Here is a 121253-nt window from a genome sequence, read left to right as displayed (position 1 = left end):
AATATAAGTAAAATTGGAGATTGAAATATTTCCACTGAGTTTTATTTTGGTGCTGCGCGTTTTGTTGTTACAAACAACAGTGTCAAGTGTATCAATAACAGATAGATCCTTGACAGATAGTGTCGGAATAAGCGACGGAAACAGGGAATAACCGTATGATTCAGAAATGATGATTCGAGCGATCACTCTTTTGGTCCCTGAAAACCTATCGCTAGAACTATCAATGTAAGGGAAAGAAAAAATTATCATGAAATACGTATGTAAAACACGGAATAACAAATATTAATAAAGCCTTTCAAATTTCTAAAGCGCTAAACATTTTTACGTAGAAAATGGAGATGATGGCAATCGGAATTCCGAATATCGTAAAAGCCATGGTACTCCGAAATAAAGAAGCATCATGTAAATAGAACCCTTTCGGATAGATGATTACCGACTGAGCGATGTAGCTCGCATCGATTGGCAAGTTCAGCGCCTGGTTCGAACGGACAGTCGATAATTTTTGCAGGTTTGGAAGTTTTACGGACACGAATTCAGAATATTTGTATCTCTTTAGGAGTTAGGTTCGCGACTGCGGGGTTCAACACGAATACTCTTACGTGTGTAATTGATTTTTTTGGCACGATAGACTACATCGATGGGGGAATAAAGAAAAATATGGATTCAGAGGATACAGATAATTCCTTCCTTAAATTTTGAAGCAAACAGTTTATGCGGCCATTAAAACCGAGAGTTGTGTCATTTTCATGTAACTAACATTATTTTACTTTTATTACGGCATTCATTGGCTAATAACTCTTAATACCGTCCGGTGACATTATATAAGCTAGTTTTCAATAATAACAGATTATCCTAGCATCGATAAACGTTTTTCGTGTGCTAAAACAACTATGGCCATAAAAGCCCAAGTAAAAGTACAAAATTTCGAACGCAATTTCCAGAAAATTAAGAATGAAAAGCCTATATTGCTGTGGTCATCATTCCATTAGGTATAAGAAAAATATTACATCTATGTCATGCAGGGGCGCAGCCAGGAATTAAGGATATGGGGTGTTTCAGGCACAACTAAAACTGGAATGTCTGGGGGTGTGGCATACCTTCGAGGGTTAGCGGGAGATGCGAGGGTCCTCCGCCAGAGAAAAAAAGATAAATGGTCAAAAATTGTGTGTTTTACGGCCTTCTGAGGGATATTTTATTAATCCATACACTATTCTATAAGTATTATTAATCCAAATAAATAAATTGCATTAAACTTAAAAAATTGTCTGAGCTCTGGGGGGGTTTATCCCCCAAACCCCCCCCCCCCTCGCTGCGCCACTGATGTCATGAAGATAATATTCATTTAGTTTCTTGGGGACGACCCTTTTAAACGATCCAGAACGCTCGCTTAATCATCCTTGCCCGCCAGCTCCCCTGTTGCCTGTACTCCTCCACCCACCGCCGCGCCGCCCGCTGTTAGCACAGTCGGTCTCGGGAAGTAAACCGCCTCCTCTCCCAGCAGAGCACCCTCCCTCCCCATGGATTCGGTTTGTTTTCACTGGTCGCTATTTCCGTGGGGTGGGGGAGGAGGGGGAGAGAGTTTCCAAGGTGAGAGTGAGGTAACCAAGGGCCAAACATTGCTGCCGATCTGTTTTTGCTGGACGCCACCTACACGCACATTCGGGGGGCGCATGGTCCATTGGAGTTTACGTGAAGGCCGCATTTGCTATTAAGGAGGTTGGTCGCTTGAAGAAAGCATGTCATTTTCATGAGAATTTCAAATTATATTCTTCTGGCTGAATCTCATGGAATGACGGCCGCAGATAACAGGCTTTCCTAGCGTATAAAGTCGCTTCAGGCTTGATTTGGTGGAAGTTCGATATATCCACGATAAAAACTAAAAATAGTTATTTCCACACTTTAATTCAGAATTCATCTACCGACCATGGTTTCAACATATTATGTCATTTTCAAAGTGAACCTTTACTACCTTTATTTTCCGGAAATTGCATTGGAAAATCCACATTTTTACGCGGGCTTTTACGGTGATATTTGTTTAAGCAAACGAAAAATGTTTATCAATGCTAGAATATACTTGTGATTGAGAAAAAAGCTGACATTATGTTCATTGTATGTACCTTAAGAATCGAGTCAAAGATGGTACTTAGGCTCGACACCGGACCACTTTTTCAGGGTAATTTGAATGAATGCTGAAATTGAAGTTAAATCGCGGTGGTAACATGAAATGGTCACCAAAACTTGCTCAAATTGCTGGATAAATAGACAACAAACTTAAAAATACAACGATTTCATTGCCTGTATTCTGTGAACTAAGATTTTGCATTATAATGTCGAAAGGTCCTGTATTAGATGAAAAACATTTTTTATGTGCAAAAAGCATTTTTTTAACTGTGCTAATGGGAACCTATCTCTTTCGATGTACAAAAGTGTGAGGAATAAGGGTATACAGAGGTTTTTACGATTAGTATTTAGTTAAGAACAAACTATTATGAGAAACTACTATGAGAAAAATTGGTAAGTTTTTGGCAAAATTCAAGGATTAACGGCACGAAACGGTCTAAGGGGAAACGCTCAGAATATGCTTCATGATAAACGATAATAGAGGGTTTTATTTTGAGATGAAAAAACGAGGTATTTTAAATAAATAGATTGAATGATTTCGCCAGGAGACGGCCAAGGGTAAATATTTGACCATAGGCTTCATGTGAATCAAAAAAGTAAAGAAAAATTATGATACAAAGAGAATAATTGCCTAGAAAATATGAAATTATATAAAAAATTTATTGTATAACGATAATCCCACACTTCATTACAATGAGATTATGAGTGAATAATAACTGAGAGCATTAACTTCTTTGAAAATGATGTAATAACCAACATAGATAACTGTGTTTCTCTGAGAAAGAGCTTAAGGCTAATCACCGCACTTACTAATGAATACCATAAGAAAAGTCTCGTTGAAATGATAGCAGTCAAACAATCACGACGTAAAACAGTTAAAGCAGAAGCATTTGGAATTCAAATCATGCTAATTACAGAAAAGAAAAAAAACATATAATAAAAAAAAACTTTCACGACTAGGATCGAACGATTTCGTTAAAAGACTGTTACTAACTAACTAACTAACGAGATACGATAAAAAAATGAACTATCACTGGTTCCAGTCCTTCACCGTAGGCTATAATAATGCCTACCAACTGAATGAGAGAATTTCAACGACATTAAAATATAAAAGTAACCTATGCAGAAGAAGGGGTAAGGGTTCCCTTTGTTATCAGCTCCAGACTCAATCTCATAGTATAGTGGTTAATTGAGATTCTCTAACCGACGGCTTCTCTCTACAATCCATCTCATTTTAAGTAATGGGGTGCGATCGAAAGCAAGTTTCCTCCCAATTCTCTGACCTCCTCACCTGCTGAGAGAGATTTCGCACGCCTGTCCCGCCTCCCGCCAATCCTTTCTCTCAAACCAATCTCTTCCCTCATTTCCTCCTCCCGCCGGCGGCCAACCCACGACTATTTTCAAAACGTGTGAGTACCTCAGGAACAAATAAAGGAGGCTGCGTTCAACTGAGCTCATGACTAATGATATATGTTCCAATTGCGTTCCTCAGCTTACAATGTATCGTCCCTTGAGTGTATAAATGGTTACAGGAAACGCTCAAGGCATGGGAAGTAATGAGGTGCTGTACATAATATCTTCACTCGCCTCAACTCAGGAATTCGACCCGCAACCCTTGTGCTAGAAGCACTCCACCTACAAGGCTCTACCCACACTACTCCGCCTGCATAACCGCAATGCCCCGAGATCAGCAATTTCACTTGGTGCTACTTGACCAATTAATGTCATTTTCCTTCAAACTGTACAAATTGCGCATCAATCGGTACTTTATATACCTCACAGTGGTGTCATGGCGCCGAAACGGCGTTGACAAACGACATAATAGTCAAACAACTCTTTTATCAATTTTGGTGCCTGAAAATTTCTAATAATACATTCGAAACCAAAACAAAACATTTTATAATAAAATGCAAATTGAAATTTGTAATAAAAACATACACAGTAATATTTCTCCTCTAAAAAAAGGTTAACAAAAGCGCGTTCCGGCACTGCTAATGTTGCCATGGCGTCACTGTTACCTCCCGAGAGACCAAATTATCTTCCTTGTTGTTCGTTAATGTCAAGAGAAATTTGGGCTTTTCTCCAGGAATGGCTATCTTAATTGAGGGGGTGAGTAGCCAAGGGGCACAAGTGATTTTCTTTCTAAGCAGAATTAGGTACAGAAATTGTTGAAAGAAATATAGAAAAACTAGGTGGCCTCTGGAATTGAATACTAACACCGAGTGGAAAATAAAACGTGATACAAAATAACTACATAGTTGATCTTTTTTTGTCTTCTTTGCCTCATTTCTGTATCTAACTTTCTTTCGAAAATAAATCACTTGTAAACTTTGGCTTCTCACCTCCTCCATTCAAGTAACGCCATTTTAAGTTGTAGTTGATATACAAACGCTCTTTTTGAGTTTTAAACTGCATAGTTACTCCAAGCAAAGTTATTGCAGAAAAGGCTTATGGCCTGTTGATCAGAACAAAAGATCACTGTTAGCGTCAGCGACTATATATTCGCGACATCTTTTCTGCTTCCCCACACAACTCACGCCCGCCTTCACCCTTCGCTCGCTCGCCTCTGCAGATCCCGTAGTAAATGGAGCCATTAAAAAAAAAGAACAGCGAAACGAGTGGAAAGGCGTCCTCTCTCACTCCCCACCTTCCACTTTTTCCACCTTTCGTCGAATACCCATTCGCCACTGAACCTCTTCTCGAGAGCCGGATTAATTTTAGCATTTAACGTTTTCAGGGTATTTTCTGTACTCGCTAAACCTCCTTTAGAGGACGTTTATGTAATTTTTGGGGAATCATTAAGCATTCAAAACTTATCTTCTGATCATAAAATAATCAGGGTGCGTAAGGTAGACTATTTTCAACATTTTTCTTGTTATTACTATGTGACTTATAATTCAGAAAATACTGTGGTAAAATTTTTAAATTTAAGGTAAATGAAAATGCTGAAAAGGGTCTCGTCACCATCATCATAAGTCAATAATCCTGAGGTTGGTTTGACACAGATCTCCACTCCGCTCTCCAATCTGGTAGCCTTTTAATAGCAACGTTATTTCTTCTCTTTTATATCCTCTATTACCTGTCCTATGTCATTAATTCAGGGGCGTCCCTTGCCCTTCTTCCCTTCCACCTGTCATTCTACCACTGTTTTCATTAGGCTATCATGTCTCATAATGTGGCCAACTAAGTCGTCCCGCCTTCTCCTTAAGGGTTATAGAAGACTCTTATTTTCCCTACTCTTCTATTTACGACTGTTTCATCATGATAACTTACACTTTAAAAGAGCACTTCGTTGTGAAATAGACCAGTCGAGCGGGTGAAATGCACCCTCGCAACGTTCATCGAGGGAACAGATTTACTACGACGGATCCCTAGTTATCGCTGTCGCCTATGGATTATTCTTCATGACAAAATCTTTCATGCATGACTTTAAATCTATTTTTTTAAGACTTCATCAAGTCCCATCGAAAAGGAAACGTTATTCATAGAAAACTAGGTGACACATTCATACCTCTCCGGGGGTCAAAGTGATCTCCGTGAGTTGATACGATTTCCCATGCAACCGCTTTCTTCCCCGCTAAGTTCCAATAAAATGTAATACTCGGCTCAAATGAGAAGAAGTATCTATCCGCCAAACGTAGCCAGAAATAGTCTTCGAGCAGTGTTTGAGAGATTTGCGGGTTGCCTACACTGATGTTTTGTGGTCAGTTTGGATGCATCAGAAAACCACTCATTACTTTAAGTTAGCCTTTTATTCGTTTTGCATGAAAGTTAAATTCATCATCATGTAGTTGTTAGTTATAGGTATAAATTATGAAATGTAACTACTTGTAAAAATGGAGTATCAGAGGATACATGCGCCAGGGCTGGTGGTTTCCTCAGGAGGTGTATCGCGGGTAGTCGCCCTCAAGGGAAAAAAATCGAGGCCTGGTTACGTTCCTGTCACGAACTTGTCCAAAATGGCAGTTGCGACGACCAGATTAGTGTATCTCCTGCCTTCCTATCAGATAATGGGGTGGTTTCCTATTATTTTTTTTGCCTAAATCGAAAGATTATTACACTTGGAGTACCTACGTATTTCACGATTTTAGATTTTTAAATGACGATATATATTTTCGCGATTAAATTAAAAGTGAAAATTTTCAAGCGCGCGAAAACGCGATGGCTAAGTATGAATGCTGGGAAAAGCCCATGTGACATCAATCTGGTTCCGGCTGCCACCGTGTGAGGCCACCTTGGTGTGAGGCTATGAGCGCCGCTACGATGCAGGCTGCTAGCAGGTAGCAGAGTACTCTGCTAGCAGGTAGCGCTTGGCTTAAATAGGGATTATTAATACCCTATAAAACGAAGGAAACTTTCCGACGTTAGGTAATTTTAATAAGTGAATATTAAGATACGTTTCCCAGAGCTCTCTGCCACATGCATGTGTTGGTAATCTCAGACGATGTAGAACTCTTAACTCCTCGTATAGACTCTAGGTCCCTGTGACGTCACGTGGAATGGCATCGCTTGGCCTCCAATCTGGCCTATTTCAAATGATGCTAAAATTGACAATTAACATTCGTCTAAACTGGGATTTCTAAAACCTAATAATTCGAATATTATGAATACACTAATGGTAGGTAACGAATCGCAATCAATGCCTTTCGTTTTCTTTGATAAATGAAACTACCATATTTCCCCGCCATCCAGATACTTACTGCCCTTAAATCCATTTACAACGATGCAAAAAATATCTATAGCCAATAATAAATTATTATTATGGCCAATAAGCACTATAGGGAAAGCGGCTTTCTTTTTTGCACGAATTTATGGATATTAACATAATGTGAAGCACGAAATACAGCTTATATTGGAACCGATACTTTTTTCGATTTCGTTCAGGCAGGGTACTGGTTTTCTCCAATCCCAATATTCACGGCGCGCAGCCGACAAGAGAACTAAAATATTTTGGTTCTGGAGCAGACGTTTATAGCCTCACTGACTCGTTCAAGATAGAGTTTATTTACAAAATCAGATCGTAATCCACTGCAGTTGAGGGTGCATAGTTAAGAAAAATAGTTGCGAAATTTCAAAGTATTCGGGTTAATAGGCAGGTGGGTGGGGTTTAAAAAACTGCTTATCCCTTAACCTCGCTCCTTACCAAGGACGTGCTAGTCGTGAGAAATGTATTTAATGGAGCACTGACAGACCACATTTACAGTATCACGTCGTTGACATCCCTAACTCCTACTAAAGAAAATTTTCATTTATCTAATAATATTGATAAAATGAATTTCCTTAGGTTAGAAAAAAGCATAATTTAGATGGAGAGCAACATTTTTCAAGTAGATTCATGCTTGACCGACTTTTAACGCATACTGTTACATATAGCATGCAAAGGTACTACAAATATGGATACGTATTATGTGAGACAGTAATTATATATTACTTTTCAGTTTTCACTTCAATGATTTTTGGTTTTCACTACCCTTTCTTTATATCAATACCATTGGCTACAGTACCAATGAACTACTCAATACTCTAGCATACACTGATTTTCACCCTCAGCGAATGTAGTCTTTAAAAACATGCCAACAAAACCATACTAAATGTGAGTTATAATATAATAGAAGCGTAAAATCTTTTACAATGGAAAATCTTTTCTTATAAAATTGTAAAAGCTTTTATGTCTTCGGTCGCCTCAAGAAAGTGTGGTCCCAATGAAGAGCTTTGGAAATACAGTTTTCTCGTTATCGAGTCAACACGTGAATTTTTTATTTGTAGACTTTTTCACAGAAAACAGGATATTCATAAAGGAAGGTTTCTTTCAGTAGGTCATCATGGCATGATTTATATGTCTGTAAACATCCTGTCAAGTGAATCCTAAATTAAATTTCTGAGCAGTTTTCAGACATAAACCTTCACAAAATTACGGGGAATAAATGTACACACCTGCGTTACCGTAAGTATCACATTCAACGCGAGATAAAATACGGTGATTTAGACTTTCCGAAGTTGAAGGAAAATGATCGAATGAATATCGATTTTTCTTTAAAAAAAAAATAGCGTAGTTACGATTAAAAAATTACCAATTCACCCAAACACACCATAACATACGGATAAATTCTTCGATCGCTTGCAAAAAAGAATAGGGATAATTATTCTTTGAAGAAAGTTGCACGAAAAATATTTATTTACTGCCTTTACACGACCTTGAAAAATTTTCAATGGCTAGCAAAATCAGTAATTTTCTTTGATTGCCAGTAGAGATCATAATTTACTCTTGCAAATATATTAGAGAGGTGAGTAAAGAACATTGGAATTCCATAAATTCACTTTATAAAGGAGGGGTGTGATGCATACAAGATGCCAAATAATTAATTAGCATTGGATTTCATTAAAATAAAAAAAGTGCATACGATACCGGCCTTCGCTTTATAACCAATCATATTCACTGAATCACACGATGTAAATACGAATGAAGTGATATAATAGGACATGTATTCCACCACAGCTGGCATTTTCCTTCAGAAGATATGACTGGGTACGACAACATCTTATCACGTTAATAATTCACAATCAGTCTATCAAATTTCTTAAAAAGAAAGCATGACCTTTGAATCATGCATTTATTTTGGAATGAATTGTTAAAATTAGAAATGAAATCCAGTAATTTATTTATGTGGTTTATTCAGTTTGCCTTACAAATGCCGCGTATTTTTCTACAGCTAAGTAAAAAATGGAAAATGTGTATATTGCTATGTCAGCTACAATACTAAAATAAATGAAACTTAATGCAACTATATAAGTTCAAAATTACGCCAGCACTACATCATTGTCAAAATCATCAAATTCCATGTCAGGTTCATAAAGTAACAAAGACCGATACGCCATTATGTATTCCTGAGATAGGACCAACACAGCCATATGGAAGTAAAAATTGTCCAATCTTTCCCTCAGTACCGACGCAACCTTCTTTTTATCCTCCTCCGGTATGGTTAGCGCATAAAACTCGAATAGTCTTGTGACCACGTCCTTTTTTGGAGGCAGCGCAAAATCAGCAAACCGTGGGGCGTGTGCTTGTGTTTCTTCTTTCGGTGTCAGCTTCGGTGGCGGAGGAGCTTTTGCTGGAGCTGATATCGGCGAAGTGTCGAGCCCCATGAGAACGTGCTGAAAAGCCCCGACCGTCACGAAAGGCACGAAGATCAGGTAGAGGAGAGGTAGTATGAGGATGACGACACAGAAAAATGTGACGACCAATTTCGTCACTATGCTGTTGAACGTCCTTTGGTAACGCCAGAAGAAGTACAGGTGGCACACGAACGGAAGAAGGTAGTCGTAAATGCGGTAGAAGAACCCGGAGCTTCTTCTCCGCCAACTGCTGTGCATTTTCCTGCGGTATGGTCTCATGGCTGTGAGGCAGTAATGTCCGAATCTCACGAGCAAAGGAAGCCGAGTTGCGATCAAAGAATCATCCTCCTTTCATTGTGGATGGTGAAACACCTGCGTAGAAAGGTTTGTAATGATATTAATAACTTTAAAATAAGTAAAGGAATAAATATCGTTACGAATTTAATGTGTAAGGCATTTATGAATATGACCAAGAGTAGTTTTCCCCACGAGGCATTGCCGACACGAAATCGGAAGTTCCGCATCCACCAAAAAGAGATTGACGTCGTGCGAAGTATGAAAACCTGAGTTATCGCATTTTAATGTTTATGGTCACCAGTTATACAAAACTTTGTTCCGAACTAATTTGCTTTACTGTAACTTTCACATTTCTCATTTCATAGAAATGATAGTATCATGTTTCGGGTAACGCTACTAGACATTATAAAGTCAGTCCTCCGTTATTTACTAGCTTTTGGGCAGTAAGCAAAAGTGTAGAAATCAGTTCGCAAACTTAACGTCCAGTTTACAAAATTGCTAAAATTCTCTCCTAGCGAATGAATCTTTTACGCTAGGGTTACGTCGTCGTTAGGATGCCATACTTTGCAGAGAAACGAATTGGCAGTTTAGGTTCATGATTTGCGTTCTCTCTACCCTTACTTAGCAATCAGTACCTAATTACTACACTGCCAATGAACGTCGCCATGCTGTAGTATACAATGATTCTCTCCCAATACATCATTTCTGCTCACGCGTGCCCATTTATTGATCCAGTGCGGATGACCCCATGGCTTCCGATCTAGAAATCTTCTCCAGATCACTTCAGGTCACTCAATACCAGAATGATAAATACTCTACACCTGCATTTCTGTTAAACAATTTCCCATCCCTTACTGTTCAAGTGATCTCAAATACTTCCAAAATAATTTCTTCTCTTAAGTTGTACATCAAAAATTACTAATATTTGTTATGAGAACTCCCAGAGACCAGAAATCTGAACTAGTTCGAAAATATTTGCATCAATTCACAAAATAATTTTAAGTAGAAATTAATATGCGCAGCTGTTCATAATGTTTAATAGGGGAAAATATTTAAAGTTTTTGGTGTGTATCGAACTATTTCAATACTAGGAGAATGGCATGCATTTAAATATGGTTTACCATTCAAATGTATCTTCTATTGTTCCGCTGGGAGATAATTGCCATTGTAAAACTCGCCATTCTTTTGGAAATAAAAACACTTACTTTGGAAACATTTTTGAAGGTTAACTGCAAAAGAAGCAGAGGCCTAAATCAGAATTAATTTCTAATCCTCTACCTACATGCAGCTCCAAAAGAAAACGAAAGCGTGAAATCTTACTTCAAAAAATAATTATACGTGGAAAAGGTAATAATAATAAATAAAAATAATAATAAATAAAATAAGAGATAATTACCTTTAAGATGAGATAAATACTTTTACAGAGAGATGAATTACCGAATTTTGCAAGATGAGATAGATCTCAAAGTTTTAGATGCCCAGATGTAAGGTTTTCATCAAAGACGGTAAAGAAAGTTAAGAAAATATTATTGTGTGAAATAAATCTGACATCATGCAAAGAACCTTATATCGAAAGAAATATTTGCTATGACCACTCATTCAATATGAATCGGGTGCTTGTCAATACGAAAACTTTACCGTGTTGCCAAGTCGAGTTCCAGAGAGATATCAGTCAGACATAAAGTCAGTTATTACCATTGCTCTGGGTAGTATTTCACCACCAGTTTAATTTGGGTTACGTAAAACTGGTAGTTAAATACTACCCACTTTTATATTCAAGTATGAGTCTTCTTTTATGCAATTTCCTTCTAAATTGAAATTTTAAAAAAAATCAGCAATTACTTTTAGGAAATCGGGAATAAGTTGAAATACAGCATGAAAGAATTTGTAACCGATGCATGAAGGAAAAATGGATATCAATTTCGAAGTTTTGTAATATTTTAAAATATTTATTCCAATGCCACCAAATGCAGCATATTTTGGTCATTTTACATCGGGGTGTTCAACAATTATATAACAATTACATTATCACGAACAACCATGCCCTGCATAGGAGCAACCTACCCTAGCAGGACTCGAACCGACGACCACCTATTTGGTAGGCAAGGAGCCGCCACCACCGAGGTCGGCAACAATAATAAAAATTAATTATAATATCGATATATAAACTTATTCTCCCGAGTGAAAGCTTGATACCGATTATGTTTCAACCCGACGGCCATTTTCTCGTAGTTTTTTTGCTCGCGTCCAAATACATAGCTGACGCTAATGACAAAAAATGTAAACTTCTGCAAGAGAATGGGTTGCAATGGCTGCTTTTTCCCAAAAGCATTACAAAAACCTGTTGCCGTAATCGTTTCCTTGTAGAAGATAGTCATTATAGAAGATCTGGAGATTTTATTGCTAAGAAAAAAAAAAAGATGACATCGCTCAGAAAAAAAATTACGAGCCCGCCAGGGTGTCATGCAATGGAAACGTAAAAAAGCAGCCGTGTGGCGGAGGTCTTTCATCCTCTCTGTATCCGACACTGAAGTAAATTGCTTGTCGGCGCGAGGCGAAGGCAGAGAGGATGGAGGTTAAAGGATCGTTCCCTCTAAGCCCGGGGAACAACGTCATCTCCGACCTCTTGTTTTATTTGCATCGTTGTGACTGACGGGTGGTCTTTTTTGTTGCAGAGGATAATTATCCCGCGAGGGGCAGAATAATACACTTTGGTGAAATGAAATAAGGGAAGGGAGTGGAAAGAAAGCCGGTGCAAAAAAAAGAAGGATGCAAGTAAAGAATAGCAGAGCCACGGGGGTCGTTGGATTAAAACAAACAAAGGTTGACGCGATGACCCAAATACCGTAAGTCGTTTTTATTGTTCCAGTTTAGCCCCGCTTTTTGTCTCACTCATCCTCTACCTCGTAAAAAAGCTCATTTTCACCTGTGAAGATTTTTCCGTTGTGATAGAAAAAATTCTTTTTGTGTGGTAAATAAATGATGTTAATTTCTTAAAAACGGATATTAAAACGAGCTCATCGAGTTGACTGTCCCACCAGATTACTAAAAGCGTTTTGGTGGTAATAAAAGATGGTTACAGACCTTAGTATTGTCTCAAATGTGATTAAATCCGCATTCGTATTTGTCGCTATACATATATGTCGCAAAAAATTGATATTTTGGGTGAAAGAAGTTGATAGAAACGTCAGGGTAGCTAATATTCACTTTGATGAATATCAGATAAAAGATGTTCCCACTTAAGTGAAAATTTGTCCTTGCAATTGAGCAGAATAAAGTATAATTTAGATAGCGTCTGTTACATCACTGCACAAAATTATATTCGATAAGGTAAATTCTATGGTGACCAATGGGTTGATATGAATTCAGTGAAAAAGGATCCACTAAATAATGGCACGTACGAGGATATGACACCAAGGACAGTTGAATTTATATACATTTTGTATGGAAAGTCACCATTTTTGTTCTATTTTAACGATACTACAACATATTTTCATCATGCTAAGCCACGTACGCTTGTATAAGAATTGGTTTTCTTTAGGGACAAGGGAATATAATACTCACACGTTAATGTAAATATGAGATCATAAATGAAGACCTAAAAATAGTACTTTCCTCTATACCTGCTAGTTTAATTCACTTCGTACATTAACTAGGAAACTGGGGGCTCGTATCTGTTTCAGTCTCCCGGCCAATACGACGCGTCCTGTTGCACTGTACACGTGCCGTGTCCCCCAGGTGATTTGGAGCCTATAGCGGGGGCACGCAGTCTACCGGTCTATTTCTCTGCCTCTCTGTCGCGCTAAAATGCTGTCCACCGAATAACTTTCCATTAGATCAGTTGGCGGAGGCCGGATATTACGAAATAAAACAAAGTTAATGGTCGATGTTGCATCATCAATCGTCTCTCCTAACATATAACCAAAGAAGTCCTAAATCGTGAAAGATGGCCTGGAAAAGTCATATTACGCCTCACTTCAATAAGATGAAAAACATTTTCAGTTTTTACGCAGTAATTTATCTATATATTTTTTTTTAAGATGTCAACCTTTTGTGAGCAACGAAAATATGGGTACTGCGTATAATATCAGCTGCATCCACAAATGAAAATGTGACTGAAATGTGTATAAAAACGTATTCCATTTCCTTCATAATCTTCAGTCAAATACTGTGCTGCATAAATATTCCTAAATTTGAAAGTGGTAAGTTTTGGTGTAATACTAGATGTCACGAGATACGACTGCATTTAGTCCTCTTATTCAATAAGCAATTATGACATTACTCTTCAGTGAAGGTAGTGCTACACTGTTATTTAGAGTTTTCATTGCATCGAAAGTAATTTTCAGGACTCCATCAAAAGGATAAATTTAACTGCATATATTGTGCAGTATTTACAGCATTCATTAAACTACGCTGCTGGGCAATTCCACAAAATTGCAAACCTCAACACTATTTTTTTATTTCAAACCCCTATGTATTATACATTTTTGGAAAGCTAAAAGTACCAGTTATAAATTTCTAGCATATGTTTTAGGAAAATTTTCCATGCTTTAAAGAAATGGTAATTCGTTTTCCAATTTCATTCGGTGTTTTTCTCGTTGGCTTGTGCAACAACGTCATATTATTATAAATGGAATAAAAAAGAAAAATCATATCAAACCAAAGTTAATGTTTTTGGTTGATTAAGGAAACAGAGAAAAAATGTTTGCCATTTGCAACTTTTTAACTCTCTTAGTTGCCATGACAGAGTAGTTTAACTTTGAATTACATTTTGTTCTACGTCCGACACCAAAAAAGAAGTTTTAGTTTTATAGCAGTCACACACATTTTTTTAAAGCCATGTTAGTACAGATTTAAAGTGAGTTCATTTATAGCTAAAAGACCCTGGAGTTGAAAAATAATTATGTCCCGCAGTTTTTTGAAACATTGGTGTCGGACGTAGAAAAATAAGTCTACGTCTGACCCTACGTCTGACACCAACCTTTAAATGCTGCAAACTTCATTTATATTGGCTGTATTAAGTTTCAACTATTAGACTATTATCATCATTAGTAGGAATTGTGTTTATTTAATCTTAAGTTAAGCATAATCCATATAGGATAACCTAAAAATGAAATCTGGTATTAATAATTTATTATACTTTAAGAAAAAATACTTCACCACAACAGCAATGATGTAAACCACATTTTTTCATTTTATTGGATTTAACATTAACTAATAAATAAAGTATAAAGGCTTTACAATCTCTATGGAAACAATAACAAGCCCATTGGGAAAAAGCAGGGAAAACTTGTTGTTAGTTTTCTACACTTTAGTTCAATGTTGATCTGGTGCATTGCTGTTGATTTCATGTGTTCTGAAGGTGTTTCTGTTCTTCCTTTACTTCAGAGTAGATTTGAAATTAATTTACACTGTCAATACTTCGCAACCTCCCATGGGAAAGGGGTAGTAGATGAGATAGGAGGAGAAGTTAAGAGAAGTGTTTGGAATTATGACAAAGCAAATAATACAGAAATCGTTTTGAGCTCTGCAGAAAACTTTGCTGAAATTGCAACCTTAAGAAACCCCAACATTATGATAGAGTATTTGTCTAGTAATGATGTGCAAGAAAAGGAACATGAAGTGCAACATGTCTGGGAGTCAGGCATTCCGGTCTCGAATACACACAAAGTGCACTATGTGAAACCAGCTAGTTCAGACCAATTTGTGTTAGTTGGCAAAACAAGTGACGACACTATCCAACGCAAAGAAAGAGTAGTACCAAGTCTTGATTCTGACATTTCAATGTCAGAACCTGAAGTTTGTGAAGATTTTGCAAAACCCATCACAAGCATAAGTCTTAAGGACCTAGTAACAATGCAGGACTTGGTTGTTGTAAGGTATGATGATACCTACTATCCAGGCGAAGTTCAATCTGTTTTGGAAAATGAAGCCGTGGTGAAATTAATACACTGTTCCGAGTCAGGTGCTTTCTACTTCTGGCCTGCCAATGAAGACTGCATTAGTTATTTAAAAACAGAAATTATAAAGAAAATTGTGGCTCCTGAACCATACGGAAGAACAAGACGACAATATAATTTTAAAAGTATCATAGGGCCAGATTGATTTAGTTCATGCTAGCTATAAGTACTTTATAATTATATTTTAGGGTTTCAATGTTGATATACCAATTACTTCTGTGGAATAATTAATAAGTACCACATTGTAAAAATAAAAGTATAATAGGGTTTTACAATTTTTTCCCTCAAAAATCCATTTAATATGTGTATATTATATGTGCGACACCAAAAATCCTACGTCCGACACCTTAGAAAAATATTTCTTGCAGTAAAATAACTTAATCAACAATGGTGAAATAGGTCCCATATAGAAGCTCATAGTCCATTTAATATTAAAAATTTTTTTATTTGCATAGACATTCACATTTCATAGAGTTTTGAATAAGAGTTTGAAAAAGAACAAAGTAAAACTTGTGCACTTTACGTCCGACACAAAAGAAATTATTTTTTTCCACTAGTAATTAAACATATTTTTGTAATGTGTTATATGTCAAAATGTTCCTAGAAAAGTGGTCTTTCAAGTGATATAACTCACAACTAATTTAAATACTTTTAAGTAAATGAAACATTGCAAAAAAATGAGAATATTTGCACAAATTCTACGTCCGACACCATGGAACTGCCCTGCTGCAGCTAATATTTACAGGTGGTTGAGTTCCTACTCAAGCGATTTAAAGCGGCAAAAGAAATGAATTTTTGAATTTGCCTTCCCTCATTCTTTCTTTAATACCACAATAAATGGACTTTATTTTCTAAACCTTGATTTTTGGACTAAAAATATTCCTATTTATGAGATTTGGCTCAATTAGGCTCCTAATTTCATTAGAAATCACATAAATTATGTATTCCTCGACATAAATGCACTTTATTAAGTAACAAGTAGCACATATTTCAAATAAGTGTTATATAACGTTGGCCCAGCTTAAGCATTTTAAGCATTTAATACCTCTTGAATTGCGCAAAAAGTTAATTCAATCGTTGTACCTTCCTCATATTCAGTATTGCTCGCTGGTAATGTCTGATCTAACTAATGAATTGTCTAATAAAATGCAAATATTGTTAAACGCTGGTGTAAGATTTATATTTAATGTGGCATTACATGAACACATTACTCCTTACTACTTAAAGATCGAGTGGCTAAAACTTGAAGAACGAAAAAAGTTACAGTATTCTATTTTTATGTTTAATTTATTGTCAAGCAAGACTCCTGATTATTTATATGAAAGAATAATGGTCAACATTAGCAATTGTGATAGGGTTGTTAGGGCGCGGAGACGTTTTAAAATACCTAAATGCAGAACAAACTCGTTCCTGCAATCCCCTCTAAATACTTCTATGAGAATATGGAATGATATCCCAGATTATATTGTTAAGGCTAATAACATTAAACAGTTTAAAAGGCTTATGACAGCTCACCTGTATCAAATTTTCCGCGCAAGCCTTAATGAAAAACCATCTGGTTCATTGGCCAATGTATAATAATAAGTGTATATATGTTATGTTGGTATATTTTGTAACTATTCATTTTCTGAAGACGTGTATAATTTATTTTTTGTTAATGTTTACCTGGGTATACTCTGATATGTGTGTTACCTTTTGTATTAATAAGAAAGTGCACTTATATAAGTGTATATGTATGTAAATTGTAATCCTGTTCCATAGGACACTAGTCCTCGAACAATAAAATCCTATTCTATTCTATTCTATTAAAGACATTGCAATTTTAGATAGCTCGAAATCCGGGTCATATAACGTATCAACTTAGTCATGGAGCTAGGTGCTGCACTCTATCATATACTTTGGTCGAATTCGGTTTGCAACAAGAATATATAGTATATCAAAATGCATTTAAAAATACTCACATAAGACATCAAAGAACTGCAATTTAGATGATGACTAGCCAAAATATTAAACCTTCATTTTTTACGCCTCCATCTTCTACCTAAAAAGGAAAAAATGAAAATTTGTCTCAACAACTGGTATAATTAAGAATTAATGCCAGTAATTTTTTTAGCAAGGGTATGGTGCACACAAAATTTCAGCGCATGTTAATCACAATTCTCATTACTCGTGACCACCATTTTTATTGACAGGGAATTAAGGAACACTTGCGGACAGAGTAGAAAGAGAAACTGAAACATTAACAGAATGAATTCATTAACTGAATAAGTAGTAAACAAGGACTGGACTTTGTTTATACTTCTCAATAGATTTCCTCTAAATTACGTGGCTATGGATAACTACATGTCATAAATTTATGGGCGCACGCAAACAGACATGGGCGTTCTTCTGTTCGAGTCCCGTACACTATGGAGGATGAAGTGATAGTTGGTCTTGGCTTAAAAATACGTGAAGACCCATTTATTATCCGTGAAAATTAACCTATTTCCTTTAGAAATTGAAAAAAACCAAATCGTATTCAGTTGTCATAGTGCTAAAAAAAATCAGTAGCGCAAAACTCAAATCCAAATTCTACAGCGCAGATTCATTAAAATATATTTGCCCCGCCCCTTCCAAATGTACAATAATTTCACAATATTATTCATAAATAATTATTAGAATTTTAAATATAAAAGTTGAGGGAATATTGAAAGAAGATAAGATAAGGGAAGTAGAAGGCTAAAAGTGTCAAACGAAGTGAGAATAAACAGAAGTTGCACAGAAACCAAGGAAGGGGCAAGGGACATAAGGAGGTTAGGACGGCTCTGGTATTTGGGACCCTCCAGCAGGTAGACAATCAGTTGATTTTATAGATAATAGCATTTAAAAAATGATGAAAGCTGATATAAGAAGTATCTACACTGTCCAACTCTGCATTGCATCTGATCATATACCGTAAAATCCCTTTTATGCCATCCAGTTTCCTTGAGCTTCGTAGGATTATAAATAATCAAAAACTAAATATAAATAACCACCACTTCGACACATCACTACTTCCAAAAACATTTGCCTGCTAAGTATAATATAGATAAGGAACAGCTCCTTTCAATTTAATACGCATAAACATGACGAAGCAAACAGTCATATAAACCTGAACCACCGATCAGTGGAAATGAAAACGCCTGGGTTCGATGCGTGGATCAATTATGCTGTGGCGGTCAAACTCAACGCAGGCGTCTTCCTCCGTACGAGACCTCGTACATTCAACGGCGCAGATTCATCGGATCGAAGAGGCGCGTTTTAAAGCGATTCTCTCTCTCCCCCTGCTGTGAGCAGGAATCTATTTAACGCGGCCTTTCAGAATGGCGCCAGTGAAGCTTTCGTCCACAATCTAGTCCCAACAATGGAAATCCCGAGCCATCAGATTTCCACTCACATTATTAATAACCACACGTATACAATTGTTCAACTGGAAAAGTGGCTTCTTTTCTCTTGGAGTAGGTAGGGAGGGAGAAAGGAACCCGATTACTGAACAACAAATGGCGTTGATATCGAAACTGGTATTGTTATTTGGTCTTGCCACTTGAGTTATGATAAAAGATGAAATTTTATAATTTTCTGATCCGAAATAAATAACCCAAGAGATCCAAAGAGAATCATGTAAAATCTCTTGATAAAAATCTTTACTTTAGATTCAAATGCAGCATATATGATATGGCAGCAGCATACGTAATATCATACAAGATATATCAAATGGGATAATGCACTTTTTCAAACATGTAATTTGTTTAGTTTCTTATTTCTGTTCTTTATGTCGAAAGAAACACTCTACCCTGTTCCACAATATATCCAACATCGCGAACGACGAGAAAGAAAGAGGAGGGGAAATAGAAGCCATCAGAGAAGTCTCTTTGATCTTGATGAAGTCGATTACGGAAGTGAACTTATATCGGACCAAATGAGATTTTTGCATCCTAGAGATCAGAGAAGATTCATATGTTCACGGTTATCACCTCATATGCCCCATTCCGAGGCAAGAGAATCTACAACGGAGGTGGTTCATAAATATGCCAGAAGGTTACACTAACAGAATAGACCTCTTTATTCCTTGATGTGCAAAATTAAGTACCTAAGTTCCTAGTTAGATAAAAATAATTAAAGGTCTTCAAACCAAATCGACTGCAAGTTTAGGGCACCAATGAGCTTCTTCAAATCGACCAATTGGTGGAAAACACTCTGGATGCCTTATTTAAGTACATTATCACTTTTTATGCCTGATTCAAATGCTCTTATAGCGGTACTTTTTTTAGCAAGGGTATAGTGCACACAAAATTTCAGCGCTAGTTAATCACAGATCTCACTACTCGTGACTACCATTTTTATTGATAGGACGGCGTCCTTTTAAATATCGCATTCATCCTATAATTTTCTGATGCTATGAACGAAGCATAGAAATGAAGTGTGTACTCACGTGCTTGCAAAGCGTTTCAAAGCCAATATAGACAAAAAATATCACTTAGCTTTTATTTAGGTACCCTTGAGAGTCCGCATGCCGACACTCTCGAGATCTTGAACGCATCGTAGGAATATCGAGCAGCCCCATCTTTCCAGCGTGGAAAAAAGTGAAGGGATTGTTTGCTGACCGTCTACAGATGAATTTAGAGTGGTTTCTAATCAAATACCTTCGCACCTCCTGTTTTCCGTCTCGCTCATGATCGTTCCATTCAAAACAAGTTAAGTGGGCGTAACTTGACTTAATATCCCCCAGACCTATGAGTGAAATACTCCACCAATCACAAAATAGATTTTAAAATTCATTTGGTTGTCGTAGTAGTAGTATTAACATTTGGGGTGTGTCGAAGGCTATGTCATTTCGCACCACTACTTTATCATTTAATTCCAATGCTGCGATGGAAATAGAATAAAAAGGTAGCCGCAGTACATGTTCAATCCGCAAAATGAGAGAGCATACTTAAGTTCTATTAAAAATACTTATCTCCTTGAGGAACCGAAGGGTATTATTTATATTGGTAGGGTTGTCTCCTAGAAGAATTCAAGGTCTCCCCTAGATTAATCTGTCTCCGCGCGTCGCGGTACTCAGCACAATCTATAGGGCCGTCGATGGCTTTCACTAAATTCCTTGATTCTGACCTCTGCCAAGGGATATTTGATCTTTTTTAAATTAAATTACCATTCTAGGCAGAGTTACGCCATTTTAAGTTGTTGAAAACCAGTTGCCGCTATGCTCAAGAGTTCAACTCTATAGCTACGCCAAGTAAAGTTGCTGTGAGTTGTGTTATGCTTTCTATCCATCGCCGGCTGTACTCTACCTCTCTGATATGAGAATTGTTGAGTGTTCTTCAATTTTAATTCTAAATTTATATAAAAAAATCATGCATAAGCTCCGGAAGCGTGACAAACAATGAGATAAAAAGCTGATGCACTTGGTCAATTTTTGGAGTCAATAGTAGTGTAATGAAATTAGAGTCAGGAGTGTTAAAGAAGGATCATTGACAGAAATGAAAATATTTATAATAATACAAATGTAAAATAATGCAGAACTAATTACTAAAATCTATTAAATGCATTAAATTAACGACGCATAAAATATTTTATGGAAGAAATTCCGTTCACTGCTCTATGCCCAAAGTTTACCCGAGTATCTGCCGCTATACTGCAAACTTTCCAAATGCAAAATGCAATGATTTCTTGGAAATATTTTGCTATAACGTAATTTACCTCATCAAGTCATCACTATTTAAGCTATTTTTGAAGAGAAATAACATTGCAATATTTTCACAAATAATCTTTTGTGAAACACTAGCACTAGAATCATTACATTATCGCAACTCCAATATTAATAAAAATATTGTGTGATAAGAGTGTAACTAAATTATTTAAAAAACTATTCCTAAAGACAAAGAAATATAAAAAAAGATATCCAGAATTTTAAATTTATAATTATATTAAAATCTTCCCTCTTGACTTTAATAAAAGCTAAGGAATTATTTATCAGATAAAAAAAAACTGCCTTAATCAGTAGAACGCTTTACCTTAATCATGTTATTCCTACTGATGGTTTATGCTGTGTTGTATTGGATATGATTCAACATATACTGTCACGTCGTTAAAAGGAACCCTTCCATCGGAATGATTGATAAATGATATTTTTCTGCTTTGTTGTCCTCAAGAACATGAGTGTAATTGCAGAGACACCTTTTTTATTCAAGATGCAAAAAACCCACAAGACAAGAAATTTATAAAAATTTTAACTAACAAGGCCGTAGATTGAATACACCATGGGAATGTAGATACTGCATTAGAGAGGCCCATGAAATATATGACATCGTGAGACTCTAAATTCCACCGTCCAGTCCCATAAAGCAAGTTCCATCGCTCAATTTACTACGTGCTCTGAGGCAGCATACCACACTTTCGCATATCTTGCCTCAACATGCAACGAGCGTCTGTTTTGAAACATCTGCCGCTCTCCCGAGTTTCGGTCGAACCATTCTCATTATACGCTGACCTACTGTGACCGCATCCGAGGGCACATGGTGCACCAGTAGATGTCGGAGAAAAATAGGTTAGACGGGAAGACGAACTATCCGCAGCAGGTGGAAAGGGAATGCTGCAATTCAGATCATCAATGCCACACATACACCCATACGCTCCCTACATCCGAATTTTGACTGCCATCTGTTTGACATTGGTAGACCAGTTTTGGTGTAGGTCCTCACGGGGATGCTATAACATTTTCCCATGCAACGTTATAAATGCTGCTAATATTTAGTTAGTACCTACCGTATACTTATATACCGCAAAATTTCTATAAAATCATTGCCATAGTCATCATGTAATTATTAATCACAAGGAGACCAAGGTTATGAGGTTTTGTAAAGCATCACGAGGTAGGAATGTGAGACTGAAGGTAAAAGTAGGTGGGGAATAGTTTGAACAGGTTATAGAAATACAACCACTTGAGTAGCACATTAGAGGAAAAAGGATACAGCAGTAAGGATAACAGGAAGAGAATTGCTTTTGCAAAGGAAGCGCTCATGAACAGGAAGGAGCTTGTGAGGGGATCGTAATGCAAGAGATCAAAGAAAAGATTAGTCAAGTGTCTGATCTGGAGAGTAGCGCTTTACGGTGCGGAAATGTGGACACTAAAGAGGACGAGAGAAGATTGTTGTCGAGGCGAAAAAATAAGGCGAAGCGGGCGGAGAGAAGGAGAAAGGACGAAGTGCTGGACATGGTGGGTGAGGAGACGCAACTTCTAGATGAGATACGATGAAGGCAGAAGGTATGAATGGAGCTAGTGCTTAGCGGGTAGGGAATGATGACAACAGTATTGGAGGGAAGAATTTTGGGTAAACGAGGGAAAGGAAGGAAGAGAAAAGTATTTTTTAGATAGAAGGGAGAGGGATTATTATAGGGAGAAGATTTTTGTGAATTGATGAGGGAAGTACATGAAGTAAGGGGAGGCTGCCATAATGATTTTTAAGTACTCCACGGAAACCTACCTTAATCGGTAAAATGCTATATACATCGATACCTCCACGGCAGAAACGCTCAATAATCGCCAATCGAATCAAATCCGCTAATCCAGGAGCCCTAATAGTACTAGATGAGTGGATTTGATTCCATGGAGGTGGGCGATTGTTGAGCGTTTTTGCAGTGGAGGTATCGACATGTAATTGCTACTGATGACGTCTGTGTTATATGTGATTTTATCCGATATTATCAAGTAATTAGAAGAAAAGTTTCGATAGGAATCATTTATAATCGAAATTTGTCTCTTTTTTCTCTTGAATACAATGTTGTATTTATGTTTTAAATGAAAGATAAGTGTTGCATGAAATTAGCCGTGCGAATATAGAGAAATGCTATTTTTTCTGAAACTCTGCGATAATAATTATGTGGGACTCGAAAAAAACTTGTCAATTTTTTGGGTAATAATTGTCCTAAATTCCATCTTAAATTAGAGAAATTATTTCCCCAGAGCATGAATGTTTCAAATGAAATTGAATTGGCGCATTAAATGAGGGGTAAAACTAGGTATAAAAGTTTAGCTTAATTGAGGTGTACCGTAATGGTGGTATTGGAGGCTACGGCCAACAGAAACCACGCTATGGGTGGCTCAAGGCAGAGGCGTTCAAAACCAATATTCCGTCATGCTCACTCAACTATGGGTCTTTTGAGAACGCAAGCCTATAAACTATTGTTCTGCACTTATTTTACATAAAGCAATTATTTAAGTTCAGTCTTGTCGACCATGGTTCTCCGCTAATCATCGATATACCCCAGACCGTAGATATTTTTTAACACCGACTTTCGATTATCAAAATCGCCTATTGCACAAATTACTACTGAGAGGGCTCGAAAGAAACTTTTCATTTTTTACTGGTAATAAATGTATTAAATTCTGCTCTAAATAATACAAATTCTAATATTTTAAATGAGCTTGAATTGTCGCATAAAATTAGGCGTAGGACTAGATGTAAAAGTTAAGCTTTAATGAACTCTGCAGTAAGAATACCATTGGCTTGTTGAAGGCCGTCCAAATAAAAGCGGAAGGGGAAAGTAGCGAATGTTCCGGGCTGTACATTGGCTTCGAGAATGGCAGTGGGAGTCGTGGCTCTCAAAACGATTTCGAACTAATTTGCCAGCCTCCGAGGCCACCGTTTGACGAGAAGCCGCCCAAGTGCATTATGGGACGAGGCGACAAGAGCACGCTCGAGCGTGGCCGGAAGCCATTGGGAACGCGCGGGAAACGATCAAAGCAAGATCAAAGCGTAGAACGACGAGGACGGAGCTTAGGTCGTATGTTTACGACGTTACTCGTAATTTAATCCTTCCAAAAAAAGAATACAAAGGAATTCATAATGAAACTATTTCGACTGTACATGTGCAGCTACATCTACGTTATACCCTGTGAGCCACCTTTTGGGTGTTTGGAAGGGGGTGATAAAATACCAGCATGCCAGGCAACCTCACCATGTACACCACATTGTCATAAAAATATTACGCATAATAAAAAAATACGTGCACATTCACGCATAGGCAAAACTTGCCAACGATTAGTAATTCCTATTGTAAATCCAAACAAGGTTTGAACAATGGAAAAAGGTAAACATGAAATGAGTTGTCCTAGTGACTGACGCCATAATCAAGAAACCGTTGTCATCCCTGATAATACAAGAAATAACGACATTTTAAATATCGCTGTTTTGCAGTCTATTTCCGTATTTTCTTCTCGTGATTAAGCTTACTATAGCACGGCGGTAAACGTAATTGACACCCGGGAATTTGTGTACTTGAACTAGGGCGATTAATTAAAGCTCCTTCCATTAAAGATGAAAGATAAGATAAAATCAAAATAATAGAGATTTTATCCTTCCGATGAATCAGCGACTCCACGAAAAGCATCCTATGCGGCGGGAAATATTCGTTTAGTTCTGATTCGATAGGCTTTAAATGTTTCCAATTTTTGATTGAGCTAAAATTCTTGGAATTAATTCCCGCTTCACTTATTTTACATACAGGTAGGCCTAACACGAGAAGTAATGGCACTGGCCCAAGATAAGCATGCCTCAAGTTCACTCTAATTTGATATTTCTCTACTGATATTGTTTTCTGCTAACCCTGCCCGATTTTTTTCCCTTCATGCGACTCTAAAAAACTAAGAAAGAAAACAATCGTTTGAAAACTTTGACATAGGTTAAGGCTGTATTTACACAATTTCGTCAGAAAATCTCCGAAAAACCACACATACATAAACATCTTACATGAATAATCGTTTCATCGTTTCGGATCATTTAACTGCAAAAGTAAGATTGCCATTGATGCTTTAGTCAAAATAGAGCCTCGCAAAAAATTATTGATCTAAATCAGTATGAAAATTTTGTCGACATTTTAATGCTCAGCATACTTTAATGCACATAATTACGACATCGTTACCAATTTTGTAAAGCGCATAATTATGTTGGTACTTTTTAAAGTCAGAGAAAATCAGCCGTTGTATTGATGTGAAAGTACTCACATGAGTATAAAGACGAAAAATGTTCTGCAACAACAATGCGGAAAGTGAATTTATAACTCGGTTCTTCCTGTGGAATTATTAGCCACCTATTATTGGTTATTTGGATAAAAGTAACGTCAATTGGCTGAAATTTAAAGTTTTCTGTTAGAGTGGATGGGTTTTTGGACTAGTAAAGACTCGGAAACAACACAACCAAAAAATCTATAGATAAGCAAGTAATGTTAATAATGTGTTGTTTGGGTAACTACTAATTAGTTTGGAAAGGGAAAAACAAATGGACTAGGTGCTTCCACACTATTGATAAATGATAATTACGTCTCGTTGGACTTATCTGGACATCTGTCAGCGACTCAGCCAGGCAGGAGACGTTACGCATGTGATGTCGTAAGGTCTCAAGCCAATTAAGGCGATTCAATTTCTTTCTGGGTTGCCCTTCTCAAAGCTCCGTAGGTGAGGTCCCCGGAAGATGATTATTGGAGGCCATTAAACAACATGCACGTGGGTTTCAGGGGGCTGATTTCATGATACCAACATTATAAGGCTTTCTGGGTAATAGAGGAGTAGCACTTGAACAAGCGGGGTTGATTGCGGCTTAGTGACTACGAATTCCACTCTCGGTAGCTCAATAGTCTTGGAAGCCTTAGAGAGACCTTCGTTTAGTAGATCTGTTTCGCTCCTCACTTCTCTTATTTGCTCCAGAATAGGGTGGTTTCCTATTATTTTTTTATTGCCTAAATCGAAAGATTATTACTCCTGGAGTGCGTATTTCACGCTTTTAGATTTTTAAAATGACGATATCTATTTTTCGCGATTAAATGAAAAGTGAAAATTTTCAAGCGCACGAAAACGCGACGGCTAAGTATGAATGCTGGGAAAACTCCGGGTGACGTCGTTCTGGTTCCCGCTGCCGCAAGTGAGGTGACCTTGGGGCGAGGCTTTGAGCGCTGATACGACGCAGGATGCTAGCAGGTAGCAGGGTACCCTGCTAGCAGGTAGCGCTTGGCTTAAATAAGGATTATCAATACCTTATCAAACGAAGAAAATTTCCGACCTTAGGCAGTTTTAATAGGTGATTATTAAGAGATGTTTATCTGAGCTTTGTGTCTCATGCATGCATTGGTAATCTCAGACGATGTAAAACTCCTATCTGCTAGTATAGAAACTAGGCCCCTGTGACGTCCCGTGGAGTGGCATTGCATGGGCGCCATTCTGGCCATCATTTCTTTAATCTTTTGCCGTTTCTTAAAATAATTATGTTTCTTTCAGTAAGTACTGTGCACTGCACAGCAAAAGCAACAATACGGATTAAACGTAATTTAAGCAAGAAGTAAAGTACTAATGGCTTTCTCTTTCGCGATTTTACTGCTTTCCGTCTATCTCTCAATCAGAAGCCGCTACTATCTAACAACACCGGAAGGACAACTTGAGCGTAAAGTTACTAATGACCTGTTTAATATTATCTACCGAACATTTTGAGGAAAAACCGGAGATAACTCATTGGTCCATCTAAGACTTCTAGCCCGTTAGTTATTCTAACTGCTACTATTATCCAAACATTATAAAATCGGCCCTTAGGTCGCTCATGAGATAGAGCTTCACCACTACAACGAAGATCATTCTCGATAGAACAATAGCAAATAATTATTCGCGGCGTATGAAGTAAATAATTAAGTAGGAGGTATATTTAAGGGAAGCATTCAAATTAGAAACAAATAAGGTAGTTCTCATGACACAATGAGAAATTAGTGAGGATTTTTTTTATAAAAATTGTTTATGAAGTTATTAATTTAGGAAATTTGCGTGATTATTTTCTTTCGGTGTCAGTAGGGTAAGAGGCGAGAATTTCTTTATTTTTTAATGTTGATTTTTTCACTAATAAAGCCACTACCATTTTAACTAAGCATTCGAACACTAACAATAACCAAGCGTTATTCAGAACTTCTTTGCTTCACTTTCAAATATTCTTCAATTATGGTTACGCATATCATGCTCCAGCCATTATAAAATCGGCCTTCAGTTGCTCCGGAGATTAAAGCTTCACCACCAAAAAGAAGAGCGTTTTCGAGAAAGCAATTAATTATTCATGGCTCATTAAATGCGGATAGAATCGAATAAACGGAACCAGTGTTAAGCAATGCGGTCTTACAAATTGATTCGCTTCCAATGCGGATGTCTTTCGAAGGGGGTCTTCGAGGGTGAAAAGACAAAGGACCTGGGGACGATTGCCCATTCCGAGCACGGCTCCATCTCGCCCGCCCTCCCCCGAACGCTCCCTGCCGCGCCGGGGGGAAACCCCCCCTATCCCTCTCTCCGCAGACTTCAACGTTAAGCGCTCAGCTGTTTACCCGCCCCCGCAGCCTTTCCTTTCCGCCTCCGGGGGCACAGACTCTTCCCTTCGCTCCTACCGCCGACCACTCATCCCCACCCTCGCACTTTCTTAAAGTTACAACGCCACGTCCGGAATAACATTCTCAATAAATTCCTGAAATAATCTAAATTGCCTTAATTTTCCACAAAAATTGTGTTCATAATGGCTATTACATTAGAAAAGATAAAGTTTCCGGCGTATTGAAGAGGAAATCTTTGATGTTTAATATAATGAAAGAATTTCACTATTTCCACACTTCGTTATTCCCACCGACCAAAGTTTCGGCACATTACGCCATTTTCAAGGTGATTGCTCTATGTGATTGTGAAAGACAGTTGTTTTCATTCACGCTTTTCGGCCGATATGCATAGTTTTATGCATTTGAACAATATTAATATGAAGAAAGCCACATACAGCGACGCAGCTTCACCCAAAACACACGGGTTTACCATTTTACATCCACATACTAACCCGCAAGCCAGTGGCGTAGCCAGGAATTTCGTTTGGGGGGGTACCAAAACCATGGGGAAAATTTTTGAAAAACAGGGCACTAAGCAATGGGTTTTAAACTAATTTTAACACTTTTCATGATCGAAACAACTTCATTTGTTAAATAAATATTTTTTAATTCGTGATATTTCAATATTTAATTTTCTTTTATGAAGCAAATGTTTTTATATTTCGGGGAGGGGGGGGGGGGGGGTCCGGACTCCCTGGAACGCCCCCTCGGCTACGCCACTTCCGCAAGCTGCCTCCATTGGCGTGTTCAGGCTAGTGTTAGGACACCAGTTGCCAGCAAAAAATGGAAATTCTCGTACTGAGATCCTTCTTGTATTTATTAAAGTATTTTTTTACTTGGGAGCAAAACCAATACCTACATCTGAACATTGGACATAATATCTCTCTTATTATATATCGCTTCTGTCGGACTTGGAACTATGGTGATGTTCTAAGATACAACAGCGCTGCGACGGTCTCAAGAAGAAATGGAATTTCATTTTTCTTAGCTGATATTATCAGGTCACTGCTATTTATTAAAAATTCGAAACCAGTTTTGAATTAACCATTATGGTGTTTTACTTAGTTACTTGTGAGGTAAAATCCCCGACAAAGAGGGAATAACATTTGGATATTTTTGCTTATCCCTCGTATGTCTCAATGTTTCACGGATATTCCTTCTTGAATCTCTCGAAGGAAATCAAACGCTTCACATAAGCCCTAAAACGCCTTAAAGAATATTCTGAGCGACGCTTTAAGGCGTATTGACACGATTTGCCAGGGTGAATGTAAGGCGTTCGAGCACACTTTACGAGGGAAGTGACTCCGTTGCAGACCGAACTAAAACCCCTACGATAGTGTGACGGAGCAACTTTGAGACAGGTCAGTAAATCGTGGCATTGAGCCTTATCGCGCACATCACAATGTCTTGAAACGTGTATATCAATGTGCATCAAAACCCATAAAAAAACGGGATTGCATGGAGTTATATTACCGCTTTATATCGCTCTTTCATCTTAGCATCGCGTCTACATTTGGTAGCAGTTAGCCTTATAAACAACTTTGACATAGCGCAGAGAATCCTACGAGTAAAAATTATTAGCTTTGAACAGAAGTCGATTAAGAATATTCGCTGGATCTTGGGGAACACGTTTCGAGTACCGCTAGTACATCCTCGTCGCCCGTTCGCACGACCGCTTAATATCGCTCTTTCGTCTGAGAATAACGTCTTCATTTTGTAGCAATCAGCCATATAAACGTGTATCACGAAGTGTGGAAAATCCTCCGAGTAAAAAGCATATGCTTTAACCAGCACTCGATTCAGAATATTTGCTGGATTTCTTTTTCGATCCTAATTGGAGTCTGGTTCAAGGGGAATGAGTTTTTCTCCGTAAACTTTAGCGCTTGCGTGACAGCGGAAAGCTTCTGGACATACTGGCCGACTGGTCCACAGTCAAAACTTCCAAGGTACGCTTTTTGGACGCCTAATTTTCGTGACTACAAATGCGAGGGCAAATACACTTGACTCCCATTCCACTTCTGCTCCTTCTCCGCAGACGACCCCCAACCCCCAAACCCCTCCCGCCCCTCCCCCTTGTGTTCTCAGGGGCCGACGCCATCGATCCGCCAGAGGTCTCCCCTCCCCCTCCTCCCCCCACACCACTCACCCTTTCCCTCACAACGCTCCCCCAACCACACTTCCCCACCCACTCCCACCTCCTACGCCACACAATTCCGCCTTAACAATTCACTGCCACCTCCGCGATATTGAAATGCATCGACACGAGCGATATTTGCGTAGAAATTCGCAGCGGCGTTCTCGCTATTTCGGACGATGCGAACTTCGACGGTTTAGACCACTTTTTCAATTGCGTGGTACAATGAGATATCTCGTACCATGCAAAACTATCATGTGCCAAGGATCATGACTGTTTTGTAGAAATCCGCGATGGCGATGCATGACGATATTTCTTTTTTACATTATGTGGCACCTTTAATTCGAGAATTTTCTCTTCTTTCTGAGAATGCTGCATCGTAATTACTACAGCTAGCAGTAGAATTAGTTACAATAAGTTTAACAGAAAAAGTAAGAAGCCTGTATAGTTAAATGATACTCATTGAGTGCTTTGGCGAAAAAAATTGCTGTTCTTAACTGGCATTGAAAGAAGGCAATTGACTGACATAGAAACTGACAAAGAAAAAAAAATATTTAAAATGCTACAAAACATCTCAGCGTAGGAAATAGAATTTTAAGTGAGTGCTCCATGAAAAGTTTCAGATGAAATATGTAATTAAATGAAAAACTATGAAAAAAAACCTTGGATTGGACACACTTTATGGAAATACGATGGCGGAGAAAAGCCTGGTGTCAAGGGTCGCTCGGGTACAAAGATGTCACGAGAGTTTCGAGAAATCAATTTGGGAAAGGAGACAAGAGATAGTGACCCAAAGGGATTCCCATCTGTCCCCCTGACGCCGGGCGGCGGCGCCGCTGGGAAGTCAGGGGAATTGTCGGTGACGGGGTGGCGAGTTAACGAGTCTGGTAAGAGGGGAGGGTTAGGGAGGGTCGGGAGCAGATTGAAGAGGAAGGAGATCGGAGGCGATTAGAATCAGGGGAGGTACCGACCAATAGGGTAGTTTCCTTCATCAAAGAAAACGAAATTCATTGACGGCGATTCCTTGCCCACCATTAGTGTATTCATGACAGACAAATTATTTGGTTTTAGAAATCCCTGACGAATGGCATTGGTCAATTTTAACCGCAGTTGAAAAAGGCCAGATTGGCGACTATGCGATGCCACTCCACGTGACGTCACAGGGGCCTAGTTTCTGTACGAGTAGATAGGAGTTTTACATCGTCTGAGATAACCAATGCATGCATGAGGCACAGAGCTCAGGGAAACATCTCTTAATAATCACCTATTAAAATTAATTAAAGTTTTTATTCTTAAGTTTAAGTTAAAACTGCAAGATTAAAGTTGCGAAAAGTTTCCTTCGTTTCATAGGGTTATAATAATACTTATTTAAGCCAAACGCTACCTGCTAGCTGTGCACTTTGCTACCTGCTAGCAGCCTGCATCATAGCGGCTCTCAGAGCATCGCCCCAAGGTCACCTCACACGACGACAGCGGGAACCAGAATGACGTCACACGGGGTTTTCCCAGCATTCATACTTAGCCGTCGCGTTTTCGCGCGCTTGAAAAAATTCACTTTTCGTTTAATCGCGAAAAATAGATATCGTCATTCGAAACTCTAAGAATGTGAAATGCGTACTCCAGGAGTAATAATCTTTCGATTTAGGCAATAAAAAAATAATAGGAAACCACCCTATTCAGGATCCATAAGGACGACCTTATTTGTCAACCTTAGAATGGTTGATACGAAATGTATACCAGGATTGCGGGGACTCCGGAAGCCTTCTCTGGAGTAAAAACAACCGAGTGATGCTCTCTTGACCACTTTTTCTTCATTATGACTGAGTTATTTCACATACGTCTAAATATTGCCCCGCAAGCCCCCTCAAGCCTGGGCGTGTGGCGCGTGGTGTTAGGACAGCAGCCGTTTACGTATAAAAAGGAGATACTCCCACGAAATAACGCCTAGCATTTATTATAGTCCTCAAAGCTAAAACAACTATGTTAACCCTTTTACTGCCAGCCCATTTCGGGTGGGATGTGCGAAGACTACCAATGCTATTTACCGGAATTTGCTACATTTCAGATTGAAAAATTTTCAGCTATTTAATTTTATTTAATACGTCTAGATTTTTTTCCAATTCTTGAGATATATTTATATCTTATAACCATAGATAGATTATGGGGATTTACGAAAATTACAGCCGTTGAAAAGGCCACAATCACAAAAAAAAGTGAAATATTTCGCGCAGATAAATTGGCCCCTGGCAGTTTTCGCTCAACCAGCGAAGGCCGATATATAGACCCGGTGGCAGTATAAGGGTTAAGGATGTTTGCCTCCACTCATTAAATTTTTGGGAAAATTAGGATCCAACAAAATTTCGGTCTATTGCATGAAGCGCACCAATCACAGAGTACTAAATAGACATATGAAGTCCAGAGTCTACCAATGGCGAGCGTAGCGGCGTCGGCCTAGCAATGACAGAGGATGGCTCTACAGTCTACACGCTCTACAACGGCAGTAAAGCTAGATATTACACAGGTGATCAAGTACAGACCTTATGCAAATGAAAGTTGGAAAGACAGTCATTAAACTCCACCGGATGCATTCTTAATGGCGAATCAGGCATTGTCGAGGTAATATTGAAAGTTTTTTGCTATATTGACATAAATTGTTTACTTCTAATATAAATTTATTTCCTGATAAAACGCATTCTATTAATCTGTTAAAACAGTACACATTAATTCAATTTGCCTGGCGCTGTATTGATTTACGCTTGGCAAGTCAGCCCAGCGTAAGGCCAAGAGACCATATAGATGTGAGCGTTGAAAGGGCACCGGCCGAGGAAGGGGAAAAGTTGAGTGAGGGAGGAAAGAGGGTGGTCGTAAATGGCAAAGGAAAAACATAAGTATTTCTTTGCGACCCATTTCAAGCGAAACGGCATAAGAGTTTCCCTGAAGACTCATAACGCCAAAATAACAATGGTTTGAGGCGAGCGATTCATTGAGGATAATAATCCTCGAGATGGCAAACTTCGGGCGTTGAGGACAGATTCTCAAACCCATTTATAAAATGCCAACGTGCTTGGGCGGAGACGAACTAGGAAAAATTTTCCCACATAAACAAATTACTTAAGGCTATTACGCATAAATGCATAAATTAGGTAACCTATACAAATTATAAGCACATAACAATATAAGGGTAAGGCATCAAAAGCTGAAAAAATTAAAATATAGCCAAAATCATAAGTAAAGATATGCAAAATTAAGATCTTGATACAGAGTTTGCTCGGAAAAAATCTTCCTGGGATAAGCACTTCAGCTAAAATCAAATTGATAGGTTGTGCATTAAAAGAGCATGTACGGCAAAGAGCAAGTCTACATCAGAATGCACAGCAATGTTTTAGGCTAGGTTTTGGCCTGTAGATGATTTCAAATTTGTATTGGTCATTAACCAGCTTGGGACCAATTCGACCTACGACCAAGTCTTCCGAAGGTATTCTGTTGGAAATTCCTGTTCACAAAAACGGCGTCATAACGAAATAATAGTTTGGATCATGAGTAGGTGACTGCTCCTGCCACTTACACGAAAGTCTTACTTCCGTTATGTCATTAGTAGGCTGCCAAATCAACTAAAGGAAGGGGAACTCACGTACGCTAAACGGAATCATATAAGACGTAAGACAAGAGTAGAGGTGAGTTAAAAGCATTCTTTACCCTTTTTATTCCTCTCCTTAACAGTGTTAACGAGAATTTTTGCAAAGAAAGTCATCCATCGTGCAGATGATTAATGTCATAGGCTACCAGGAGCCTTATCCACTAACAAAAGTCTCCTCGTTTCCGAGACTACTCTCCGTTTCCGTCTCAAAATATTTCTATTCCGGTAATATATCCGGATATATTCGGCTAAATATTAACTAATACCAAGGAAGTAACCCTTGTGTAAAAGATTCACAGATAAAATTTCAATTTTTCCCTCTAGTTTCGTCTCGAACATTTTTTACTTCTTAATTTCATCCATAACCATCCATGTCTCATAGCTTATAGTGCATATACCGTGCCATTATTGAAAATTTACTTATGACTTCTTACCAGTTTCTGCGGAGCCACTTTCGCTGCAAAAGTATTCCGTAAGTTACCAGCTGATTCCGAGAAACAGAAAGTCATTTTCCGACACCCTACTTCACATCGGCCGTTCTCAGACGGGTTTCCGTAACGGAAAGTTCGGATAGATGTTAGTGGATAGCTCATTCCGAAATTATGATGTCTTCCCGAGAACCAACCTCAAACTATCCGAGTTACAGGGTGTGCCCTTTCAGAAGGGTGTGTTCTGTTTGTGTGTCACGGGCATTCAATTTCTGAAGGGATATTAGCAGGCCTTCACTCGAGCCATGTCCTTGGCACACTTGATCTATTTCCTTCCTTACGCCTCATGCGCTTACATTGCGGCGTAAATGCTTTCCTATTCCTGTCCCTCGCTTTTCTTTAAGGGGACGCATCACTCCCGCTGGACTGGGTGTATTTATTCATTCTTTAGTTACGTATTACTCATTAAAAACTTAAGTTATTACCTTGAAAATGTCACGTTAGTATTTTTGCATGGAATAGAAACTTGTCAACATTTTCCTGCGTCAAGGCCTGGTTACACGATGCATTAACACGTACGGGTTAATGTCTAAATGTATGAACGCGAGAATGAACGCCAAAATGCAACGTGTAAACACCCAACTTGTGCGAATGATGAAAAGTATTTATATCGATTTTTTACACGATATGAGTGTCTTTGTGGTTAAATAACTGCGTGATTTAGCATTTTCAAGCAACGTAATTTTAAAAAATTCTTACAGAAAGCTTAAAAATATCCGACTGTCACGAAATGAAAATAGTTCGAAAATTAATTCAGTAAAAACACTTGAACTTATAATCTTAATGTTGAAATTTATGTTTTAGAAATAATAACGTGTAGATATGCCATTTTATTGGAGTGATCTAAGGGATGAATCTAGCCTTATCAAAATACACCCTAAAGATATTATTAGTATTCGGAGAGGAAGAGGGAACATGGGAAACAAGGAAATGATAATATTTCCGAAAGATAAATTATCGGTAAAGAGATGACAGTCTAGGAATCGCGACCGAGACGACTGAAATAATGCTAAATAAAAATAAAAAAACAGTCCTAAAGTGTCCAAGTACTGAAATTCCCGTGAAATTTTCCAACATAGACCATTCATGGACTACGCACGCAGAGAGGGAATTAATATATGTGACTTCCCTTAAAAGTGATTGGCATGGACAGAGAGCATTTTAAAATTCTCCACACGCCAACAAATGTTCAATACAATACGCGGGGTCAAATAAAAGCGTATTGATTTCCAGCAGACGTGACCCGGTTGAGGTAGTGAAATGCGTTGAATGGCCTTCTCCCGCGTGTGGACCACGATTATAACACATTATATTGCTAGCGTTGAAAGAATGTATGCATGTATTTTATATCCGGACGATATTCATGAACCCTGATAGGAAGATTTACAAATGGTGATTTCCAAGACAGAACGATTTAAGTTAATGCGGTTCGACCAATATAATTCATAATTTACTGCCATTGCGTGAAAGAGAGTTCATAATTTATGTTAAAAAAGGCAAAGGAAAATTCGTGTTAATCCACACCTTCGATTCTTAAAAACCTAAAGCTTAAATGGTGTATGGAAATAGGACCTTGTGAAATTCCTATCATTACAACAGTAATTAACAACATGAAATTAAATTTTAAGTGCAAATCACTCAATGTTTTGCGATAATAACATGAACTCGGTAATGCATCACAATTCAACATCTCGATTGAAGTATTCATCTATTATTTATTTAAAATATGACATAAAACATAGACATTTTAGCCAGTGAATTGCATCATTAATGAACGCTAAAATAGTACATCTAACGCCTGACACTTTCAAAAATGAACTATTTACATTCATTGGTAGAAATATTTATCGCATCAAATTCATGAATTCGGGTTACAACGAAAGACAAAAACGACTGAATATAAGACAAGAAAAGTCAATTCCACGAAGCGTAGGTCTAAGCAAATAAAATGACGTTAAACATCGAAGGAACCACTCGAAAACCAGACAGGAAAGCAATGTTCAATCAGGAAAGTAATTATCATTTGAAATAAAAAATAGACGCATTAAAATTGATACAGTCTTTGATGTCTACGCTCCACGTACGATAAACATCTTCCCTAAACCGATAGAGGAACAGCTACCAAGATATAAGTGAAGGTCACGAACACTGCATATGAATAAACTTTCAAAATTAAATTATAACCCGATGAAAAAAATTATGTGAATGCCCTATTCAGTAGGTATTTATGTTAGTCGAGAAGTTTTCCCGGGACATTATCAATTGAGAAAAAAGGGAAAAATTTAAACTCACAATTTAATCTTCACGACTGAAGATCGCCACCGGGACAATTTTAGGGTTCCTTCTTGTCCAAGCCATCTCCGGTATTTGCAAAATACCCTTCAATACACGTAAAGGAAATATGGGCAATGGCCTTGAATAAAAATACGTCAATACCATCCATAGCAACAGAAACATTTAGTTTATTTACCACAAATTTTGACGGGGACGGCCTACTCCACTTAAAAGTAGTTAGAATAATTTAAGATTGATTGAGTTTAGGAATCAATTAAAATATTTTCCAGGAAAAATAATTCTTGGAATGTATCCCTGTACTCTCATTAAAATGTAATAACAATTTGATACTATATGTACTAGTTTGGAGATATAAAATATTCGGACTAATTATTATTCCAGATACAAATCACATCTTGAAATGATCGTTATGCAACGTCCAAAAGTTTCGCAAATAAAAGATTGTTCATGTTGGCACATTCGAAAAGTATTCCGATCATTTTTATTGCAGATGAAGATATGCATACAGTAAAACGATCACTATAAAATTTTCATCGAGTGAATTTTGAAAAAAAAAAAATTAATGTTTGTAAGAACCACTTCAAAAGTCTTCGAAATCACTCTCTCTCATTCGGACGATGTCTATGGCGGAGAATAGCGATCCGAGGAGGAGGAACACGTCTTCCAGAAGCTGCTGGATCTCTCCGGGAAGCCTTCGCTCCTCTTGGGCGGTAAACGGTCGGTTGAGGGCCATCCACGCGTGTGTGAACGGAAGGACACACTCATGCTTCACCAGAGGGCATAGAAGAACATGCAGGAGCATGAAAGAACCGAAAAAGAAGATCGCGAAGTAAAGGAATGGAAGAATGAAGATGAATATGAGGGACGAGGTGAAAAGGGCTTTGAAGAGGGTTGGAAAAGGAAGCGGAACCGACCACACTTCGGCGAGGTCCTGAAAATGATACGAAACATTAACGATTAAATTTTACTGATATGGCAATGAGCTGAAGTAAATTTTATATATTTTTTTCTGACGTCAGCGGTGATTATGGTCACGGTAGAAAGTTTAATTTTGCTAACTTTAATATTTCATGGAGCCATTTGAATCAATCAACTGCCAAGTACAAGGAACAGGTATGTCGTGCTGAATATTTAAGAGAGTATTAAAAATTAAATTTATACATGCTTATCTACCAAATAGCTGTTTGTTTCTACAGTTAATTTATTATTACTGTGGAGAGTGAAGTCGTTTAAAAATCCACATATTTATCAGGAATCACATAATATAAAAAAATCAATGCCAAGATGCTAACCATTTCCATTAGACGCTAGATATTGAATCCAATAACGTACTGATACCCCAATCACCATGTACTGGATAAAACATCCTAAGAATAAAATCAAATGGAAATATTGACATCACAATGTAGCGTAGCTAAAGTGTCTTAAATCTTTGCGCTAACCAAACGCTGAATTTAGATAATATTGAATAATTTAACTACCCTATTTCTTAATAAACCATAAGTAAGTGAAAATATCACCTATTCACTCATTGCATCAGCATGATATTTTTTTTTCAACGAGTATGGTTGAATCTCATCTAAGACTAGGCCATGGGCGTGTGAAAATAGATCAACTTTCACGGTTGGAGTGTCAGTATCTACTAATTAAAGGGCCAGTAATCCAGAGTACATTCGCACAACTTCATTCTTTTTGCCGGCGTAACACAATGGCACCATCCAAATTTGAACCTGGAACCTTTCGGCCGGTAGCCAAGCGCTCGACTCACTACGATCCACATTGGCTCTCATATCACACAATTATACCAGCGAAGTAAAGCAAGTAAGGCTCCTAAATTTCAGTGAATGCGAATTTTCGCAATCGCATAAATGCTTGCTATTTTTTAAAGTAGAGATAAGGTGCGAACACCATTCAAAATCGAGGATAAAATCTTATGTAACACAACTTATTCCAATAAAAGAGTTGAAAATGCCAAATATATGGAGCCCCAAAAATTTTCATCTGCGAAATTTAAGGACACCTAAGCATAGATCCAAGGAAAAAACCAAAGAGAGACACTTAAGGACGTAAGTAGACATAAAAAAATTTATAGAATAATTAAAGAATTTTCTTTAAATATAGGGACATATTTAAAGAATTTGTGGAAAAGCGTATCTTTGGATATTTTCTTATTGATTCTCAAGTTATTTCTTAAGATGCTTAGCAGGAAGCTAACACCAGGAGTATCCCAGGACTGCATCCATGATCGAGTGGAAAGGGCTTTAGCTTAAGAGCTTAATTAGGTATCCAGTGTAGTGCGGTAAGAAAAGCTTAAGGCCAATGAATAGTTCAATTTATTTTTGCTGGCGCACTACAAAACCTTCATTTATATTTGGACCCAATACCTTGAGATAATGCCACCACTAGCCACTTTGGCTTTAAATCATCCCTAAAATGTAGGCAGGTAACATGAAACTAGGGTCCAACGAAAAATTCCCAAGTAAAAGAGATATCTGTGGAATATTGAAAGACCACTTAAGATTTTGCAAAAATAAAGTTTCGCCATTTTAAGGAATTTTTCATACTTTATGTCTTAGGATTAAAAAAAAGAATATTCCAAATGGTTTTGGCAGCAATTAACAAAAAGTAACAATTAACTAAACCTGGATCACTCATCGACTGGAAAGGGATCAGAGCTCCTGTGTAGTGCGGCACTAAGAGTGTAGCGCAGGCGACGCAGAATGGAATGGATTTTTCGCACAGTTTGTGCATTGCGGGTGACTCCGTAAAAGTTATCACCGCGGCTAGTCCCGGTATACTTAAACAAGGAATGGAGTTTCTTGGATGAGACTAAATGCTTTATTTGAGAGTTCCTCATTCAAACTGCCGCGAATGGCAAAAGAGGCGGCTGAAGTATGGAGTTGTCGTGATTGACATTTATAAACTCTAGAAGAGAACATTCTAGAAATGCCCTAAAAAAAGGATAGGAAACTATTACGCATTCCATTAATCGTAACAAAATATTCGCCGGGGACGTAGCCTGAACACGGGCTGTTACGAGACTAGCACGGATCTGCTGAGCCAACACATTTTGCGGATTATAATATCACCTTCAGAGCTTAAGGCCCATACATTTTTAGAAATCCAGTAAAGGCTTGTTTATTTTTCAGATGGCTACTAAACTAAAGCGAGATATCCTTTCACTTTCTTAGGAGGCAGTGCTTAAGGAAGGGTTTCTACATACGATAGATTAGAGGCACAATATGATAATGCGCAAGATTTTTAACATTTTAAATTACGAGGATTTGGACTTAATATTTATCTACAACACTTTTTTTAGTAATTAAAATCCACGACACTTAAACGTACACAGAATGGATTGACGTTGATGCTGTGTACACCGATTCCTAGTCCGTAATTAATTCAGATTCAGCATACGATAGAATTCGATTACTCTGCAACGGATTAATATCGTGGGTCAAGGGTCGCGTAGGTGTGAGAGGCACTTACGCATCGAATGGGGCGGGAGAGGCCGAGGAAGCGAGAAAGGGCCGTGTGCCGCCGGCCTCCGTTGTGTCTCCGCGAGATGACGGTCGGCAGCGGCCACTGTCTCCGGAAGTACGCGCCAGGGTGCACCAGCGTCGTGGAAGACGCGCGCTCGAGCGCTCGGCGACGGACCCGGCGACGACCAGTAGGACGCATCATCTTCCGCCCTTTGAGGAACACAACGATCTGCGAGTTAGAATACAGCCAGAGTTTTTCAGTCCCTTACCGAAAATAACATAAAATTCCCATTATTATAGCCCAGGGGCGTAACTATGGGGGGGGGGGGGGATGAGGGGATAGATTCCCCCTAAAGCCTCGGGGATATTTTGAAAAAATATTTAAAACTATTGTCTAGTTTTGATATCTAATAACAGCATCTGCTTAAAGTTCACATTTTACTGTCAAAATGATGTAAAATGTATTTTTCCAGGCATGCCATTTTTCAAAAATTTTCCCGGACCCCGTTGCAATGGGGAGGGGGGGGGGAATGCCAACCCGGGCCATCCCATCCCCCTCCAAAGCATATTCCTAGTTACGCCACTGTCAGAGCCCAAACTACATACGTAATAGCGCGAATTCGACGCAGTAAATTGAATTTAAAAGGTGCAAATTTTCCTGCTTGCGGCAAATACTGGACGTGCCGAATAATTTACCTATCTCTACTTCTGAGGTAAATGTTTACAACATTCCTGATAATTTGCAACATTTTAGAACTATAAGTCAGCGCTTCAACCTGAATGTGGGTTTGGACAGGATAGAGCTCACCCCTATCTAAGCAGCTGGCGGATGCATGCTATACAATCAAAGTATGCCATTTCCTTAATCGGCACCACATCACGCTTTAAGGGTTCAAGTTTAGGGATGACCGAAGGCTTTACCGAAGATTTTAACCGGAGACCTTTGGATTATTGGCCAAGAGCTCTACCCACTATGTCACATCGTTCCCAAAAAACTTAAGATACGCATCGTAATACCACAGATTATTTCTCTATGGTAATACCATGTACTTGAAAGTAATTTTTTTGTTTAAGTGTCTGGCTTTAGGCAAAGAATCCATAATTTTGAATCTATTTGCATATTCATGCTTATCTTTTTCCATGGCCCGCAAATATTTGTTGAATGTCTTCAATGTTCACACATTCGGTTCAGTTACCTTGTGACGTGACGCAAGTCCGGAGTTTTTTGGTTGCCTTTGCGATGTAATATTTCAACTTTCTTTCTGTGCCTCTTTCCTCCTTCCTCTCTCCTCCCCCACCACATTCTTCCTTCTGATCTTTTACACTCCCCCCACTATTTTGTTTAAGATATAAATATCCGCCGGAAATGGATTTTTTTTTGTTTCTGTTAGTACCCGAAGATGATTGTACAATAATTGAAACATGAGTAGTACTCTATTAATAAAACTGCGGGCAACACGATATCTTCGTTGATCATTAGTCATGTTGTTCCACGAAATCTCTCCAAGGAAAGTTGACGTTATTCAGTTCTCAAATTCGCTGAGCGCCATAGCCCTATACAAATAACTCCTGGCTTCGGAAAGGGAACACAAAATATAAACACAACGTAAAAAATTTTATCTAATTTTAAATAATATTTAGCACTTTAGCTTTCATTAAGCCTGAACTATCCGGTGGCGACATAATTTCAACAAAAATTGAGGCTGTTGGTGTAAAAAAATAGTCGCTTTAGAATGTACAGGATTAAATTCATATTTTTTCTACAATTGGCATTAGGTAACATGCTTCTAATGGAATTTTTAATTAAGATTATTAAAAAAAATAAATTCTTAAATTAGGAACTGATATTCAAGAGCCTGGTAATAAGAAGAAAAATGGAAAGAACATCTTCCGATATTTTTAACGTTTGCATTCCGCGTCAGGGTTGTATCAATCTTCCACAGTTTAGAGTGAAAAAATAAAAGCATGAAGCTTCAGTCAAATCCTGGAGGCCTGATAACGCTTTCCATAAAACTATATTATACGCAAAAGAAAGGCCATAGTGAGAAACCTAAGTGGATAAATAGTACTATACTTTAATCACTCACCGGAATCCAAACTTTTCAGAAATGTCAAACGGCAATTTTTTTAAACTTCTCACAGAACCGTGTATGTGACTCATTTCGGAGCACCGTAAGTTTCTTGACAATTAAGCAGGATAAGCATGGCGAAGTCACTGGATACTAAAATTTTATGATTCTGCGAGGAAAATACGTCAAATATTCTGAAGGGTGTAAGAAATGAAAGTCAACGAAACTATTCCTCCCATAGCAACGACATCGCTTCAACAATACGGCTCGAGGGGGCTATGGTATTGTCGAGTGAGGTAATAGTAATGCGAGTTCAATCAGAAATCGCAACACGGAAAATTTCGGCAAACCGCTGGATATGAGGCTCAAGGTAATGTGGGTGTAACATTTTAAGCGAATTCTATAAGAGATATGACCAAGTTAGCATATATTGAACTTGTGTTTCTCGCGCAATCTAATTAAAGATTTTCATCTCAGAATATACACATTACGTTCTTCGGCTTTACTTTGTGTAACACCGTTAAGATACATAAAATTAAACCACTCTGTTAAGTAACGCAAGAATATATACAATAATAATGAAATGTCAGTGATTTATTTCCATTACTATCTCATCCTCAGGCCAAAATTTCTATGGTACAGTATTCGCATGACATATATAAGTCCATTAAATTCACAACTTCGTCCCAAAATATAAGAAATGAAAGTAATTTAGGTAAACAGACAATTTTATTAATATTAAAGTGTATAAAATTATTTTGAATGATTTTAAATGAATTAGACTTCATCTATATTCCCGCTTATTTTACATTTTTAAATGTGGTGTCCCTAGGGTTCACCTCGGATTAAATTTGAATGAGTTTTGATAAAGTATTACTAGTTCCGTAATCGCATAGTATAAAGCACAGCCGCGTAAAACACCTCAAGCGAAGGCATGAGGAGATCTACTCCTCCCTGATGAATTCCAAAGCGTAACTCTATATTGAGTGACTTATTAACGTTTAAAATGAAAATTTGCCGAAAAAGATAAATTTTAGTGATAAATTAACCTTACATCCTACAGGTGACACCTTATTTCGGGAACAAAACCACGGTCTTCAGAACTATGTGACTAAAAATATCCCACTCACTATCCACTTCATGAAACAACGAATAGAACAGTTTTTTTTTGAGCATGCGACAAAAGCAAATGCAGCGAGCATAAGAGATCCAGTCTTAAAAGACTTAATCATTGAACTTAATAAAATGCAAAGGAAAGCTGCGCAATTCGTCAAAAACTGCAGCAGGGGCACAGAAAGCGCTACGCAGATATTAAATGAATTAGGCTGGGAGCCGCTTGAGACTCGGAGGCTGCGCGCTAGGCTTAGATGGCTTGAGGAATTTAAAATGGATATCTTTAGGAGCGACAAAGAGAACGTCATATTAAAACCCCGCTACATTTCCAATTCCGACAGATAAATTATAGGAGATGTTTTGGCGAATGGATAAGTATGGGAATTCGTTTATTCCCCCCCCCCCTCAACCACGAAAAAAGAATTTAATAAATGTTGGGCATAATTTCGTTTGAGCATTGCCTTTTTATGCGTAAAGGCCGGTGTCCTAACACCCTCCGTCACACGGCCATTGAGGCGGGTGGCGACGTTGTATTTAGATATAGATGAAGTAGGGCCCGATCAATGGGGGGCCCAATGGGCTCGGGCCATGGGGCACCCACCAACCCAGAGGTAAGGAAACGGAAAATTACCAACAAAACATTAAAACGGAAAAAAGGAAGAAAACCATCATGTATGAGTTGATTCTAAGTGAAGCTGGGTTGTTTGTTTGGTTAACATGAAGTCATCAACATAACTGAAATGCTGATTGCTGAAAATTGTGCTGATTGCATTTCCTGTTATTACGTTACTAATTGCAACACATTGAAACTGTGGGCCTCCCGCCTTAATGGGCCCCGGGCCACCCAAATTCAGAATCCGGCCCTGAGATGAAGGAAAAGAACGATTGCTGTGATTAACTCATTATAATTAGAGATGAAATTCAAAGCGGAATAGTTCGGGTATTTTCTCGTCCTCTAAAGCCTTTCCTAACTCATAACCTCCCATCAGACCCCGCATAAAGCACTCATCTTCATCTCTCTCCACTGCAAATGTTCCCCGAACCAGAGCAAGACCTTTCTAAAAAGTGACGTACTAAAGCCTCGCTTTCGGGGGAAAACAGAGAAAAACAAACAATGGGGAGGGGGGAGAGAAGTCCGCCTGGGAAATAACCAACCAATTTTAAACACAGCCAGTGGGCGAGCACACATGGCCACGCTTCCTCCTATCCTTCGGCACTAGCGCCGGCTGGAGCGTAACGGCGAAATGGTTCAACTCGCGATAATCTCAGAGAACAATAATGAAAAATGATGAAGAGTCGATATTTCTACTATTAAAATGAAATAATGGATGGCAAAATTACCGCATTACAGTAAGATAAAAATAATATCAGGAAACCCACATGGTTTATAGCTCCAAAAATAGCCCGTAAAATTATAGATATCCGCAAAATCTCGTTATTACTAGCAAAACAGCGTAATAATTATAGTTTCAGCCAAAAATTGCATCAAATTGATTATAGACACAAGAAAAATTAAACAATTGAAATATTATCACAATTTCTCTAAAAGAATAGTTAAAACATAAGGAAATCATAAAATACAGTTAATTAAGGGTAAACATTGAAAAATGGGTGCTATTTTTTAAACACCATTCTGATAGCAAGCAGTACTCTGTCAAATTAAGTGAAAGTCACTGAATCACAAGCCGAAATTCGAAAATTTTCATTCGGTGTACAGGAACATAAAAGGCGAGGAGAAATAAAAAAGACTCCACCGATAGTTTTAGTACTAAAATGAAATAATTCTCCATTTTTTTGGATTAATAAAAAATTAAGTCACTAAGACGGTGGACTTCTGGAGAAAACCATTCAAATCAGATAGTCTCAGTTTTAGATCTTACCAGTCTTTAATTAACATTATTTTTACTGTATTAGACAAGTAAGTTCAGCTGATTCAGGCGTGATAAAGTGGAAGTTCGACATATCGAAATGAAAGGCAATTGCACTTCTTACAATAATTTAGTGCGCAACACGTAATACCGATTTAATATTTTACTCTTCTTGTGCCCAATTATCAATTTGTTGCAATTTTTGGCTTAGATGTAAAATTATTACGCTTTTTGGTAATTACGAGTTTTTATGAGATGTTGAAGGCATCGCTTCCCATATTTTACGGGTCCGTTTTCGAAACTATTAACATGTGGATTTCCCGGACAATACTAGAAAAATAATGCTTTTAGCAGCAGAAATTAGAGTTAATATGAAGAAAAGAATATAATCTTAACAAGGAGGGAAGAAAGGGGAAAAAATCAGAATTCACCCTAAAGACCCAATATTATTCCTCACAGCCAATATCCACGACTTTCATAAATTTCATAGTCATCGGAAAAATTCATGGAACATGGTACATGGAACTCAATTAAGATCATGAGTAATTTTATGCCTGGGTAACTATTTAGGAATACTAAAAATAAATCATTGACATACTTGTATGAAAAATAACTTTGAATAATTTTATTTACAATCGAACATTAGATTTCATGCAGTTTTGTTAATTTGGGCTAACTGTAATACAGTAGCTAATTGTTTTCATTAAAATAAAGTTAAGTTTTACATCATATGAATATAAATAATATGGGATCTTCATTGCTTCATTGGAAAGAAGAAAATCGGAAACGGCTTGCGGCCACTTCTTTCCTGTCCACTTCGGCTGAAGGGAATTGTAGGAGAAGAAAGTCGTCAGTGCGACAAGGAGGAATGATTAATTGTTTCCAGTGAATTGTATTCTCGGAAGACTAGATGAGAACACGACGTGATGTAAAAGCTAGGAAATAAATCATGAATAACGCCAAAAGTGAATTAACATCATAAATAACTTTTCTCAGAGTAAAATTCGGGTTAAGAGGCAGGAATGTTAGTAGGACGCATCACAGCTGGTATTTTTACGCATTACTCAATGAAAACTTAGATCATCATTTTCAAAGTTTAAGTCACGTTGGGTTTACTTTTTTCAATAAATTTTTGTACCTCAAACTTGAATATTTCACCTCAGCTTTAACTCACGCGTAAATTTAATACATAAAAAAAAAGGAAAACTTCGACAATAATTCACTCTATACAATCTGAAAATACTTATAATTATGATGACGCGTAAATTTAAGTTTATTTTATGGCTATGATAAAACAATATAAATAATATTGTAGCCATAGGGTAGTTTCCTTCATCAAAGGAAAAAAGAGGCATTGGTTGCGATTCGTTACCCACCATTAGTGTATTCATAATATACAAAATATTTGGTTTTAGAAATACCGGTTTAGACGAATGGCAATGGTCAATTTTTATCCTCATTTGAAAAAAGCCAAATTGGCGCCCATGCGATGCCACTCCACGTGAAGTCACAGGGACCTAGTTTCTATACGAGTAGATAGGAGTATTACATCGTCTGCGATTACCAATGCATGCATGAGGCACAGAGCTCAGGGAAACATGTCTTAATAATCACTTATTAAAACTGGCTAGAGTCGGAAGGGTTCCATCGTTTGATAAGGTATTAATAATCCTTATTTAAGCCAAGCGCTACCAGCTGGCTGGGCACTTAGCTACCTGCTAGCATCCTGCGTCGTATCAACGCTCAATGCCTCGCCTTAAGGTCACCTCACTTGTGGCAGTGGGACCCAGAACGATGTCATACGGAGATTTCCCGGCATTTATACTTAGCCGTCGCATTTTTTCGCGCTTGAAAATGTTCACTTTTCATTTAATCGTGAAAAATAGATATCGTCATTTAAAAATGTAAAATCGTGAAATACGTACTCCAGGAGTAATAAATTTAGGCAATAAAAAAATAAAAGGAAACCACCCTATTATTCCTGCCATGGCCTAGAAAGGTGAATTAAATTAGCCAGATCGATTTTATTTTGACATGGGTATATGTGATTCTGGTAAACAAATAATAGCGTCAACATTAGCCTGCCTACTCTATGAGCGAGATACATGGAAAAAAGTGAAAAAAAATCACATATTGTGATTTATTTGTCAGGAAATGAATTTCCATTCAACAAGTAACCTAGGACTTGAGAAAACGCTTTTGAGATAGCTCCTTTTTAATCCAAATTTGACGCACATATTGTTCTCCTAAAACACGCAAATATACTAAAATACTATCATCAGTTATTGCAAACATCAGGGAATCGGTCCGATAGAAATATTAAAAAGATGCTTGAATGCTATTATAGCAAGCTAACATATTAGTAACTCCTCGTTGATTTATCCATTTGGTCGAATACATAAAAATTCCTGCTTTCGCCTAGAAGCATCAGAGAAAGGGTACACCCACGAAATAGGCACTTCATATACTTTTAGAATAACCACGAAAGTAGATACATCACGAAGGTGCCAACAGCTTGTTAAATGAGAGGAGAAAAAGGAAGAATATTAAAATTATAAAAAAATCTTGTTCGAGGAATTAAAATTTGTTGAGGTAAACACGAGGCCTAATGTAAATTCACGCAAAGTGCATGAGAAAGGAGAGAAAATGACCGCAAAGTGACGAGTAGAGAACATTAATTAGAGAAAGTGTTCAATGGTATACAACTTACGTACTACGATGGCCAACTATAATATATAAGGGCGTGCGTGCTGTTGCTAGATAGCAGCATAAGAATATTGATTTAACTTACACATAACACAGATAACACAGAAATCTGGTGCCTCAATCATGCTCATTCCCTTCTTTTTCATCTTTTCTGTGACTTTTGAAATATTAATATTTCGTTTTTTAGACGCACGTTGTCATCCCACGCGCAATGTGGTCTTTCTTGGAAAGAGCTAACTAACATAATTTCCATGCCAGTCTGGTCTATTTATAGGATATTGCGAGCGGGGAAAAACAATAAAATAGGAGTAAAGAAGGTAAAACTTATCGGAGACCAATAATATATTTATAATAGTGGCCATCAAATACTAGCAACAATTAAAGAATACTAGAAGTAACACAGTATGGAATTAACTGAAGGGAGCTAAATACTAAGGCATTCTATGCTCTAATGCATAGAATCGCCTAGTGCCTCAGGATGTATTGAATGGAAAAATATTTGCATCCGGAGAGAGGAGTTGATCATGTTTACGAAAACATGCCTGCGTAATTGAGTACCTGTTACTCTGCCTTTTACATGCAGTGTGTTGTAACAGCTCTTTACAAGAGGATCACTGAACAAACACTGAGAAAACAGTCAAAACTTCAATTTCTTTGCAAATGGATACGGCTCTCACAAGGAATGAGATTTTCTGAAAGCATTTCAACTCAGTAGCTCCCATACCCTTTTCACTGCCATCTTCTCCTTGCGATGTCGAGCCTTTTAAGATTGAAAAGGTCAAGGCCGCCACCCGATGGGAAGTCGAGCACTTCCCAAAGCGATGGGATGGGATATTAAATGCGTGAGATGATGAAGTAGCCCCCGCTGCCGAGCGCGCGTTATCACATGTTTAGATGCGTTCCATTTTAATAGCCACTCCGGAGGTAGACAATGCGGTGCCTTCACCCACATTTCAGACGCTCTCCTATCTCGAAGGAGATAAGTGAAAACTTTCCGGGAAGCCGAGAAATGCGAAGGAGAATAATAAATTAGATAATCCATGCTTAAGTTCCTGTACATTCTTCCGTGTGTTACATACCCCTCGTGCCCACTTAAGGCTGCATCTATTAATTACGCGAGTCGTTTATCGGCCAATTCTCACCTAATCTCACGTAGGAGAGAGGGTGGTCCTGGCAAGTATCGCGTAATTTTTTTCCGCAAGAAACAGTGTAAAATGTGATTCTACACTACGATCTTAGTAATCTTAAATACTAGTCTCAACTGATAATAAATAAAAATAATTAAACGAATTGTTTTCTTTTTATAAATCCAACGCAATGAAACATAGATTAACGTATTTAAACTGAAGGTACGCATTTTGAACAATCCCGCGTGAGATTAGAGGAAGGGGGTCGAGCCAAATCTCACGATATCTCACTAAGAGGGGAGGCAGAGGGGGTTCTAAAATCGCCAAAATCACTTCACGTAATTAATGGACGCCACCTAATTGGCATTCTTCACTTTTAGATACTGATTTTAGTAAAAATGTTACCGTCGAAAAAACGGAAATGTAATTTTTAATTCCTATTTCGATTTGTTTTCGATTTCACTGCGTACCAGACGCTCGAAACAAATGAGATCCAAGAGAGACAAAAAAACGTGAATCTCCGAGGGTGTGTGCCTCGTACGACCGTTGGAAATCTATTATGAGTCCGTCCGTCTAAGGAAGGGGAAAACAATCTCCCGATTCCATAAGTACATGCTTTCACATTATTTTTGTTTCTATGTGCCTCTATACAATTTTCGTGCATTTTTCAATGCAAGGGGGATAGCTTACTTCGACTCTCTCTTTCATCTGGTTCCTACTTTCGTTAAGACGCTTCGTTTGACAAGGGTTTTCCGGGCAAGTCCGTCCGTCTAAGGAGGGGGGAAACAATCTCCCGATTCTCTTATTGTTAGTACATGCTTTCACCTCTATTTTTGTTTCTATGTGCTACTCAACAATTTTCGTGTATTTTTAATGTAAGGGGTATAGCTTACTTTAACTCTATCTCTCTCAACTGGTTCCTACTTGCATTAAGACGCATGACCTTATAAAAACCTGTTGAGGATCAAAATATACACGACGGATGTATATGTAATTGTTTTTACTAATTAAAAATTTAATGCCCAATAGCCGATGATTCATAAGAGCTGTGACGATTCATAAATAGTGAGAATGAAAGGAGATAAATGACTTTCCTGCGGAAAACAGCAATTTGTGAGTGTGCGGGAGCGACTTCTATAAAGAAACTATGATGCATTGAAATAAAACATGCTTTTAAAGAAGCATTGCGTTTTTACACGAAAGTAGATACATGAACATGCACCGATGATGATGACATTTGTGATTCATATGGTGTAATTTCAAGTACCAATTAGAGTAAGCATGGCGAAGAAGCTACTCGAACTAAGCTGGCAAATAAAAATCAAACCACATTAAGTGATAGGTCACCCATGAAGATTCTGCTGAGGAACGCAACTGGTTAATAAGTGAAATTCATCCCATGAAAATTCAACCGTAAAATATTTCGCAAAAACTTTATGTTAAAATTTCTACAACCAATTTACTTCTTCCATTAGGTGGAGCAGAGTTTATATTACAAGACTAAAAATAACAAGGTTAACAATAACAAGGTTCTAATTAACAAGGCTAAAAATAATGAAATCGGTTTTTTCCACGGTTTGCAGAGTAAAAGCTTCGTAGATACAGAATCCAGCGACGCCAATAAGGATACCAATCTCTTCCTTTGGTTGTGCAATTTTTTTCTAGAAGAAGCAGCCAGCTATGAAAATATTTTAGTTTCCCCCTTCCTTTGATTGAGCCGAAGAAATGAAGAAACGAAGATAGGAAAGAATAGCAAACGTGTGCGGAGAGAGGGCGACGCTGGGATCACTTGACGCCCATGTGGGACGCGACGCACGGCGGAATTCGTATCGGCACGGCCAAACAAATAAACCCTAATGGGGCGGGAGAGAGGGGGGATGGAAGGCCTTGGCCTCAACCGAACGACCACACCCACTTCCACCCTCTTCCACAAACAAACACACGAGGTAACCACAACAACGATGGCCGATGCCCGGTGGTCTCATAAGCATGCCTTTTTCTAGTTCTAATTTGTGTACGCACGAAGCCATTGATACAAAGATAGTGGGGAATAACTTTTAAATAAAGAAGGTAAAAAAATATTCCTGAGTATATGGATATTAATTTTATTTGGTTTAGGGATCAATTCTAGGTAATTATATTATGCAGTGGCGGAGAAAGGGCGGTTTTTGGAGGATAAACCCCCTCCCAGAGCTAAGAGAAATTTTTAAGTTTGATCTATTTTACTTAATTGGATTAATATTACTTATATAAAAGTGTAAGAATAAATAAAAAATCCCTCAGAAAGCCGTAAAACTCACCATTTTCAACCATTTATCTTAAAAATTTTCTGGGGAAGGGCCCCCGCACCTCTCGCTTACCCTGGCGTGCATTCTATACCCCCTGGCCCCCCAGTATAAGTTGCGCCTAAAACCTCCCCTAGTCTTAATTCCTGGCTGCGCCCCTGATATTATGGATAACAATTTGGATTAATGAAGTTCATTCACACCACTCGAGGCCCGTCCTCTGTCCTCACTTAGGGATGAATAAAATTTTTATGCTATTGTACACAAATCCAGGTTGTACCTACTCGGCTAATTATAGAAAAATGACAAATCTCGAATATTTATAAAAATGCAATACAATACTGGAATATTAGCGTCATCAAGGTCCAATTGAATACATAATAACACTTTACGTGCGCATTCATACATTTTTGCTGTAGACGCTATGAGATTCCTGTCTTCATACGATAGAATCCTCAATAAAATGCAGCGGTATCTCGGTAATCCAGCAAATATTGGACGAGAGCACTGCAGGATTACCGAAAATGCCGGATTACTGGTAATCACTAATATTAACGGAATTAAAAGGCAGAAGCTATGTTTTATTGAATAGATACATGATATAATATATTGTTTTATACACTACATCAGTACATATACGCAATTGATTAGCTAACGTAAAACTACGATAACTAAACTAAACCTACATTACAGTACTGTATTTTTCCGTATCTATAGTCCACATAATTCCATTGAAGTGGAAGGCCCCGCTCTTGGTAAGCACTGCTTCCCCTACTTATCTCACAGGTTGGATCTTTTTATATTCTCTCCACTCCACCTTTTCAGGCACTTTGGAGTTGTGGCAATTAACCCTACTTACTTATCTCGGCTCACCTCAGAAGTGGACTACTCGAAATTACCGAGCTAACCACTTGGTAGGTGTCTGTATAAAAACGCCGGATTACTGCCAGGGCAGGAGAAGTGAAGTGTCGAATTATAGAGGAAGTACTGTCCTCATTTAAGTTCAGTTTGAAATATTTCAGGAAGTTGATATCCGCGTCACAACCCTACCTTAGCCTTGAGACTACCGGTATGGTATGGTATTTGGAGGAGGCGACATCTGATGTCATTTGCGATATGAGGGAAGGGTATGGAAGGAAGGGTGGAATAAAACCCAGCGTGGGCATCAGCCTACTCTTAACGTAAGGTACGTAGGGGACCAAGGTTTAACGTCCCATCCGACGGACGGAGTGAGTGTTGCGTTGGAATGTTCACATTACATTCAAGCAGGGATCGGGCAGTCTCTGGAAATTATTTGCCACCGCCGGGTTTTGAACCCGAGCCTACGGGGTGGGAAGCGAACACTCTAGCCACCACACCAATCCGATCTCCTTAAGACTGCCTCACTTCCCTTATTGTCTGTGTAAAGACCAAAGCCTGCAGCCTACACCACGGAAAAGATTTCCTGGATTTTGAAAAAGTTGGACGTGACGACGCGCTTCAACTGGGTGGAAAAAATGGGGAATATATTACCAAAACCGAAAGACCGTATTTCTCATTACTTATATGGGGGAGTCTATAAAATTGACTGCAGCATTGGAATGACTTACATCGGCCAGACATGCAGAGCCGTTAAGTGCCGACAGCAGGAATACGGACGTGCAATTAAAAACAAGCCATTCCACCTCTCAACTGTCGCGGAAAACGTCCACGCAGAACCTAAAAACTCAACCAACTTGGAGAAGACAAGTGTGCTTGCCAGGGAATCCTGATATTTCCCAGAAGTTATTCGAGAAGCCATCGAAATATCGGAAGAAATTTGGCGCCAAACGAGACCAAGACTATAGGCCTATGTAAGGCCCGGATGATCAACACTTTTTCATGGCAATCTTAAAAAAAAAGATGGGGCAGGAAGATAATGAAGCCGTGTATAAGACCGAAATAAAAACGATCGAATTAATCATAATAGAACAGGGAAAGAAATGTTATGAAAACTTGGAATCAAATGATGCATCAATAATTAATCAAAGACTTATCTATTCCGAAAATAATACTTGGAATAGACATAAGAGGACCGAGTGGTGTCTTCAAATGTAGACAGGCATTCCTCAGACGGGGAAAGAAAAGAAGGCAAGAATATTGCGAAAAATCGAGGAAAGTTCGATAGATGAAAACAAAAGCTGATCACCACTACACACTCAAGTAGTATCACCACTAAGCAAACTGGAACACGGACGAAACTGTAGTGGTTAAAAACAACGAACACGGTTGGAAACCCAAGAAGATACTATCACTCACCACCGCACTTTTATCATCAAATTCCTCCCAACAAATAGGAGAGTGGTCTAACAATAAGAAATCGTGTGCAACCTCTCCTCCAACGCTTCTACTTTCCTCGTGTCCACCTCACACTTTTCCGAGAACCCCACCCTCGCGCCTTTATCATCCCCGGATAAGAAAGACTCTTCTTTCCCCTCACTCCTTCCCGCTCTCCCACCGCAGATGATTCACTTGCGTGCGCACGAGGGAAGACGGGAAAAAGAGGGCGGATTCTTCTGATGGACGAAAGGCTCGTCACCCGCGCTCTCAGCACACATCGCCCCCGCCGCGTCGTCAGGATAGGCGGCAAGTCACCCCGAGGGCAGTCGCCTGCAGCGCCTTCATAGGCACATCTCCCTCGCGGTCACCATCACCATTAGTCAACAATCCTAAAATTGGTTTGACGCAGCTCTCATACCCGCTAGCCTTTTCATAGCCCCTCGTGGTAAAACTGCAAATATTTCACGCTCGAAATAATCCCTTTTAACGCTAAACAACCTGATACCACCATTCGTCCAGCTGTACATATCGAGTCGACTTTTCGACATTTGAGAAAGGATTTCCAGGGTAACCATTGCGCGATTTTACACATGGCAAGGGTGTAAATCATGTAACAATATTTCCATCAAGGTAAAGGAAATAAAATTTAAAAAAATATTCTTATGCTCCGGAGCGCTTAAAGAGAAGAAGGAAATATTGAAACAAATTTAGTAAATTTTCAGAACTTAATTTTCTCCATTTCTTACTCCTTATTATCATCTTCCGTAATAATAGTTACGTACGCATTAGAACATTTGGTGCGTATCCGAACATTTGAGTTTACTCTACCAAGATATTTTTCATAGATACATTGGCGAATCTATCTCTACACGATAAAATTTTGCAATAAAATCCTCATTTAATATTCCATTCCATAGTAATTATTACGAAAATTTGACGGCTTCACACATTTCAGGATCAGTACGAGGAGAAAATCAGTGATCATCGAAAAGTAGATCTAAAACTTCTAGATCATTGGAATGTTTAGTAGGGCGGGGTAAAAATCATTCTCGGTCGCATTCTGAGACCACTATCAACAGAATAGGATTTTTGGATTTTCATTTCGAACAAACGCAAAGTTAAAAAAAGGAGAGTCTGAGATTAGAAAAAAGTACATATTGGAATCGTTGCGAGGTATCGGAGTGTAAATAACGTCATGTTAGGTGAGATAATATTCCGGAAGTAACAAATCACGTTTAGAAATATTTTTTAAAACGTAGATAGCCTGGTCTATTGCTAGGCACCCTTTCCGGCTTCGGTTGTGGCGGGGTAAAGTCTTCGCCTACCAAACCAAAGGTCACGGGTGCGAGACCCGCCTGGGTATTCGGTTCCCATCCAGGACATGGATGTAGTGGTGTGCATCATTAGTATTTAAAATCCCGTTTTAAAAGGCCGTTAACTGCTGTTTACGGGGACGTTTGAAATAAACGTATAAGAAATCAGGAGCGATTCTCGCAGAAGCCTATGGGAGAGATTTGAAGTACCTGCATTTTCACTTTTTACTCCACCATTGCATTCGTCTCATCGAAAGTTGAGGATATCTGAGTGATTCTCAGTTAGAGGAGCAGCCACCGAGGTGAAAGGTCAGGGAGAGGCTGGGTTCTCTCGGTCGTCGCTGGCAGAGCCCAGACAGTCGAAGGGGCACTTGGAAGGCGTGCACACATGCTGCTTTGAGCGATCGGGGGTAGGGGGGTGTCCTCTAGCCGAATGTTTACGCTAAACAATCCTTCGCCGCCTCTCTTCGTGCGGGTCGACCGATGCAGTCTTATCGCTACGGCCGCTCCGACAACTCCCTGCTGATCCGCACTCTCCGAGCAACGAGGATACCGCAAGCACGGAACAAGAGTCACCTCGCGAATATAGTGCCATTAGGGAGTTTTGGAGCCGTCCATTCGTGTCCCCTCTACGTAACGAAGGTACAGGACATCGTGGAGTCGTCGTCTGAACTAGAGGAAGCGGACCGGAATGGAAACGATAGTGTTAGGAGCATCCGCTGTGCACCCCAAGGGAATACGAAGCTCAGATCGAAACAGGTAAGTGTTCGCATTCCACTGATGAGTAAGGCTGATCATTAATAGGGCGGATTCAGGGGGGTCACTGGGATCATGACCCCTACCCAAATTTTATCGCAATTTTTAAATTTTTATAATATAAATACTTTTTGTATGATTGTGAAGGAGTATAGGTAGTGTATATACGAATGCAAGGCTACGTGAAAGAAATTTCAGTTGTATTTATCGTAGAGCGTAGCGTTCCCTGCAAAACATTTTACACGGGAGAATATTCCTCTCACCAGGGGGGTATTCCATACTCCCCGGACCTAGGTCATCACCCCCCCTCCAAATTTTATGCTGAATCCGCCACTGGACGCATTAATTCTCTCACGACTAGTTATTTTCGTGACGCGTAACATGTTTAAAAGTTAGGTCTCATCTTGTATTTGTCCTTTTGGATGCAAAGATTATATACCCTTATCAACAATTTTCTGGGTCAAGAAATGTCCCTTGTCAACAAATTTTAAAACTTTGCCTCAGTATTTGCTCAGGCCAAGCATTTCCAATTCGCGGTACAGGCTGCATTTAAATGACGACAAAAATCTGCTAAATATGTATATAAAATATTAAGATAATTAGTTATGTTTTTTAACGAGTGGTTCGACACCACTAAAAGGCAAATTACGAATCCCTGTCTGAGTGTAATGCGTCACCTAAACGGTTTTTCTCGATCTCTTCGGACCTACAGTGACTTCACACACCCGTGCGCACGCTGACTTCTAACTACAACACACTGTCCAGAAATTCACTGAATGACTAGACGACGTGATTACACATCAAATTCGGGCAATAGAAAATGTGTACCTGCATTTTCCGTGAAATAGTAGTTCATTTTTGGTAACGCATATTGCGACAGAGACTATCTGCTTTGAAGTAACAATGATACCCGATAAACAAGAGGATCAAACAAGAGAAGCAGTTGCACGAATCCGCATTATCATAACTTTTACTAAGTGCTTAAAAATTATCTCATATACTAACAGTCATCATTTCCATTAAGCAAAACATTTTTGGCCCTTTTTTCTTGGCTTTCCGAAAGTAGGAAGTAATCTATCTCTGATCATAGAATAATCTACCATTGTATGGACCACAAAATGGATTTATGTTTTACGCTTCAAACAGTGTAATATTTGACTCATTCACATTCTTTGCACCAATTCCCCTAGTTCAAAATCGGCACGATTCAATTACATTTGACAGTAAATAATATTTCTAACAATTTCGATACTAAAATGACTATAAGATTTCAACGATACATGTGGAAACACAATTTGTTTCTTATATTCTATCAAATAATTATTTTAATCGTACGTATTTAACTGTCGGCTAAGAATTATTCTTCAATTTATCTAAATTCAAGTTCAAAATTTTAGCGGAAAACCCCATTGAAAGTTAGTGCGATCTCATATTTCTGACTGCTGCTACGTCGAAAACAAATACAAGAAAGCTTTTCATGTAAAATATACTAGGATCGCTTCTTCAAAGCATCACTCGTATAAATTTTTTCTATTAATAACTTATCAAAGAACTTCGGCATCTATGTTGTCTTTTCAAGCTGTACGTAAACAGCGGCCCCCACCTCTTATTCTGTGACAGGCGAAGACATATCCATCCGTGAATATTCTATCTCCCCCACGGAGAAAGAGATATACATTATTTATAAACCGATCGAAGCTATAAATACTGAACACGGGGTAAAAGACATGATGATGTAATAACCGAACAGAACAACAAATATTGTGGTAGATATATTTTCTCTTTTGAAAGTAATTTCATCTACCACTATCCTTCTCGTATTTATTTTTCATGGACATATTCTACTAGTCCCTTCCATGATCAATTATTTTAACGATTTTCCGACAGCTTTAATGTCGAATAATTGTTTATCCTAATACGGCTTTGGGGCAAACGGCTTAATGAAGAAACCATATGACTCTACAATTCCATACAATAATATTGGCACATAGGACCAACGTTTATAAGAATAAAGTAAAACCAATTTGACTAAAATCAAGAGGTGACCAAGCAAAAAACAGAACACCTACAGATAGCATGTGTCAAGCTTTCAGCAAGAATGTACGATCGGCCTCGAAAACAAACCGTTCAGTGAATTAGATGAACGTGACCTTCGACAAAATATTTTTGATAGATAGACAACGACAAGTGGTGCATATTTTCATCTACATCACGACTGAGGAGGGTGGTTTTGGGTTAACGGCAATAGGACTCAAGTTTGCTCATCCTAAAATCAACTTGAAAAGTAAAAAAATGAGGAAACAAGAAATACTTGGTCGATCCAGGTGGGATGCCTCAAAGACGATCAATGGGGACGGAAAAGGCGTGAAAAACGAACTCCATGGAATAAAAGGAGGGAAAATACTCGCACAATGGGACGTCTTCGCTTAAGAAGTTTCTCCTCCCGCTGACGTTGAGCAAGTGAAGCGAATCAACAAGTGTTTGCTGGCCGCAGTCAGACGCTCAGACCCTACGAAAACACGGAATCCCTTTGGAATCCCCGATAGTCGGATTGCGTGTTAAAGGTTTAGTAAAGCAATTTACCCCTTGAATGGGGCAGCGTTCATGCCCGTCCATAAAACTCGGCGAGGAAATTTCGCTGCCCGCGGTTCTGCTGCGAAAGTATGTCAAGCAAATACTGTAGTTACTAATTGATGTCTAAGCATTGATCAGTGTGAACCAATAAAACAGAGAAACAATTATCGTTTTCAGGCTAATAAAAAGACTGTATTTCAAGCTCTTGAACTTATTTCCATCGTTAGTGAAGTTATTCACAGAAAGAAATTGAGATAAAACGATTCCAGGGTTAGAGGAGGGTATTCGTTTATTAATTGAGTTCATTTTGAAAGAAAACAAAACATAACACAGTAAGATGGGCTCAAGGAAAAACAGGCAGATACGGTAAAAATTATTTCAAACGTGGATCAATTGGGAGAAATAAATCCGAATAATTGATATCTCCGAAATTAGTACATTCTTTGTATAAATGTCTGATAAAACTTTCGTCTTAAGAGGTTTCGAATCCTTGGAGAACACAGCCTTATACTCACAGCAAAGGAATGCAGTAGCACAAACAATTGATTGTCAATACCTTAAATTCTAGCCTTGGGAGATGGGAATAAGCTATTTTCGCCCAGTGTATAGAGATGGAATACAATTCATTCATTGCAAAAGTAGACCTTCCCGTCGATATAGAAAAAAAACCATTCGCCATATATGGTAAACTGTTGCTTTAAAATGGATAAGAGTTTGCATTATGTTAGTGTATAGAGTGGGAAATAAACCCTTTGAATTTATTTAATATGAATCTTCAATATTAAAAACTTCACTTGTAAATCTTAGGTAATTTCACATGGAAACATAGCTAAGAGATTTCTTAGCAATATATATTTAACATTGAAGCAGTGAATTTATATAAGCGGATAAAGCTATACTTATTACATAATTCTATTTGTATGGAATACGTATGAAGCACGTGAAAAATTAATTCCTTTGAAAATTAAATTACCCAGGGGAAGTTATCTTTCAAGATATTTAGAAACCTCTGCTTACAGACGAAGAGACTTTTAACTTACCAGCCGCATTTTATTCCCGAGCATAGTAAAACGAATTCAAATGTGGTTTTAAAATTAATTTAGATACATTTTTTTGGGATAATGTTTTACCGATACTCTTTTACATGTTTCCTATTGATTATACGCAGCCAATGATCACGAGTCATCGCATAACTTGTATTGGTATTTGGTTGGGCTATTGTCAGATCAAGTGCTTCCGATTTGATGCAGATTTCTCTAAATGCAGAATTATTTCCTTCCTCCGACCTTCATACTGTCGTGGCTGTGGTTTAGAAGTTTATGCATGGCTTGCTTACAACATTTCCGGGCAAAAATAATACGAAAAAAGTATACCTCCAGCTCTCATTTATACACTTATCTCACATATGCACTTACTCTCAATACCCATTTAAGTGCGCTATAGAGACCTTTTCTCTGTATTCCGAGGCAAAACCAAGTTTTAATATAAGTTTAATAACCCTTTAAGAGTAAATTTGTGCCCACATTATGTGAATATATTTTATAACGAGATTCAAAAAAATGTTAGAAGTGATATCATAAAATATTTGCCATATTTTTCGATGCATTTGTGAGAATCAATTTAGAGATAAAAGGTAATGCCGCCGTGAAGACCTTGTTCTTTGAGGGTTGATGCATTCTTCGTTACTATGAAAACCAATAAAAGTCAGGAAATCTGATGATTGACCACGAAATTCTGGAAATAAACCAGGTCTGTATGTAAAATAGATCTTGTGAACTATTTCAAACTTCTATTACAGGAAATGTTTATAAAGCCCCTAGAATAAAAAGGGCATTTATATAAATTTCTGAATTGCTGCTTTGTAAACGAATAACATAATATTTTGTGGCAGAACAAACAGCACCATTTGACATATCACAAGATCGAAGTTACCCTCCAAGATTTAGCTAAGATGAGAACCGCTGACCTTCGGATCACCAGCAAAGGGCATCTTCATAAAACCACCGTGGACGAAAAAAAGACAGTTTGATCCCTTCTTCTTTCGTGACATGAGGTTATGAAACAAACCCACTCTCAAGAGCGGTGAGGTGTGCGGATGATGAACTCGTCTGAAACAGGCCATAAGGCAATGATCAAGGGTCGGCTGGATTCTCGATTGATTGACACCAATTCCGTTCCAGTTGAGCAGGGAAGAGAATGGGAACCCCATCATCCACTCTGCTGGAGTCCATTATTATCCTCCAGCGTCGTATTTGCCCTCTCTTCACCATCTCCCGCCCCTCCGTCACACTACGTTTGGTGACCTCCCATCCCTCTCTGCCCTCCCTCCATTGAATCATCCATCGAGGCCCAACCCTTTCATTCACGTACGGGCGCCCGATGAAATTTGCTCAAGCACATCGCTGTTTGATGAAGATATCTCCTTCGTCCCCTTCCCTTTCCTCACCGCCGTGACAAGGCAAACCCTCACTCTCGCTGCCATCGGCGGCTCGAGCGAAAGTGACGCTCAGAAACGTGTTTACTCGCCCAAGCACGCACGCACATAAACATACTAAAATGTTGTGTATACAGAAGGTCTTTAAAAAAATATGACAAGATAAAAGAGGGTGAAGAGATTTACGGTGATAGGTTCACACACACGCAAACGGCTTGTTTGTTTTACGCTAACAATAACCATGTCTCCATTCGCACGCAGATACAAAGAAAACCGTGGCGCTGGGATTTGTGAACGGGATCTAGTGTGTGGTGGCTGCATGAATTGGTGCATGGTTTTCAATGGCCTGATATTCCCCCTATTTCCTCCATAAATTTCAACTAGACGACATAAATTAATTGATTGTATTAGGATAGACTAAATCTGAGTAAATGATAGAATTAAATACTTTGTAATATTTCCACATACATTAAGTTATACAACGAGAGAACATGTTTCACTGCACGGTAGCATCATCAGGACTGTCTAACGATTTAGCCAACACAGAGTATTTAATTACGAGAAGAGAATGCGGGTGCAGAGAATGAGTTTTGTGATAATTCTGGTAAACCGGGTGAAGGGTGAGAGTTATAGGTGGGGTTAAGAGAACGGATGAGGTCTCTTTAAGTTGAGATTTTTGATTTTAGCTAGGGTCTTCAGTAATCTAGTTGGAAATGTAACCCAATATAAATTTGCTAAAATGATGACCTTCCATTTATCACGGTTTTCAATATTCCCTTTCCCTAAAGTGTACCAATAAATCGTAGTAGAAATTATTTAAAATAATTATATATTGAAAGTAACGAGTGAATCTGTGGCCTTTCTCTCCTTCTATCCACGTGCCACTTACGAACCCACCTGGCAGAGAGTAATTTGAATTGTTTTAAATCCTCCTTGTTCTGCCCCTAGTTTCCAAGTTATTCATTGCAAATATGAAAACTTAACTTGAATGAGAAGGAATATCCCAGCAACAATGCGTTAGATATGTGAACAATGCGAATACTTCTAATACCTTTCTGATAAATCTGCTACTTATTGACAAGATGTGGGCAAATTCCACGAATCACAAAAAATTAAAACCAATCTATTGAAAAATTTCGGATAAAGTTAAGCTTTTAAAACCAATATCAAATGATGATGGACGAATAAATAGTTTTTATGGGGTTAATATGAGTTCCTGCACTTAACTACCATACCGTTACCAGTAGATGGCTCTAAAGTATGAACTCGCGTATGTAAAGGGTTCGCGGCCGCTAGTCAACTACGGCCATGTTGAACCAAACGTAGATATTTTTTAATAGGATTATGTTTTTTAATAATGTTGTTTATGATTGCACTACTCATGAAAGAGATATTCCGGGAAGGCACTATTTTAACTAAGGCCCATTCGTGTTATCTTATTTTTTCTGAAAGATTAGTTCCAAATACGAAATAAATCAACGCAAGCATACAAATATGACAACAGGATTCGTACTCAAGTGCTTTTTTTCCAGTATTAGCGGATTAAATGACACTTGAAAGGGGTGACAATTATCCAAACAGCGACGCTACGAGACTTGGCCTTTATTGAAGCGCAAACAGGGTGCGAGAGAGGGATGGCAAACACCAAACCGAAACTTTCCCCAGATAATACCGGCGACAAACCCCTCGTCCGAATGAACTCTTCTGTTTGCTTTCACGTCCCCAATATTTGGTCCATCGAAAACGATAGGCTTCATCATCGGAGTCAATTCTCTCTCGCAAATAACATTCATTCTCCGTCACTTCAAGCTCTCGCAACGACACTTCTCTCACGAAAACGATACACTTTTCTTTCCGCTTTCGTTGAATTGTGGAGGATCAGAGTGAATGCATAAAAATTATTGAACCGGGACTTAATTATAGAACGTTGGTAACATGTGGAGTTGGTCGACTGCTGGGCCCCATGGGTCAGTAAGTTAGAGTGAGTTAGATAGGCCTATGCTGGGATTACATAGAGCGTGAGGTCTTCTCGGGTTTTCCACCGGCTAAAATAAAATATAGGTACTTTGTTCTTTCCAAACTTATTTTAATATAATGCAACCGATTTCGACGTGTTCTACGTTATTTTCAAGCTAGACTGCCATCAACTTTATTTTCTATCAGGTCGACGACGACGAATAAGGCAGTTATAGAGCCAAGAACCTGGTGAAATAGAGTCCAAGAGTTGCATTATTTAGGAAATAAGTAATTTCATACAACGAATGGTGAAAGCAATCACATTTTCTCTAAAATATAATTAATTGTGGAGACCGATACTTGGTGGGACTTCAATACAAGAAAACGATCAATATATGATATTATTAGTCTGAATAAAGTTATTTGTTCAATTGATCTGTCTTAGGATTATCAGGTAATAAATATGATATAGGTGGTAGGAAATAATTAGCTTGGAAGTCATTGCATTAAATACCTCCATTCCTCCGTGCAAAACATCAAAATGTCTTTTCATCACAGTTTTATAAAGTAAAATAGAAGTAGCAAAATGAGTAATAGCAAATATAAATTATAACTTACTAGCAATATTTCGCTAACAATTTTATTCACTAAACCGGTTTCAATATATTTCTTATTATGATCACGAAAATGTTTGCTTGAAAAATATATTCACGGAAAATTGCTTTTCAGTTTTCATTTGTATTTTGTCACGATTCCACCAGATTGAGCCTGGATAAACTCTCTATATGAGGAATAAGCATATCGAAGGTGTTTTTAAGGCTCAATCTGGTTGAAGTCAAGCATAGCAATGCAACAGACTAGAAACTTTCCACCTAAGGGTATTGATTAACGTTCTCCTGAAAATTTAATCAAAGGGTTCATATTTTCTTGTAATAAATTGCGTGCACTGCATTAATGTGATCAATAGAGTTAACCACATTACAGTTGCACACATTCCAAATAAACCGTTAGTTTCATTATGAGCAAATGTTACTAAAGTAAGAACCCTTTGACATTCAAGTGGGGGGGGCAAAGGTACGCTGATGTGAATGCCTCCCGCGGAGCGAATAAGATAGAAAGGGTCAGAGGTGCATGGTCCTTTAATCCGGAGATAAGCCGCTAGGGATTAAGGGGACGATTGGAAAGGATTTCACTCTTGGTCGTGGAGATAGACCTCAATGCTCTCAACACTGGATGATCTAATGGAGACAGCGACCACCTCCCCCCCTCCCTTGGTATCCATATTGAGGGCGGCTATCCCAAGTCTATCGGTAATCGTTCCGTAATCCGCCTTATCGGAAAGGGGAAAGATTGGATTTTCCGCAGAGAGAGTGACTGAGTGAGTACCTTTCATTCCACGAGTGGGTGATGCCTTCCTTTCTCTAACATCGGCGGCCAAGGCATGGGCGTACCCAGTGAGGGGCAGCTGCCCCCCTAGAAGCAAAAATGGCAAAAGTCTTTAAGCAAAATCAGTGCTGAATAGGGAAGTGCACTAATGTTTCAAATGCATCAAACACATTTTTTAAATTAGAGTTCAGAATAACATAATGTCGTAAAACCACAGTTTAAATCCTAATAGTGAATACTTGATTCGAGATGACCGTCTGAAATATGGAAAAATTCAAAGGCCGCGAAAACGGGTGTCCATGTTGAATATTGGCCGTGACGTCACAAGGCAGTAGCAGAAGGCAGCTTCTACACCGTTTAGTTCTACCACTATTATTGCATAGAAAAATTACAGAATTTGAGGGTATCCGTTTTTTGCTGTCATAAAATATCTTCAGAATATATATGTGGCTGCTTCTCTTTTGAGTAAACGACTTCATCATTGCGTAATATATTAATACTCGCTGCGCTGTGCGCGCTCGTTAAGGGGCTCCGCCCCTTAAAACCCCGGTTCCGGCTTCGCCGTCTACATATGTGGTCGTTGGAAGACGTTTGAAGTTCGAATAATCTCAACTCGACTAGGGGCCGGCTTCGCCGGCCAGGGGGTAGGGAGGCGCCCCACTCATTCCTCGGAACGGCTTCGCCGTTCCTCGCTGAAGGGCGGCTTCGCCGCCCGGGGGTTTAGTGTGCCAGGGGGCGAGGGCATTTCGGAACTGTTTCACCGTTATTCGTTTAAGGGGCGGCTTCGCCGCCCAGAGGTGGGGAGAGTCCACAGCGGCTGCGCCGCTTGAACATCGGGGCGGCTTCGCCGCCCGGGGGTTACTGAAGCTCCCCCTCGCCTACGCCAGTTCCTCGTTGTGGGGCGGCTTCGCCGCCTTGAGGCGGAGGAGCCCCCCCGCGGCTGCTCCGCCTAGTCCTCATAAATGGTCTTCCCCACCGAGAGGGGTGCCCAGGGGGATTTTAATGTGTTATGCATGCGGTCACCAAAAGTCCACAGTGATCATGTAGCGATGATTGTATTAATAGTGGCGACAAGTACCCATAAAAGAAGACTTAATGGCAAGTTTTTCATTTTTTTTCGGGGGGTTCCTACGGATTACCGGGGGTTTTATACTTGTGTTAAACCAGTGGACACAAATCGTTCTCATAAATTCCGTGCCGATAAGTCCTAGGGGACCGGAAGAGTGGTCTGATGATTCCTTTACCTGGAGAGGCTATTTATTAGAAATCTTTTGGGAGGTTTCACGGGGTTATCGGGGGTTTTAATAAGTGGTAGGGGCACTGGTTAAATTGTGTCGAAAACTATTCGAAAAGGCGAGTTTAAATTTGTTTTATTTTTTTTCGGCGATGTTCCATGTGGTAATTGGGGGTTTTCTGGTATTTTTTCCCGTATGGTTTACGGTGGCTCGCCCTCAACAAATATTCCGGATCTTGAGCTCAGAGGGGACGGGTAGTGCGGCGTAATGTTTGCGAGAAGTACCCAAATAGGAGACTAAATGACACATTTTACATTTGGGGGGGTTTTCACGGGGATACCGGGGGTTTAAATGCGTGTACTCCTGGCGGTCACCATCCATTCACATAAATTTCGGGGGGATGAATCGTTGGGGGCGGTGGAATAGTCACGAAAAGTACCGAAAAAGTAGACTTATTTGAAAATTTTATTTTTGGGGGGGGGGGTGTATGTGGGTTTACCGGGGGTTTACAGATTTTTACTGCCAGCGGTCATCAATCGTCCACATCAATTCCGTAGCGATGAGTGGTAAGGATTGGAAAAGCGGCGGAATTGTGACGAAAAGTACCCGAAAAGGCTACTTATATGCAAATTTTAATTTTTTAGGGGGTTTCGGGGGGTTAAAAGATGACGGTACTATATGGTCACATTCATTTACTGTCATGTCTAAAAGAATTGTGCCCTATGACATCCATATTTCGAAAGTAATACAATAAAAAGCAAACCAGTCCCTGAAAAAAGTGAGCAGTGCCCGCCGTTTTTATTTTTTCACGGTTAAACCCATTAAATAAATAATAAAATGTTTATTTTTACTGAAATAAAATGCATAGATGTATGTAACTACAAAGTTTGAAAGAAATCGGTTGAGTTAAAATTGACAAAACCTTGTGTTAATCTTTTGAAAATCGTAATTTTCCGTGATTTTCGGAATACTTTAATTTTTTTCTGAGTAACTAAGAATTATGAAAGAAAATTGTTACCTACATTTCGTAGACGATGTTATGAGCATATATAATAATCATTTTCGTTATCCAACACCTTAAATTAAGTCGAGGGGAGGAGAAGGTATGAAATTTATTTCGAAAAATCAATTTTTGGACGCCATTTTGGCTGCAATTTTTTCAAATGGAAACTAATAAATTTACTTTATTACGTGCCCACGTTCATCGACTTTCAAAAAAAGCATTAACGACCCGTGTGGCACGCACAGTTTGCGCGCAGTAAAATTAAAACCGAAAGAGGGTCCCCGGAAAAAGCGCGATTTCGGCCATTTTGTCGTCCTAGCGACGACACGTGGCGAAAACTTCCGGGTTTCGGATTTTTCCTCCGGATCATTTCGGGTTCCCCGCACGCGTGCCAAATTTCAGCTCTCCAGCAGTTCTAGAAGTGGTCGGGAATTTGTATCCATCAGTGAGTCAGTTACCTCAAGGGCTGTATATAATAGAGACTCGCTGCGCTCCGCGCGCTCGTTAAGGGGCTCCGCCCCTTAAAAACCCCGGGTCCGGCTTCGCCGTCTACATTTGTGGTTCTTCGAAAAATTTTATTTCGAATAATCTCACCTCAGCTAGGGGCCGGCTTCGCCGGCCAGGGGGTAGGGAAGCGCCCCACTCATTCCTCGGAACGGCTACGCCGTTCCTCGTTGAGAGGCAGCTTCGCCGCCCAGGGTTTGAGTGTGCCCCCCCGGGGCTACCCCGCTTAATACTCGGAATGGCTTCGCCGTTCCTCGTCAGGGGTCGGCATAGCCGCCCAGAGGGCAAGGGCATTTTGGAACTATTTCACCGTTTTTCGTTTAAGGGGCGGCTTCGCCGCCCAGGGGCGTAGGGAGCCCACAGCGGCTACGCCGCTTTAACGTTGGGGCGGCTTCGCCGCCCAAGGGTTACTGAAGCTCCCCCTCGCTTACGCCAGTTACTCCTCGGAACGGCTTCACCGTTCCTCGTTGTGGGGCGGCTTCGCCGCCTTGGGGATGATGAGCCCCCCGCGGCTGCTCCGCTTAGTCCTCATAAATGTTCCTCTCCACCGAGAGGGGTGCCCAGGGGTATTAGGGGGTTTTCATGTGTTATACATGCGGTCATCAATCGTCCACAATTATCATGTGGCGATGATTTTAAAGGGTAGTGCAATGCGGCGTAATAGTGGCGACAAGTACCCATAAAAGAAGACTTAATGGCAAGTTTTCATTTTTTGCGGGGGGTTCCAACGGAATACCGGGGGTTTTATACGTGTGAAAACCAGTGTTCACAAATCGTTCTCATAAATTCCGTGCCGATAAGTCCTAGGGGTCCCGAACAGTGGCGGAATTCTGACGATTCTTTTACCCGGTGAGGCGATTTATTACAAAACTTTTCTGGGAGGTTTCACGGGGATATCGGGGGTTTTAATAAGTAGTAGAGGCACCGGCTAAATTGTGACGAAAACTACTCGGAAAAGCGACTTTAAACTTTTTTTATTTTTTTTTCGGCGAGGTTTCAGGAGTTGATCGGGTGTTTTCTGGTATACTTTCCCGTATGGTTTACGGTGGCCCGCCCTCCACAAATATTCCGGATCTAGAGCTCAGAGGGGACGGGTAGTGCGGCATAATGTTTGCGAGAAGTTCCCAAACAGGAGACTTAATGGCACATTTAACATTTGGGGGGGATTTCAGGGGGATACCGGGGGTTTATATGTGTGTACTGTCGGCGGTGACCATCCGTTCACTTAAATTCCGTAGGGATGAGTCGTTGGGGTAAGAACCAGCGGTGGAATAGTCACGAAAAGTACCGAAAAAGTAGACTTATTGGCAAAACTTTATTTTTTGGGGGGTGTATGTGGGTTTACCGGGGGTTTATAGGTTTTATGACTACCAAGGGTCATCAATTGTCCACATCAATTCCGTAGCGATGAGTGGTAAGGCTTGGAAAAGCGGCGGAATTGTGATGAAAAGTACCCGAAAAGGCTACTTACATGCAAATTTTAATTTTTAGGGGGTTTCAGGGGGTTTAAGGATGACCTTATCATATGGCCACATGCATTTACTATCATATCTAAGAGAAGTGTGCCCTATGACATCCATATTTCGATATTAGTACAATAAAAAGTAAACTTCTCCCCGGAAAAAAATAGTAGTGTCCGCCATTTTTATTTTGTCGCTGTTATATCGACTGCAACATTTATTAAATTCTTACATTTTCGGAAACCATATGCATAGATGTATGTAATTGTGGAATCTTGTGTCAATCTTTTGAAAATCGCAATTTTCGGTGATTTTGGGAACGTTTTTATTTTTTTCTGGAAAACCATGGACGACGAAAGAAAATTGTTACCTACATATCGTAGACGATGTTATAGGCATATATAATATTCATTTTCAGTATCCTACAACAGCTATTACGACGAGGGGAGAGGGAGTTATGAAATTTGTTTGGAAAAAAAAAATTTTCGGACGCCATTTGTGCGGCAATTTATATTAAAATTATCTAAGACCATTACATATTTACGTGACTACATTAATCAGATTTGAAAACGTAGATAAACTATCCGCGTGGCACACACCGTTCACGCGCAGTAAAATAAAAACCGAAATACCGTCCCCGGGAAAGGCGCGATTTCGGCCATTTTGTCGTCCTAGCCACGACACGTGGCGGAAACTTCCGGTTTTCGAATTTTTCCTTCGGAGGTTTCCTGGTATATTTTCCCGTATGGTTTACGGTGGCCCGCCCTCATCAAATATTTCGGATCTAAATCTCAGAGGGTACGGGTAGTGCGGCGTATTGCTTGCGAAAAGTTACCAAATAGGAGACATAATGGTACATTTTACACTTAGGGGGGATTTCAGGGGGATACCGGGGGTTTATATGCGTGTACTTCTGGCGGTTACCAGCCGTTCACATAAATTCCGTGGGGATGAGTCGTTGGGGGCGGTTGTTTAGTCACGAAAAGTACCCAAAAAGTAGACTTTTATGAAATTTTTTATTTTTTTGGGGGGTGTATGTGGGTTTACCGGGGGTTTATAGGTTTGCACTACCAGGGGTCATCAATTGTCCACATCAATTCCGTAGCGATGAGTGTTAAGGCTTGGAAAAGCGGCGGAATTGTGACGTGAAGTACCCGAAAAAGCTACTTATGTGCAAATTTTAATTTTTTAGGGGGTTTCGGGGGGTTTAAAGATGACGAAATTATATGGTCACATTCATTTACTGTCATATCTAGCAGAAGTGTACCCTATGACATCCATATTTCGAGAGTAATACAATACAAACCAAACCAGTCCCCGAAAAAAGTGAGTAGTGTCCGCCATTTTTATTTTTTCGCGGTGAAATCCATTGAATCATTTATTTAAAGTTCATTTTTTCTAAAAGACAATGCATAGCAGCATGTAACTACAAAGTTTGAAAGAAATCGGTCAGGTTAAAATTGGCAAAATCTAGTGTTAATCTTTTGGAAATCGTAATTTTCGGTGATTTTCGGAATATTTTAATTTTTTTCTGAGTAACCAAGGACGACAAAAGAAAATTGTTACCTATGTTTCGTAGACAATATTATGAGCATATATAATAATCATTTTCGTTATTCAACACCTTAAATTAAGTCGAGGGGAGGGGAATGTATGAAATGTTTTTCGAAAAATGAATTTTTGGACGCCATTTTGGCAGCAATTTTCTTAAAAAGAAAACTAGAAAATTACGTTATTACGTGCCCACACTTATTAGCTTTCAAACAATGCATTAACAATCCGTGTGGCATAAACGGTTAGCCCGCAGTAAAATAAAAACCGAAAAACTGTTCCCGGGAAATGCGCGATTTCGGCCATTTTGTCGACCTAGCGACGACACGTGGCGGAAACTTCCGGTTTTCGGATTTTTCCTCCGGATCATTTCGGGATCCCCGCATGTCTGCCAAATTTCAGCTCTCCAGCACTTCTAGAAGTGGTCGGGAATTTGTATCCATGAGTCAGTCACCACAAGGGCTGTATATAGATGGGACTCGCTGTAGCTCGCTAGGGGGCTCCGCCCCCTTAGAACCCCCGGATCCGGCTTCGCCGTCTATTTTTGTGTTTCTAGAGAATTTTTTATACCAATCATCTGACCGCAAATGGTGAGCCAAAACGAACCCTCGGCTACGCCACGATCGGCTTCGGCGTCGCAATCTTCGTAATGGCCTCGTTATGCGTCGAAGCTCTGTGCACTAAGTCCAAAACATCCCTTTTCCGTCCAGGGAGTATTGTAGCACCCGTTGTAGCCGCCATTGTAAGGACTCGTTCGCCGAAAGTACTATATATGTTTTATGAATCTTTTATAAATCGAAATTTATGTGATTTTTGGCATTGTTTAACATTTATCTCTTTAACAGGAGGGGATGAAAACAATCTGTTACCAGAAATCAGTTGATGATATGGACAGTATATATAGTAATCATTTTCATTATTCAACCCACGAAACTACGTCAAGGGCAATGAAACGTATTATATTTTTCCATAAAATGTATTCACAGACGGATTTTCTGCTGGCTTCGCAGAAACACCCATTGGAAGCTCCGTTCCCAAAATTACCGGGTTCGGGAAGGGGGGGAGGGGAGGAAAACGAACCCTATTCTACGCTACGGTCTGCTTCGCCGGCATATTCTTCGGAACGGCTTTGTCGTTCCTCGAAGCTTTGTGCACAAAGTCCTTGGGGCCGTCTTCGCCGTCTGGTGAGGAAGGATAGCGCACACCGCACCCATCTTCTCCAGCACATTCCTCGGAACGGTTTGCCGTTCCTCGTAGCTCAGTCCATATAGTTCTAGGTGTCGGCTTCGGCGGCCGATGGGAAGGGTAGCACCCGCCACGTTCGTCGTCGCCAGTGAACTCCACGTAACGGCTTCGCCGTTCCTAGAAGCTCCGCTCTTATATATCCAGTGACCAGAGGGAATGGGAGGACCCCGCGGCCAAGTTCACTTTTTTCCGAAATGGAATGCATAATTTTTTGTAAATGCAAACTTCATAAGAAATCGGTCATAAGGTCAGCTTCCATCTTTAACTTAGAATCCCCTGATTCGGCTTCGCTGTCTTAGAATGTGGTTGTCCAAAGAATTTCTATTAGAAAATTCTGACCAAAAAGTGATATGGGCCGGCTTTGCCGGCCAGGGGGTAGAGAAGCGGACCCTTGGCTGCTCCACCACCAGCATCGCCGGCAAAGTCTTCGGAACGTCATCGCCCACCCTCCTACCGCTGTCCACAAAGCCCTCCGGGGCAATAGGGCTCGAACCCCTAGAAGCCCCTTTGCGGCCATCTTGGTTCGCCGCCTCCCTCGACCGCTTCGCCGTTCCCTGCCGTGGACGGTCGGAGGGAAGTGTCACTAACCGCGGCTACGCCCATCCTCGTTTCAGAGATAGCATCGCCGCCCATGGGCAAGGGAATCCCCCGAAGCTGCGCTGCTCAGACCTCTGGACGGCTTCGCCGTTCCTCGTAGGCTGCACCACGCCGCCCGGAGATAAAGGAGTCTTACCGCGGGTGCCACGCTCATTCTTAGGGACGGCGTCGTAGTTCCTCGTTGAGAGGCGGCTTTGTCGCCTCTCAACGAGGTTTAGGTCAGGTTAAGTGTGCCCCCCGGGGGTACCCCGCTTCAAACTCGTAACTGTTTCGCCGTTATTCGTTAAGGTGCGGCTTCACCGCCCAGGGGTGTTAGAAGCCCCAAAGTTCAATGGGCGGCTTCACAGTTTATAGTAAAGGGCGGCTCTGCCGCCCGAGGGTTACTGACGCCCCCGTGCCTACGCCAGTTAGTTCTCGTAACGGCCGTCGCCGTCTAATTTTTTGGGTGTTTGAAGAATTTTATAAGAGTAATCTGACCGCGAAGTGCTTGTACAGAGGGGAGGGAAGCGGACCCTTGGATGCGTCACGACCGCCATTCCCGGTTAACTCCTCGTAACAGCTTTGCTGTTCATCGAACGTCTGCCCACTAAGTCCTCGGGTACTCTAGCGCTCGAATCCACTTCGCGGCCAGCTTGATCGGTCGCCTCCCCGAGCCGCTTCGCCGTTCCCTGCCGCGGTCGGTGGGAGGGGAGAGTCGCTACCCGCGGTTGTACCGCGGCTTCGCCGATCCTCGTTTCAGGGATAGCTTCGCCGCCCAGGGACAAGGGAGTCCCCTAGAGCTACAATACTTGGCTTTGCCGCCTAGAGGGCAGTGACAGTTCAGAATATTTCAGAACTGAAAAGGGGGTGGAGGAAGCCACCAGCGGCTGTGCCGCTTGTTCCTTGGGTCGGCTTTACCGTTTCTAGTAAAGGGCGACATCGCCGCCAAAGGGTTACTTACGCCCCCTAGCTTCGCCAGTTCGTTGAAGGGCGGCTTCGCCGCCTCGGTGGTGAGGAGGCCCCCCCGCTGCTGCTCCACTTAGCCCCCATTACGGGTCTCCTCCTCCGAGGGGGGCTCCAGTGGGATGCAGGGGTTTTAATGTGTGTGATTCATGAGGTCAACGATAATCCACATTGATTCTGTAGTGGTGACTGAAAAGGGTAGGGCAATGCGACGTAATTGCGGCGACAAGTACCCATAAAAGAAAACCTAATGACAAATTTCAATTTTTAGGTTTGTGTAATTGGGGAGGTTTAAAAAAAATACTGTGGGTGTCATATTTGTTTTCAACCAGGGGTCACAAATTGATCTCATTAATTCCGTGCCGATAGTCGTAGGGATCCGGAACAGTGGCGGAATTTGGACGATAAATACCCAAATAGGTGACCTTTCAGAAAATAATATTTAGGGAAGTTTCAAGGGGTTGTCGGGGGTTTTAATAACTCATAGGGTTGGGGAACACGGGCTGAATGGTGACGAAAACTACCCGGAAAGGCGACCTTAAAAAATTTAATTTTTCTGGGAGGTTCCAGAATGCGATCGGGGGTTTTCAGGTTTTATCCCGTATGGTTTACGGTGGCCCGCCATTAGCAAATATTCCATATCTAGGGCTGTGAGGGGACGGGCAGTGCGGCGTAATATCGGCCAGAAAGTCCCAAAATGGAGATTTAATGTCACATATTACATTTTTGAGGGGTTTCAGGGGGATGCCTGGGGTTTATATGGGTGTACTGCTAGTTGTCACTAGTCGTTCACATGAATTCCGTAGGGATGAGTCGTGGGGGTAGGGATCAGCGGTGGAATTGTGACAAAAAGTACCCAAAAAGTAGACTTCCAAATGCAAAATTCAATTTTTTTGGGGGTGTATTGAGATTAATAGGTTTCCACTGCCAGTGGTCACCAATCGTGAACATCATTTCCGTGGCGATGAGTGGTAGGGGTTGGAAAAGTTGAGGAATAGTGACGATAAGTACCCGAAAAGGAGACTTATATGCATAATTTAATCTTTTGAGGGTGTTTCAGCGGGTTTGAAGATGACGGTATTATATGGTCCCATTTATTTACTATCATATCTAACTGAGGTCACCCCTATGACATCCATATTTTGAGAATAATACAGTAAAAAGTAAGACATTCGCGGGAAACAAATGAGTAGTGTCCACACTTTTTTTTCTCCATATTTTAACTTTTTCTGAGTAATCAAGGACGTTGAAAGAAACTTAACTTCTATTCGTATAACATGTTATGAGCATATATAAATATCATTTTCGTTATCCTACACCTGATATTACGTCACGGGGATTAGGAGTTATGAAAGTTTTCCAGTAAAGAGGTGTTCATTGGTTTCTCATAGTCCTTCTTGGGCTCATGAGTCCCTGGAATGTGCCATGAGTCATTTAAATAAGAAATACATGTAAATTTAATGTTTATTGCCTGCAGACGTCTTTGCTTTTCGGTATTATGATTACTGATAATGGTCTCATTAAGCTAAGCCACGTATCATTTGAAAGAAAAAGAATTGCACTTTCTTATTCCTGCAGTTCCATTTCGTTTTATACCTGATTTACACTGAATTTATAAATAAATATCCAAAAAAGGTTCAATTTGAGCGTGTTTTGCTTACTATCCCCTTGAAGACCATCAATACTGTTTATGCCGTTTGAAATATCTTTCTATCACACTAAATTATAAATGGCATGTTCCAAATATTGAAAATCTTAGTTTTTCACACATACACAATTTTACGTTACACGTTTTATCACATGGTCAACCATTCAGTTTGTTTGTATTGGCTAAGGATGGATATACTATAAATACCGTACACTTCATCGCACTAATAGAGAAAAATTTCGGGCAGGTCATGTCCCATGAGTCAATTCCATAAGAAATACATGTAAATTAAATTTTCAATGCCTACAAACGTATTTGTTTTTGCATATTAAATTTAGTGATAATGGTCTCATTAAGTTAAGCCACGTATCATTTGAAAGAAAAAGAATTGCACTTTCTTATTCCTGCAGTAACATTTCGTTTTCTATCTGATTTACACTTAATTTAGAAATAAACATCCATTAAATGTTCAATTTTATCGTGTTTCGCTTACTGTCCCCTTGACGACCGTCAATATTGTTTATGCCGTTTGAAATATCTTTCTATCACACTAAATTATAAATGGCATGTTTCAAGGAGATGTATTACTACCACTTTCTAGCGAAACTAAAATCTGTTCTAGAAAATTTTCCCTTACATTTGATAAAACAAATAATGCACTGTAAAAAATTTTTGGGACTACGAACCTCCGCTGAAACAAAAACACCGCCTCCCCAAATGTGCCCTCAACCCTTCCCATATCCCTATCCCCTTATTCCCTGTCCAGTATTATTATGCCATGACTCTTTTAATCTGTTAAACGTGATCAACTAATCTGCCTGCAAGATTACTAAACGAAACGCCCAGGAGACAGCTGCAAAGCTGGGAACTGCGGAAAACAATAACGAGAAAAATACTTGGACTTGGACCTACTACTACCACGAATCCATATTATTCCGACAGATGTGCCAATTGAATAAACACGGGTTCAATTTCTAATTAAATTGGCAATCGCAATGTAAATAAATCTGAAGGAATCTATGGAATGCACAATTTGATCGTTTATTACTTCGACTATATTCAGGCGAGAGGTGGCAATCGGAACGCGAAAAATCCAGACAGAAATTTAATCCTTAAAAATTTTAATTCAAAACCATTTTCATAACCGTAATTTGAAATATTGTGGTCCACTTTGGTTGTTCGGCATTGTTGTCTCTATCATTATCCATAAAAATTAAAATTCCAAAACATATACATCACTGCAAGAGCAGTGTTAGTTAGACCAAACCCGCAACCACTCACTGAAGATTTTTTCATAAACATTTTCCACATAAATTTACATTCAAAACCACATTCACCACTGCTGCGCGGGATATTGTACCAGGAAAGCAAAGCAATATACATGGGTGCGACAACCAGGAGGGCTTTTTTATCTACAACATTAACAATAACAATTTTAATTCAAAACTATTTTCATCACCGTAACGCGGATTATTGTGGTCCAAATTGGTCGTTTGGACTTTCTGTTATGTAGTAATGCGTGGAATAAATACGCAGTTATTCCGGTTGGGACAACAATAGAGTGCACATAGCATTGAAATCAGTGTGTTATTTAACTACTTAATTTGAATTAAGTTATTTAAACTCCCCTCGAAAAGTTTAATCGCTACTTCAAAACCGCTTTCACTTCCACTCCATGGTAAAAATCGAGCGCTTGCCTGAGAGTAGAGGTAGAGTCAACGGAGTGCTCCATACATTTCATGTGTCTTCATTGATAATCGGTTCACTCTCCGAAATTCCTGTACCCCAAACACTCGTCCCTAACTCCTACGCGTGAGTGCACGGAGGGTACCTCTCAGCACCGCTGACGCTTTCCAGATTGGCAGTTTTGCATTGTTGCTATGAAGTAAGGCGTTACATAAATAAACAGTTATTCGGGACGGGACAACAATAGAGTGCACATTGCATTGAATTCAGTGTGTTATTTAGCTCTTTTATTTTAATTGAATGATTAAAACTCCCCTAAGATCTCTGAAGTATATATTAGGAGAATATATTGAAAACAGTACATAGTTGCATTCATATCTTTCCTTGTTCAGCATATCTTTGGATCTAATCTTTCATTTGCCGAGATTCATCATATTTATTAATCGCATGATTTATGGCAGGGGATAGCTAGGAATTAAGGCTAGGGGGGGTTTCAGGCACATTTTATGCTGGGGGGCTTGGTGGTATTGCATACCCGCAGGGTTAGCGGGAGGTGCGTAGGCCTTCCGGCCGTCTCCGCCGGAAAAAATTAAGATAAATGGTTCGAATTGGCGATTTTTACGCCCTTCCGAGGGATAGTTTCTTATTTGTCACACTATTCTATCAGCAATATTAATCCAATTAAGTAAAATAGTTTAAATTTAAACATTTCTGTGAGCTCCGGGGTGGGGGATGTTATCCCCCAAAACCACCTCGCTGCGCCTCTGATCGGTGGCACTCCTTGGCAGTGGTATACTGCACTTAATATGCATAAAATAGTATTAGGTACAGTAGTCCACATTTATTCTATAGTGATTATTGGAAAGGGTAGGGCTATGCAGCGTAATGTCGTTGATAAGTACACATAAAAGAAGACCTAATGGCAAATTTCATTTTTATGTTGGGTTTCAACGGAATACCGGGGGTTTTATATTTGTGATCAACCACTGGTCACCAATCGTTCTCATATATTCCGTGCCGATAAGTCGTAGGGATCTGGAACAGTGGGGGAATTCTGACGATAAATACCGAAATAGGCGAGCTTTCAGAAAATAATCTTTTTGGGAAGTTTCACGGGGTTATCGTGGGTTCTAATAACTCGAAGGTTTGAGGAACAAGGCCTGAATGGTGACGAAAACTACCCGGAAAGGAGAACTTAATAAATTTTATTTTTCTGGAAGGTCCCGGAGGTGATCGAGTGTTTTCAGGTTTTTTTTTCCCGCATGGTTTACAGTGGCCCGCTATTAGCAAATATTCCATATCTAGAACTGTGAGGTGACGGGCAATGCGGCGTAATGTCGGCCAGAATGTCCTAAAAAGGAGAGTAAATATCACATTTTACATTTTTTAGGGGTTTCAGGGGGATGCCTGGGGTTTATATGGGTGTACTGCTAGCGGTCATCAGTCGTTCATTATGAGCATATATAAATGCAAATATTCGTTATCCTAAACCTGATATTACGTCGCGGGGATAGGGAGATATGAAATTTTCCAGTAAAGAAGACTTGATTGGTTTCTTATTGACCTTCTTGGGCTCATGATTTCCTGGAAGTTCCAAGGAGATTTTTTACTACCACGAATCCCTATTATTCCGACAGATGTGCCAATTGAATACATATGGGTTCAATTTCTAATTAGATTGGCATTCGCTATGTCAATAAAAAGGACCAAAATACGTCTGTTTGTGGCTTAGATATTGGAAAAAGATAACAGAAATCTTATATCACAATTCACGTTCTATCATAAAAATTTCAAAATGGCACGCCCAATAACAAAGGATAAAATGAGACCTATCGATATTATTTTATTTCGATATATCTTCATTATGAATCATTACTCATCGAAATATTTCACATGTGAGTATAGAACGTGGCTGTATAAGCGAATAATTAAAAATTTTATCCCCGTATCTATGTAAATAAGTTGAAAAAGACATGTATCGAATGCACACTTTGATAGCTAATACCTTCGCCTCTAATTATTTGATCCGCTTGATTTAACTTTTGTCTGATTAAAAACGTCAATTTTAGTATTGTATTTTTATTTTATATTCATACCATGAATAACAAAAAAGTTATTAGCGAAGAAAGCGTAACCAAGAAGATTGTTATCGATATAACTCTCACATGAATCGATCGAGTGGAATGGTTATCATTGAAAAAAGTGTCCTTTTTGATTATAGTATTACCCTGAAAATTTCATTCATCTAACTTGAACGGTTGCCAAGTTATTCAAGATCGTGTGCTTGTGAGGAAACTTGTATAAAACGATTTAGATATATCCCCATTTACTTTACATTGAAAATATATTTCGGCATAAAGTTGAAACTATGGTTGCCATGGAGACCAAAATATAACAGAAATCTTATATCACCAATCACGTACTATCCTAAAAATTTCGGACATCTACGGTCAATAACAAAGGAGAAAATTAGACCTATCGAAATTATTTCATTTCGATATATCTTCCAAAGGAATCATTACTCAACAAAATATTTTACATGTACGTATAGTACGTTGCTGTCCAAGCAAATAATTAAAAATTTTATCCCCGTAACTATGTAAACAAGTCTGAAAAAGACATATATCGAATGCACCATTGGATCGATTATAACTTCGCTTCTAATTATTCGATCCGCTTGATTTAACTTTTGTCAGATTAAGCACGTCAACTTTAGTATTACATTTGAATTTCGTATTCATACTTCGAATAACGAGAAAGTTATTAGCGAATAAAGCGTATCCAAGGAGATTGGTATCGATATAACTCTCACATGAATCGATCGAGTGGAATGGTTATCATTTCAAAAGTTGTCTTTTTTGATAATAGTACTACCCTGAAAATTTCATTCCTCTTACTTGAACGGTTGCCAAGTTATTCAAGATCGTGTGCTTCACAAAAAAATGGCGACAATGATTTTCTCACGTGCAGGATATTTTTCGGAATTTTATTATGAATTAACCAAGAGGGTTATCGGAAAAACAGGGTAGGGCGTGAGGGTACGGAGTACCCTCTAAGGGTTTTCACGGAGATTCCAAATTTTCATATGCCGAAGTCTCAAAGCCGAAATCCGAAATTTAATATTCGTCTCCTCGACAATGGAAAATCGAAAATCGTTTATTCCTCGGAATTCTTTCGACTTGTGAATATTCCAAGATAGCCAAAAAATCAAGCAAAAAATCTAGTATCTTGCGTTTCAAGGAATTTGTCCTACGATTATTGCAAGTTGGTCAAAAAAAATTCCAAAGTTAGTCCCGTAAGAAAAGCATTGGAAATTTTTAAAAAAATGATAAGAAATAGTAAATATAAATACACCGTTATGACAACCGTACCAAAAAATCAATCAAAAATCTAGTTTACGTCCATTGAATATCATGTTCCTACCACGTTTCAAAGTACGAAATAAAAGCAAAAAAGTTTTAGTCCCATAAGGCTCCCATGTTAATTCAAGTCGATATATCTCGAAAACTAATCGACTTATTCGAGTTTTCAGATTTTTCCCCTCGATGAATTTTTTTTTACTTTTACGTCCAATAAGTCAAATGTCCACACTAATCACAGTTTTGGCTGTGATTTTGTATCCATGAGTAGATGAGTCAGTCACACATCCCGCTGTATATATACGGGATTCATTTACGTGTCAACTTCAAGTTTGGAAAGAGTAGTACGAATAGCACATTGAATCTTTAATAAATGCATGATGGCATTTATTTTTCGCTGGGTATATTTTGGCACAATGCCGTTTATCATGCCAAAACTTTTTTTGTAAGAACCGAGTCAAACTAATAAACCTATTTCAGACGTTTGCTGCAAGACTTATTCGTTGCGTATGTATTCACGCCGGCCGGAACGTTCGCCCTTTGCAACTAGAATCATGGGATGTTAGCCTTATTTCCGAGCTGGCTGGTTGTTGCAATGGTTCGCTGTCCAGGATGGGTTCAAGAAAAGGTAATCTTGGTTGGGAGAAGGAAAATTCCAACGATTTATAAATGGTATACCAAACTTTGATGTATTTATGGTTACTGAATTTTTGAATAAGGAGGACAGGTTCAACGCTCCATAGAAATGCGAGACGTTAAGGCTAACAAGGGGAGACCGCGTACCTTGCTGCATCTTTTTCAATTAGGGCGTTAGTTAGGCTGTAATTAATTAATTTTCATGCGTTACTTTTTACAAGTTATATATATAAATTTAAAATATCCACGTCTTCTAATGGGTCGGTTGGGGTAGTGGTAGCGTGCACGAATCAAGGTGAGATCTCACCCGAAGGTCCGTGGTTCAAGACTACATCATGGCATTGTTTTTTGTTGTCTTCATTGTGATCTTACGGCATCAAGTTTTTCATTAATTATAATTGCAGCAATCATTGACATGAGGCAATTTTTTAATCATCATTATGGCGTTTAGGTATTTTAGGAGTGTCTTTACATACGATGACTACAAGGGTTGGTGTGCGCAAAAATGTTAATTTTTTCTTTGCTTATACTGACCAACTTCCACATTAAAAATGAAAACCACTCTTGCAAGAGCACATACCATTAAAGGCTCGCGGCAAGCAACAATATGCGTACAGGCATAATTAATAAGAACACAAAGCGAATATAAAATGCCATATATCTCGAACACTTGGAATTCACATTACTCCAAAGGGAGTTTACTTACTCAGTACATACCTCAGTACCTTGTACTCAGTACCTACCAGTTTACCTCAGTAGCAGTGCTAAAAGAACCATTCTGAAATATAATTTCAACTAACACATAGGATGAAATAAAAGTTGATAACCCTGGACCGGGCTCGCTGGCGTATAAAATACGTCAATCTTTGAAAACCAAGGATTTCAACATTGTACGTACATTCTGGGCTATAATGGTCTCGTGTATTCTTACAATGTACTTTGACTGCCTATATTGCGAGTATTCAAAATTCGAGGTATTCTAGCTAATTTTTTAGATCAGCAAGATGAACCCGTCACCAGTGGAGTACAAATTACGCCGCGCGACCTGCCGTGTACCTTTATATCTGTATCACCTATAAATGTACTAATTTCAACAAATAAAGATTAACTTTAACAAAAATCGTTTGTTATCATATATGCACATATCATGGGCAAAGTACGCATTTTGCCCGGTCGTGTAAAAAAACAGTCGCGCCATAATTCTTTAACCAAACTACTTTCAGTTTATAAATTACGTAGGTCTACGCGGAAGATGCTATATTTTGACTCAACACTCTTTCTGATGTGACTGAGGTACCTATTAAGTAAATTATTATAATATAAATATCAATTTGATCTTACAATACCTTCAAATGATCTTCAAAACAGAATATCATCGATAGGTAAGAGTCAGGAGCAGCCTTGAACCATTTATTCCGTATAGCTTGTGCTTAAGGCACGGGAATGAATATCTTCTCCAGGCTTTTGTTACGACGTCGAGATGAAATTTGGAACAAAAAATCATTTATAATTCTATTTTGAATTCATGTTTTCGGTACCAGACGACATTTTTAGGAAGCAAACTCCACCGATTCCCGGAAACTCTCGCCGCGCTAAAGAAGGCGACGGAATACAGCGATACTCCACTGGTGACTACTGCCTTGTGACGTCACATCTCAATCAAGATGGAGGCACTGTGTTTCAGCGCAACATGAAATTTTCCGACTTTCAAAACGTTTTAAAGTGCATACCCCAGATGCAGAAAATAAAAGTGACTATACTAATGTTTCTTTTTTAGGCTAAACTTTCAAATTCAGCAATAAAAAAAAATTAGTGCACTTCCCTATTGAAACGAAAATATTCAACAAATTTTCTTTAAAGCAACGAAAAATGATATATATTAGTATAAACAGTAAGTTTCATTATGAGCAAATATTAAGTATCAATCTCCTACCTAACTCTGAGGAAGGTGGATATGTACCACCGAAATCTTAGTACTGTGAGTGTTTTTTATCTCTTTTCGTGTCCTGTGATTCTGCCCAACCTGGGACATTTTTATGTTATATGTATTGGTATAAGATATGTAACTAAAAAAACTATTTTTTCAAGGAAATAATCTCCTAAATCCCATGGCTTGCCCCCCCTAGTTATGATCCTGGGTTCGCCCCTGGGCCAAGGTGATGTAGGAGAGCAAAAGTACAACGAGAGAGGAGAATCCAAGTATGCCCGGCACTAAGGGAAGAGTGCTCCAACGAAGACTGAAGGTTTTGGAAGGGTGCGAAACTAAGGGGGCCATTGCCCCCTATCCCCCTTTGTGTCGAAACATACGAAATTTTCGGAGGTCACCCCTCCATATAAAATAGTCCAAGCCTTTATATGAAACAAAAACTAATTAGAAATCTTCGACCCAATGTCTATCAGGAAAAATGAGATACATCTTAATTGATGTTATTCAGTGAAACGCTTCCTTCAAGCGTAGAGAGCACACCATCGACTGAGTCAAGAGGATCAAATAGAGGAGGCACCCAAAGAAGCTTGACTTATGTTGTTACTTGGGACGCAATTTAATCTGTTTTCATGAATTTTCATTGCTCAGTTATGGGATGGTTGTGACAAATTTATTCTCAGTATTTACCATATGATCTTTAAAATCGCGAGGAATAGGGTTTAAAAGTTACAAATTCGATAGATCGCATCATCACGAAATATGAATTTCGGTAAACAGTCAAAACAGTCGAGAGTGGGAAAGGGCAGTGGCGTAGCGAGGGGGGGTTTTGGGGGATAATGCCCCCCCCCCCCCAGAGCTCAGACAAGTTTTTGTGTTTAATGTATTTTATTTATTTGGATTAAGAATACTTATAGAAAATAGTGTAAGGATTAATAAAATATCCCTCAGAAGGCCGTAAAACTCACCATTTTTAACCATTTATCTTAATTTTTTTCTGGCGGAGGGCCCTCGCATTTCCCGCTTACCCTTGCAGGTATGCCACACCCCAAACACCCCTGTTGTGCCTGAAACCCCCCACATCCTTAATTCTTGGCTGCGCCCCTGGGAAAGGGACTAGAAGGAATACCTTTTGCCTTAGTCTTCGCCGTTAACATACCAACCGATCACCACTGCCCCTCCCCCTCACTTAAATGGCTCCAATCAAATGGACCAAAATAAATATATACTTCGGTTATCGATGACTCTGAGCCAAAAGAACGTAATGGTGTATCAAAAAATATCTGATGCTTTCCAGAAGTGTGCTGGTGGTGAAGGCTGCTCGGGGGATCCATCCAAGGAGGTTGTAAGTATCTGGAGGCGCTGTTTCTGAGTTTTTAGCGTGGCCAAAGTTACGCCATCTTGATTTGACAATTTTTGGACTTAGTCTCCGACTGATATTTTGAGGTGGCTAAGTTTTGTTCTGAAAATGAACTACGTTATGTGAAAAATGCTACTATAACCATTAGTATTTCGCCGGTGATAGTCATCGGAATTTTACCCTCATTCGCGATACTTCCATTGATGTATAAATTCTGTCTGTTAGCCACTTTACAGGTGGGGATATCCTTGAAAATATATACTTTATTACAATAATTGTTAGATTTTCGTTGGCAATAATAAAGTTAAATACCAGTATTAGTGCAGGTAAATGACTAGTTAACTTTTAATTTTATTTTCGGCTGGGCTCGTTGTATAACGTAATCGTGGTGATTGATAGTAATTTTTCGCTGGGAAAAGATGTTTGACTCATAATTTTGCGAAGCCTGCCGATGAAGTAAGAAAAAAATGTGCATTCCATAGTTTATTTTAATGTATCAACGAGTTATGACCAAAATTTTCACAAAATTGCAAGCATTGACCCTAATGGGATTGTCAATGTTTAGGTCAAAGTGGGCGTGGCTTGTCCTACTCAAGCACCCCCATTCCGGCCACACTTCGCTCCACGCTCAAAACCAGTGGTGCCCCTCCAGATATTTACAACCTCCACCGGATAATCTCCTCCATGGCCCAAAACGTGAGCAGCCGGTGGAGCACCCGCGCCGCCTTCCAAGGGTGTATCAACTTCTGAAGCCGAAGTTTTATAATTAAAAAAGCGGTGGATGACAACACATCCATTGGCCGTTTTGAGAATCCTCAATAGGGTAGTTTCATTCATCAAAGAAAACGAAGGGCATTGGTTGCGATTCGTTACTTACCATTAGTGTATTCATAATATACAAGTTATTTGGTTTTAGAATTCCCAGATCATACGAATTGCAATGGTCAATTTTAACCGCATTTGAAAAAGGCCAGATTGGCGCCCATGCGATGCCACTCCACGTGACACTCCACTACCTAGTTTCTATACGAGTAGATAGGAGTATTACATCGTCTGAGATTATCAATGCATGCATGAGACACAGAGCTCAGGGAAACATATCTTAATAATCACCTATTAAAACTGCCTAAGGTCAGAAAGATTACTTCGCTTGATAAGGTATTAATAATCCTTATTTAAGCCAAGCGCTACCAGCTAGCATGGTACTCTGGTACCTGCTAGCATCCTGCGTCGTATCAGCGCTCAGAGCCTCGCCCCAAAGTCACCTCACTTGCGGCAGCGGGAACCAGAACGACGTCACTCGGAGTTTTCCCAGCATTCATACTTATCCGTCGCGTTTTCGCGCGCTTGAAATTTTTCACTCTTCATTTAATCGCGAAAAATAGACATCGTCATTTCAAAATCTAAAAGCGTGAAACACGTACTCCAGGAGTAATAATCTTTCGATTTAGGCAATACAAAAATAATAGGAAACCACCCTATTGCAATAATCGTGGATAAAGTATTCGACAGAGAAAGGATGGCATCACGTTCGACACCGAGCTCTCCTCAGATCGATGTTCCTCGGGGTGAGTTAGCCAAGAGAATAGAAAGGGAGGTCGTGAAGGAGAGAAGAAAAGCAGGTGAGAGTGGGAAGGGGGCATGAAGGGACACTTTTGCCCTCTTCTTCGCCGTTGCCATAACAACCGACCGCTCACCACTCTCACCCAATGGCCTCGACCACACACACCCAAATAAATACATATATGGGTTTTCGAGGGTTCAGAGCCAAACACACGCAAGGGTGTATCAAGCCGATGTTTTGGAATAAATAGAAATAAATCAATCGTGCTTTATGCGGAAAGGAAGAGGCCGGAAAAACACGTGAAGACAGCGAAGGGCTGTATATTCCAATGTCGACCATAGACATTGTATGTGTAGTGTTAATGGTGGATGCAATCGAATTGGGGTCATAAATCAATTACATAGGACATCCTTTCACTCTTTTGGCATTTCTCAAAGGCTTATGTCTTTCCCGGTTTTTGGAAGAGGCTTAGGTGAATAAATGGTCGTTGTAAAATGAATAGTAATTCCAACAAAGATTTTCCAGAATGATAGTACTTGGAAAACTTAAAATTACCTCATAATTTTTTACGAATCTTTACTATTCCCAGCATTTCGTCTTTCCTGATCCTCTGTCATGCCAAGTTAATTCATCAACCAAGAGATGGTAAGAATTTAATCACTAGGTAATTCAAATGTACTTATTTCAGCTTTTAATCGCATCCATTGCGGTAACAAAATCTTTCAAAATGTTCTTCACACATTGCAGATGCATTCCCTGATAATACTTGTACTTACTTAGAAATTGAAGATGTGGAGATTAGAACAAATAACGTCATACAAGCATTTTTTTATTCAATTAGAAAGAAATCAGAATTAGATGGGCATCCTACGGTGAATGATCATTAATATGCCATAAATAATCTTAAATAATAATAGTGGATAACCTTGTTGGGGACCTCTTGGTGAGTTATATAATGCTATTAGGTCCTAATATGGAAGAAAAAATAAAATATGTACTTAAATTTGCAATCAATTTTTTATTCTAATTAATAGATCGAAATATGATTGTTTCATTGACACATTAATAATTGCGTTAATATTTGTCGGCAAAAATTTAATATAATAAAATATGCTATTTAAGGTAAAACGCATGCTTTTTAGTCAAACGTTTGCTCAGTGTTTTATAACTAATACTTCAATATGAGGTAGACAGTATGAATCTTTGTGCCTAAACTCTTCTCGGGATTCCCACCGAGTTAAATTATCCATCTTAGCCATATGAATCATTTAACCAGGTGGGAACCCAGAAAAGAGTTTACCCATATTATTCGCCGGAAAAGCACCACATCGTATTTCAATGAGTGATTTCACTAAACTCTGATGGAATCTTTAGAATCGCAAATAATTATCGATTAATATTGCTATCTATGGTTCTCGAATAGCACACAGGTAATCAGGAAGCAATTTTAGCGGCAAGAGAAAATCAATGAAGAGAGAGAGGGAGAGAACAGATGGGGTCACCGTGGGAACCACGCCATGTTGATTGGAGGGGCCAGGGATGTTTGCATTCCGAAACGGCGCGCAGTCACGGTCAAAGGAAAGAAGGAATGGAAACATATTCGGATCGAAAGGGCAATGCCATTGGCGATGTCGGGACAGGGATCGTATTGAATGGCGGGAAAAGACGATGGCGGTTGACTGTCAATTTTCAGTAAGGCTGAAAGCCGTTTCACACGGAGCAAGTCATTGCGCAGGTTAGCACTGTTCAAATGTTGAAATTGCAAGAATAAGAGCTTGGAATAAAGGCCCCCGCGCACTGGCAACTTTTTCAAAACAACCATTTAGTTACTAAAAACCCACGTGGTCTATACCTGCCGGCAACAGTTAACTCACCCCAGGAATAGGTCCGGACGCAATTATTTAGTTGCGACAACTAAAAAGTCGCCCGTGCGCGAGGTCACAGTGAATGCTGTGAGTTTCATAGGAACTTCCTCAAAGAAACTAAATAGTTGCTTTATATAAGTTGCCAGTGCGCGAGGGCAGGGGCGATTTAGCCGTCTCGCATCCACGCATTCTCGCATACGTTCTAACAATTCACCGCTTTACACGACGCAATTTTATTGCACCTTCGTACATACGTCAGATTGCGCAATGACGTGCCCCCAGTATAACAGCCTTAACACCAGCAAGTGCAGTACTTATCATCGACGTACACCAGATGGTATATATATTCCAATGGAAATGAGTTACCTCCGGTAGCGACCCTCTTGGACAAACAGTAAATTCGGTATTCGCGATTTCCAGGGTCACTGCTGACTACTGTCGGCGTCAAAATGAGGCGCTGCTGTACTTTGCAAATTTATAACTGGGCTTCAGTACATACCATGATAATGAGTAATACGTAATTTAAAATAAAATTTTATTCTAAATTATGATTTACTAATTGTTCCCTGAAAAGTTCAAAAATGTAGACACGACGGAGCAATAAATGACTCCGCGCATCGTAAAATTAGCCGTTTTGTCAACTTCATGAAATTAGTAAGTCATACTGAGGAAAACTTCTACGTATACAGCATTCATCTTCTACAATAAGTTGCAAACATTGATGTAGATCAATATGGTGGCTAGTACATGACCACATAGGGCAACGGGAGCAGAGAAGGGCCTTAAAACGTTGAGAAAATGTCAAGTCCAGCAAGAAACTGGAGAGCGCCACAAGAATAAGCAGTCGTTCCATCAAAACTGGAAACGAAATACTTTCGCTAGGTGACTCAACCATTTTGGAATGGATGAGTGTTATCGAGCAGAACAGAATAATCTTATTATTCAAGCACTCACTCGTGAAGTACAAGAAAAAAATCATCCATGTTTTGCACCCGCTGCCAAATGCCTTGATGCTAATAGACAACCATGCCAAAGTGTGAGGGATAGCGCCCTGCTTACTGGCCACTGTTTGGAAGGTGGTAGGGGAACAGCAAGGACTGGCGATGATGCGTTGCCGCTGCGATTAATCACGACGGATATTTGGAGAGGTAGGAGACAGACTAAAATTTGGGGACGTCTGGATGACTTTATTTTTAAAACTCAACATAAATCATCGATTAGATATTTGACAAAAATGGCAAGTAAGACCTTTACCAAATGATTCTTGCATTGACATAAGGATATTATTATTTTAACAGAATATTTAGGGCATCATCTTTTTGACCGAAATTTTTTTCGCAAACCATATACAATAGATATTACCCATAAATTAGATTATATACTAAAAAATCGATACTCACAGAAGAAGATAATTCAGGGCCTTGCTCCAGTTTTTGAGAAAAACAATGATAATTTCTATGCAAGCATTAGGAAAATAGGTTGCTTCAATAATATAAGAGAACAGTGCACATTCTTCCTGATTGTTTAACACAGCTGGATTCGCCATTTATCGAGTCAAAGAAAGAGTGCCTAGTAAAATTATATATGTCCATTGAATGTCAGGCATGGAAAATATTGAACTTCCGGAGTGCTTAGTCATCACTGTTTGCTTGTAGACCTGTTTTTCTTCCCATGACCAATACAGGGTTCAACTGCTCACAACAGACGCTCAGAAAATAAATAATGCACCTGTCATCTGTCATCCTAACCCAAATGCTCTTACTTCTTCGCTAAACAAAACATATTTTCCCAGCGAACTACCAGAAAAGTCTGTAGTAGCAAAATGCAAAATAATCACCAAGCCCTTAAACATTCTGAGGAAATATACGAGACTCTTAGTTCCGAAGAATCTCTAAAAAATGAGCAGGCACATTTTTTTTACATTTCAAAGAATATCTCGTGCGTGATGGATACGCCATCAAAAATATCGAAAAAAATATTCACTCTGGATTAACAATTATTATTCCGATTTTAAAATTTCCCTAGAGCATTGACTCCACTATTGGTCAAAATTTATAGCTTTGTCATTTATTTTCTCCCTTTGACCATGTTCCATCTGCAACATGCTATAGTGTGCATTTTCAAAAGTATTCTAAATGTCATTGACCAAAGCGCTGGTTACAGTCATCCTCTTTAATTATTATGAAATTTAAATGTCTGCCAATTTGCGTAAACATGTATCTAATATTAAAATAATATATTTCAAAGTCCCTTGAAATGAAATCATAATTGTGAGCATGCGTTACCAAAATTTTAGTGCGCAAAAATCACTCAATTTCAATTGAGTCGTAAGTGTTTACAAGATATAAACTTTGAAGAACTTTTAACGCTGGTATCATTACCGACAATGGTTTCTGGGATTTATTTAATTCTTTTAAACTTTAATATGGCATAACTGTCTATTAATGGGCCGAATTTAAGTTGTGGGAAAACCCTATACCAAGGTTATTTTTCATATTTGCAGAAGAATGGCAGTGACTACTGGTCACTCCCTGTGACCGTTTCTAATCCTCAGGTTTCAACCTCTGTAATTTTCCAAAGATAAACAACTTCAACGATACGCTATTGTTAGCAAGAGATGTGGATGGACAAATAGGGAAAAACTCAGAGAATATAAATTGTAAAAAGATCCTATTCTTTGTCACTGCCATGTGTACAGTTACATATAACATTTCTATACTCGCTACAACTGACAAAGCTAAAGAGCTACATTAGACCTTCTCGGAAAAGAATAAATATTCCTTCATCTGATATCTTACCATACACTGAACAGAGAAGAAGGAAAGTAATTTAACTAACCTACTCCATCTGAATTTAGCGAATAAAATATGTAAAAAAAAGGTCATGTATACCATGTCCACGTTTTAAAAACAACTTATCGATGGCTACGTTCTAACAACACGTATCTCAAAATTTGTCCGCTTTGAGACAGGTATCTTAAACAAAGTGTAATAACATTAAAAAATGAAAATCAAGCAAAAAACAACTCTTTGTTGGCAAATGTATGCTTCTTTTTCATTTTTATGAATTTTTGGTTTTTAATTTTAGAGTACAATTAGAGAAAAATAATCGATTTTTTGCTCTCCTCAAAAGTATTTATTTTTGATATATGTGCTGTTAGAACTAAGCCATCGTTATGAAAGGTTTGTGAGGACGCATAACTTTCTCCCGACGCGACGGGTCGTATTTAGTCTTATTACGCGACTAATCATTCATTTTAAACTCATGCTACCATTTTCAATATTTAAAGTATATCAAGTAGATCCTAGCCAACTTATATCAAAGTCTAAAGTTTCGAAATTTCACACCTGATTAAGTATGGGGGGCAAAATTTTCGAAATTAAGATGCAGGCAAGTGTTGAACAGAGTCTGCGTTATTCATTCTGAAAGTTAGATAATGATTGTCTACGTTCAAACGAGTAATACGTACGGGTCAAAAAATACCAGTCAAACCGGAGTAGTGCCTCTACTTGTGCTGTCCAGAACCCTGACATGGTCATGGTATAAACAGTGTAGAACCCGGACAAAGCTATGGTAACCCTTGATATTCTCGGTCGGGGAAAAAAAGGTGTCCTTTCATCTGATCTCATTCCTTTCACTGCACAAGGAAGAAGAATGACGGAGGAGAACCAGGGAATGTCGGGCGTGCCAAGAATTCCAAAGGCGCCGATGCGGGCCCTGCTACATCACCGCCCACCGGTTCCATTTGGCTCCTAGTGGCCCTGCTTGCCACCCCGCTCACACCGGTCGCGACCGGCCAGGGATTCACCAAACACACCCGAAAATCGCCCATGGATTACGTGGAAGAGGCGGTGGAAATGTCGAAGAACTTCACATGCCTGACGAAATGCGAGGGAAGGAAGTCGGACCAGCTACTGACGCCAGGGAAGCTAGTGATGAAAGCGTGAGTACACAATAGGTTTCAAACTCTCATTGTCAGTCACTTCCCAAAACAAGGGTCGCTACAAAGAAAAGGCTCAATTCCATCCCATAGAAGGCTAATTTCTCTTGCCACTTCGGTCGCATTTAAATCGGTTTTCAAAAATGTCCGTGGGGCGGTGATGAGTGCATGAGTGCTTTTCCGCATTTATCCAATATTTTGCATTATAATGTTTGTAATTGCGAGGAATAGCGTAGAAAAGCTATGAATCTGATCGATCACATTATCATGTATATAAATTTCGTTTAACACCCCTCATTAAACCTTATTTTCCCGTGAAACTCGGATCACTTCGTCCGTCAGCGACGCGAGTGGTGGCTTCTGTAAACCCATTTAAATGCGCGGTAGGTAACAACTAATTTAGAGGCCAACTTCAGGATCCTCTTTTGCAGTACTCGTGTCCCGAAGATTTAAAACGTCAATGATTCACAATAGTTAGTCAGACGAAAGAAGAAAAAAATAGTCATTTCACTTTCCGAACTCACGGGCAAATAAATACTAAAAGTAACATCTACATTAGTTAAAAATAATAAGATTCGTTTGACGCAGCTTTCCATTCCACTGTCCTATCCGCTAGCCTTTTCTTAAGGCCTGCTTACACGGTACATTAACACGTACGGGTTAATTTTTAAATGTATGAACGCGAGAATGAACGCCAAAATGCACCGTGTCACCACCCAACTTGTGTGCACTTGTGAATATATGCACAGAAAATAGAACCTGTTCTAATTAGGTTCATGCATTCGTACATGTTCCGTTCCGGCCCACAAAAATCGATCATACAAACAGACGTTAACTCGTATGTATTAATATATCGTGTAAACAGGCCTTAAGGGAATTATTTCTTCTCTTTTACATACTTTATAACCTGTACTACGAAACTCATTTGGGGCAGCCCCTTACTATTCTTCCCTTCCACCTGTCCTTCTACGATTGTTTTCATCAGGCCATCCATAATGTGGCTAAGTAAGGTGTCCAGCCTTCTCCATGGTTTTTAGAAGAATTCTCTTTTCTCCCAATCTTCTTTGCACTTCATAATTACTTATTTATTTATTTCCAGCTTCCAAGTAAACAACACTTTAAGGCCTTTACAACGGAGGATAAACAATACACAACATAAACAACATCCATGCCCTGGATAGAGACCACCTACCCAGGTGGGATTCGAACCCACGACCTACGGTTTGGCAGGCAAGGACTTTACCCTACCGAGACCGGCAACTACTGTATGCCGACTGTACTTGCTCGGTCGATCCATTTTATCATCACCATTCTTCGGTAGCACCACATTTTGAATGCTTTGAAAGTAACAATAAATATTATCTATCTTTTTTATCCCACGAATAGTAGACAAATATTACTATTTAAGCCAAGGCCTCCGCAGCGGTTGCTTGACAGTATTTTCATTTCCGTTGCTCCTGTGAGTGTCGGCACTATTGGCTGAAGAGCGTTTTCTACTGTATTACCGGAAGCGTCTTCCGATGGGAGCTTAAGCTAGGAGAAATGATGACATGACTATGGTAGACAAAGTATATAAACCTGTCAAGGCTATGGCAAAAGCTTCGGCCTGAATATGCCTCCTGCAACTCGGAGAAAACGTATGTCAGTCACGAGTAGCAACAAACACAGCAGCACGGGAAAATCAAGAAGAAAAGTAAAAATGAACGAGGAAAGTTTTAATTTCATCGTTCAAGATGAAAAATAGTACCCCATGGTGATTAAAATAACTATGCAAATCAATAATATGGCCATTCACTTGCCACTAAATAAATGAGCATCTCTCTCAATAATTTTTTTTAATTACATCTTTTGGTAAAAAAATTTATAAGAATTTGTGATTAAATAATGTTCGCATAGATATTTTTATAAATAATTTCTTAATACTCAGGAAGATTTTTAGTTTTATATGGTGGTTAATATAACTCATAATAGTTTAATTTTCAATAAAGGTTTGGACAGTAAAAAAATATATGATTCGGCTGTTTCATGCTTTCATTAAAAAAAAAAACTCTTGAGTAACGAGTGCACAATACGAAAAGATAATATTACAAAATGTTTATTTGAGTTGAAATATTATTTTTACACGGAGCGGGCGCGCGTTATTTTATTTTTCTTTGAATGAAACTTTAATTCACAACATTTCAATTGCAATGTTGAAATGCCGCGAATTTCATGAGCATTAAAACTGACCTCGTGCATATCGATAATTTTAAAATTGAAATTTTAAGCAAAATTCACTAACTCTTGGTTAACTATGTGGTATTCCATTATTTCCTGGATATAGACAGTTACTTATACCACTTATTTTATAAGAGCGCGACCCGGGTTTCAATGAGTAATCATCATCATCAGGCGCTAATTATAATTTGTTTATCTTGTTGTTAATCTTGTTGTTACCTAGTTACTTGATGAATTTTAAAACAGACGCCAATGGGTAGAGGTATTCATTTATAAGGGTACTATCTTGATTTTCAATAATTTTTAAAATTTCTAACTGTTCCCTAGAATCCAGTTCTCGACGGTCATTGCAAAAATTTAAAATATTCATTTTAAAGTCGCTTCTGTGGCAGTTACATATTAAGTGCTTAGCAAAATTACTCTTTTCATATTTATTATGTTTGTAAGCACTTAAATGTTCTTTTTTCCTAATTTCAAAACTTCTTCCTGTCTGTCCCACGTACACACCATTGCAATCGCTGCATTTCAAAGAATATACTCCACATCTATCCAATCGGTCTATATGGTCCTTGCATTTAACGATCAGTCTCCTTAAGGTGGAATAAGGTTTAAAAGCCAAGCGGAATTTGTCCTTGGGTAAATGATGAGCCATTTTCAGAGAAAGTGCATCGAGGTACGTCACTGTGCACCACTGCTTCTTTTTATCCTCGTCCGCCGAAAACATTTGGTCGATAGCCAATCTTCTCTGTTTTTTTAAAATCAGTTTATCTATTAAAGTTTGAGAATAACCGTTGGCAGAAGCAATTTGTTTAATGGTGATGATTTCTTTCTTAAAGTCTTCTTTGGAAAGTGGTATGCTTAACAGGCGATGAATCATGGAATGAAAAGCCATAAGTTTGTGAGAGTAATGGTGTCTTGAACTTGCTGGGATGACATGATCGGTATAACAGGGTTTCCGAAAAATGGAGAAGGAATGCCGGCATTTATCGAGTTTGATTGTAAGATCCAGATAATTTAAGCAATGGTTGGAGTCTCTTTCACAGGTAAATGAAATTGTAGGATGGATGTCATTCAAAAAACTCAAGAACATATCCAGTTGCCGATCAGTTCCATTCCAAAGCACAATAATATCGTCAACGTACCGGTACCAGTATACCACAGAATTTAGTAGGCTATGCCCTGAGCTAAAAATTTTCCTTTCCAAACTATCAACAAAAATATCTGCCAGCAACGGAGAAAGTGGTGAGCCCATAGCGAGGCCACTACTTTGTTTGTAAAATTTACCATCGAACTTGAAATAATTTTGTGCCACACATATTTTGAGAAGGGTGGATAATTCGTCCTTCATTTTCTTTGCAATATTGGCTGCCCCCAGGAGATCTATTGCTAGGCCGGTTGCTTCCTCTGGTGGCACACAAGTGAAAAGGTTGACGATATCAAAAGATACTAGTCTTGAGTTCTTCGGAGGTATGATGTCTTTAATTTTGTCCACAAGATCAAGCGAATTTTTTATACCACGCTTAGACATAAATGCAGAGTGCTGCGAGATCAGTTGAGTCAAGGTATGGGCAAGTTTGTGCGCTGGAGCGCTTATACTCGACACCACTGGTCTGATTGGTGCGTCCGGTTTGTGAATTTTAATGAGCCCATAAAGCCTAGGAGGAATAGGGTTTTTAGATAACAAAAAATGCCTATCGTTGGGTTGGAAAAGTTCTTTTGAGCTTCGTATGACATCTCTGATAGATTTTTGGTACTTCTGCGTAGGTTCTTTCTCCAACAGTGACAAATTTGATTTTTGAATAAATTCATAGCACTTCTTAATATAATCCTCCCGCTTCAAAATCACCAGGACTGCGGTTGAAAGGACGGACGACGGCAGCGATCGACGACGTCAATGGAGCACCACAATGCCATAAATTCCACCAGAGAGTATTAAATCTATCTCATCACAAATTTGAAGTGGAAGAAATGGATGTCCTTTCTAAAGGGCTAAAGTACGCCCCTCCGATTCCTATAACCCGTAGTGACCTGGAAACGTTAGCGATTGAGTTCGATGTTGCCCTTAAACGAGCGGATACAAGCCTGAAACATGTTGTTGCCCACGAGATATGTAAGATTTATCCAGCTATATGTGACTCACGACCTTCTAGAGATGCAGTGCAAGTGCTGAAAACAGTTCGATCTATTCAAAGACAGCTAGTGACTGAAGATTTGGTGATTCAGAAAGCTGATAAAGGAAATTGCCTGGTGATGGGATTATGGGATTATAAAATGGGATTTCTCTGAAATACTTATTCCTTCCCGAAATCAACATGAGTCTTTAAGTCTTAACTTTCTCATGACTCGATGAGATTTAAAGTTTATGGTAATCAGAATTTGGCAATCCTTCTTCAGGGACGTATTAAAGACTCCTGATGTGCTTGGCGAAGTATTTATTGACGCCTTTCCAAATTACTATTCAACGATCTGACACCGACTTTCCCTTGCTTGTAAAAAAATCTATCACAATTAACTTCCTACAAATAGGCGTATGCATGCTAAAGGAAATTATATTATTGAAATATCGCCCAAATTCTATTTTGATTCGTTAGGATACTGATCCAGTGTGTCATATCAGTTTTACATAATTTACTACTGCACAAAGCTACATTGCTCCTAATAAATTATGATGATAATTAAAATAAAATAATAAAAACGTAAACTCGAGAAACTTTGGCCTAATTTTGAAAAATATTAAATTAGAATTTCACTTAGCATAAGCATCTTAAGTTTTATTGATGAAGAGAATTTTATTTTACCTGCTGCCGCAAAGAAAATTTTATTGCGGCAGACACGGTAAAGTAAATATTTTCCATTGCGTCAAAATTAACCTTGCGTTTGAGCAACTTGGCCCCACTTAAATTTTTTTACCACTTTCCAGCATTTTACTTCAAGGGCAAATAACTGCAATGATTAGTAAAAAGCCCTCAAAATCAGATAAGTTTTGTTCTTATTTTAAATATCTTCTCAATTAAGTGTTTCAAAAGCTGAAGCATACCAAAGCTTTCAGCCTGGCCTTTCTAAGTCTACTACTTCACCGTCCTTCAAAAACAAAAGCTTGCAATAACTACAAAACAGCATATTTTAGACCAGAATAAGGTTACAAAAAAATGACTTCCATTTCAAGTAACCAAATGTAAACTAAAAATTCTTTCTATTAGATATACCTCGACGCTAAAAAAATGCGAACCAATTAAAGGTGTAAAATATTAAAGAACTAATTTTAAAAAGCTAATATCTTCAAAATTTAGAAGGAAGAACAACAATTAATTAAGCAGACAGTTAAACAAGGTAATTAATGCAAATTTTTACACAGGGTATAAGGGGAACGGTAACGTTTCAAGTGAGTTTCATTTAAACTTGCTCCCAAGTGAGTTTCTTGCCGCACTACGTATCCTTCCTAATGATGATATTGTGTGAATAGTACCGATATGTACGCTAATTCGTCCATGACGGAATTGGAAAATAACCACTATAACTACTTTTATTTTTTACCAATGAAGGATCCTAGAGCAAAAGTTACCCACGTATTGGATACGTTAAATATAAAAATGTGTGCCGTATCCTTTCTTGTGCCTTCTCCCTCCCAATAGTGTTGCCATTCATGCCGTTGAATTGATGTAGTGATTCATGAAAGGATGCGAATGACATTGTTATTTTCTTCATTTTATTCAATCTCCATCAAGATTTTCCTCATTTGAAAAAAAACAATTTAACTCTTCAGTCCCGACTACGTTTCAAATTAAGCTTTTCCGCTCGTCTCCGTCCTTGAACTCTTTCCACGCGGTTTTAATGTATGTTTCACCTCCCGGGATTGAATGTCAAGTGCAACTCCCTCACTGCCGGTGGGCGAAAACGAATTGCTTTAGTCTAGTCTGAACACAGCTATAAGTGTTGTTGAGTAAAACTGTATTGTTCGAGATTTTTTTTCAACATCTAATTGCGCATTTAATAGCGATTTACTTCATTGTCAAGATATTTTTTTAACCTACTACTTGTAACTCGCGAAATTTATTTCACTTTAAAACAATTCAATGCAATGAATGCATTTATTAACTCGGATGATGTTATGCATTTTGGGTTGTTAACGTGCACAAATGCCGCCGATTCGTATATATTGGGGCCTTTTTACCCCTAGATGGGTATGTCGTGTCGAGTAAACTTCCAGATAAATATAATTTATGTACACTCGGACTAGCCACGGTGAAACATTTACGAATTCACCCGCAATGCACAAATTTTGTGAAAATTCCACAGAGCAAACTCCTGGTCCCGGCAAAATTATTTTTTGTCTATGGAATTTTCGCAAAACTCCAGATAAATCGTTGCAACAAGAGCAACATAGTCGGGCAACAAAAAAGTCTTTATCTATTGCTCAACATGCAGTTAGTGGATCATACGGGGGTTGAAAATATATAACCCTCGTCAGTGCTGTAGTTGGGAAAAAAATTTAGGCTGTACTTACCAAAATTTGCCAACAGCTGAACATATATTAAACATCTGGCCGCGATTGAAATGTCAAACTTCAACTCTTGTATTAGTGCCAAGTTGTTCCACGAGATAACTCCGAACGAGTAAATAATCATTTCCAATTTTTATTTCTGAAATCCATTGGACAATTTACAGTAGGGCTATTTTTTACATATTTAAAAAGGTAGGTTAACCGATACGCTGATAACGAGTTTGGACTTTAGGGGGTACGCCGTACCGGCCCACCTACAGCACTGACCCTCGCGCATTTACTATAACTAAAAAGTTTTATTAAGCCATGCTGTCGAGTTTTACAATGCATGAATAGCTGGGATTGAATTATTTCTTGCTGAGCAATTTCAGAGCAGTTGCATAGAATGAGTTCAATAAGACTATCTTCGACGTGCTGAATAACAAATTGATATCAATTATGGTATTGAAATCATGATTGTGATATGGAAATGGCGCATAAGAGGAATGCTGCCGTTGGATCTAGAAATGCAAATGATATTAGAACAAAATAAGAGCAGCGTTAGCCTGTTACTACTAATGTACTGCAAGAATGTTGGCTGATGCCTTCTCGTACCGCAATGGTATCGTTCGCCCGCACCCGAAATCGAAACTCGCGAAACGAAACCAGAACGGAAAGATGAGTTACTACGAGCGAAATCAACCTCACTCCGCCATTCTCTCAGACGTTATAAAGAAAAAATAAAAGCAAGAGTTGCCGCCTACTCGAAGCAAAGTACAGCCTTTAAGAATGTCAACAACAACGAACCACGAGAAATCGATACGGGGCAATGTAAGCTAAGAAGCGGTGACCGGCACGGCAGGAGGAAGTGGCGTCATCAACTTATCTACGAAAGGGTAAAGGATGTCGATTTGTTTGCGCGGTTAGCTCGAGCAGTGGCAATAATCGAAAAGCGGAAAAAATATGTCTCTTAATTCTTCAGATCTGTATCACAATCTATCATTTTAAACATTGATGAACTGTCATTTATACTTTCTTGAAAAATATATTTGTGTAGTGCAAACTTTTATACTGCGTAAACTTTGCAGCTGGTTTTCATCTAATAATGAATATATTCCATAATTAAGGCCATGAGATACTCTTTCTACCCAATTTCTACAATTTCAGGTTCATCGATTCTCAATGTTACTGCGACGAAGACTGTGACATCTTCGGAGAATGTTGCGCGGACATCCTCCACTCCAGGGTTCTTGCAAATGAATCTCCTACTCCAGATAACTTCACTCTCATAACTGCTGGCGAAAGCCCTCCCACAGGGAACGTTATGCATCGTGACAGGAAAGAGAGAAAATTCATGGGTGTTTCGGTTCAACAGTGGGGATGCCACGAAGTAGCAAAGCCCACGAAAGGTCCACCGGTGAGTTTAATGATTCATTCCTCGTCCTTGCTCTGCCACAATCATTGATTTTACAATTACTCCGGGTTATAATGATTAAAATGTAAAAAAATAAGCAAATCAATTATTTAGAAAGATTTTTCAACATACTTGAGTATAAGAGAGAAAGGAAATAGAGGTTAGTGAGGGGTAACCTCTCAGCAATAATGGGGCTCGAACAATATTATCTCTACAAATTAAGAAAGATATTACAATTACACACTTAAACTTTTTAAATCTGCATTACTTTTTCTACCATCAATACATTTGGCTTGCTAGAGGGAGAATGTATTGAAAAGGCTTTATTGTAATACTGCCCTAGCGTATATCAGGCGATCGAGTATAGCAATAAAGTCTCATAATGCATGGGATAGATATAAAAGAAGGGAGTTGTGTCTGGAGATTTAAGCAGGGATAGCTTATAACAGGGAAATGAAGAAGAAAGCAATTGCGAAAACTCGACAAAAATTCGATGACAGCAAATAAAACTGATTTTCGGCAAGACAAACGCGACGTTAAAGTTGCAGGATTATTTATCGACGTAGTCTCGTATCGACGTAACTTTTGATGCCGTAGACCTCAAAATAAAACTGCGGCTAATAAAAACTGGCTTAAGAGGTATCTCCAATATTCACTTCAGCACGTATTTATTTATTTTACAGATATCATTTTGTTGAAATCGAAATTACTTTAGCCCAAAGACGCTCACAACTTGTGGTGCCCCGAAGAGCTCGGAGTTAGGACCTATATTAATCCTGATTTATGTTAATAATTTATGCAATGGAATGTTTCATTTCAAGCCTACATCCTTCGCCGATGACACTGCCTTTTGTGATTAAGTCATTAGACTTTACGTTTTACCTTTGTAAATGCAAAGTGACCTAAGTAAGTAAAGAAAGTTGGTTAACCGGCGATTCTGGGGAATGATGAAGTAACCAGCAGTCGGTCACGAAACGTCGAGGCAATCTCTACTACGTCACGCGGTATACACCCTTATGTTACCCTCTCTCTTTTAATCACCATGAGCCGCGAAACTTTCAATAAAAAAATGCATTGTTAAATAAAGAAATGGATTCCTTCATTATAATGAAAAATTATATTTCAAATGTTTCACATTCATTGAAAATAAGGTGTCATTCTCTAACAAATGTACCTATTTCATTGAAACAAGTGAGTCATATTAAATAGTTGAGTAATCATATTTGGGTGTTAATCGACACTACAGCAGAGTAACTACTAAACGAAGTTTCAGATACAAATGGAATTTTCTGCTTGGCGCAAGAATGTCCGAAATTTATGCCAACTTCGTAAGCAACTGGAGAATAAATAAATAATGTAATAATGATTTTGAAACTGTGGATCTCATAAATCACCACTTTCACTTTGCAGATAATGGCCTACCTCGTTGACTCATGTCCCACGAATTACTGGGATGCCACGGTGGTCATCAAGTGTTCCCAACGTCATCGGATTCCAATAGATCAGTATTCGTACATCCTTGACCTCCCTGTTATCAGCTCCAGATCAGGAATTCCGTACCTCAACTCCTTTTGCATGGCCTGCAATGAGGAGCAAATGGACAGAGAGAATCCTCCCTTCTACAACATGAACCTCACCTTTGGCTGCACTGACGTGCCAGCCAAGGGAGACCGCAATTACCAAGAGTCTTATTACGTCAAGGGTCGGAGGGAATGGATTGAGGAAGGTGGTAACTGCACCCTATCGATAAATGATCCAGAGAAACTATTCTTTGGAGCTGGGAAGGATTTGGATCCCAAAAGACCGGGTTTATACACGAGGAGATGCTTTGCAACAGAGGAAACGTCATGCGAGGATGAGGAGCTGAGCACATTGTGTTCCATGTACGCTCTTTACGTGCAAGCAGCAACATCGAGAGGTACCAAGGTAGGTATATCCATCATAAACCCTCAAACTAATAAAATAGAGTAGGATGCATTAAATTGTTTCAGGCTTGACTTGGTGGAAATGCGATATATCATCATAAAATATAAACTACAAATAGCAATTTCCGCACTTAAATATAAAACTCCATTACCAACCACAGTTACGACATCCTATGTCACTTTCAAGGACCTTCGACGTTATGAATCATTTTCGAGGTCTTATTCAAGCAATGGTCGGTTGTGGAGTTTTATATTTAAGTGTGGATATTACCATTTGTGGTTTATTTTACCATGGAATGAATTAATTATGCTCTATTATCCTTGGAGCAAACTCCATTAGAAGAACTTGGTTGAGAAAATGACAGATGCATGAAGACGAACATAAATATAACGGTAGTAACATAACAGAAAACTAGCAAAGAAACAATTTGTACAGCAAGTACAATTAAGAGGCTCTGATTTATAAAGCACAGTAAGTTTTATTTTGCCCTCTTTATATAGAGAGAAAATTAAGTGGTGCAGCAATGTGTATCATGTAATATTTCAAACCCTGCCGCGTGAACGGCGGTGAAATATACAAGAATTGCCATGAGAAAAAATTCCCCAGGGACCGGGAATCGAACCACGGACCTTTGGCTTTCCGGACCAATGCGCAGACCACTACGCTACCCAGGTTCTTTAATTCCCATGGCAATTATACCGAGGCTCATGGCACTAGGTGTTGTGCCCTCGCGGTCCATCAAGGATGGCAACGCGAGGGAGATGGACCTTGATGGACCGCGAGGGCCTAACACCTAGTGCCATGAGCCTCGGTATAATTGCCATGGGAATTAAAGAACCTGGATAGCGTAGTGGTCTGCGCATTGGCCCGGAAAGCCAAAGGTCCGTGGTTCGATTCCCGGTCCAGGGGAATTTTTTCTCATGGCAATTCTTGTAAATGTGTATCATATTTATGCTTTTCTGAAAAGGGAAAATAAAGCAGAAGGTGACAAATAAATAGTTTAATACCGAATTCCTATGAAATTATGGAGTATTGCAAGCCATCTTTAGAATAAATGAAGTCTAAACTCCAATGAAATTACAATCTGCAATGCATATATGAATGATACTCTTAAAAAAATCTCTCTGCTGCAGATGTGATTTTTAGACGATAATGATCAGTGGGGTAACTTTGGAATATGCTTTGGAGAGGGATGAGGGGGGTTACTGGGGGCTACGCCGCCAGGAAACGGTGAAGGAAAATTTTTGAAAATTGATGTTAAAATATTTCCTGGAGTTTAGATCGACGTATATTATGCAAACAAGTTGTAGCCAACGTTTCTGTTTATTTGAAACCATCATCAGGGCTTAACTTTGTACATATTTATTGATACTATTATATTTTGTTTATTTTTTCAAAATTGACATGCCTGAAAATGCATTTTACATCATTTTAGCTCTTAAAATTCAACTTTAAGCAGATGCAGTTATTATGTATCAAATCCAGACAAGATTTTTCAATAATATTTTGGTTTCCTTGAGGCTTTGAGGGGCATAAATCCAGTTACGCCAAAGATAATGATAATGGTTATGATCCGTCTCCTAATGATGAGTCATGGAACAGATGAAATGGACAGTTGACCCAAGCAGTACCGGATCAAAGGTGGAGCCCAAGGGTCTCGGGCCCTGGACCACCCACCAATCCAGGGCTCCCCATCAAGTATGAGCCTTCCGTCTATATATAGAGGTAAATCTCAAAAATCGTAAAAACCGAAAAAAGCACCATATATGAGGGGATTCGAAGTGAAGCTGGTTTTTTTTGTTAACATGCAGTAATTAACATTGACGTTAATAAATGGTTACGCTGCTGATAAAAACACTTAATCCGTTGGTGTTGTTAATGTAGCTCTGAACGCAACCAGCGCCACACCGAGCCGAAATTTCCTTTATCGATGTATCACTGTTCCCAGCCAATTGGATGTCTACAGTGCAGTTCCACAATTTTCATTTCTGGTTGAAATTAGTCAGGTATAGTCACAATGTGGCAGAAAGGTATTTTAAGGGGAGGGGATGTGATGGGGGACTAGGGCGTATTTCGGAGTTTTTTGCTAATCATTTTTATCGGGGGAGTAGTTCCAAAGGTTGAGAATCTAAACATTTTCCGTTTGAGCCAGAGATTTTTCAAACTTGGGCAGTTGAGATTTTAAGTCGGTAAGAATTGGGATGATTTTTAGATCTTTCCTTATGTCTTTCTTTCGTATAAACCATGGTGCTCCCGCTATTCTTCTTATTGTCTTATTCTCCGTGGATTCTCCGTGGTTTGGATCTTGTTTAGATGAGTTTTCGCATCCACAAGCCAGACGGGCGATGCATATGTTAGTAGAGGCTTTAGTATAGATTTATATAGAAGAAGCTTAGTTTTTAGCGACAGTTTGGAATTCCTGTGTAGAAGGGGACCAAGGAAGAAGCAGCAGCAATGGTTTTCCCAGTGGTGTATGAGATATGTTGCTTCCATCTCATCCGCTGATCTAAGATAACGCCAAGGAAAGTGGCTTTCTCGGCGAGTGGAATTTCAGTGTTTCCATAAAATATGGTTTCCCCTATACCGGCCTTTGGACGGCGGGACAACGTCACATTTCACACACACACACACATTGCACACGGACACATTTCCGCGGGTTTGCCGACAGCTTCCAAGTGTCAGCCCAATCTTCGTATTCGCCGACTTGTCTCTGAAGCAATTCCGCCGTTGTTCTATGGTTTGAACCCTGGGAAATAAAGGTTTTGTCGCTTGCGTATAGGAAAGTTGCTGCGCCGGGAATGGTGAGGTCATTTATGAAGAGGTTGAAGAGGGTGGGGGAATGGATGGCGCCACGCCAAGCGGTGTCGTCGGAAGCACAAGTTGCAAAACCTTGAAATAGTGGGCCTCCCCAAAAATGTGCCCCGGGCCACCCACATCCTGGATCCTACCCTTGATGCAAAGTCAATTATCTTTCTCATTTCATTCTCTATCGTTGATTTTGCAGTTCTACAAGAATCCACACTGCGCGCTTTGCCAAGGGAAGGATGGCAGTGATTTGAGGTGTGCCGTGAAAATGAAGTTCGTACCAATAATAAGTGTGAAGTACAGGCCTCCGAAGATCAGTACCATCTTCAGCATCAAATGGGATGGTGGTGGTAACGGCTGCTCCGCCTTCCAGATGTGGGACGCCAAGGAAGAGATGTGCGTGGCCTACTGGTGCAGGAAAGGACAAGTGCTCCGAGGAGGAAGGTGTGAGGTAAGTCTAAGTTCAATCCAAAATGATACCGGTGCGCGTTCCCATTGTATACTATTTACGATGGATTCCTGCAAGGGGACTGCATAGAGAAGACCAAATTCCATCACATAGAAGGCTGATTTCTGTTGCCATTTCGGTTGCATTTTAATCGGTTTTCAAAAAAGTCCGCGGCGCGGTGATAAGTGAGTGCAATGCAATCCGCTTTTATCCAATGTTTTGCAGCATTTTTTTTTCATTGCGAGAAATAGCATTGAAATGAATTTGATTAATAGCATTAGCATGTGTATAAATTTCGATTTATGCCCCTAACTATATATTATTTCCCCGTGAAACTCGGATAAGTTTGTCAGTGACGCGACGTGAGTGGCGAATTTCTATAAAATTTCGGTATATTGCACGCCATTTAAAAAAAAATATTTCTGAACTTCTATGAAATTAAAATCTGCAACCCATCCGCAATAAATACATGAAAGATACTCTAAAAATGTGGCAGATGTGATTTTAAGGCAATAACTATAATGATAGCTATTCCGAAGACGCATCATCCCCGCTATATTGTTTTTTTTTCGTGACATATTACTTTTTCAAAACTGAATCAATCACTGATAACCACGTAAAACCTTTCCGTTATTTAAATAAGCACGACCCGGGTTCCATAACATAGTTACATCTTCACCTGAATGTTACTGAAATTTATTACATTGGTATATATAATATCATTGAACCTAACGAAGTTTATTCTTTAATATTCCTTAATAAATGACATTGAAATTTTCCGAATGCATAGAGTACACCCTCAGCGTAAATATTAACAAGAGCGAGTTATGGCCTCTGCTTATGCGACCTAGATAGAAAATGCAAAATACGAGATCACGCGATGACTCCGATTTACTTACTGCGACCATAGCGTTTTCCCTTTCATTATGTAAAATTTCATGCATATTTTGTTCAATTATCATTAAGGAGAGTATCAAAAATTATTTAATACTTTTATAAATATATTATTCAATAATATCTTCCATCTCCCACGATAATTCTAACGTCAGGGTTTCAATTCTGGTCTCATCATTTAGTTTATCATTCTAGTTTACATTTACCTTAGTATTTACCTTAATAGTCGGCCCTCGTCATAGTTTTCCTTTATTTCCAACGCGAAAATTTCATTCCAGTTTTTGCTCCGAGATATGTTTTTTATTAGAAAATTAAATATTATAATTAGTATTATAATTAAATTATACAAGTAAATGTTCAGACGGGTCTAGTGTGTGAACCCGAAAATTTCAAGATCGTAGCGTAAGTTTATAACGAAAAATACGTCTAATAAAGAAAACGACAGTTCGAGAGGTGGAGATGCCTCTTTATAGAAGTTAGCGACTAAATGGGAAGCCATTTAAGTCTATAATTGGCTTCATGGGAACCTATTTTTAAAATACATAGTTCAAAACTACAGCATATTTTAGTTGGACAGATGCAATTTCCAATATCGAGAGGTCCTCCAACTAGCCGGCTAAATTCCGAAACTTTGATGCCACTTAATATACATACGAGTCCGCGCATGATTTTGCTTGATAGTCCGCCAAGTTAAAATACACTCTTTTCTGCATTCTAGGGCCCACATAGGAAATAAAGTGGATGTGTCCGGTGGTTATTGGTGCGTTAAGCTAAATTATTTCAAGAATTAAAAGGTATTTTGGTTATTTGAGAAAGAACGAGCTTATTTGGATACATCCGAATAAAGATCGGCAAGCGGTGGTTTTTCCACCGCTCCTTCGCGCAAAAGAATACTTCCGAGATGACCAAACGGGTATTCCTCTGACAGATTAAAATTGGAAGCTATCTGAAAAATCCTTACTTTTCTCTAGTCTCGGGGATTTTATAGTTCAACTAGACGCCGCGTGAAACACAAGAAAAAACAGTAAGTTAAGAATTCCAGATTTTTTCCGCTAAACTACACCAATGCTCTGTGCACAGTTCTATTCAAGGATTCGTGGCTCTAAGACACTATCACCAAGGCTGTTTTCCCCTTAAGGAGACGAATCACTTTCACTCAACTGGTCCTTTTTCCGAGACGTGTTACTTTTTCAAAAGTTGTTAATCACATTGAAATTTCCAGTACTCATACTGTAGGCCCCAAGAGTAAATTCCTAAAAGAAAAATTCAGAATATCCAGACTTTAATTGCCAATTCTCTGTGTTCTGTTGTATCCAAGGCCATCGTTAAGCAGACTACGGAGAGGTATCCTTCGAATTGGACTACCGACGATGGGAATTCCTCTGGGAGCCACCCAAATGATTCGGTCGAAGGAGACAACCAAACGGCGGGGACTCGATTGTCATCCTTGGACTCTAGCATCCATTCTTTCATCCAGGGATACCTGATGCTCACCTGCATGTCCATCTCCGTCTTCTTCCTCATCATCCACATCCTCATCTACTCTTTTCTCCCGAAGCTAAGGAATCTTCCGGGGAGGAATTTGCTCGCCTTGTCGTGGGCACTACTTCTGGCACAGGTAGAGTATTGTACTTGATGCTATATTTTTGAGTGGATGCATCACTTCCAATTTACTGGTATTTTTTGTGACTCAACGCATTGTAAACAGAACCTTTCATTTAAAACAACACTTCCCAACCTTTTTTTCCTCCCGTATCCATCTATATTTACCTATATAAGTAATATTGTACCCCCAAAAATGTAGCGTGCACATTTTATTAAGTACATAATTTCACTACGGGTGGGTGACACTTTTAATTATAAATAATTGTATGAATAGAAACCCCCGAATAGTTCGGCGCGTACCCCAAAGGGGTACGCGTGCCATCGGTTGGGAACCGCAGATATGAAATTTTCTGATTTATGCATGTATATTAGACTACAGTCAACATTTTATTATGGACAAAATTTTCGAACCTAACGTGGGGAACACACATGAGAAATATTTGTGGCTGAGCCCTGAAGATAATAAAATTCGTCAAGCGTATTGTGGAATATTTTCGAATGAGACAGTAAAGGTGGGGTGCTATTTCGCACTCATCCGGCCACAATTTGGATATACAGAGAGCGTAAGAGATCTGGTGCAGAAAGACTTAATGCGTGAACTTAGTAAAATACTAAGTAAAACTACGCGATCCATCAAAAACTGCTACGGGCGTACAGAAAGCGTTACACAGATGTAAAACGAATTAGATTGGGTGCCGCTAGAGACTCGGGAGGATACGCGCTAGGCTTAGATTGCTTCAGCAATTGAGAATGAATATCTTTAAAGGCGACACAGAGAACATCATATTAGAGCCCCACTATATTTCCAGGTCCGACAAAAACGATAAATCAAGAGAGGTATTTTGCCGAGCGGATTGGTAAGGGAATTCGTTTTTTCTCGAAACGATAAAGTACATTGATAAATGCTAGGCGTAATTTCGTTACAGCATTTCCTTTTTATTTGTAAACTGCTGGTGTCCTGATATACCCCCATACACACCTATTGATGCGGCTTACGGGGAAGTATCTTGATGCAGATGTACATTTGCCAAAATCTCGAAATTTTCACTTCAGTGCTTTCTCAGTTATAATTTTTTTTACACGGAACGCTTAGAATTGAAGTATCGTGTAATTTCTGGTATTTGTGTTCCGTCCGCCCTAAATTCACGTGAAAAATTATCAATGTATCGCTCTTTGCAGCGGGGTGGACCGCTAAACTCCATCCGCCCGCACTTTTTAACACTCACAGTAAAGATAGACAAGTATATAATAAGTTTAGTAACAAAACCGATTTACGGTAAGAATGATTAAAATAATAATGGCGAAGTGCAGATTACAAAATTATTTATAATTATTTCATGTGCTAATCGTCTCCATTTCACATATAAAATAATACAGACTAGCAGTGCCAACCTGCCTGTTCTACAACCAGATTGAAGTTTCTCGTTTTGTGGGTAGGCTGTTTTTGATCAGTTTTTGCAAGATTTTAACCCGCAACTTCACGCAGTGTCAAGATACAGAGCTGGAACTGAGACTAAATGTGCGTACAAAGATTCTCCGTCGAACGAATCTAACTCAATCCCTGTAGGTCTTGGTACGACTGTGATAGACCCTTAAGTGTGACTGCGCAAAATATTTACTCTGCGGTTTGTCCAGGATCAAGCAAACCTCTGAAATACAGCGATCACGGCGAACAAGTCGTTCTCAGTTTGATCGGGCCCTAAACCTCATTTAAGCGCCCGATGTGTGAACATAAAGAGCACCTTTTCTCCGTAATAGTGGCACTTGAATGCGGTGGCATAATACCATCTCCAATCGATTTCCACGCCGCTGCGACCTAGTTCGAGATGTGCGATAAGGCGCGGCGGGACGTACTAACCTAGAAGGGGTGCGAGGGGCGAAGCCACCCGACAAACACAGTCCTCTCACCTTGGCTAATTAATGGGCCTTCCCCGACCCTCGGCTGAGGTCACGGGCACACACATGGTATCTGCCTCGGACCGTTTTCAGCAGGAACTTGACATGGTGGGGCCTCGAAATTTTCCACTTGAAAAACCACCGGAACCGAAGTGTAAAAGGAATTTAAATACCCCGGTACGCAACGTGTTAAGGCATTATAGAAATCACCGTGTATTTTCTTGCATCAATCTGGGAGGCTAGCTGGTAGACCACGTATCTTGGGCCATGCTGGGAGCTCTTTCGAATACAATCGACTTCGCCCTAGGTTGTTAAGACTTAGAACCCTCATTCAAAATTCTTATAAACTCCTCAGTAAACTCCATGAATAATCCCCATAATTACTTTTTTCTCAGTCCATAGTTCTACTATCAGGAATCGAGCTGTTACACGACGAAGGCCCCTGGTTCTGCTATTCCTCTGCGGTGGTCACGCACTTCTTCTACCTGGCAGCCGTCTTCTGGATGAACGTCATGAGCGTCGACGTGTGGAGGACCTTCTCTTCCTCCTCCTCCAGGCACAACCAAACCGGCAGCAGAGACTCCTCCAAGCGCATGCACCTGAAATACTCTGCCTACGCGTGGGGAGTCCCCTTGCTGCTCACTGGACTGAGCATCGCGATAGACATGGTTCCAGCCGATTCCGGCTCGACCCTGTCAAAAGTTCGACCCGGTTACGGGCTGACCGTAGAGGGGATGTGCTGGTTGGGGAACAGCGTCGGGGCTGCCATATTCTTTTCAGTGCCGACCATCACCTTGCTCCTGGCAAACGCGGGCCTGTTCGCGCGCTCCGTGTTCAAGATCCACGAGAATCAGGAGAGCAGGCGATATATGAGGAAGAAAGCCATGGAGGAGGAGACACTCTGCAACCAGCGAGTTTGCAGGGCCACGGAGAGTGAGACCACCGTGGCGGAGACTTCCGGCATGGTCCCCAAGAGACCGTTCCGTCGTCCCGATACGACAACTTCTTGCATATCCGTGAAGGACAAATCGCGCTTGTACTTGTACGTCAAGCTGGCGACTATAATGGGTCTGAGCTGGATCTGTGGATTCGTGGCGGCCCAGGCGGACATCAAGGAGCTCTGGTACCCGTTCATCCTCCTGAACGGCCTGCAAGGAGCGTTCATCTTCTTCATGTTCGACGTGAAGTGGAAGATAATGGGAATGGTGATTGAGAGGATCACGGGGAAGAAGCCGGAATGGGTGAGTTTACTGACGGATAAATCGATTTTGATTTAAATCGAAAATTGAGTCTTACTTAATAGTCAAAGATCTTCGAAATCGTGATCGAGCCATAATATTCGAGTTTCGATCCAAACTCTATTTTTCAACTTCGATCTTGACCATTTCGTTTGATCTTAGCAGCGTCACTACCGGCATGTGATAACTTCATCCGTCACTAGTGAAAGACTTTTCTCCATGGCCCGTAAAATTGGAAAAGCACGCCCTCGATCATGAAGACAGTATCTCAATCAGTAGATCTGACTAAAACAATTTAGTGGAGCCTAATGGTTCCAAGCGGTGATCAAAAACATTAATGAGATTGCATTTGCAAATTTTGACCACAAATATTCAATCAGGTATCCTGAGTAGATTTTTTGAGATTTTTTTCCTCTACTCAAATGTATATTTTGTGCGTTGGTCAAATGAAAGGTAAATATGTTTGTGAAACATAATCACATATGGACTAGCATTGCATGTTGCATTAGTCTGACCCAGAGTTCGACACTGTACACCATGTTATTCGCAAAGGCAATGTGACACAGTGCAACTAGGAATATGGTTTGGGGTGAAGAGGAGGGAGCTCGGGCACGATCACCGAGAGAAAACGACGTTCAACGTTTGACGTTCTCTCTCGGGGGTCATGGCTCGGGGGGGCTCCTCCCCAGGTAACGGGGAGTGCAGGAAAGTTTTTGAAGAAAAACATGCCTATCAATGCATTTTACATCATTTTGGCACTTAAAATAAACTTTAAGTAGATGGAGTTATTAAACATCAAATCTAGACAATAGTTTTAAATATTTTTCATATTTCTCTGAGACTTTGGAGGGGGATCTATCCCCTCATCCCCCCCATAGTTACGCCACTGCACTGCGACATAGTGTATAGTGTCGAAACCTTGGTCAGACTAATAAAAATTTAGTGGAACACAATATTAGTGCATCTGTGATTATGTTTCATGTTACACAGTTCCACCAAATATTGCCATCCACTCCTAAGTTGAAACATGTTTGAGTATGAACCGTATTTTTTCAAAAAAGAACATTTTTTTAGTCAATTCTTGGTTGAAATTTTGATTATTTAAAAAAAGGCTAGCTTATCTTCGGTTTCCATGTAGGCTTCCGCGGAGATTTTAACTATAGGCAATGATATTTCTGGGTTTCCTTCCGTTTTGATCCATTTAATGGACAATACTTCGCCAATGCTCCAGTAGGCTCCCTCAGGTCTACTGAGGTGCCGATGCTGAACTTGCTCGGAACACTCTTCCACACCAAAGGCGTTAAACAGGGTGTATATGTAGGAGACCAAATTCTGCATCGGCACTTCAGTGCACCTGAGGAAGCCAACTGGAGCGTTGGCGAAATATTGTCCAGGAAATTGGATCAACGCGGAAGGAAACCCGGAAGCATCACTGCATCTAGCTTTTCATTTCGATTAAAAATCGATCTCTCGAAAAATCGATTTTTACCGATATTTTTGCGTCACCAGGTGAGTTCCAGTGCGAGTTCGGGAAGGTGGCCGATTTTCAGGAACACGCTGTCTTGGGGTGCGAAAGCCAGGAGGCGGAAGAGCAGCGAATACGCCATCAACGACCTGGGAGAGTTTCCAGTGCCCAGCAAGAAGGAGGCCAAGAGTTCGAGGACCACTTCAAGCTCTCTGCCGACCTCTTCAGATGCTCAGATGTCCAGCATTCCCGAGGTTCCAAAAACTCCCATTCGTCCTTCTCCACTAGGGTTCAAGGTAACACACAGTCTAATGCAGGGCCGGACCTTGGAGTTAAGTCAGGGGGGGCAAAGATCAGTTTTCCGCCCCCTACCCCGGTCCCCTCTCGCTCCCTTCACCCATCACCATAATATAATACCTCCGCAATTGATTACGTTTGGGCGTTTAGGAGAGGGAGGGGGTCAAGCCGATTCTCAACCAATCCCACGCGGGAGAGAGAGAAGGGTCCTGGCGAGTAAAAGGTAGTTTTTTTCCGCAAGAAACAGTGTAAAATTGCGATTTTAGTTATCTTGAATACTTGTCTTAACTAATGTTAAATAAAAATAACTAAACTAATTGTTTTTGTTTAATAAATCCAACGCAATGAAGAATAGATAAACGTATTTTAACTGAAAATACTCATTTGAAACAATCTCGCGTGAGATAAGAGGAAGGCGGCGGGGCCAAATGTCACTATATCTCATTAAATAAGAGGGAAAAGGGGGGGGGGCATAAATCGTCAAAAATCACCTCACGTAATTAATAGACTCCCCCTAAGCTATTTTTGAGATTGAATAGTTGAAATTACATATTTTATATTTGGGGAATGCAGTTTTTATCAATTATTGATTAATATTTTATGATTTAAAATAATTTTTAAATTTCGTTAGAAAAATAAAGTAACTTTTTTTTTAAATAAACTTTCCAAAATTTGCCGCCACCTGAAATCTGCCGCCAGGGGCATGTGCCCCCCTGAACCACCCAAGGTCCGGGCCTAGTCTAGTGATAAATCTAATTTTAGAGATTTTACTGCTATCCATCACATTTTTCAAAAATCTACGAGGAATAGCTTGCTTTCTCTTTGTCATTTTATTCACCATAATTGACCCACTACAATTTTCCATTCGCAATCCTCAGTGGTCTCCGTATTTTTCCTTGGTCACACCTGGCGGCCTTTTCCCGATTTTCCTTCAACGAATTCTCTCCCTCACGTGGAAACGTATTTACTCATTGTAACAAAAATGAACACGCACTCATCTGGAAGTTTTCATATCCTCATCTAGCATATCATTCATGGCAATGACATATTTGATACTACCTTTACGATTACTATATAAATACCCTTTATTTGGCCGTACAAGTGCCATTTCTACTTCAGGCCGCGGCCTTTTCAAACGACCCCTGTAAGGACAATCTACCACATTCTTAGATTTCAGTTACTTTTATTGGCATTGAATCATTTCATGGAAATTTCTAAACTAAATAAATGAGATGTAAAAGTAAATAATAGTCAAAATCCTACACTTATCCGCTTTGAAAATAAACTTCAAGAAAATATAGTGGTGAAGTTATCCGTAGCGTTTTTTATACTTATCTGTGTAAGAGCGATATTTTGGTTCAACAATATGTACACTTAATATCAAAACAAACTCGGGTAACATAACTAGGGATCCAAATTCACCTCATGATATAAACGATTCCCATACTTTCACTTAATCACACGAAAAAGTCTTGAAAGTAAACCAAGTTTTATCAGTAATAATGAGCGATATACATATAGAGTTATATTGCATTAGCCTCTCACACCGAAAATACTTACAATTCACTGGTAATACATCCGAAGTTTTAAGGTGCATATGTATGTTAAAAATTGCAAAACAGTCCAACACGTCACATATAATTCTTATTATTTAATGTATCCGTATCCCACATTGGAATAACAAATATATCCTTTTACCGCGGTAAACGCAACAACAATGTACAATTTTGCTGAATAATAAACCAAAGATGCGCAAAATCTGCTCTCTTCTGAACTATTTTAACAAACCACCATCAATTCAAGTAAAAATATCTATCTTCACACAGTTGGTTGGCTTCATGGTTTAGAAATTATGACTCTTTTATTCTATTCCCCACATGAGACCGAGTTGTAACAAGCAAATATATATAGAATGTGCCTATAAGTCTCATTTTCATTAGTCCTTCTTAGATAAATAATAAATGATAATTTAATTCATAAATTAAAGTGGCTTCAAGCACTTGGCAAGATCAATAAAAATACATACGAGCGGTAACGAACTCTCTCACAGGGTAACTTCGATAACTGCAGGAAAATGCCTGAGAATAATGTGCTATGTACGCAGTCATTTTTAAGGTCTCTTCAACAATATTGCCCCAGTCACAAATCCTCCTTATTATCATAAATTTAGGATTTAATGGAATCCAAAATAAATAACACCACATTAAATTCTACTTTGACCAGATAATTATTTCAATGAACATTATTTCGCTAAGATGAGGAAAATACGTTGACTATCATTGTAAGTTTCCAGTTCTTTAAGTTTTATTTTGATGTTCTGACTAATATAATTTCATTTCCCACAGGAAGCAGAAGGACTTGTGACAAGCACACCAAGCAACGGCATTTCAAGATCAAGTCGCAACAGTATTTCATCATACACCTCTAATGAGCGATAAAACGATTGACAAAGCCATCATGCGTAGGGATACGCCATAAATTAGCGGAAAGTGGTCCAAAACTATAAGCTGCTTTAAAACCATTCCATTCTTTAAGTGTCGACGGAGGTTACATCTCTTCACCCTATGAGCTGATGATCATCATCGAAGCAATTGACTAATGTACTTCGAGTGGAATTATAACATTCAATGATTTTTTAAATGTGCTTTGAATCAACACCAGGAAAACTTGTCAAGTGATACGTAAACGTAAATATTTTGAGGACATCTGTAATGCACGCATCATTTATTTAGATGCCATATATTTAAATAGCTTTGGAAAAGCACTTTAATCAGAGCACACAGATTTTAATTAAGATATATTCTAAAAATTATAAATACTTTATCAGGACTCTGCATCTACATTTTTCTAATGCTTAAGCGAGTGAACACTTTATAATAAGGCCGGAGGGATTCAAAACTCTCCGTTCTGAGCGGGTTAATCTGAAAAAGTTCGAAAAAATGCCACTCAGAGGTCCTTCCATTCGTATTCGCTCCTTTCAGCACACTATCGTCTCCAAGGCTCAAGCGTGAGTCAACTCCGCATCCGTTTCATTTCTAGTCAATCTCTTTATGTTTGGATGTTTTCTTTTTTTATGTTTCCTACAATTAGGTGTGAATATAATGTTGAGAGATGAAACATTCAAGATAAAATTTTGTATCTCCTATTTGCTACTTAAGTTTTTATAATCATATTATATTTAGTTATCATCTAATCATATCATTTTATATTGTCATACTGTAAATGTTTTTCATTACTTTGCAATAAAGGTCTTTAGACTGATTTCCCATTCAATGCATTACCTAATCACATTGCGCAACAACTATATACACTTAAACTTAAGCCTGGGAAGTGAATATCAAAGGAGAAAACATGAGTATACTACAATTGTCCGATGAAATAGCTCTCACACCAGAGTATGAAAGAAAGATTTTAAAAATATTTTGGTCAGTATAGATGGGGTAATGGGTAGATATCAGGAGGAAATAAGTTCAAATGAAACTTAGATTGTTATATGCAGTCGAAGACTTCAAGAGAAGAAGTCAAGACTTGCATTAAAAAGGGAGCATAAACTGGAAGAGGGGAATAAATTACATTACTTGGAAAGCAGAAGCAGGTACTAACGATGGGATACGCAATAAAGAAATTATCAGTCGAATAGCCCAGGCGAATAAAGCATTCCACCAGAAGAAAGATCAGCTTACAGCGGGAAATTTAAAAATATTAACAGGGAAGAAATTTATCAGAACTTAAAATTTAATTTCGAGTATGCATCTCTCCGGAAGTGAGGCATGGACAGTGACATCAGCGGAGAAATATAAGGTAGAGGCTTTCGAAATGTGTTGCAACAGGAGAACAATGAGTATCAAATTGATCGACCGAGTAAGTAATGAGGAAGACCTAAGAAGTGTAGGAGAGAAGAGAAGCCTCATATAAACCTTTATAAGAAGACAGAACAACCTTATCGGCCCTATCTTGAGACATGATGGCCTATTGAAGACAATCGTTGAGGGACAGGAAGGTGTAGAAGTTCACAAGTGCGCCTTAGGATGAGGCGGGCTCTTCCCTCGTCTATTCCATTTCATCGCCGGGTTAAAGCACGGATTCAGCGGTAATAATCAAACACCAAATTGATTTCAGTGTAACAATAATTCTACGACTTATGGAGTAATAATATTTTCCTCCCCTTAATAGTACGTGCTTTATCATTATTATTTTTATTTTGGTTGGCTTGAACATGATAGATATGATGCTGAGCCAAAGGGTTTATTTATTGTGGACGTTTCAACGGTAAACGTAAACAATCCACAAAGCATACCAACTCAAAATTCTCTTTAAAATTCTTCATGATCAGCACAATAAACTCAGACCGTACATCAAGCTCATCTACAATATAATAGATATATCAAGATTGTGGTGTGTATGTAAAACTGGCCTACACTCGTTGTTTACTAAATTTTTCTAAGACGGAGGACCCCTTCAAGCTTTCAGATACTTAATTAACCCTGGATAACTCAAACTTCGTAACTATTTTAAGCTTAAATTAAATTTCTTAAGTTTTGGGGAATGCATTTTGTAATAGAAAATTATGTAATTTATGGCATTTTAAATAGTTTTCACTAACAACTCATGTTAAAAAAATATATTTTCAAGTTTGTTAGATAATTAGTACGGCTTAAACTTTAAAATATACATTAAGAATAATAAAACTTGAAGTTAATTGGTTTAGAGCACAAAAATAACCTCATGAGAAGGTAAAAAAATAGCGTCACCAAAATGACGAGGGTTTAGTGACCACATGACTCTGAGTCAGGTTTGGTAATCTAGGATTAAAACTCGTTTGCAGAAAGGGAGGGAATAACTGTAAAGTTCCAGGGAGTTTTCCGCCGGCGAAACTTACTCCGCCCTTCGAATCGTAAGATGCAGATGGCGAAAGGGTGCGACCCCGGGAAAGGGATGGGCGTAGTAGGCCCGACCGAAGGCGAAGTTGGCGGCATCCAACCGGACAGTCGCCGCCGGCGGGAAAACGGAGGATTCGCAGGTGAGTGAGCGAGAGGGCGTGGGTGTTGGCGAAGAATGGGGCATTTTTCCGGAGATGGAGATCAAGAAGAGAAGGGAATGTGGGAGTGTAAGCGGAAAAGAAAGAGAGAATTTGGGGCGAATGACTTTAGTGTAGCGTGTCCGGATGTTCTCTCCAGTATAGATCAGTAGCGGATGCAGAAAAAACTCAAGGGGGGGGGCGCAAAAGATATCTTGAGTTACCTTTACTTTTATCCTAAAAAAAATAAGTCACATCCGGAGTTTTAGAAAATTTTAATTAAATTTATTACACACACATACAAGACAATGTCGTCTTATATTATAAAAAGTTATAATTGTGGTTCTGCAACGTTTGGCAATACGGGCGGGCCCGCAATGGGGGGGGAGGGCGCCCCCTATCTGTATCCGGTATAGATAGCGAGATGTTCTCAATGTTATGCGTCCAGAACCGCGTTGTGTAAGGCCCTAGGTTTTATTCCAAACTTAGTAAATTAGCTAATAAGTTCTCTTCAGGATTCCATTCGTAGTAAATTAGCTTCATTGGAATAATAACTATGTGAAAGCCTTCAAAAGAATTAAAGTTTTAAATCTCAGTATTATGTGATGATAAAAAAACTTGCATTGCGTCAATACGCTAATGTTTGCGTTTCCCGACCGATGCGGATCGCTCTGTGAAGTGAAAAGGGAAGGGAATTCTCTTTTTCAAGGAATGTGAGCCTTTTTCCTTGACAAAGACAAAAGGACAGTCTTCGCGATCGGAAAACATAGGATCATCCAAAATAAGGGATGGCAATAGAAATTAAACGAAAGTCAAAACCAGTAAAATTTCAATAGTTTCTTTCCCAGGAGCGAAATATAGAAACAAAATTAAATGGATTTAAATCCGGGGAGCTAAATTCAAGCTCGAAACGAAGTAGGAGTCAAAACTACTTCGGATCGAAGCTAAACTAAAACTCTGGGACGAAACGAAACGCAGATAATATTTCGCACCGGAGGAACCACGTGCTTCACCTTCTTACAGTTTAGTTTCGACCCACGCGCCGAGTACGGAGTATGGTTGAATGAAGTAGAGTTTCGGCCTACCGACATAGGATGCATAGAGCACTCATATTTTTACCATTGATAGGAGAGCGGTGAACGCAAACTGGCCTTTTGATTTTTAAGCTCAATATTTTAACCTCTCTACACGTATGTCAAACGTAATGGGTCGAAACTATTCCCTCTTATCCCCCTCCACTCAAATTTTGGGATCGAAAATTAAGTATGAGAAGCGTATTTCGATTAATTTCGTATCGCACCCGGGAGTGATTCGTCCCTACTAAACTCCTTTGTGATTTTCATTTCTTGTAGGAAAGAAATCATAATTTCGTTTCGCTCCGGGTCGAAACGAAATATTTTCTTTCGTTTCGTTTCACTTGCCATCCCTGGTTCTCTCTCGCTACTAGTATCCTAAGAAAACATTAGAATTTCACCGATCCACCGAATACGCTGGGATATGATCGTTAGGGTTTTCGTCTGTTAGATTATAGAGTCTCGGATTCAAATCCTGCAACACCCCAATGAAAACCTTGAACATGGAAGGTGAATACGGGAAAGGAAGCTATCCCCCTACGCTGAATGTGAAGTTCTACCTTCTGGCTAGGAGTAGGGTGAGCTTTACCCTCACCGATTCATATAAACCTGCGGATTGAAGGACTGAATGAGTGAATTTTGGTCAAACCCTCTGCTTTTATAGGTCGCAGGTAAAAAATCGTTTTATCCACAAAAATTGAATTTTTACTAGCATTATTTTGGTTGGCACTAGCATCACTAATGAGATCCAAAGAAGGCTAATTTCTGTTTTTTAAACACTGATAGTAAAAATCGGATCTTTTCTAGTTTATTTTTTCATCGACATCTCCTTAACGTATTGACAGTTATGGCTAGGATGAAAAATTGAGACAAATGAGTTTCTGAAGCGAATGAGAATTTTTCGACGGGTGATACACACATGCACTGAAAAGAAATATGTTCCCTTTCTTATTCGTATCTCTCACAATTGCACGGTAGAATCAGCTCGTCTTATCAGCTACTAAGGATGATAAAAAGAAAGGTCAACACAACGAACCCCCGGAAAATGTGCAAGCATTTTTCGCTGAATTGTCATTAATTGTAAACTGCAACGCTATAAGGTAATAATTTATTTTTTTTAATTTACAAGGATATCTAAAAAAAAGGTGATATAATCCACTTAAGTTGATAATCCTTCAACATTAGATGAAAATAAAAATCTCTTTTTTCCAATGCGAGTGAAAATAAATATCCGGATAGGGGGTGCTTACATTCATTGAGAAACATAAAAGATCATCTTCCACCATATGAAATCAAACGGTGCCCATTATCATTACTATACTTGATCATTTAGACATGGTCTTCACTAAAGAAAATAAACAACTCAAACCTTCATGGCAACTCCAATGCTTGCCCTAATTGATATTGTGAAGAAGCCATCCGTTGACATTAACACCTACGTGAAAAAGGTTAGTTGTAACACGTCCCAGTCCGAGCGGATGATTATACACAGTAGAATTATATCATTAAAAAGGTCATGTTACACCTCTTAATCAAAAGACTATAGGGGATGAGAAGCAAATAGCGCTTCACTAATAAGCACATAAACTGAGAGAAGATCCTTGGGAAACTGCGCGCATAGCTGTGAAAAATATTCTACCAAAAAATATATTTTTACGAAATGTAGTCTCTAAAGTCGTTTCATTTGTGGAATTGAATATCGTCTACTGTAAGAAATAATAAATTAGGAAAAGTATTTGAAGACAAGAAAATTACATCGTAATATATTAGCAATGCCTAATAATCTATATATATTTATGCTTTCAAATACATACTCTTTTTTCCAATCGTTCTTGTAAACTTAAACATCCAATAGTTCTTTATTCTTCAGCTCTCACGATCATCAGACAATTTTAAACGGTCATGTATTACATATAACTTGATTGATAAGCGTATAACTTATGAGAACCCAGCAACAATGTAGAGAAGGAAGTAGGCAAAATACTACATGTACGTGCAATGAAATCAGCAACAAACCATTTCAAATGATGGAAAAAATAAGATCAATCCCATCAAATCAAAATTCAAGGTATCCACTTTGGCTTGAATTCACATACACCAAAGAAGGCTATTCGGGCTTCCTTCCGGGTGGTCTATCTCCATTCTGTCGACGTTTCGGAACACGAGTCGTGATCCATCCTCAGGGCAGGGAATGGAGTGAGATAAACCGGGTGGAAACCCGAATAACCTTCTTTGTCTATATTGGCCGGGGAAGCATCAGATCTTACTTCACCACAACACCATCGAAATGCCTTGATAGTGGTGAAATCGATCAAGACATAAAATAAAGCAAATACCAGGTGATTTACAAGCTACATTCGCAAGAGTGAGAAATACTGCGGTTTATTTTGAAGGCCTAGTACTTGATGACGGTATAATTTATGAAAAAGGATGAAAATCTTTATCACAGCCCAAACGTGCAAATGCCTTGCGGCATCTTTGAAAACATTCTTCCGATGATTTTTGATAGGGGAGCAGATAATGACCGGGATTTGAAAACAATCGAATACAGAGATGCAATGTAGGCAGAATCCAGCCGAGAGAAACGTTCGAGGTCCCCTAAATATCTTCGTCCTCGGAAGACAAAATTACATACCATTGCCGACTCACGCGTTGGAGATTTCAACAGTCGATAATGCCACGAGTATATCTTACGGCACCACGGGCCTCCTCTTTCATTAACGCATCCAAAGGCGTATTATTCCCCAAAACATATTCGCTACCTTATCAAAGGAGCCACGAGAAACACGTTTATTCTTCCGATGATCACACACGTCAATAGGAAACTCGATCTCAAACGAGGGAGAGAGATTTATTTCTGCAACGCAACTGATGTTCTTTTTTGGAACTTCATCGGCCCTAAGTATATAAAACGCAGGCATCTAAAATTTTAAAGAATCATCCCCATCATTACTTGGTCGATTACTGCGCTCATGGAATACTAATGTAAGAGCGGAAGAATAGGACGGTGGCCTCTGCCATGATAAGAGGATGATGGCCTCTTCTCTGTGATTCTCTAGTTTTTCCGTCTTGCACTACATCCTAGTTTATTTTGCTGAGTAACGACCATGACCCCGAAGAAAATAATGGACACTTAAAGCTAAATTTTAAATTTGAACAAAGATAACTCAAGGGTACACATTCATTATCGAACGCAATAAAAGTTAGTCTCCGTGAGATAATTACTTATTCATGACAGATTTAGATAGTAAATAATTATGACAGATACCATCACAACTTATGTTCTTAAAATAAAATGACGGATTAATTCAATGTTTATGAAAAATTAATTATTTAAATGAGAATTATGGGAGCGTTGACAGAGCACAGCATTAAAAATTACACCACACATTCTATTATTCCCTTCGTTTACGTTCAATTGAGTCGCTTTGGCAGGAATATTTTTTAAAGTGAAGCATGAACACCTGGGTAATATCTAGGATTCACTAAGTATATTTTATTATTAAATAAAACCGTTTGGAGTCAAGGGACACGAGAAAGTAATTACTCTAAGTCACATTTTAGTTCTAAAATATTGCTTGAGCTAAACGTCACGCAAACAGTCAAAACTCTCATTATATGAAATTAAATCGCAAAAAATGAAATAAAACTGCATTAGACGCAAATCTGCGCGTTCAACTCGGCGAAAGAAGATGTATTTCACCTTTACGACTCGACAACAGGGGTAATTTTGCTCCGCGCAACAAAAAATACCCATTAAAACCAACACTTAACCACTCCAACCATCCCATAAAAACCGAGTTTCGAAAAAAATACGGAGACATCTCAGGTCAACCCCTTTGATTATATCCACACTCCCAGCAAAACCTCAACCAATAAGCCAACACAAAATTCCCGGCCATGGGATACCGATCTTGCAACCCAGTCGATAAAACGGAGGTTGCCCCAAATAGCAAGGGACAAAGACAATGGGAACACATGGGAACGCCTGTTTGCGAATGGCCGCGAGTGGTGGAAACACCGTGGGTAAGGGATTATTAAAGAGTTCACTGACTCTTTGAAGAAGAGGGAGAGGATAAAGAGGCGGAGTGCTTACGGGGAGCAGCGTCCACCAAGGAAGAGGTGCATGGAGGGGGATG

At 39.2% G+C, this 121253-nt stretch overlaps 2 protein-coding genes, 1 long non-coding RNA gene and 1 other non-coding gene across 5 annotated transcripts; 2 read left to right on the top strand and 2 right to left on the bottom strand.

Moving 5' to 3' along the window:
- Positions 1–8776: 8776 nt before the first annotated feature.
- Positions 8777–36591, bottom strand: LOC124153304. Its single transcript, XR_006863613.1, has 3 exons — positions 36451–36591; positions 17453–17532; positions 8777–9606 (listed from the first exon to the last, which is right to left on the bottom strand). It is a non-coding gene; the product is annotated as an uncharacterized LOC124153304 (long non-coding RNA).
- A 313-nt stretch (positions 36592–36904) lies between these two features.
- On the bottom strand, positions 36905–42231 carry LOC124153299. The gene is made up of 3 exons (XM_046526398.1): positions 42023–42231; positions 39943–40145; positions 36905–37384 (listed from the first exon to the last, which is right to left on the bottom strand). Exons 2-3 carry the CDS (start codon positions 40135–40137, stop codon positions 37034–37036), a joined length of 546 nt encoding a protein of 181 aa, XP_046382354.1. The 5' UTR covers positions 40138–40145; positions 42023–42231; the 3' UTR covers positions 36905–37033.
- Positions 42232–54152: 11921 nt separating this feature from the next.
- On the top strand, positions 54153–114285 carry LOC124165832. Of its 2 annotated transcripts, none has more exons than XM_046543364.1 (9): positions 54153–55473; positions 90050–90342; positions 98204–98453; positions 99861–100376; positions 103381–103632; positions 105842–106141; positions 108420–109265; positions 110772–111023; positions 113370–114285. In XM_046543364.1, the coding sequence occupies exons 1-9, from the start codon at positions 55198–55200 to the stop codon at positions 113460–113462; spliced, it is 3078 nt and encodes a 1025-aa protein (XP_046399320.1). In that variant the 5' UTR covers positions 54153–55197; the 3' UTR covers positions 113463–114285. The 2 variants fall into 2 exon arrangements, with proteins under 2 accessions (XP_046399320.1, XP_046399326.1); XM_046543370.1 differs by having other exon boundaries at positions 55308–55473; positions 90046–90342.
- On the top strand, positions 101213–101285 carry Trnas-gga. Its single transcript has one exon. It is a non-coding gene; the product is annotated as a tRNA-Ser (tRNA).
- Positions 114286–121253: the final 6968 nt, after the last annotated feature.

The sequence above is a fragment of the Ischnura elegans genome, chromosome 1 (genome assembly GCF_921293095.1).
Source record: "Ischnura elegans chromosome 1, ioIscEleg1.1, whole genome shotgun sequence".
Classification (NCBI taxonomy): domain Eukaryota; kingdom Metazoa; phylum Arthropoda; class Insecta; order Odonata; family Coenagrionidae; genus Ischnura; species Ischnura elegans.
Note: the sequence above shows the minus strand (reverse complement) of the source record. Positions and strands in the feature narration are given on the sequence as shown.

Bases quoted from the DNA above. Each gene is read 5' to 3' on its own strand.
- LOC124153299 (XM_046526398.1), bottom strand. From the start codon at position 40,137: ATGATGCGTCCTACTGGTCGTCGCCGGGTCCGTCGCCGAGCGCTCGAG. The intron at 37,385-39,942 runs GTAAGTGCCTCT...TATCATTTTCAG, and splicing joins TCTCCCGCCCCATTCGATGC to GACCTCGCCGAAGTGTGGTC.
- LOC124165832 (XM_046543364.1), top strand. From the start codon at position 55,198: ATGCAGTCTTATCGCTACGGCCGCTCCGACAACTCCCTGCTGATCCGC. The intron at 55,474-90,049 runs GTAAGTGTTCGC...TGCACAAGGAAG, and splicing joins CGAAGCTCAGATCGAAACAG to AAGAATGACGGAGGAGAACC. The intron at 103,633-105,841 runs GTAAGTCTAAGT...GTTGTATCCAAG, and splicing joins TCCGAGGAGGAAGGTGTGAG to GCCATCGTTAAGCAGACTAC.